Raw genomic sequence first — 144,179 nt, 5'->3', positions numbered from 1 at the left:
ATAAAATATTCTCATGAAGTATATTAGAAAGGTTCATGTTTTGCCAAGATGTAAAACATAAAAGGCTTTTGAATCTGACAGTACCCATTTAAAACAGTTTTTCTTAACTATGGAGGACATACAAGCATGGTAGGAAACATTATTGTATAATGTAGAATGTGTTGCAGACAGTTATTTAGGGTGATATCTGATCACAGGTTCCCATTTAAACATAACAAAAAGTTTTTCTGATTTTCTACAGTGACATGTTTTAGATCAATTACGTAAGAAACTTCTGAAAGATTCACAGCTTTTTCAAATTTTTTTACTTGCCAATTTTTAGTAATAGTATTTTTTATGTATATCCATAACCTTTAAAATTACTTTGAAACTGATTTTAGACTGATATTTTTAAGCTGTTTCACTTATTACTTTTATGACAGACAGAATTACATTTTCCAAGATTTAATCTCTGTCCTTATTAAAGGACATCTGCAGCGGCATCACACTTAGGGGATAAGTGTTTGATCGCGGGGGGTCCGACCGCTGGGACCCCCCCCCCCAATCTCCCTAACAGGGCGCCGCCATAAGCGCTCATGGTGAGCACTGAGGCATGTAGCGTCAACCTAGAGGTCGACGGTGATGCCCCGTCTCCTCCCCTTCCCCATACAGTTCTATGGGGGATGCGGGGAGGCACGAATGCCCCGCCTCTCCCATAGAGATGTATGGAGGAGGTGTGCCAGCTGCAACGTCATGCTGCGGCTGGCACGCCCCCTGCACAGGAGAGCTGCGGCCCCGTACAGGAGATCGCCGGGGGCCCCAGCGTTTCTCACCCCCCGCGATCAAACACTTATCCCCTATCTTGAGGATAGGGGATAAGTGTTTGTAACGCTGCAGATGTCCTTTAAAAATAATCAAAATGTTCAACAATGGTTGCACAATATAATTTTGCTTTAGTAATGAAGTCGCTGAAAATGTTCACTTACGTTAACAAATACTAGACACAGCACAGTGCAAATCTGCCAAAATGAGTAAAACTTGGCCTTTAATGGCATCATCATCCCATGATCGATTTTTACCCAGGACTATATATTTAACAAGGGGGAATCCTCTACTGTATGTCTGGAGTAAAGAAGGTTTCTACACGAGCACTATGGAGCTCTCTGCCAGTGGATGTTATCATGGTGAATGGTACAGGTTTCTGGAGAGTGATACCATTACAGGTTATTTACAGGTTAGATTTATAGGGACAGAACGTAGATCCAGTGATTTATTCTTATATATTTTCAGTCAGGAAGGATTTTTGTTCCCCTGATATGGGGCAATTGACATCAGCCTCATAGATGTTTTTGCCTTCTTCTGGAACTACACATTAGGGAGAAAATAAGCTTATAGGTTTTTTCAACCATAACATAGTAACATAGTAACCTAGTTCATAAGATTGAAAAATGACCAGAGTCCATCAAGTTCAACCTATAACCCTAATAAGTCCCTACTGAGTTGAGTTGATCCGGAGGAAGGCAAAAAACCCTCATACTAGAGGTAAAATTCCTTCCTGACTCCAAATATGGCAATCAGAATAAATCCCTGGATCAACGTTCTGTCCCTAAAATCTAGAATCCATAACCAGCGATGTTATCATTCTCCAAAAATGCATCCAGACCCCTTTTATATTATTTTACAGAGTTCACCATGACCACCTCCTCCGGGAGAGAATTCCACAGTCTCACTGCTGTTACAGTAAAGAACCCCCATCTGTGCTGGTGTAGAAACCTTCTTTCCTATAAACGTAGAGGATGCCCCCTTGTAATAGATACAGTCCTGGGTATAAATAGATCATGGGAAAGATCTCTGTACTGTCCCCTGATATATTTATACATAGTTATTAGTTCTCCCCTAAGCCTTCTTTTTGCTAAACTAAATACCCCTAATTCTGACAGTCTTTCTGGGTACTGTAGTCCTTCCATTCCCCGTATTACCCTGGTTTCCCGTCTTTGAACGCTCTCCAGCTCCACTATATCTTTCTTGTACACTGGTGCCCAGTACTGTACACAGTATTCCATGTGTGGTCTGACTAGTGATTTGTACAGTGGTAGAATTATTTCCTTGCCGTGGGCATCTATGCCCCTATTGATGCGCCCCAGGATTTTATTTGCCTTGGCAGCAGCTGCCCGACACTGGTCACTACAGCTAAATTTACTGTTAACTAAGACTCCTAAGTCCTTTTCCACGTCAGTCGTCCCAAGTGTGCTCCCATTTAATACATAATCCCAGCCTGGATTTTTATTTCCCATGTGCAAACCTCCAACATATCCAGATCCATTTGTAACAGTGCACTGTCCTCTATTGTGTTTACCCCTTTACAGAGTTTAGTATCATCTGCAAAGATTACTACTTTACTATTCAACCCCTCTACAAGGTCATTAATAAACATATTAAATAGAACAGGCCCCAAGATGGACCTCTGTGGTACCCCACTAGTAACAGTCACCCAACCAGAATAAGTACCATTAATAACCACCCTCTGTTTCCTATCACTGAGCCAGTTACTTACCCACTTACACACATTCTCCCCCAGCCCAATCCCTCTCATTTTATGCGCCAACCTTTTATGTGGAACCGTATCAAATGCTTTGGAAAAATCCAGATATATGACATCCAGCGATTGCCCCTGGTCCAGTCTGGAGCTCACCTCCTCATAAAAGCTGATCAGGTTAGTTTGACACGACCGATCCCTCATAAATCCATACTGATACGGAGTCATACATTTATTTTCATCAAGATATTCCAAAATAGCATCTCTTAGAAAACCCTCAAACAATTTACATACAACCGAGGTTAAACTAACAGGTCTATAATTCCCGGGGTCACCTTTTGACCCCTTTTTAAATATTGGCACCACATTTGCCATGCACCAGTCCTGGGGAACAGTCCCTGTCACTATAGAGTCCCTGAATATTAAAAATAGGGGTCTGTCTATTACATTACTTAATTCCTTTAGAACACGAGGGTGAATGACGTCTGGACCTGGTGATTTGTCTGTTTTGATTTTTTGTAGGCGTCACTGTACTTCTTCCTGTGTTAGACAGGTGAGCTGAACTGCAGAGTTTACCTTATCACACTGTATTTCACCTGGCATTTCATTTTCCTCGGTGAATGCAGTGGAGAAGAATTTGTTCAATATATTTACTTTTTCCTGATCCCCGTTTATAATTTCTTCCTCATCATTTTTTAAAGGGCCTACACTTTCATGTTTGACCTTTTTGCTACTTATATAGTTAAAGAACATTTTGGGGTTAGTTTTACTTTCTTTTGCAATGGGTCTTTCTGTCTCTATTTTTTGGACTTTTATCAGTTTTTTACATATTTTACATTTTTCTCTATAGATTTTTAATGCTTCTTCACTGCCATCCTGTTTTAGTAGTTTAAATGCTTTATTTTTGTCATTTATTGCCCCCTTAAAATTTGTATTCATCCATATTGGTTTTCTTTTATTTCTGACCCTTTTATTCCCATAAGGTATATACATCTTAGAGCGAGAATTTAAGATATTTTTTAAGGTCTACCATTTAGTGTCAGTATTGTTCTTTTTGAGGACATTATCCAATTTATATTGTTAAGGGCTTCTCTGAGTTGATCAAACTTTGCCTTCCTAAAGTTCATTGTTTTTGTGGCCCCTTTACTCTTTCAGGTTTGTTGGTTAATATTAAGTCTAGTAGGGCGCCCCCTCAGGTCGGGCCCTGCACCATTTGGGACAGACAATTGTCTATGATATGATGCCTATCCCTATTAACTATTCTAATCCCACCCTCCGCTCCACCCCCAGGTACATTATTAAGTCCCCCCCTCTATCTACACTATCTTCCCCCTCTATGTTGTAGGTTCCCTCCCCCCAGTCCCTCGTTTAAACACTCCTCCACCCTTCTAGCCATCTTCTCCCCGAGCACAGCTGCACCCTCCCCATTGAGGTGCAGCCCGTCCCAACGGTAGAGCCTGTATCCGACAGCAAAGTCGGCCCAGTTCTCCATGAACCCAAACCCCTTCTTCCTACACCAGCTTCTGAGCCACTTGTTTATCTCCCTAATCTCCCGCTGCCTCTCTGGTGTGGCTTGTGGTACAGGTAATATTTCAGAAAATACTACCTTGGAGGTCCTTGCCTTAAGCTTGCGGCCTAAGTCCCTGAAATCATTTTTAAGGACACTCCACCTACCTCTTACTTTGTCATTGGTGCCAATATGTTCCATGACTGCTGGGTCCTCTCCAGCCCCACCCAGCAACCTGTCAACCTGATCCGCGATGTGCCTAACTCAAGCGCCAGGAAGACAACACACTGTTCGGAGATCCCGGTAGTACATAAGATCTATGTAACACTGTAACCATAGTAACAAAGTTCATAAGGTTGAAAAAAGGTAACTTTCCAACAAGTTCTAAGTATATCTGTGCTGTTTCCCTACTGTGATGATCCAGAGGGGAAATAAAACACATATGGTTGATGCAAGTTGGCCCATAATGGGGAAGTAATTCCTTCCTTACGCCAATATGACAATCAGAATAAATCCCTGGATCAATGGTCTTTCCCTATAAATTTAGTATCCATAACCTGTAATCTTATGGCTCTCCATAAATGTATCCAGTCACCTTTTGAACTGGTGGTGGTTCACCATGACCACCACCAAAACCAACACTGGATCTCTTTTCTTGCACTCCAAATATCTTGCAGGTACATTTACACACCTAAGCTCTGGAAGGTGTAATGTCTATCATATTGTATACCTATTTTCCATTTTCCAATTGGAATATGGAAAATATGTTTTCTTTTAAGTTGACTTACACCTTCTATTTGGAAACAAATAAGGAAACATTTAGTTGTCAAAAGTTTAAAATTCCGGATTTCTACTTTTTCTAATTTCTTTTTGATCCAAATTAAATTGCACAGCACAAGAGCTGTAATGTTGCCAAATGCAAGCTACTTTTTCTTATAGCTCAGTGGTGTAGATGACATTTAAAATACAAGTTCTATCAGTGAGACCAATGTTGTTGCCATAGAGACTCTAGTGGGGAGTTTTCTGTTGTATCAGATGCTCCCCTGGAGAGCTAGACTCTCATTGCTGCTCTGACTTATGTCTTTCTGTGTCATCACACCACTCTGAACACCAAAAATGGCTGTGAGGGACTGCAAAGCTCATCATTATCAAAGAAATATCCATGAAAGAGGAAAAAGATACTCATACTGTAAGAGCAATATACCATAGAAAGCACAGAACTTTTCGGTTTAAAGTAGAGTCTGAACAGAGATTTGCCTAAAGTTTGATAAATGTGTCAGTTTTTTTAAGGCGTGTTATAAAAAGGGAACAGAAGTCATATGCAATGTTTTCATTATTTATATGAAGTTAAAAGAACATACATAAACAAGCAAAATATATGAAATGATAAAATGAAGTGAGGTGGCCCAGTACAGGAGTTGCAGCTAATCACTACTATCTGCAGGTAATATAAATAATGGGTATATATACGGAAGTGCAGGGGACAAGAGAAGACCAGCCGTGCCCCGCTTCAATACATTATACAGAACGATCGCAGCAGGTGTCAGGAGTGACACCCGCTGTGATCTTTCCTTAACTGCAGGTACTACCGCTCCCAACATGGAGCACACTCTGCTCAATGCTGGGAGCTGTAGTACCTACATAAATAGACAGATCGCAACAGGTGTTACTTCCTACACCTGTTCTGATCTGTCTATTGATGCAGGTACAACAGGGACTAATTATACAGCAATACTTTACAGTATATATTTTCACTTTACTTTTTAACCCCATTTCTTTTATTTTATTTTTTGGGGCATTTAGATGTGCTGCCATGAATAATTGCAGGGGGGGGGGTCAGAGACGAGCCGAGGACAGGGACATCAGTAATATGTATAATACTGTAGTCAAAAAAGGCTCAAAATTTCCTTAACCCCTTAAGGACAGCGGGTTTTTCAGTTTTTGCGCTTTCGTTTTTTCCTCCTCACCTTTTAAAAATCATAACCCTTTCAATTTTGCACCCAAAAATCCATATGATGGCTTATTTTTTGCACCACCAATTCTACTTTGCAGTGACATCAGTTATTTTACCCAAAATCTACGGCGAAATGGAAAAAAAAAAAAAAAGAAATAACGCCACTGATCTTTATTCTGTAGGTCCATACGATTAAAATGATACCCTACTTATATAGGTTTGATTTTGTCGTACTTCTATACTTTGATTTATACGTTTAAAATTGTCATTTAGTGACCTCTATAACTTTTTTTTATTTTTATGCGTATGGGGCGGTATGAGGGCTAATTTTTTGCACCGTGATCTGAAGTTTTTATCGGTACCATTTTTGTATTGATCGGACTTTTTGATCGCTTTTTATTCATTTTTTCACGATATAAAAAGTGACCAAAAATACACTATTTTGGGATTTTGAATTTTTTTGCATGTATGCCATTGACCCTGCGGTTTAATTAATTATATTTTTTATAGTTCGGACATTTACGCACCTGTCGATACCACATATCGAGGGGTCCCCTGAGGAAGTCACAGTGTGACGAAACGCGTGGGACTCTGGCATCCCGTCTGGTATCAACATAGTGATTGTCTGTCTGTAGCTTGTTGTGGCTTATATCTGTCATTTCCTATGCATATTGTGTACATTGTTTCCACAGTCAGAATTGTTTATGTATTATTTGCACATTGCAGACGGGATAGTGTGGAGGGGGAGTTCATGGTCCCTCTCCCATGTTGTGTGCTCTAGTTTATAGAGTTTTTTAACTGATTTTAGCCTTTGCTCTTTTCTATTTGTTAAGACATAATCAATAAAGTATAATATTTTTCATATTGGTGTGCGCTTCTTGCAGTAATTACTGCTGTTGGTTTAGATCAATCACCGATTGGACGTGCCGGAGGAAGGTGAGTGACCCTCTGCTCATGTCCTAGCTGATCGGGACACTGCATTTTCACTGCAGTGGTCCCGATCAGCCCCACTGAGCAGCTGGGAAGGTTTTACTTTCGTTTTAGATGTGGTGTTCAACTTTGAATGCCACGTCTAAAGGGTTAATAGTGTGCGGCACCGCGATCGCTGCCAAATGTTATTAGCCCTGGGTCCCGGCTTCAGTTACATCCCGGGACTGACCTGATATGACATGAGGTCACCGAGTTACCGTGCGTTATATATCGCGGTAACCAGCCACGGACGTAAATATACGTGGTCGTTAAAGGTCAATTTACCAAAATTCTGTAAATTTACAGAGGTCTTCTATCAAAAATGTAAGATACTTCAAATTGTAATTTGCAAAGGCAGATGGCCTGGACAATAATGTATGTATTTAATATAATCGGGAAAGACAATGTCATTATAGATATACAGTATGAGTTGGTTTTAATTGACAAATTACTGAAAAACTCTTGCAATTCCAGTGTCTCTGCTCTTAAATTTTTTATGTAGGGGATGATGGGAGTTGTAATTCTTGAATTCCAGTACAGTGGTTGCAGTTGACTGACAGGGAGTCTACGGCGTGCTGGGGCCGTATGAATGGGAGAAATAAAGTTTTGAAAAATACAGTAGCTGCTCTAATTAGAGCAAATTAATGTTAATTGAATAATGAGACCACATCCAATTATATTAAAATAGGTAATAAAACATCAAAGGAATGTAGGTCAAGTGGTTTAACCTTAATCGGCTATGGTTTTATTATTCAATTAAGGTCTTTTCCTCCTTTTCCTCCTAAACTTTCACATTAGATCTTATATATATATATGTATATATATATATATATATATATATATATATATATATATATATACTAGCTGAGTACCCGGCGTTGCCCTGTTTTTCCTTTCTAATACTTGTTGGGGAGGAAAATAAACAAAGGAGGAAGCTTTTGACTTCATGTCCCGTCCTCATATATTGTTGTCATATCCCAACCCCATATCTTGTTCTCATATCCCGACCTCATATCCTGACCTCCTATCCCGCCTTCATATCTCGACCTCATACCCCGTCCTCATATTCTGACCTCCTATCCCGACCTCCTATCCCAACCTCCTATGCCGACCTCCTATCCCGTCCTCCTATCTCGACCTCCTATCCCGCCTCCTATCCCGACCTCCTATCCCATCTTCCTATCTCGTCCTCCTATCTCGTCCTCCTATCCCGTCCTCCTATCTCGTCCTCCTATCCTGTCCTCCTATCTCGTCCTCCTATCCCGTCTTCTTATCTCGACCTCCTATCCCGACCTGCTATCCCGACCTTCTTTTCCCGACCTCCTATCCCAACCTCCTATCCCGTCCTCCTATCCCATCCTCCTATCCCAGTCCTCCTATCTCGACCTCCAATCCCATCCTCCTATTCAGTCCATCTATCCCTACCTACTATCCCGTGCTCCTATCCCGACCTCCTATCCCCTCCTCCTATCCCGACCTCCTATCCTGACCTCCTATCCCCTCCTCCTATCCCGGTCCTCCTGTCCCATCCTCCTATCCCGACCTCCTATCCCAACTTCCTATCCCGTCCACCTATCCCGGTCCCCCTATCCTGTCCTCCTATCCTGACCTCCTATCCTGTCCTGTCCTCCTATCCCGGTCCTCCTATCCCGTCCTCCTATTCTGACCTCCTATCCCGACCTATTATCCCGATCTCCTATCCCGACCTCCTATCCCGACCTCCTATCTCGTCCTCCTATCCCATCCCCCTATCCTGAACTCCTATCCCGACCTCCTATCCCGACCCGTAATATGTGTACCAGGTATTGAAATATCTCCAGCCGTACAGAAGTTATGTGGGAACATACATTTCCCATTGATTTGCATGGGACTTTAAACAAAAACCCAGACACTCACAAATGTGGGTATTGAAGGGTTAAATTAACTATCCTATATTTTAAGTGGACATATAAGTAACATGTGACCAAGTATTATCGAAATATCTCCAGCCGTTTGGAAGTTATGCAGTAACATATATTTCCCATAGAGTTGTATGGGACTTTAAACATAAACCCCGCCGCTGGAAAATGGGGGTGAGTAAGGGTTAAATCACCTATCCTATGTTTGTTGCTGACATATAAGTAACACGTGTGCCAAGTTTCATGTTAATATCTTTAGCCGTTTGGAAGTTTTTGTGGAACATACATACACCCACACACACACACACACACACACACGTTGAGTTTTATATAAATAAATATATATATATGCAGTGGGGATCAAAAGTTTGGGAACCCCAGGTAAAAATTTGTATTAATGTGCATAAAGAAGCCAGGGAAAGATGGAAAAATCTCCAAAAGGCATCAAATTACAGCTTAGACATTCGTATAATATGTCAACCAAAGTTGGATTTTATTTCCATCATTTACACTTTACACTTACATTTACACTAAATGACAGAAAACAAAAAATGGTGTCTGCAAAAGTTTAATATCTTGTACTGTGCAAGAGTTAATATCTTGTACTGCCCCTTTGGCAAGTATCACAGCTTGTAAACACTTTTTGTAGCCAGCCAAGAGTCTTTCAATTCTTGTTTGAGGTATCTTTGCCCATTCTACCTTACAAAAGTCTTCCAGTTCTTTGAGATTTCTGGGCTGTCTGTCACGCACTGCTCTTTTAAGGTCTATCCATAGATTTTCAATTATGTTGGGGTCAGGAGATTGTGAAGGCCATGGCAAAACTTTCAGTTTACGCCTCTTGATGTAATCCCCTGTGGATTTTGAGGTGTGTTTAGGTTTAGAGAAGAGCGAATTGAGGCTGACGAACCCCAATTTGTTACGAATTTCCTGAAATATTCGAGTCGCAATGAATTTGAATATCGACGCAATTGTATAGCGCGAATCGCTTCATTAAACTGCATTTTACAGCGTTCCAGGCTAAAGGAGACCTAAAATGGCGGATCCACATGTCACTACATGGGGCAGGGGATTATGGGAGGGTGGGAAAGTATGGCGGGAAGGGAGGTAGGCAGGATGACCCAGAATCACATGCGAGCTGCAGCCTATCAGCATTCATTGACCCCTGTGATGTCACAGCCCTATATAATCAGCAGCCATCTTGTGGATCCTCATTTCATGCCATATACACTGCAGAGATAGGACGGACTGCATGTCTGTGTGTGTTACATAGACACGCTGAAGTGCTTATACCACAGCGTTCCACTGCCAACTGCTAGTCACATCAGCATTGTGGACAGAGATAAGTGCAGTGCTTTGCTTGTTCTGACTGACAAGGATTTTACGCCATAAACCTCCTATTCACTTTATTGAGCATTTCATCAGAGAGGGGCAGATAGCTTTTCGTTGCCTCATACATATCAACAAGCTGCCTGAACTTTATGAACCACCTTATCACAGGAGGCAAGAAAGATTTTTCAGCGCAATTCTGTGCATTTTTTCCACAAGAAATCATCTGCTGCTTATAATTGTGTGTAGACGGTATAAAAACCAGTTCACACCATTCTTAACACTGTGTGGCAGAGTGCAATTTAGGGTTTAATCACAGTTTTTTTTTTGTGGTGCTGCACTGTTGTGTCCTGCTGCTGTGCAAAAATATGTTTTTCCAGTGGACTGTAGTGCATCCTCATACGTGCATACCACATTCCTACATGAAAGCAGTCTTGTATCTGTAAAAAGTCTAGATACAGGGAAAGTCCCTGCAAAAGTAATCACCGGCTGGTGTTTTACAAAAATACAGAGTTTTTTGGCGTATAGTTGCGCATTTGTTTTCCCTCATATGTGTATACCACATAGGTACATCTAATAAGTGAACCATTTTGTACCTGTTAATCTGTCAAGGGCCTACAGACTGTGAAAGTCCAAGCAACAGTACTCAGCAGCTGGTGCTTTACAAGAATAGAGTTTTTTGCCGTATTGTTGCGTATTTTTCTGCCCTCATCAGTGCATACCGCATACGTACATCTAATCAGTGTAATATTTTGTACCTGTTAATCTGTGAAAGGCCTACATACTGTGAAAGTCCAAGCAACAGTACTCAGCAGCGGGTGTTTTACAAAAATAGAGTTTTTTGGCATATTGTTGCACATATTTCTGCCCTCATCTGTGCATACTGCATACATACATCTAATTAATGTATCATTTTGTACCTGTTAATCTGTGAAAGGCCTACATACTGTGAAAGTCCAAGCAACAGTACACACAGGCTGTTTTACAAAAATACAGAGTTTTTTTGCGCATTGTTGCAAATTTTTTTGCCCTCATACGTGCATACCTCATACGTACATCTAATAAGTGTACCATTTTGTACCTGTTAATCTGTCAAGGGCCTACATACTGTGAAAGTTCAAGCAACAGTACTCACCGGCTGTTGTTTTACAAAAATAGAGAGTTTTTTGCGCATTGTTGCGCATCTTTTTGCCCTCATACGTGCATACCTCATACATACATCTAATAAGTGTACCATTTTGTACCTTTTAATCTTTCAAGGGCCTACATACTGTGAAAGTACAAACAATAGTACTCACCGGCTGGTGTTTTACAAAACTTGCAGAGATTTTAGGCTCATTGTAGCGCATTCTTCTACCGGCAGCTGGTGTTTTACAAAAAAATAGTTTTTTGGCATATTGTTGCGCATTTTTCTGCCCTCATCAGTGCATACCGCATACGTACATCGAATTAGAGTACCATTTTGTACCTGTTAATCTGGGAAAGGCCTACATACTGTGAAACTCCAAGCAACAGTACTCGCCGGCTGTTGCTTTACAAAAATACAGAGGTTTTTTTGCGTATTGTTGCACATTTTTTGCCCTCATACGTGCATACCACATAAGTACATCTAATAAGTGTACCATTTTGTACCTTTTAATCTTTCAAGGGCCTACATACTGTGAAAGTACAAACAATAGTACTCACCGGCTGGTGTTTTACAAAACTTGCAGAGATTTTAGGCTCATTGTAGCGCATTCTTCTGCCCTCATAAGTGCATACAACATACCTACATCCAAGCAGTCTACTATTTTGTATCTGTAAATCTGTAACAAGTCTAGATACTAGGAAAGTCCAGGCAAAGTAATCACTGGTTGGTGTTTTACAAAAATACTTTTTCCAAGTAATTTTTTCCCTCATACGTGCATACCACATACATACATCTAAGAATGTACCATTTTGTACCTATTAATCTGTGAAGGGCCTACTTACTGTGAAAGGACAGCCAAAAGTAATCACTTGCTGCTGTTCTAGACAAATACTGTTTAAAGAGTAGTGAAGCGTATTGTAATACCCTCATATATGCACTAAGTATGTCAGGCAGAGAAGTGCCAGGACGTGTCAGGCAGAGGTCGCAGCAGACTAGGGGCGAGTGGCAGCAGGAGTCGCAGCGAGAGGCCTGAGCTCCCGTTATGAGCTAGCGGTCGTGTCTCAACCAGCAAACCATCTGCCGTCGTCGATTGCTTAACACAGTCATCCACTTCATCACAAGTCACATCTGGACAAGAGAGTTGGAGGTTGCCCGTGAGGAAGCAGCTAAGCCAGCAAGGCGGTAGCATGGTTGGCAGTCAGCGAGGTGGCAGAAGTGGAAATTCTGGAGCCAAACTTGCCCAGGGGAGACAACCTGATTCGCAGCAGCCTACCTTCCTGGGAGGTAGTGGAACAGGAGTTCCAAGGTACGGCGGCAGTAGCAGTTAATTAGTGTGGACTGTTGGTGGGAAAATCAGCTTCTCAGCGGTGTGGCAGTATTTCATCAAGCATCTGGAGGAGGTTCACATAGCCACATGCAAGATGTGTCGGCAGAAGGTGAAGCGTGGCCAGGGTTTCAATGTCGGCACCACGGCCCTGCGTTAACACATGCTTCGCCACCATAAAGTGGCCTGGGAGAAATGTGGCTCCAATGTAGTGGTCCAGCCTGCTGCATCACCCAGTGGCCATCCGCTCCCTCCTTCATCCAGCCAAGGCTCCACCACCTCAGGCGAAGGGAGCTGTAAGTCAAACCCTCCTTCTGTCGCTCCAGATGCTCCTGCTTCTCCCACTTTTAGTCAGCCATTCCACCAACAATCCATCGGCGAAGCCATGTCCAAGAGACAACAGTATGCGCTCACTCATCCAACGGCGCAGAAGTTGAATGTGCTCCGGTCTAAGTTGCTGGTGCTGAAGTCCCTACCTTTTCAAATGGTGGACTCTGCACCTTTCAGAGAATTGATGGCTTGTGCCGAGCCTAGGTGGGGAGTCCCAAGCCGTCATTTCTTTGCGAAGAAGGCAGTACCAGCCCAGCATAATTCCTTTAGCCTGTTGATATGTTCAAAAGTGCACGGCAGCGCCGACCTGTGGAGCTGTAACTACGTGTAGGGACAATACATGTCTTTTACAGCCCACTGGGTAAATGTGGTTCCTGCACAGCCACAACAGCAACTTGGACAGGTCACACCGCTTCCTCCTCCACGCTTTTGCTCTCAGGCAGTTGGTCCTGTGACAGTGTGCAACTCCGCCTCCTCATCCTCCACCGTGTCCTCGGCCTCCACTGCACGTACAAATCTCAGTGGCCCTTCATCATACCATGTGTGTAGGGCACGGCGGTGTCACGCTGTACTTCACATGGTTTGCCTTGGCGGACGGAGTCACACAGGGGAGGAACTGCTAAAATTCATTCGACAAGAAATCGGAGTATGGCTTACTCCACGAAATCTGGAAATGGGAAGCATGATGACCGACAATGGGAAGAACATCGTGTCCGCGCTGCGAAAAGGAAGTGTGAAACATGCGCCCTGCATGACACACGTGTTCAATCTGTTTGTCAAGCACTTCCTCAAGTCTTCACCCCATTTGCAAGACATCCTAACAATGGGAAAGAAACTGTGCATGCACTTCAGCCACTCGTACACCGCAAAGCACACCCTCATTGAGCTGCAGTGTCAGAACAGTATCCCAAAACATAGTCTTATTTGTGACATTGCCACATGTTGCAATTCCACCCTCCACATGTTGGACAGACTATACGAACAAAGAAAAGCCATCACCGATTTCTTAATGATCCAAGCAGATAGGGGTACTCCCCTGTGTAACTTCAATGGTCACAGCAGGAACAATTAACAGCTTTAAAACAGGATTAGATACATTCCTGGAACAAAATAAGATTAATGCTTATGAAGAAATATAAAATCTCATCCCTTCCCCAATATCGCGCCACACCCCTACCCCTTAATTCCCTGGTTGAACTTGATGGACATATGTCTTTTTTCGACCGTACTAACTATGTAACTATGTAACTATGTAACTATGTAATGTGAACCAGTGGCAGCTCATACGTGACACCTGCCATTTGCTGAGGCCCTTTGAGGAAGCCACATTATTTGTAAATTGCCAGGATTACGGGATGAACTACGTAATTCCACTCCTGCATTGCCTACAACAAATGATTGAAACGATGGCTGGTCACAGCAATGCAGACGTTGTGCCTACATCTCACGGCTACATGAGCCCTGTGGGAGCTGAAATGGAGGAGGAGGAGGATGATGGGCAAAGTGGAGCACAGTTTAGGTTGGATGAGATGGGCGGTGTTTCTAGTCATCGGACAGGAGAGGAGGAGCATGATCAGCTAGAGGAGCTAAATGGTTATTATGAGGAAGGTGAGACAGAGGACCCAGACACACCATGGCAGTATGCAGTGGAGATGGAGGCAAGGAGTCCCTCCGAGTCACTGGCGCAAATGGCACGATGCATGTTCAGTTGCTTGCATAGTGACCCCTGAATTGTCAAAATTCGTCAGGGAGGACTTCTGGCTCCCCACCTTATTGGACCCTCGCTACCGTCACAGAATGGGGGCCTTTTTTACACCCACTGGGAGGGAGGACAAACTGAACTACTACGTAGTCAGTTGGCTGATGCCTATCGGCGACATGGTCCATCCACTCGCAAGTCTGACTCGGGGGGCCCTCTGCGTTCACCTTCCACTGCCATGGCTGCTGGGGAGTGGAGGGGTGGCAGGAGCAGTAGCAGCTCCATTATCAAAAGCCTAAGTCTACAGTCGGTGATGAGTACCTTTCTTCCCCCGCATAGTGAAGCAACTCATCAGCAGCAGGTAGACATGGAGCAAGACCTAAACCAGCAGGTGGTGGCATACCTTGACATGGCCATGCCAACAAACCTTGAAGATTCGCTTGACTTCTGGGCAGCCAAACTTGATTTATGGCCACAACTAGCAGAGTTTGCCCTGGAAAAGCTGTCCTGCCCGGCAGGTATTGTGCCATCAGAGCGGGTGTTTAGTGCGGCCGGGGCCATAGTCACCCCCAGGCGAATGCGACTGTCCACAAAAAATGTGGAGAGACTGACCTTTGTGAAGATGAATCAGGCATGGATCAGCCAGGATTTCAGATGCCTCAGAGTAAATTGACCATGCTGCTACACCAACACTTCACAATTAGGGTTATGAAACCCTCTTGGGTTATCAATTAGGGTTATGAAACCCTCTTGGGTACTGCAAATGCCTGCTCCTGACTGATCCTGTGTCTTTCAGGAAAAGCTTGCCTCACTGATGCTTCTTGCCTTCGACCTTTAATATTTGGATGTTTAGCAGTAGCTAAATACATGCTTAATGCAAATTTCAACATTGATCTTTAAATTTAAGAGGTTATGAAACCCTCTTGGGCACTGCGAATGCCTGCTCCTGACTGATCCTGTTTCTTTCAGGAACTACTTGCCTCACTGATGCTTCTTGCCTTGGGCCTTTAATTTTTTGATGTTTGCACTAGCTACATACATGCTTAATTGAAATTTCAAAATTGATCCTGCAATGTAAGGGGTTATGAAAGCCTCTTGGGTACTGCTGATGCCTGCTCCTGACTGTGTGTTTAAGGAATTACTTGGCTTATTGATGCTTCTGGGCTTGGGCCTTAAATTTTTGGATGTTTAGGACGAGCTAAATACATGCTTGATAGAAATTTCTAATTCTTAAATTTAAACAAAAAAATCCTACATTTCAATGGTCTCCTCATGCTTCAGCCAACTCCAGGCTGTGTCATTCGGGCAATATATGGTTTACTGATACTGCTGCTGGGCCTGAGTCTGGGAATCAAAATTGTGTTATGGTAGGTAGCACTAGCTATCCAAATTTTTCATTTTACATTTCAAAAATTATTGTGTTTTTTGGGGAGGATTGTGAAGCCCTGGGGTCTCCTCATGCTTCAGTCAACTCCAGGCTGTGTCATTCAGGCAATATATGGTTTACTGATACCACTGCTGGGCCTGGGTCTGGGAATAAAAATGTTGTTGTGGTAGGTAGCACTAGCTATCCAAGATCTTAGCTTAAAATTTCTGAATTCAACTTTTAATCTTAGGGATTGTGAAGGCCTAGTGTCTACTCATGCTGGTGCCAACTCCTGCCTGTGCCATTCAGCCACTGTATGGTCTCCTCATGCTGCCAACACCTCCACGATGTGTGATTCAGCCACTATTTGGTCTCCTCATGCTGCCAACACCTCCACACTGTGTGATTCAGCCACTATATGGTCTCCTCATGGTGCCAACACCTCCACGCTGTGTCATTCAGCCACTATATGGTCTCCTCATGGTTCTGCCTCATCCAAGCTGTGTCATTAAGCCACTATATGGTCTCCTCATGCTTCTGCCTCATCAAAGCTGTGTCATTCAGCCACTATATGGTCTCCTCATGCTGCCAACACCTCACACTATGTCATTTAGCCACTGTATGGTCTCCCCATGCTGCCAACACCTCCACGCTATGTCATTCAGCCACTACATGGTCTTCTCATGCTTCAGCTTAATCCAAGCTGTGTCATTCAGCCACTATATGGTCTCCTCATGCTTCCACCACCTCCACGTTGTGTCATTCAGCCACTATATGGTCTCTCCATGCTGCCAACACCTCCACGCTGTGTCATTCAGCCACTATATGGTCTCCTCATGCTGCCAACACCTCCACGCTGTGTCATTCAGCCACTACATGGTCTCCCAATGCTTGAGCCTCATCCAAGCTGTGTCATTCAGCCACTGTCTGGTCTCCTCATGCTGCCAACACCTCCACGCTGTGTCTTTCAGCCACTATATGGTCTCCTCATGCTGCCAACACCTCCACGCTGTGTCATTCAGCCACTATATGGTCTCCTCATGCTGCCAAAACCTCCACGCTGTGTCATTCAGCCACTATATGGTCTCCTCATACTGATGCCACCTCCAGCCTCTGTCATTGTGCCCCTCTGCGGCAATGATTCTAAAAACGCTGCCGGTAATCTGCATGTTATTCTGAATAACAGTATTATTTCACTACCCTAGCACACTCCATATGCGTGTTAGAACACAGCAAAGTGTTCTATTCCCCTATTGAGGCTCTCTGTAGGCTAGAAATAGCCTTTTTAAATATAGATTCGCCACAAATAAATTTGTTTCGAAACAAACTTTTTTGGAAAATGTATCGAATCGGCCGAATCTAATTTTTGAAAAGTTCGCTCATCTCTAATGATGATGATCATTGGTAGGAGAAGGAAACCGTGCATTGGGTTCATCTTGGGCTGGAGGATTGTCTTCACTAGACAGAGAGGTATCACTTCTTGGTGAGGCCCAGCAATTATTAGCAGAATGAAATACAGAGCTTTCTGGTGGGGGCTGGGCTGGGAGTGTTTGGGTTTTATTTGGTATAGGCCAGTAATCTGGTCATAGGGTACAAAGTAACCCCCATCCTGAGTCATAACCAGAAAGAGATCAAGTGCTTGGACATCCTGTTTGGGTGTACAGGATGAGAACCCATTACATGGAGTAGGTAGATTGGGTGAGCCAAGATGGCTGACAGCAGAGGAAGTGGGTGTAGTAGTACTTCCTAGTGGACCAAGATGGCTACCAGCAGAGGAAGTGGGTGTAGCAGTACTTCCGGGTAGACCAAGATGGCTGACAGCAGAGGAAATGGGTGGTGCAGTACTTCCGGGTAGACCAAGATGGTTGTCAGTAGAGGAAGTGGGTGGAGCAGTACTTCCGGGTAGAACAAGATGGCTGCCAGCTGAGGAAGTGGTGTCTTAATATGGCCACCACCGAAGGAGGTAGAATGGGATATAGTGGGGCGGGTGCATTTGGGGGGGATCCATTTTTGCAGTATCGGGAGGGGCTGTGGCATTACAAGGTTGAGCATTTAAAGGCTGGGCTTGGCCACAGGAAACACAGGTTTTTGCTTAGGGCAGGTTTTGCTGACCACAATGGGGACATATCCAACAGTTAGGATCACCATCATTATAGGGCAGTGATAGCTCTTTATCTTTGTAATACAAATACTTAGTCACTTTGCCCTTTTTATCTCTGCATTCCTCCTCCACATATCTTTCTTTAGCAATAGCGCATGAAGAACGGTGCCATGCTTGGGCAGATGCCAGCAAATCTTTATCTTCTAAAATCCCTTTATGTTGTTTAAGAGCCTCAGACCATAAGTCTGGGTGTAATATGCCCTTTTCATGGAAATTGCATATGGACATTAGTTTTTTAAATCAAGATATTTTTTTCCCTCCTGATGCATCACTATGTCACGTGCCTCTTCACACACAGGGAGTGAGGAAATTGAATCTTTAAAGGCAGAGTGCAAATGGCTAATTTTTATCTTTAAAAAGACAACCAGTGCAGGAGTTGAACAATTTTAAAGCTTTTGAAGCCTCAGGAAGAATGAGGGTTGCAAGTTACCCTATTAGCAAGATCTCTCAGTGGATTGGCTGTACACAAATTGGTGTTCAGCACCAAAACAAAAAAACAAAAAAGGGTGCGTATAGTTGCAACCAAAGTTTGTCTCCTGATACTAATCTTCTGGTAAAAAAGGATACTGAACTGATACACAAAAAAAAATAAAAATAAAATAAAACTATATGTATCAGCAGTATGCTAAAAATTTACCAAGGATACACTATAAATATACTGGACTGGATCTACCAGCAATACCATACACAAAATTTACTGGACTGGATCTGCCAGCAGTACCATACACAAAATTTACTGGACTGGATCTACCAGCAGTACCCTACACAAAATTTATCACTTGGTACATTTACTGAACTGGGATATCACCTCAGCAGTACAAAAGTTGCTCTCTGGTACATATACTGAAACTGGTACAAATCTACCAGCCAGTACAAAATACTGTACAGTAACTATGGTAAAAACTTTCTTTAGCGTAAAATCCAGTTTTTATAATGGAGCATGTTGCATCCATAGGGAAATACAGCAGTGTGCATGACCACATACAGTAGACTAACACTAACTCTGCATTTAGGACTGCATTTTTTGTAAAACTTGTAAAAATCTCCAATACTCTTGTGTGTATGAGGATTTATTTAGAATATGTCAATATTCAAGCTTGCAAATGTTGTTCAACAATTTTAACTGGCTCATCATATCTAAAGTGATCATGTCAAATAACTCAAGGCTTTTCCAACTAGTTGTCATCCTATTTAGCTATAATATGTTCGAGGTTCAAGTATCAGGATTTACGTATAAACAGTAACATGATCTTCATAGACAGGGTGTTCTATCCTGGTGGTCTGTAACTGCATATCAAGAGGCCATTCATTAGCTTTCCTTTAATCAAATAAAGTCCTGCTAACCCTTCTCCTTCTTGTCTTATTGGAGCCATAGCTGTTTTATCTTTCTTTTCACAGAGCCATGAGAAAAAAAATCAAGAAAATTGACTTCATTATGGGATCAAAATGGCATATAAAAGGGAACCAGTTATCACCTTTACCCCAAGTAATCTGAATGGTTCCAGGTGGCTTCTGACTGCCCTGCTGGCCTTGAATGATAGATCTCTCTTTTTTTTTTTTTTTTTTTGTCTGGTCAGTCCCTGCAAAATAAACAGAAACTGCAATGAAGTTCCCCAAATGAATCTCAAACCATAAGGGAACCCAGCCTTAGCAGCTTGTATTCTGTGTGGTGAACTGTAATTTTCATTGCCATCATTTTTGGGTATATGCGACTGGTCACTTTTTTTTTTTTTTAAATATAATTTTTATTCACAGGAAATAGAAAAAACAATATCACTGATAAAGATATAAAGTATGTAAAACACATAGTATAAAATGCAATCAGAACAGTGACATATGAGCATTTAGCATATTAAAGGGGAAAAGAGGTGAAAGAGGAGAAAACCTGTGATCTTTTCCAATTTTTATGCCATGTTATAGCAGTCAAGTATAAAGAACAGAGAACAATTCAAATAATAGAACACAAAACGTGTGTGGAGTTTCTATAGAAGCAAAAATAGTAGTAAATACATTCCACAGGAAAAATATTACATACCAGCAAGGGATTCCAGACAGTACCAGGTTGAGTAACAAAAATGCTTCATAATGGGCTTTCTCTCATTCATGTCTGGGAGGTATTGTATATAGTCTCCATTTTTGAAAAAAATAAATAAAAACTTTTGTATTTAGGTCAGTATTTGACTGGTCACTTGCAGGATAAATAACATTATATTTTATAATTTCTGACATTTGCACATGGGAAGGACATGACTATGAGATTATACAATACACTGAAATAATAATGTATTACAGTGTACAGTCATTTGCCAATCCCTACTATCCCTGTTTCTGGAAAGATGTAATAGGAGTACATTACACATACAAACTATGCAATGTAATTATTGGCAGAGTGGCTGCATCTAATCCCACTGTTACCATGGACTGATGCATCTAGGTGGTTTATTGGCTAGTGTCAGCTGCAGTAAGCAGCCAAGAGCCACTTCCTACAGAGCTGGTTTTTCACTCCTGAGTCTGCTCCAGACTTCCTGATCCAACTTTTCACGTAAATATGCATGCAATGTCCAGAAGGGGTTCATTTTACATATGTGAGACAGTGACATGTGGTGGTTGGGAATCACTATATTTCTCTAAGGCACTGTCATTTTTGGACACCTGAAGAAGCTGACTGAGATAGTGGAAGAGAGTTAGATCACTGGCAAGATTTAGCTTGCCAGAGACTTTTGTAAGTCCTGTTATCGTGCCTGGATTTAAGGGTAACCCATTTAAAGTTTGTTTGTTTTTTGGCCACTTGTATAATGAGGGCAATCTAAAGTTTTTCGTTAGTACTGGAAAAACAGATTTTGTTTTGTACGTGAACATGGCTGTGTGTGTATGTGTATATATATATAAAGAACAGAAAAAGCCCTGTATTTGAACTGTGTGGCTTTCTCAGACTACTGTTTTCTGCCGTTTGCCCATCTTTACTGAGCTAAACTCCTGCACCAGATACATAATTTCAACATTTTCCCATAAACGTTCACACAGTGTCTGACTTGGTGCATACATAATCATTGTAAGGATCACGTCTGAAGAAAACTACGTGGATACGTGAATACGTGGAAGTAGATATAAGCAGTAACACTGGTGGCAGGTAAGGTCCCTAAGATCAGCCTTAGAGAAATAAACTATTTTGTTTTGTATTGATAAACTAATGAATCACAAAGCCCAGAAAGTATAAACTGAGCGGTTTCTCCTTGAATGGCATTTTCACTAGTCCTTTTAACAAAGAATAATAAGTCTAATTGATTGAGTACCTGTTACATGATCTCTTGTACCTGTTTTTTTTTAACATCCTTGTTGTTTCCAGTTTAGTTCAACTTTATGTGACTCTTTTTGTTATATTAAAAACTTCAAAACTTGAGGTAACTTGTGTGTTGCATATATATTTTTACATTGTCCTTGAATGATTGTGTGTATGGCCTTGACTACAGTGAGCCTGCTATTCTGCTGAGACTTCCTTTCAGTAGGAGGCTTTCAAACATAAATGCAGATAAGTAAATGTGTTGACTTAATTTGATATGACTCATATAAATAAAATAGCAGATTTGACTTTTTCAAAAATGCCTTAAGCTAAAAATCAAGGGGTGAGGAATATCAATTGTTGAGAACTCAGCCAAAGTGCAACACGTGGCAGTACAGTTCCTAGCTAATGTGTTGTGTTTATTAAGAAATATTTCTGTGAAGCTGTTCCGCTAACAAGAACATTGTAGATTGGTTTATATCCTATATTATGTTTCCTCTTTTTTTCTAGGACCTCTCTGGCCACTGAAGTGTTAAAGATGCAATCCATACTACCTTATTTTAAAGCACTGAAGCGAAGTGTCAGGTTTTATCTGCTCTCTACAGCCGCTCTGCCTTGGAACGGCGTTGTGCAAGCTGTCAATAAGGTTTCCCATTAAATTAAATGGCTTATTGACTGAATGGAGCGGGTGCACGCAGAATGATAGTGAGGGAGTTGTAAGGCATACTTTCCCAGATGCAAACATTTTCCTGGTCACTGCTCACTAAATCAGTCTATAATGGAGTTTGAAATCCCACTACCAAGCTTGTGTTCTTTTTTTATTTGTTTTTAATTTGTATCAATGGTAATTCTGTCTCCTTCAATTTATGTCATGGCTGGACATGTGCGGGCCCTGCTCTCTTTTCTCTTAAGCGATGCCTTTGAGGACTGCAAATTAGTCTTACACTATTAACTGTGCTGGACGTGAGGTGCTTTGGGGCATGTGTAATTAAACAGCTGCTAGAATAGGTAAAGAAATAAATAAATGATTACACATAAAACCCCAGCCATGGAAATGATGTGCGGCTCAACACAGGATTACAGTACTGAAGACTAAACAAATAGGGTATGATTTACAATCCCCTTAGTAATTATGCATCTACAAACATGGCATTATGGCTATCAAGTACTCTAATAACGACAAGTCACGCCAAGTCATTAAACTGACGGGACATTTCTTATGGCATGTCAAATATTTGATAAACAGCATTTTTTTTTTATAGATGTGCACACGCGAGGTTTGTGTGTGCGTCTTCAATTTGATAGCAGTTATTACCTATTGATTATTAGAACATGTTCACACAAATGGGGAAATAAGTGACAGCTCTACTTCTGTATATGAATTCTTGAATGAGATGCTCTTATTATGAATTCTAAATTGTTCATTGTATCGGTAAAATCCTTTTTTTTTTCTTGTAAACATCATGGTCCGCTAAGGGGCTCTGGTTGGGAGACATGGGAAAAAAGCTGAATAGGAAACATGGTTTACTTTTGGGGGTCCTTTATCAAAGTCCAAATTGGCTTATATATTTGCAAAGTTGTGTGACAGAGAGTGTGCCACATTTATGATGCAACTTTTTACTGGCTTATATAAATGCACCAGAGAACCCAGTGGGCGTTTTTTGGACAAGGTTTGGATGTGGTTTCCTAGGCGCATAGTTTATGCACTAATTTACAACATTCAACTTTTGCAAAGTCACACAGTTTTTAACAATGGTCACTCCAGCTGTGAGCAGACACCAGCATCCGTAGCCAGATGCTGACCAGAAAAAAGAACCCAAAAGTCACTCATGGTAAAAAATGACCCCATAATGTGTTTACAATTATTTCTATAGAACCACACTATGGTTGGTGTGTCCTAGCAGACATCTACAGTATCTAATCGCAGGGGACCTCAGTGCTTGGATCACCTACCATTGAGAACGGGATCTGAGTCTCCCATTAGGATGTAGAGCCAGGTTGCATATGTGCACGATTGCTTCTTTCAGTCATGGGAGCTCCTGGTACAGCATTCAGTTGTCTCTGCACCATTCATAAAGGATGAAGTAGCAATGTGCATGGGTGACATTTTGCTCCATTTTTTTAGATGTCTTTCAAACAACATAATTTGCAAGCATGTTAGAAATCGTAGCTATCATTGACTGGAACAGTGCATGTACTTATTGAATGTGTGTGCACATGTTTAAATAGTGTGGCAATAATTGACATATATTACTAACCTATTGGTAGATACTTGGGGATGGGGCATTATTCTTAGAAAATATTTACTTAAAGGGGTTCTCCGGTGCTTAGACATCATATCCCCTATCCAAAGGATAGGGGATAAGATGCCTGATCGCGAGAGTCCCGCCGCTGGGGACCCCCGTGACCTTGCACGTGGCACCCCGTTTGCAATCAGTCCCCAGAGCGTGTTCGCTCCGGGTCTGATTACTGGCGACCACAGGGCCGGCGGCGTGTAACGTCACGCCTCCGCCCCCGTGTGACGTCACGCTCCGCCCCCTCAATGCAAGCCTACGGGAGGGGGCATGATAGCTGTCACGCCCCCTCCCATAGGCTTGCATTGAGGGGAGACTGGATGCGTGACATCACACAGGGGCGGAGGCGTGACGTCACGCGCCGCCGGCCATGTGGACACCGGTAATCAGACCCGGAGCGAACAAGCTCCGGGGACTGATTACAAACAGGGTGCCGTGTGCAAGATCACAGGGGTCCCCAGCGGCAGGACTCCCGCGATCAAGCATCTTATCCCCTATCCTTTGGAGAACCCCTTTAAGCCACTAGCACCAGGCAATTGCTGCCAAGGCAAATAAGATCATAGCAGGAATAACAAAGTGCCTAAAATGAATGCACCTCATAATAAAGGCATCCAGTCTCCCAGTGAGCCTACAGAATTCATAGATGAGTTGGTTTGTTAGTTTGCCCAGTACCTGGTATATTGCTTATACAGGACACTTAATGGGGCATTCTCTTCCAATAGGGTAATAACTTACATGCCATGCCACTTCATGATCCTGTGAATCACGGTGACATGGCTCTTTCTTTGAACAGTCTTTCTTTGCTTGGGTTTCCTTTCTTACTGTGATGGTAGGTGAGCATTAACAACCTTTTTTGGTTATAGTATCTCAGATTAGGTTTGTGGGCTTCCTCTTCATATTTATATGTTACTTGGTCATGCAGATGCTTTACCTGTCTTTTTTATGTGTCTGGTTTCTGTATTTGGCTTAAAAATCCCTCTGTTCTGGTGCTCACTCATTCTGACATCCACTGCTTAGAAAGGGGTGTGTCCAAGGTAAGCACCGAGCTTGCCCTCAGTCACCATACATTCAGTCCCTTCTTGAATCTCCACTACTCTGCTGGGTCTCTTTATCTAATCATTGCATTGCATTAGACAGGAGTCGGTTGGATAGGACAGTAGGGAGCACAGAGAAATGCTTTCCTCACTCTCACTTCCAGGACTTTGTCCAAGCTTGTGCTTTAGCTAGGACAAAGATGATTCTGCAGCTGGACAGGTGGCTGGGGTGCTGCTGTGAAAGGAAAAACAGTGAAGGAGCTCCAACACTGAATGAATTCTGCAGCCACATTCATAATCAAGGTTATGTGGGTTCAAGAAGTTGTAAACCCAATATTGGGGGAGATTTATCAAAACATGTCCAGAGGAAAAGTTGCTGAGTTGCACATAGTAACCAATCAGATTGCTTCTTTCATTTTTCAGAGGCCTTTTTTTTTTTTTTTAAATGAAAGAAGCAATGTGATTGGTTACTATGTGCAACTCAGCAACTTTTCCCCTGTACAGGTTTTGATGAATCTCCCCCAATGATTATAAATGAATGCATATCTAGTTATGTGCGCTCACTTTGCAAAATGGGATTACTCCTTAGAGTCTATTCACACATGCAGTATCCTGCACATACTTGCCAAGGATTTGAAGCTGCAGATTTGAAGCTGTGTTCAGCCATTTAGTTTACATTTTGATATAATACAAAGTGCATTCCCATCAATCCCATCATGCATTCAGTCTACCATTAGCCACCAGATTGCTTAGAGAATTGTTTTTCCTGCACAATCCTTTTCCAATGAAATCAGCATAAATCTTGCATAAGCGAAATCCTGCACATAACAAGTTTACTACCTTCTCTTTTTTTTTTTAAACTAGAGTTACAATAAGGAACATATACCGGATGCTATCACTAAAGCAGAGTGGAAAATATAGCTTTTTTTGTCATGTGCACATTTTAAAAATCAGGAAAAGAGCAAGCAGCAATCACGACTAGGACAGAAATAAGTGATTTATTGCTATGGAAAATTTATTATATAGAATAACTAGCAAAAACGCATGAAAAGTCAAAATAACATTGGAGGAGATTTATCAAAACCTGTGCAGAGGAAAACTTGCCCAGTTGCCCATAGCAACCAATCAGATCGCTTCTTTCATTTTTCACAGGCCTTCATAAAAATGAAAGAAGCAAGCTGATTGGTTGCTATGGGCAACTGGGCAAGTTTTCCTCTGCACAGGTTTTGATAAATCTCCCTCATTGTGTCTATCCTGCGCTAGCAAAATGTATAATTTACTGTAACTATCTGGAATGGTAAAAATTATGGGTTTGAAAATGGTTAATTTATCTTACTGTACAAGATATATCAGCTATAGGCATTAGCTCAGTTGAAATGTATGTGTATGTATATGTTGAACTATGAAGAATCCACACAAAACTAGTACAAATTTTGTCCAGGGTTAAAATAAGTGTGTGATTTTTTCCAAACACTGTGCCACTCTTCTCCATAATAACATAGTAACATTTGGGAAAATAAATAAAAGCTTGTCAGAGTCTGTTTGTAAATACACTTTCCAAAATAAATGTGTTTTCTATTTTTCTTTCATGTTCCAAAATAGTGGCACATTTTGTGCACCAAAAATAAAAATAAAAACATTGTTGGGTGAATTACCACATGCCACAGCTTCAGCAGAAGTCAGATGTTCAGTGTTAAGAGATCCAAGCAGGGTTTCCTTAGTTGTCCATTTCTGTGAAAATGAAAATATCAACTGAGCTTCCAAATATAAATGTGTCAGTCTCAGGTCACATGGCTGCTTTGATATAAACATTGCAACAAAGACCTACTACAGGTGTAGACAAAATGCCCTTACTCAAGGCTACAAAGATAAACACCATCTATCAACAATCCAGCGACGGGCTTTAAGACATAGAAAAACCTGTAAATCACCATTATGGAATACAGTGGAACACTTTTACCGCAGAAAATTATACGTGTCAACTAGAGATGAGCGAATCGAAGCTGAGGAACCCGAATTCATTACCAATTTGATGAAAAATTTGATTTGCAACGAATGCGAATATTGCCACTGTTACGCCGAGCGCTCCGGGTCCCCGCTCCTCCCCGGAGCGCTCGCTACACTCTCGCTGCTGCAGCGCCCCGGTCGGATCCACTGACCGGGTGCGCTGCGATACCGCCTCCAGCCGGGATGCGATTCGCGATGCGGCTGGCGCCCGCTCGCGATGCGCACCCCGGCTCCCGTACCTGACTCGCTCTCCGTCGGTCCTGTCCCGGCGCGCGCGGCCCCGCTCCCTAGGGCGCGCGCGCGCCGGGTCTCTGCGATTTAAAGGGCCACTGCGCCGCTGATTGGCGCAGTGGTTCTAATTAGTGTGTTCACCTGTGCACTCCATATATATACCTCACTTCCCCTGCACTCCCTCGCCGGATCTTGTTGCCATTGTGCCAGTGAAAGCGTTCCCTTGTGTGTTCCTAGCCTGTGTTCCAGACCTCCTGCCGTTGCCCCTGACTACGATCCTTGCTGCCTGCCCCGACCTTCTGCTACGTCCGACCTTGCTTTTGTCTACTCCCTTGTACCGCGCCTATCTTCAGCAGTCAGAGAGGTTGAGCCGTTGCTAGTGGTTACGACCTGGTTACTACCGCCGCAGCAAGACCATCCCGCTTTGCGGCGGGCTCTGGTGAACACCAGTAGTGACTTAGAACCGGTCCACTAGCACGGTCCACGCCAATCCCTCTCTGGCACAGAGGATCCACCTCCTGCCAGCCGGCATCGTGACAGTAGATCCGGCCATGGATCCCGCTGAAGTTCCTCTGCCAGTTGTCTCCGACCTCACCACGGTGGTCGCCCAGCAGTCACAACAGATAGCGCAACAAGGCCACCAGCTGTCTCAACTGACCGTGATGCTACAGCAGCTACTACCACAGCTTCAGCAATCATCTCCTCCGCCAGCTCCTGCACCTCCTCCGCAGCGAGTGGCCGCTTCAGGCCTACAACTATCCTTGCTGGATAAATTTGATGGGGACTCTAAATTTTGCCGTGGCTTTCTTTCACAATGTTCCCTGCACTTGGAGATGATGTCGGACCAGTTTCCTACTGAAAGGTCTAAGGTGGCTTTCGTAGTCAGCCTTCTGTCTGGAAAAGCCCTGTCATGGGCCACACCGCTCTGGGACCGCAATGACCCCGTCACTGCCTCTGTACACTCCTTCTTCTCGGAAATTCGAAGTGTCTTTGAGGAACCTGCCCGAGCCTCTTCTGCTGAGACTGCCCTGCTGAACCTGGTCCAGGGTAATTCTTCCGTTGGCGAGTACGCCGTACAATTCCGTACTCTTGCTTCAGAACTATCCTGGAATAATGAGGCCCTCTGCGCGACCTTTAAAAAAGGCCTATCCAGCAACATTAAAGATGTTCTGGCCGCACGAGAAATCCCTGCTAACCTACATGAACTCATTCATCTAGCCACTCGCATTGACATGCGTTTTTCCGAAAGGCGTCAGGAGCTCCGTCAGGATATGGACTTTGTTCGCACGAGGCGTTTTTTCTCCCCGGCTCCTCTCTCCTCTGGTCCCCTGCAATCCGTTCCTGTGCCTCCCGCCGTGGAGGCTATGCAGGTTGACCGGTCTCGCCTGACACCTCAAGAGAGGACACGACGCCGCATGGAGAATCTCTGCCTGTACTGTGCCGGTACCGAACACTTCCTGAAGGATTGTCCTATCCATCCTCCCCGCCTGGAAAGACGTACGCTGACTCCGCACAAAGGTGAGACAGTCCTTGATGTCAACTCTGCTTCTCCACGTCTTACTGTGCCTGTGCGGATATCTGCCTCCACCTTTTCCTTCTCTACCATGGCCTTCTTGGATTCCGGATCTGCAGGAAATTTTATTTTGGCCTCTCTCATCAACAGGTTCAACATCCCGGTGACCAGTCTCGCCAGACCCCTCTACATCAATTGTGTTAACAATGAAAGATTGGACTGTACCATACGTTTCCGCACGGAGCCCCTCCTAATGTGCATCGGACCTCATCACGAAAAAATTGAGTTTTTGGTCCTCCCCAATTGCACTTCCGAAATTCTCCTTGGACTACCCTGGCTTCAACACCATTCCCCAACCCTGGATTGGTCCACAGGGGAGATCAAGAGCTGGGGTACCTCTTGTTTCAAGGACTGCCTTAAATCGGTTCCCAGTACTCCCTGCCGTGACCCTGTGGTTCCCCCTGTAACCGGTCTTCCTAAGGCCTATATGGACTTTGCTGATGTGTTTTGCAAAAAACAAGCTGAGACTCTACCTCCTCACAGGCCTTATGACTGTCCTATTGACCTCCTCCCTGGCACTACTCCACCCCGGGGCAGAATTTATCCTCTGTCCGCCCCAGAGACTCTTGCTATGTCTGAGTACATCCAGGAAAATTTAAAAAAGGGCTTTATCCGCAAATCCTCCTCTCCTGCCGGAGCTGGATTTTTCTTTGTGTCCAAAAAAGATGGCTCCCTACGTCCTTGCATTGACTACCGCGGTCTTAATAAAATCACGGTAAAGAACCGCTACCCTCTACCTCTTATCTCTGAACTCTTTGATCGCCTCCAAGGTGCCCACATCTTTACCAAACTGGACTTAAGAGGTGCTTATAATCTCATCCGCATCAGGGAGGGGGATGAATGGAAAACGGCATTTAACACTAGAGATGGACACTTTCAGTATTTGGTCATGCCCTTTGGCCTGTGCAACGCCCCTGCCGTCTTCCAAGACTTTGTTAATGAAATTTTTCGTGATCTCTTATATTCCTGTGTTGTTGTGTATCTGGACGATATTCTGATTTTTTCTGCCAACCTAGAAGAACACCGCCAGCATGTCCGCATGGTTCTTCAGAGACTTCGTGACAACCAACTTTATGCCAAAATGGAGAAATGTCTGTTTGAATGTCAATCTCTTCCTTTCCTAGGATACTTGGTCTCTGGCCAGGGACTACAAATGGATCCAGACAAACTCTCTGCCGTCTTAGATTGGCCACGCCCCTCCGGACTCCGTGCTATCCAACGTTTTTTGGGGTTCGCCAATTATTACAGACAATTTATTCCACATTTTTCCACCATTGTGGCTCCTATCGTGGCTTTAACCAAAAAGAATGCCAATCCTAAGTCATGGCCTCCTCAAGCGGAAGACGCCTTTAAACGGCTTAAGTCTGCCTTTTCTTCTGCTCCCGTGCTCTCCAGACCTGACCCATCTAAACCCTTCCTATTGGAGGTTGATGCCTCCTCAGTAGGAGCTGGAGCGGTTCTTCTACAAAAAAATTCTTCCGGGCATGCTGTTACCTGTGGTTTTTTTTCTAGGACCTTCTCTCCGGCGGAGAGGAACTACTCCATCGGGGATCGAGAGCTACTGGCCATTAAATTAGCACTTGAGGAATGGAGGCATCTGCTGGAGGGATCAAAATTTCCAGTTATTATTTACACCGATCACAAGAATCTCTCCTATCTCCAGTCTGCCCAACGGCTGAATCCTCGCCAGGCCAGGTGGTCTCTGTTCTTTGCCCGGTTTAATTTTGAAATTCACTTTCGCCCTGCCGATAAGAACATCAGGGCCGATGCTCTCTCTCGTTCCTCGGATGCCTCGGAAGTAGAGCTCTCTCCGCAACACATCATTCCTCCTGACTGCCTGATCTCCACTTCTCCAGCCTCCATCAGGCAAACTCCTCCAGGGAAGACCTTCGTCTCTCCACGCCAACGCCTCGGAATCCTCAAATGGGGTCACTCCTCCCATCTCGCAGGCCATGCGGGCATCAAGAAATCCGTGCAACTCATCTCTCGTTTCTATTGGTGGCCGACTCTGGAGACGGATGTTGTTGATTTTGTGCGGGCCTGCACTGTCTGTGCCCGGGACAAGACTCCTCGCCAGAAGCCTGCTGGTCTCCTTCACCCTCTGCCTGTCCCCGAACAGCCTTGGTCTCTGATTGGTATGGACTTTATTACAGACTTACCCCCATCCCGTGGCAACACTGTTGTTTGGGTGGTCGTTGATCGATTTTCCAAGATGGCACATTTTATTCCTCTTCCTGGTCTTCCTTCAGCGCCTCAGTTGGCAAAACAATTTTTTGTACACATTTTTCGTCTTCACGGGTTGCCCACGCAGATCGTCTCGGATAGAGGCGTCCAATTCGTGTCAAAATTCTGGAGGGCTCTCTGTAAACAACTCAAGATTAAATTAAACTTTTCTTCTGCTTATCATCCTCAATCCAATGGGCAAGTAGAAAGAATTAACCAGGTCCTGGGTGATTATTTACGGCATTTTGTTTCCTCCCGCCAGGATGACTGGGCAGATCTTCTACCATGGGCCGAATTCTCGTATAACTTCAGAGTCTCTGAATCTTCTTCCAAATCCCCATTTTTCGTGGTGTACGGCCGTCACCCTCTTCCCCCCCTCCCTACTCCCTTGCCCTCTGGTTTGCCCGCTGTGGATGAAATAACTCGTGATCTTTCCACCATATGGAAAGAGACCCAAAATTCTCTCTTACAGGCTTTATCACGCATGAAGAAGTTTGCTGATAAGAAAAGAAGAGCTCCCCCCATTTTTTCTCCCGGAGACAAGGTATGGCTCTCCGCTAAATATGTCCGCTTCCGTGTTCCCAGCTACAAATTGGGACCACGCTATCTTGGTCCTTTCAAAGTTTTGTGCCAGATTAATCCTGTCTCTTACAAACTTCTTCTTCCTCCTTCTCTTCGTATTCCTAATGCCTTTCATGTCTCTCTTCTTAAACCACTCATCCTCAACCGTTTCTCTCCTAAACTTATTTCTCCCACCCCTGTCTCCGGTTCTTCGGACATCTTTCCTGTAAAGGAGATACTGGCCTCCAAAAAGGTCAGAGGGAAAACCTTTTTTCTGGTTGACTGGGAGGGCTGTGGTCCTGAAGAGAGATCCTGGGAACCTGAGGACAATATCCTGGATAAAAGTCTGGTCCTCAGGTTCTCAGGCTCAAAGAAGAGGGGGAGACCCAAGGGGGGGGGTACTGTTACGCCGAGCGCTCCGGGTCCCCGCTCCTCCCCGGAGCGCTCGCTACACTCTCGCTGCTGCAGCGCCCCGGTCGGATCCACTGACCAGGTGCGCTGCGATACCGCCTCCAGCCGGGATGCGATTCGCGATGCGGCTGGCGCCCGCTCGCGATGCGCACCCCGGCTCCCGTACCTGACTCGCTCTCCGTCGGTCCTGTCCCGGCGCGCGTGGCCCCGCTCCCTAGGGCGCGCGCGCGTCGGGTCTCTGCGATTTAAAGGGCCACTGCGCCGCTGATTGGCGCAGTGGTTCTAATTAGTGTGTTCACCTGTGCACTCCATATATATACCTCACTTCCCCTGCACTCCCTCGCCGGATCTTGTTGCCATTGTGCCAGTGAAAGCGTTCCCTTGTGTGTTCCTAGCCTGTGTTCCAGACCTCCTGCCGTTGCCCCTGACTACGATCCTTGCTGCCTGCCCCGACCTTCTGCTACGTCCGACCTTGCTTTTGTCTACTCCCTTGTACCGCGCCTATCTTCAGCAGTCAGAGAGGTTGAGCCGTTGCTAGTGGATACGACCTGGTTACTACCGCGGCAGCAAGACCATCCCGCTTTGCGGCGGGCTCTGGTGAACACCAGTAGTGACTTAGAACCGGTCCACTAGCACGGTCCACGCCAATCCCTCTCTGGCACAGAGGATCCACCTCCTGCCAGCCGGCATCGTGACAGCCGCAAGTCTATGGCCCGAATCGCTTCATTAAACTCTATTTACTGCGGTCCAGGCTCCAGGGCATCTAAAATGGTGGATCCAAATGTCAGTACATGGGGCAAGGAACGCTGGGAAGGCAAGGTGGGAAGGGAAGTAGGCGATATGACCCTGAATCACATGCAGGATGAAGCCTATCAGCAGCCAGTCACCCCTGTGATGTCACAGCCCTATATAATCTGCAGCCATTTTCCAGCTCGTCATTTCATTCATTACACTGCAGAGAGATAGTACAGACATCGCAGTGTGTGTGTTACACAGAAAAGCTTTTTGCAGAAGCGTTTCACCTCTTAGTCACCTCAGCCTTCTGTAAGACACAGAGCACAAAGTTTTTGCACAGAAATTTATTCTTACTGCAGCGATTAACCCCTTAGTCACTGTGAACAGCATTGTATTACAGAGAAGGGCAGAGAGCTTTGTGTTGCCTCAGCTGCAGAAACATTTTCAGAGGAGGGAGAAATTATTTTTTAGGGCAAATCTGTGTCTTTGTTCCACAACAACTGGTCTGCTGGTTATACTAGTCTGTAGACGGTATAATCCATAACCAGCAGTCCATTCCTAATAGTATTTGAGAGAGTGTCTTTTGCAATTTTGGGTTTAGTACACAGTAACTGTGTGCTGCAGCATTGTTGTGTACTGCTGGTGTTGTGGGCAAATTTTTCTTTCTTGCGTACTGTAGCGCATTTTTCTGCCCTCATAAGTGCATACCACATACCTACATCTAAGTGGTGTACTGTTTTGTACCTGTTAATCTGTCAATGGCCAAGATACTGTGAAAGTCTAGGCAAAAGTACTCACCGGCTAGTGTTGTACTCAAATACTTTTTTAAGTTTACTGTAGCGCATTTTCTGCCCTCATAAGTGCATACCACATACATACATCTAAGTAGTGTACGATTTTGTACCTGTTAATCTGTCAAGGGTCTAGATACTGTGATAGTCCAGGCAAAAGTTCTCACCGGCTGGTGTTTTACTAAAATATGTTTTTTAAGCGTACTGTAGCGCATTTTTCTGCCCTCATAAGTGCATACCACATCCCTACATCTAAGTAGTGTACTATTTTGTACCTGTTAATCTGTCAAGGGCCTGTATACTGTGAAAGGACAGCCAAAAGTAATCACCTACTGGTGTTTTACTCAAATCATTTTTTTAAGTGTACTGTAGCGCATTTTTCTGCCCTCATAAGTACATACCACATACCTACATCTAAGTAGTGTACTATTTTGTACCTGTTAATCTGTCAAGGGCCTAGATACTGTGAAAGTCCAGGCAAAAGTACTCACCGACTGCTGTTGTACTCAGATACTTTTTTAAGTGTACTGCAGCACATTTTTCTGCCCTCATAAGTATATACCCCATACCTACATCTAAGTAGTGTACTATTTTATACCTGTTAATCTGTCAAGGGCCTAAATACTGTGAAAGTCCAGGCAAAAGTACTCACCGGCTAGTGTTGTACTAAAATACTTTTTTAAAGTGTACTGTAGCGCATTTTTCTGCCCTTATAAGTGCGTACCACATGCATACATCTGAGTAGTGTTCTATTTTGTACCTGTTAATCTGTCAATGGCCTAGATACTGTCAAGGGACAGCCAATAGTACACACCTGATGCTGTTCTAGACAAATACTGTTTTAAGCGTAGTGAAGCGTATTGTACTCTCCTCATATACGCAATACGTATGTCAGGCAGAGTAGTGCCAGGATGTGCACAGAGGAGTGGCAGAGGCCTAAATTCATGAGGCGCAGGCAGAGGTCGCAGCAGAGTAGGGGTGCGTGCCAGCCAGAGCCACAGTGTGAGGTCTGAGCTTCCGGTGTCAGCTAGCAGTCGTTTCATGACCAGCAACCCAGCAGCCGTGATTGATCGGTTGACTTGGTCATCCACTTCATCCCAAGTGACATCCAACACCCCCAGTCAACAGTCGGTGGATTCCTCAGACTCAACTCAACCCTCAGTTGGCATGGGCCTCATGCTGCTGCTGCTGCCCCCTCCTGGCTTTCTCATTCTGCTGCTCGATGGTCTCCTCATGCTAATGCTACCACCTCATAGCTCTGTCATTGTGCCGCCATATGGTCTCCTCATGCTGATGCTGCCACCTCCAGGCTCTCTAATTATGCTGCTCTTTGGTCGCCTCATGCTGATGCTGCCCCCTCCAGGCTTTCTAAATGTGCTGCTCTATGGTCTCCTCATGCTGATGCTACCACCTCCAGGCTCTCTCATTGTACTGCCATGGATACTGCAAAACATAATTAAGGCGCTGGTCCCTAGTTTCAGAAATTCCTCTGTATTAGGGTCACTTTCAGGACTCCTGATGCTGATGCTGCCACCTCCAGACTGTCTCATTCAGCCACTATATGGTCTCCTCATGCCTCAGCCACCTCCAGGCTGTGCCATTCAAACACTATATAGTCTCCTCATGCTTCAGCCAACTCCAGGCTGTGCCATTCAGCCACTATATGGTCTCCTCATGCCTTAGCCAGCTCCAGGCTATGCCATTCGACACTCTATGGTCTCCTCATGCTTCAGCCAACTCCAGGCTGTGCCATTCAGCCACTATATGGTATCCTCATGCTTCAGCCAACTCCAGGCTGTGCCATTCAGACACTATATGGTATCCTCATGCTTCAGCCAACTCCAGGCTGTGCCATTCAGACACTATATGGTATCCTCATGCTTCAGCCAACTCCAGGCTGTGCCATTCAAACACTATATGGTCTCTTCTCATACTTCAGCCAACTCCAGGCTGTGCCATTAAGCCACTATATGATCTCCTCATGCCTCAGCCAACTCAAGGCTATGCCATTCGACACTCTATGGTCTCCTCATGCTTCAGCCAACTCCAGGTTGTGCCATTCAGACACTATATGGTCTCCTCATGCTGCCACAAACTCCAGGCATTCATTCAGCCACTATATGGTCTCCTCATACTGATGCCACCTTTACGTTCTGTCATTGAGCTGCCATGTGACTCCTGGGACCCGGGACACTAAATACTGAGGCCACCTCCAATGGTCTCCTCATTTTTCAGCCAACTCCAGGCTGGGCCATTCATATGGTCTCTTCATTCTTCAGCTACTTTCAGGCTGTGCCATTTAGCCACTATATGGTCCCCTCATGATTCAGCCACCTCCAGGCTGTGTCATTCAGCCAATACATGGTTTACTGATGCTGCTGGGCCTGGGCCAACATTTTTTGGTCTCCTCATGCTTCAGCCAACTCCAGGTTGTGACATTTAGACACTATATGGTCTCCTCATAATTCAGCCACCTCCAGGCTGTGTCATTCAGCCAATACATGGTTTACTGATGCTGCTGGGCCTGGGCCTAAATTTTATGGTAGCCCTAGCTACCATAAATCATCAATTTAAATTTCAAAATTTATTTTTAAATCTTAGGGATTGTGAAGCCCTAGTGTCTACTCATGCTGCTGCCAGCTCCAGGCTGTGTCATTCAGCCACTAAAAGGTCTCCTCATGCTGCCAACACCTCCACGTGGTGTCATTTAGCCACTATATGGTCTTCACATGCTGCCAACACCTCCACGCTGTGTCATTCAGCCACTATATGGTCTCCTCATGTTTCAGCCACATCTAAGCTGTGTCATTCAGTCACTATATGGTCTCCTCATGCTACCAACACTTCCACGCTGTGTCATTCAGCCACTATATGGTCTCCTCATGCTGCCAACACCTCCACGCTGTGTCATTCAGCCACTATATGGTCTCCTCATGCTGCCAACACCACCACACTGTGTCAGTCAGCCACTATATGGTCTCCTAATGCTTCAGCCACATCCAAGCTGTGTCATTCAGCCACTATATGGTCTCCTCATGCTTCAGCCACATCCAAGCTGTGTCATTCAGCCACTATATGGTCTCCTCATGCTGCCAACACCTCCATGCTGTGTCATTCAGCCACTATATGGTCTCCTCATGCTTCAGCCACATCTAAGCTTTGTCATTCAGCCACTACTATATGGTCTCCACATGCTGCCAACACCTCCACGCGGTTTCATTTAGCCACTATATATGGTCTTCACATACTGGCAACACCTCCACACTGTGTCATTTAGCCACTATATGGTCTCCTCATGCTGCCAACACCTCCACGCTGTGTCATTCAGCCACTATATGGTCTCCTCATGCTGTCAACACCTCCACGCTGTGTCATTTAGCCCCTATATTTGTCTCCTCATGTTGCTAACACCTCCACGCTGTGCCATTCAGTCACTATATGGTCTCCTCATACTGATAGCACCTCCAGGCTCTGTCATTGTGCCACTCTGCGGCAGTGATTCTAACAGTGATGCCTGTAATCTGCATGTCATTCTGAATAACAGTATTATTTCACTACCCTAGCAAACTCCCTCTGTGTTAGAAGAAAGTATTCTACACCCCTATTGAGGCTCTCTGTAGGCCAGAAATAGCCATGTTAAATATAGATTTGCCGCAAATAAATTTGACCCGAAATTTTTTTTGGGGGAAAGTTTTCAGAATCGGCCAAATCAAATTTTTCAAAAGTTCACTCATCTCTAGTGTCACCAAAATATATATGTGAAATATGTACTATTGTAATGAATTAAATAAATATAATCATATATATATATATATATATATATATATATTTTTTTTTTATTGGTATAAAATGTCATATTTTACATCTGCTTAGTTCTTTTGCTCAATACTAGCTGACCTGACAGAAATCATAAGCCTTTCCCGCAGTGTAGCCTGACAATCAAGATTGAACTGTTTGCAGAGAGATGAAGTAATGTCAAAATGACATTTGAATATTCGGGGAGAATAACAAGGTTAATAATTTCTTAGTGCTTAGAAGCAAAACAAGTCAAACTTGTGCATGATAGAAAAACTATGTACACGTACCTTAAACACACAATTCACTAATAATTAATCAATAATATGGGTGGTAATTTATGTTAATTCTGAAGTCTATATAAACCACTGTGAAATGCTGCAATAAAGAAAAAAAGAAGGAAGAATTTCTGTACTGAATCACATGTCAGTTTGTTATTAACTTACTTTGATGCATACATCAAATAATAATTGATTTGGATGAGACAGATATCCACTAGGTCCTGAAGGAGAGTTCCACTTCAGTTGACACCCAAAGAGGCACTCCGAGTATTGGTACCGTAAAGTAGTGGCGAGAGACAAGGCATCAAGCCCGACAAACTGGATACAGACGGGACACAGATGAGCCTGATGAACTCTAAAAGTACTGTAGGACACATTTCTTGTTGTAACCTAGCCAGTACTCGGTCTCCCTTGCTTGGTCTGCATTATGACTTAGCTGACTGGCTTGCGGCCAACATATAAGACAGGTAAAAGTTCTTGCCGGAGTATGTTTGCTGAACCTGTCATAAAGTGGTAAATCTGTTGCCCGGGTATATCTTGAGTGTGTGTGTTCTCAAGAAGAGGGCTGGGTCTCAGGGTGATTGAATAGGAAAGGGCACTAATAACTGCTGCTACAGATATTTCTGTTAGTTAGATTATTAGTGGGTGTGCGTACGCCATTGCCGTGCGGTTTAATTAACAATACATTTTTATAGTTTGGAAATTTCCGCACGTGGCAATACCACATATGTTTATTTTTATTTACACAGTTCTTTTTTTAAATAGGAAAAGCTAGGTGATTCTTACTTTTATTAGGGAAGGGGTTAAATGATCTTTATTAACTTTTTGTTCACACTATTTTTGCAGTGTAATAGCCCCGCCTAGTGGCTATTACACTGAACATACGGATTTCATACACAGATCATTGCCGTGCATTGACACGGCAAAGATCAGTGTTATCGGCGGTCGATTGCTCAAGCCTCTATTTCAGGCTTGGAGCAATCAACCCCTGATCGGAAGTGACAGAGGCAGTTAAGGGGACCTCCGCCCTCTGCTCTTTTTCTAGCTGATCGGGACATCGCATTTTCACCGCGATGGTCCCGATCAGCCCAACTGAGCTGCCGGGAAGCTTTTACTTTCATTTTAGACTTGGCGATCAACTTTGAACACTGCGTCTAAAAGGTTAATAGCGTGCAGCACAATGATCAGTGCCACACTCTATTAGCCCGGTATGACGTGGGGTCACGTCCTGCGTCCTTAAGAGGTTAATAGAGACACAGGCCCACATTTATCATTGTCTTTAGACAGTTTTTTGTGTCTAAAAAAGGGGCAAAAAAAGGCGCAAGCAGGGTTTTTTGCGCCTTTTTATGCCCCTTTTTGTTTACACATTTCTGCTGATTTTGAGTTGCAATCCACTGATTTTGAGTTGCAATCCACTGATTTTGGCAATAGACATGATATGGAAGGGATTTATCATTGCCCCTTTTTGTAAAAAGGAGCAAAAAAAGGCGCAAAGCCACTGAAAAGTCTCTAAAACTACACCAGCTCAGACATGGTGTAGCTTTTTGGTGTATGTGTAGACAGAAATTTCAGAAAATGTGGACCTGCACAAAATTTATCAAAGCTTTTTTACCTTTTAATAAATGTGGTGCTCCTACACATTATCAGCACACAAAAAAAAGGTGTAAAAAAATGCTTCACTTGCACTGCAATGATAAATGTGGGCCACAGTGTATAGTTAGTGTCTGTGGTACATGCATGCACACTGGATTTTTCTGATAATGAGACATCTCTGTGACTTGTCCTAGTGTGTATATTGTATGTTATCTGTATATGTGTTATGTCATGTCATGTCCAAATTGTGTCTGTGGATTAATGTTAGCAGTTTTAGATAGGGGGTTAGAGATTGCTTAAAGTGATTAGCCCAGGTTATCCGAGTGAACTCTTGGGACGTCACCCAATTATACCAGAGTTTGAAGAGTTAGTGGTTTTTAGACTGAATGTGCACTTTCCAATAGAGGATTGGAAGTAGGGACTATCTTTGGAAGAAATAGAAGGTAAAGCAAGAGAGAAGGGCAGTGAGCAAGTTAGGTGCCCCCGCCACCAAGAACAGCCAGAGGACTGTGAGACGGAAGAGCAGAATTGAGCAGCAGATCTGTTTGGGCTCCCACTGGGAGGTCCAAAGAAGTAAGGATGGGACAGAAACAGGTGAAGCCAGGGAGAGGAATATTAGCATGTGATCTGGTGGCAGAAAGAGAGGGTGAAGAAAATGTGAAAAAGTTGGGTAAACTAATGAAAATATGTAATATGCAACCATTAATGGGAGGAAGCTAGAAATGTGGCGGAAAAAATTCTCAGAGAGAAGAAAGGATTACTAGTTGATCTGCTGAAGAAGGCAGAAGCATGGTTTAATACTGCTACATTTGTGCACAAGGAAAATTGGTTAGAACAAGAAATGGAACATGCGCATAAGAAGATACATGTTTACCATAAATGTCTTAATGCTGATGAAATGCTCCTGACCCCCATCAATGTTTTAAGTCAGCCACCACCCTATAATGGCAAATCAGGGTGGATATGTTTTAATTGAGGTGCCCAGAACGGCCCCTGGCGAGATACATGTTATAGTTGTGGTGCTCAGAGGCCAAACCCAGTTTCCGCCCCCAGTAATGACCTAAAAACACCTGCCCCTTCCATATTAGGAACTGGTGGCATTCTTGGTATACCTGGAAGTATGGGTACTCCCACTTCTGCCCCTGGCAGCCATCTTGGTTCACCCAATACTCCTACTTCCCCTACTTCTGGCCCCACCCCTGGCAGCCATCTTGCTATACCTGGAAGGCCTACTCCCATGTATCCTGTGCTTAATTCTGATGGCTCCTACCATGTTCATCCTACACCCATCCTCCCTCACTCTGTTAATGGAGGGGAGGAGAAGCAATTCTCAGAGGACAACAAGACCAATGTAGCTACTGGGGGGATAGAACCAGCCCTAATGCAGCCACCCCTAGTGGGCGGCTACGCTTCCACTCCATGGATTGCCCTAATAGCAGGTGCTCAAGCAGCAGGTAGACATAATTACACCCAGTCGCTTCTGCATGTCACCCTTTAATCCAGCCAGCCTTTCCGAGACCCCTGTCAGAAATTATTTTTCTACCCCGAGGCGGCTTGATGAACATGCACGGCGCAATGCCCCTCCTGATGCCTCTACTATATATGTTACTTTTAACCCATCCAAAGCAACTACCCTTGTATCTCAACTCCCTGACCCAGAGAAACAACCAATACCTTTTTACTGAAGGATAAGGGAAATTCAACAATCTTACTTTGCTTCATTTAAAGGGGTATTCCAGGCAAAAACTTTTTTTATATATCAACTGGCTCCGGAAAGTTAAACAGATTTGTAAATTACTTCTATTAAAAAGTCTTAATCCTTCCAATAGTTATTAGCTTCTGAAGTGTTCTGTCTAACTGCTCAATGATGATGTCACATCACGGGAGTTGTGCATGATGGGAGAATATCCCTTGCATGATGGGAGAATATCACCATAGGAGCTGGACAGCTGCCGGGACGTGAGTCATCAGAAAGCAGTTAGACAGAAAACAGCAACTCAACTTCAGAAGCTAATAACTATTGGAAGGATTAAGATTTTTTTATAGAAGTAATTTACAAATCTAATGAAAACCTATAGCTTATGCCTCTAGGACCTCACCGATGGTGCATAATGGTGTGGGCAAAGATAGATATAACAGCGTTTACTCAAAAATTATTTTTAATTCAGATTATAAAATATAATATATAAATAAGTAAAACAGTTACAAAATATCACATTACACTGGCACTTATCTAGTGAAAATCTCACTGGGCCCTAGTGAGATAACCAAAATGTAAAAAAGATATATGAATAAATTGATATTCAAATGAGTCCATAAATCTGCAGATAAAAAATACAATAAAAATAAAATAATTCTGCAAAAGGTGTTTGGATTTGTGGCAAAATGATTGTAACATAAAGTCAATAAAAAAGTTGATGAATGGATGATACAGAGTATCTCTCACCACTGCTTCTGGCTTAATAGGTTGTGATAGATGAGTCGCAGCCTTGTGTTCCTCGTGTGCCCCAATGAGTAGAGGGGGGCATAGGTTGATATGTCTCCCTTAGCAGCCCCGTTGGCAGGGGGCGCAAATAGATGTTGCATACCGTGAGCTTCGATAGCGGGGGAGCATGCAGCAGTTTCAGCGCTGGGGACCTCGTTCGCTGACCGGCTTAACACAGATGGCACTAGTCTGGCACTCCGGCAGGAGTGTCAGTCGGCTCGGGTGTGACAACGGGTCTGATGATGGTGGTGGTACGCCGGGAGCGATGGAAGGTCCGGGATTGGCGTCCCACGTGGAAGCAGGAGATGAGGCTATGCGATGCAGTAGATGGTAAGGTTACAGCCAGGCAGGGCGGAGTAGGACAGATTTAACTCCTCTGTTGCCAAGATGTTTGCAGATGGACACTGATAGTAACTGTGTGAATAGTGCCAGATTTCTAAACGCGTTTCGGGGTACTGGGAAACAAAGACCTCCGACCCCTTCCTCAGTAGAAATGTGTAAATGCTACATATTTCTACTGAGGAAGGGGTCGGAGGTCTTTGTTTCCCAGTACCCCGAAACGCGTTTAGAAATCTGGCACTATTCACACAGTTACTATCAGTGGCCATCTGCATACATCTTGGCAACAGAGGAGTTAAATCTGTCCTACTCCTCCCTGCCTGGCTGTAACCTTACCATCTACTGCATCGCATAGCCTCATCTCCTGCATCCACGTGGGACGCCAATCCCGGACCTTCCATTGCTCCCGGCGTACCACCATCATCAGACCCGTTGTCACACCCGAGCCGACTGACACTCCTGCCGGAGTGCCAGACTAGTGCCATCTGTGCTAAGCCGGTCAGCGAACGAGGTCCCCAGCGCTGAAACTGCTGCATGCTCCCCCGCTATTGGAGCTCACGGTACGCAACATCTATTTGCGCTCGCCTGCCAACGGGGCTGCTAAGGGAGACATATCAACCTGTGCCCCCCTCTACTCATTGGGGCACATGAGGAACACAAGGCTGTGACTCATCTATCACAACCTATCAAGCCAGAAGCAGTGGTGAGAGATACTCTGTATCATCCATTCATCAACTTGTTTATTACATTTTTTATTGACTTTATGTTACAATCATTTTGCCACAAATCCAAACACCTTTTGCCAATTTTATTTTATTTTTATTTTTATTGTATTTTTTATCTGCAGATTTATGGACTCATTTGAATATCAATTTATTCATATACCATATTTATCGGGGTATACCACGCACCGGCCTATAACACGCACCCTCATTTTACCAAGGATATTTGGGTAAAAAAAGTTTTTTACCCAAATATCCATGATAAAATGAGGGTGCGTGTGTGCGCGTGTATACCCCGATATACCCCCAGGAAAGGCAGGGGGAGAGAGGCCGTCGCTGCCCGCTTCTCTCCCCCTGCCTTTCCTGGGGTCTAGAGCGCTGCTGTCGGCCCTTTTCACCCCCTGGTTATCGGCGCCGCTGCCCGTTCTGTCTCCGTGACTATTGGTGCCGGCGCCGATAGCCAGGGGGAGAGAAGCGGCGCCGACAGCCAGGGGGAGAGAAGGGGCAGCGGCACCCATTGCTGGCGCCGCTGCCCCGTTGCCTCCCCCCATCCCCGGTGGCATAATTACCTGAGTCGGGTCCGCGCTGCTCCAGGTCTCCGTCGTGCGTCCCCAGCGTCGTTGCTATGCATGATGCGGCGCTCTGACATCATGCGCCGCGCCGTTCAGCACATAGCAATGACGCCGGGGACGCACGACGGAGGCCTGGAGCAGCGCGGACCTGACTCAGGTAATTATGCCACCGGGGATGGGGGGAGGCAACGGGGCAGCGGCGCCGGCAATGGGTGCCGCTGCCCCTTCTCTCCCCCTGGCTGTCGGCGCCGCTTCTCTCCCCCTGGCTATCGGCGCCGGCACCGATAGTCAGGGGGACAGAACGGGCAGCGGCGCCGATAACCAGGGGGTGAAAAGGGCCGACAGCAGCGCTCTAGACCCCAGGAAAGGCAGGGGGAGAGAAGCGGGCAGCGACGGCCTCTCTCCCCCTGCCTTTCCTGGGGGTGTATCGGCGTATAACACGCACACAGACTTTAGGCTAAAAATTTTAGCCTAAAAAGTGCGTGTTATACGCCGATAAATACGGTATCTTTTTAACATTTTGGTTATCTCACTAGGGCCCAGTGAGATTTTCACTAGATAAGTGCCAGTGTAATGTGATATTTTGTTACTGTTTTACTTATTTATATTTTATATTTTATAATCTGAATTAAAAACAATTTTTGAGTAAACGCTGTTATATCTATCTTTGCCCACACCATTATGCACCATTGTGAGGTCCTAGAGGCATAAGCTGTAGGTTTTCATTATTTTACATTATTGTTGGCGGTGGGGTCCGGCTTTAGCTTTAACTGCCTTGGTCCTTCTGTTGTGAGCTGCACCTTATTTTTAAGTTTTTAATTTACAAATCTGTTTAACTTTGCCTGGAATACCCCTTTAAGGCTCTACAGAGCCTATGTCAGATTAAGACTGCTGATGCTTAATGGCCAATTAGGGAACCGCATCTCCAGAAAGGAATTTACCCTGAGGAAACTACCTACCAGTCAGGAACCTACTTCTGCGAGTGCCTATTAAAATGGGCCCAAGACAGATTAGCAGATCAAGCAACTAGTGTGCATGATATTAGCCAAGGCAAAGGTGAATCTGTTGAAAAATACTATGACCGGCTCAAGCAACTCTTTCATGATCTTGGATTTGACTTATCCAACAAATCACATTTACAAATGTTATCCTCTGCTTATGTCATTGGCCTAAAAGACCCGGTAAAGGAGGGCCTTGTTCTATCATGCTCAGATTACAGAGTGCTGACACTTGATACCCTACTCTTAGTGGCAAATGGCTTAGAATCTAGCCAAGCTCTCACCAAGAAACCTGCACCTCTTATGATGACTGGGCCCCCCCAACAGCCCGCCACCAGGACGGCGCCAACCTGTAGTCTGCTACAACTGCCACAAGCCTGGCCACTATAAACGTGACTGCAGAACCCCAAGAAGATCTGGACACCCACAAGGTCAATAACAAAACACCCCAGAAAAACTTGGCCAGACCACAGTATCGGTTTCAAAGGATACAGATTGACCACATATAAATGCCAAAGAGTGGAAGATTTGAATACACCCTTGTGGCTGGGGACATGTTCTTAGGGTGGCCAGAAGCCTACCCAACAACTACCAAGATGCCAGCCAAGACCACGGCCAAGAAACTCCTCAATTAAATAGTATGCCAATATGGAGTACCTGAAGTCATAGAAAGTGACCAAGGACCTGCTTTCACAGCTATGGTGACAAAATAAATCTGGTCTGCTCTAGGAGTCACTATATCCTTTCCTATCCCCTATCACCACCAGAGCAGTGGAAAGGTTGAAAATATGAATGGCCCCCCTAAAACCCCAATGTTGAAAATGTCCCAAGAAACTGGTCTACCTTGGCCCGATAGTCTACCCATTGCCCTCTATAGCGTCAGATACACCCCTAGAGGAGTGCATTCCCTATCCCCCTATGAGCTTTTGTTTGGTACCACACCAAGATTAGGGTGTTACTATCCACAGTAGTTACAAGTACAGTCTGATGCACTAGCTAATTATGTGGTTGCATTATCAAGGGAGTTGACTAAAATACATGCCTGGGTGTTTTCTTCTATTCCAGATCCTGAAGCAGTTGTTGGGACTCACAAGCTATTGCCTGGTAATTGGGTACTAGTGAAAAAGTTTGTGAGAAAGAATCCTCTTGTGCCCAAAATTTTTGGTCCATTCCAAGTTCTGCTGACCACGTCCACTTCGGTCAAGGTGAAAGGAAAGAATAACTGGATCCACCTTCCCACTGCAAGAAGGTGCCAATGACAGAAGAAGAAGAAAATAATCCAATCCAATCATGAAGAATACCATGATGGACCATATACCCCAATACAGAAATTCCCAAATACAGAAGGGACAGCATCTGAAAATCTATGTACTAAGTCTGTGGCAAGGGGAGTCATGGAATAGCCATGACTCATCTAACGTACAGCAAGAAGAAAAAGAGTTGGAATAGTACATCGGATAGATGAGATAGGACTACATGTTAGGGAAAGAATGTAAAAATGGTCATTTTAATGGTGGAATTGCAAGGGATTTAATAAATATAATCATTTACAGTATATATTTTAATTGGTATAAAATGTCATATTTTACATCTGCTTAGTTCTTTTGCTCAATACTAGCTGACCTGACAGAAATCATAAGCCTTTCCCCCAGTTTAGTCTGACAAGATTGAACTGTTTGCAGAAATATAAAGTATAGTCAAAATGACATTTGGATATTTGGGATAAAGAACAAGGTTAATAATTGCTTAGCGCTTAGAAGAAAGACAAGTCAAACTTGCGCATGACAAAAAAAATATGTACACATATCTTAAACACACACATGTCACTAATAATTAATCAACAATGTGGGTGGTAATTTATGTTAATTCTGAAGTCTAAACCACTGTGAAATGCTGTAATAAAGAAAAAAAGAAGGAAGAATTTCTGTACTGAATCACGTGTCAGTGTGTTTTTCACTTACTTTGATGCATGCATCAAATAACAATTGGTTTGGACGGGAACAGATATCCACTAGGTCCTGAAGGAGAGTTGCACCTCACTATACCATGTAAAAAAAGAAACATCCAAAAAGTATGTGGGGACTGTATTTATGCTTAGAAATTCTGCGGCACTAATCTAGCATTAGTGTGAATGGATTCATTAACTCTGCGGAATTTCAGCTGCAGAAAATTTTGCCCTAGAAATTAACATGCCAAAAGAATGAACATGGTAAAATTCCATTGCCATTAATGATGAGGGAGTAGGTCGGCACAGTCCTAGCACAGGGGGATTCCAGTGGCGGACGCTCAGACAGAATATCCATCCCGGAATAGCTTCGGGTGGAGATTAAGCAGTGTGAACATACCCTTAATAAATTGTGAGGCTGGGCCCTAGGAACGATTGATTTTTTTTTTTCAAAGTAAAGTTTTAATAAGGTTTTTCAATATACAAATGGAGCAACAGAGCTGATCAAACAAGCCAGTCGACAGTATGGTAATGCAATATGTGGTAGACAGGGTAGACTGAGTCAGTAACTCATTCTCTCAGGCATTTCTCCACACAGGGTGTAAGGAGGGTCGACTCCTATATTAGCTAACAGTAATAAACTGAAAATCAAAGAAAATAGGTGAGGAAAGTAGCAAGTGGGTGTCAACTAATGAAGGCTGCCTAGGGTATTTAGAAAGTAGTGCGAAAAGAAAAGAGAGAGACCCCCTTGGGGGTGAGGGGGGGGGGAGGGGTCGGGGCAAAAGAGGAGGAAGGGGGAGGGGGGGGGGGTCAGCGAGGAAGGAGAGGAAGAGAGGTGTCAATCTCAGGTGGGTCTGAGTTTTACCTTGCCAGATGGGATCATCCCGCCCGTTCGTGTCGAGCTATTAGTCTGGTTGTCGTTGGTGAGTATTACTGTCTGGGGTCATGGAGGCAACTGCCTGCATGTCTAGGTTGTCAGTGGAGAATGCCTGTGATGAGATGTAAGACGTCCAAGGAATTTGGTAGATTGGCGGGTTGATTCAGCAAGCAGTTCCTCTATCCTATGGATGTGAGAAACCTCGCTCAGCCAGGAAGAGAAAGAAGGGGGCAGCGGAGACCTCCAGAGGCGAGGAATCACAGTCCTGGCCGCTATGAGGAGATGGTGTGCCAATGCAGTGGACATATGAGGATAAAAACTGGGGAATATGGAGAGCAGAATGGGCTTGGGGTCTTTTGATAAGGGGAGCGAGGTCAGTCTACAAATGGTAGCCACCACCCGCGTCCAAAAGGAGTCCAGGGACGGGCATGTCAGGCACGTGTGTGTCATTGTACCATTCGGGCTTCCGCATCTCCAGCATGCATCAGAGACCGTTGGGTAAATTCGTGCCAAGAAGGCTGGAACTCTATACCATCTCGTGAGAATTTTAAAGTTAGTCTCTTGAGCCCTGCAAGAGATACTGGACTTGTGGCAAAAGAGTAGAGCACGGCTCCAGTCTTCGTCTGCTATATCGCATTTCAGTACTTTTTCCCAGGACATGCGGTATGGCAAAGGATTCGTGGAAGATTCATCGAGGAGGAGAGCGTAGAGGACTCCGATCGCATGCGGGACAGCGGAAGTCGCCGAACAGAGAGTCTCAAATGAGGTGGGGGGGGGGGCGATGGAGGCGAAGGGAGGTTTTGGTGGTTGTGTAAAAATGGAGCAACTGGTTATATTGGAATCTATGTTGGATGGAGGGGAATGAGTGTCCCAGGATGTCAGTCAGTGGCCTCAAACCCGAGGGCTGTAGTAGAGATGCCAAGGATACATAATCCGAGCGCTTGAAGGAGAGGAATGTGTTTGCAGTAAGGGACGGCGGGAAGGAAATGTTGCCGAACAATGGGGTGAGGGGACCGTCGGGGGAGAAGAGGGACGTATGTTCGAGATACGTCTGGTGTGCTTTCAGTACGGAAAACGTGATGGGTGGGCATTTGTCAGTCAGATGTGTAGTGGAGGGGAAGTGTCGGGTCCAGAGCGCATTTCTAATATCAATACCACTAGATAGGCTTTCAAGGGGTATCCATTGCTTGTCGAATCTCCCGTGAAAGCAGTCCAGAATTCGAGCTAGGACAACTGCTAGGTAATAGGAGAGGCAGTCTGGCAAGGCCAAGCCCCCCTCCCTCTTTCTCCTGTACATAATACATCTGGCCAAGCGCGGGCGTTTTTGATTACAGACAAACCTAGATTGCAAAGCTGCGACCTCCCTAAAAAACGTGCGAGGGATGTGACAAGGGACACAAGCGAACTGGTAAAGTAGGCGGGGCAGGATATTCATCTTGAATATGGAATGATTGATTTATCATTCTTGTGGCAATTTAAATACATAATTTGGGTCGCACATCCCCTGTGTAAAAATTATTTTATTGGCCGAACAAAAGATGCGATCAGTTGAGGAACTAGCATTTCTCATTTGCTGGCTCTTTTAAATAGGCTGTTTTCAGGTAGGAGTGTTTCTACAAACTACCGTTCGTATGTGTAAGGCTGGGTTTACATATATCAGGCATCCAGCATAGTTTCCCTCTGATGCTAGAACTGATGCTAGAACTGGTCCCATTCATTTGAATGGGACAGTTCACAATAATCCAGTGTCTCAATTTTGACGCTGGACGATTGGACACCCCGGAGAGCACCACACAGGAGAACGCAGCTTGCTGTGTTCCCCTGTCTGCAGTCCAGAAACAATGGATGCCGGATGACATACAACTGATGACAACTTGTCATCAGTAGTGATGAGCGGCATTGCCCATATTTGAATTAGCGATATTTTGCGAATATATAGACAAATATTCGTCCTATATTCGTGAATTTTGCGTATTCGTTATATTCGCATATTCGCGTATTCGAGGAAGAAAACAGTGAGGGGGTGGGCAACTTTTCTATTGGTTGCTAGGAATGTTGTTGATAACCTCTGACAAGTGTATTTGCATTATTCTAATTGGCCCACAAGTGAAAAGAAGGAGTATGCGAATATTCACATATGCGAATATGCGCACATGTGAATATTCACATATGTGAATATGCGCATATGCGGAAAAAAGTGAATATTCATAATTTCGAATATATAGCAAATATATTCGCAATATTCGCGAATTTGCGATATTCGCAATAAAAAATCGAAATGCGAATATTCGCGCCCAACACTAGTCATCAGTTGTGGCATCAGTTGCATCGAGATCTAGCCTGAGTTCACCTGTGCCATACATATGTGAACCCAGCCTTAAAAGGCCATAAGGTTGGGATCACACTATATTCTTGCCATTTGTAGCCAAAAAGTATGGGGGAATGTATCAAGATTTCAGTGTCAGGTTTCCGAAATAAAAAAGTTGTAGATTAGAAAACCAGCATGGAAGCCATGATAAATTAAAAGAGAAGAAACTTTGCAAACAGTCTTTATTCCAAATGTTCTACCCTGTTGTGTCTACAAGTGCTCTACAGACTTGTTATTCATCAGTCATACTCTCTTCCATTAGCTCTCTATTTCTTCCTTTCATACTTTGGTATTAGCAGAAGTTAAGGGATGAATGGAAGGAAGTACTGCAATATCAGACTCTCCAGGTTTATGTTTATTACTATGTGGATTAGGTCACCATAATTTCTGTAGACACAAAACTTTTATGTAGACTATTTGAAAAGTTGCTTCTTTTTTATTTTTATTTTAGATACAAAAATTTATAAACAATTGACAGTGTATATTCCATATTTATACAGTCAGGTAATTGTTTGCATATCACAGAGTTGGACACAATGCATTCAGTTATTACATATCTAATAACATGTGTAGTAATACTATACCAACTTACCCACACCCAAATGTACTATTTACATTTATTTATACATTGAAACTGCTCATGGTTTAAGACATACAGTATAGAGCATGCAATAAAACCAAGCAATATTTTAGGAAAAACATGTGAAGCTTTATTTTCTTTGAAATAATTTGATTTATGGCTTTGTGAGTAGATTTAGTACTTTTGGACATAAACATTCACTTTATGCTGTGAACAAGTCTATTTATCTAAATATCATTCTTCTATTACAATGTGCAATTGTACAAGAAAAACTCAATATCCCACAGCAGATACCATGTGATATAAAATAAAGAGCTTTTTCTCTTCTTTCAACAAATGTTGTGTCTCATGGGACCACAGGTCACCATGCTGTAAATCAGTGGTTAATGGATTCTGAACTCCCTTCTCAAACCTTCTGTACATTTTTTATTTGTTTTTAATTTGTATTGATTTTCCTTCTTTGCTGTCAATCTCCCAAGTGTCAGCAAGGTTAGAGGGAGCTCTGTACTCCTGCCGGAAAAGTGGAGAACAGAATTTATATACACTGTTCAAAAAAATTAATGGAACACGAAGATAACACATCCTAGATCTGAATGAATGAACTAGTTGTATGAAATACTTTCGTCTTTACATAGTTGAATGTGCTGACAACAAAATCATGCAAAAATTATCAATGGAAATCAAATTTATCAACCCATGGCGGTCTACATATGGAGTCACACTCAAAATCAAAGTGGAAAACCACACTACAGGCTGATCCAACTTTGATGTAATGTCTTTAAAACACTGACACATTCCAGCCACATGAGGACTAGCATTGTCTTGCATTAGGAGGAACCCAGGGCCAACCTCACCAGCATATGGTCTCACAAGAGGTCTGAGGATCTCATCTCAGTACCTAATGGCAGTCAGGCTACCTCTGGCAAGCACATGAAGGGCTGTGCGGCCCCCCAAAGAAATGTCACCCCACACCATTACTGACCCACTGCAATACCGGTCATGCTGGAAGATGTTGCAGGCAGCATAACGTTCTCCACAGTGTCTCCACTCTCTGTCACGTCTGTCACGTGCTCAGTGTGAACCTGCTTTTATCTGTGAAGAGCATAAGGCATCAGTGGTGAATTTGCCAATCTTAGGGTTCTCTGGGAAATGCCAAAAATCCTGCATGGTGTTGGGCTGTAAGCACAACCCCCACCTATGGATGTCGGGACCTCATACCACCCTCATGAAGTCTGTTTCTGACCGTTTGAGTGGACACATGCATATTTGTGGCCAGCTGGAGGTCATTTTGCAGGGCTCTGGCAGTGTTCCTTCTGCTCCTCCTTGCACAAATGCAGAGGTAGCGGTCCTGCTGCTGGGTTGTTGCCCTCCTACGGCCTCCTCCACCTCTCCTGATGTACTGACCTGTCTCTGGGTAGCGCATCCATGCTCTGGACACTACACTGACAGAAACAGTAAACCTTCTTGCCACAGCTCGCATTGATGTGCCATCATGGATGAGCTGCACTACCTAAGCCACTTGCGTGGGTTGTAGACTCTGTCTCATGCTACCACTAGAGTGAAAGCACCGCCAGCATTCAAAAGTGACCAAAACATCAGCCAGGAAGCATAGGAACTGAGAAGTGGAGTGAGGTCACCACCTACAGAACCACTCCTTTATTGGGGTTGTCTTGCTAATTGCCTATAATTTCCACCTGTTGTCTGTTCCTACAGTATGTGGAATTGATTGTCAATTAGTGTTGCTTCCTGAGTGGACAGTGTGATTTCACAGAAGTGTGATTGACTTGGAGTTACATTGTGTTGTTTAAGAGTTCCCTTTAACACAGAAAACAGTGATGTATAGACATTGCTGGTTACTGTATGTTACCCGAAAAGGTAATAAGTGATGCACTGCATCGATACTTAACTCTTTGTTAGTTGACCAGGATGTATACTTCTTGTCAAGCTCAAGCTGTATCCATGGACGTATAGCCCCTGGCACAGCTCAGCCCCACTAGGAGCAGGTACTCCCATGAGCAAAGTGACGGGAGTCTGGGCTCCGATCAGTATACACAATATGACTAGCTGAGATAAGTAATGATGCTAGGAATCACTATGCCGGAGATGTCCTGCATTAGCCATGCTAATAGCAGCCAGGACCAACTAGGTATGAAGGCCATCTCATAGACCTAAATGAGTTAAGATTGGCATTTAGGTAAAAGTATCTGTTTATTGACAAAACAGAGTATCTGACTACATCAGCCAATCCCTGTTCAGTATGAGAGATTTAAAACTCTGCCCGAGTTAAAAATGGTAGACTGATTTTATTTGAAACAGGGATGCTACTGGCCTCTCTGTGCCCCTGCATGACTCCACTCAACTGGGAGCCCCCTTTTCACAGCACCTCTGTTAACCACCGTTATATGCTGCTCTATTAACCAATGTCATTCCTGCATCTGCTGCTAGTGAATAGAAATTCAGATGATCATGGCTTATAGAACAGAACCCCTTTACAACCAGCAATTAAAAGGTTACCCTCATTTAAATAAACTTTAGACATGTTGCCCAAAAAGTCTGATCAATACCACAATGGTACCAATAAAAACAACAGATCATGGTGCAAAAATTAGCCTTTATATAGCCATTAAATTTTTTTTTTTTTTTAAAGGTATCAGGGACATAATACATGTTAGTTTGACCACGTATGCAATGGCGTAAAAAACAAACCACCCCAAATTAGCAAAATAGATTATTTTTTTTCAATTTCACCTCACAAATATTTTTTTCCTGTTTTGGAGCATATGTTATGGAAAAAATGAATAAAGGCATTACAAAATACAAATGGTCCCGAAAAAACAAGCCCTTATATAGGTGTAAAGATAAAAAAAAATAAAGAGTTAGGGCATGGGCAACAACGAAAATTGGCCTGGACAGGCATCACACATTAAATTGACTTTCTTAATGAATCAACTTATTTTTTTAACCCTTAAATGCACATTCAAAGAAAAGCACTCTAAGGCTAGGTTTTCACTTTTTTTCAGAAATGTTTTCTTCACCTGAATTATCCCGGTAGCCACAACTACAGGGGTACTGGGAGCAGCCGGTTCCAGCAAGCCCAGAGCATTAAAAATAGCAATCCTGGCCTAGGCGGTATGAAGCTGATGTTATTTAGGCTGACAAGGGCCAATAACACTGGTCCAATGCGCTGTGTGGGGATAATACTTGAAATAGTGATGCTAAACGTGCAGTGAATTTCCCACAGCGGATGTGAATGTAATCTAAGGGAAGAAACATGAAATAGCTGAAAAATAGGCAAACAAAAGACAAATAAAATTGCTACTAAATTATGAAAAAATCTTCCTTTTGAAGATCTTCCTTTAATATTAGATCATTGTGTTTCTGCCAAATAAAAAGCCATTCAACAAATATAGCATTTTCTGGCATTTTAACTAAAAACCACCATGTCTGATTCTACCCTTATGATTAAAGAATAATGCCCCAAAAAATTTGCTTTTTTTCCAGAAAATACTATGTGTGACACCAGCCTTGAAAAAATTAAGTTACCAAGAAAATGCAAAACAATCTGCTTGCACTATGTTATAGCGCAGGAGGAGCTGAATAGATTTCTCCAGTGGCATTACTAAGGCTGGGTTCACATCAGCTTTTTGGCAATAAGGGATCCCTGCCTGTATCCCTGCCAAATGCGGCCCATATGTAATGTATTTCAATGAGCCGACCGGAGTGAAACACTGACTCTGGTTGGCTCATTTATGCCCCATATGTGATTTTGCCACCAGACCTAAAACCATGGTAGACTCTGGTCGGCTCATTGAAATACATTACATATGGGCTGCATATGGCAGGGATACAGAAGCGCCCGGTTTTAGCTCCCCCCAACCATGTGCGGTCCAGTATTGCCTAAAATGTGGTGTGAACCCAGCCTTTGAGAGTGCAGGGGGTGGGGACCACACCGGGGGACACCCCCTGGTCGGGTAACACCCTGACTGACCCAGGTACTATTCATACCTACAGAAATGAATGACCATACTTACACTCCCAAAGTAGACACTGTCGGCCCCCCAGCACATCTCGGAACCCTCCCTCTAACAGCCTTGTATCACTTACATACAGAGGAGCAGGATAACAGCTTCACAGAGGCTGCTAGGCTAAAGGACCTTCCATAACATTGCTACCCTGAGATCAGTCACATGGGGGAGTCCGGTTGAGTATCCGGTAGTACTGTATGAGGAGAGTGGGCCGCTCCTAGGAAAAGTGCAGTATACGAGTATTGACTACTTTGGATAGAGTGCATGTAACAGAGTTGTGTGTGTGCAGTGAATGTGGCAGAGTTGTGTGTATAGCGCATGTGGAGAGCTGTGTATGTGTTGTGCATGTAGAAAGCTGTGTGTGTGCAGAGCATGTAGAAAGCTGTATGTGTGCAGTGCATGTAGAAAGCTGTACAGTATGTGTGCAGTGCATGTAGAGAGCTGTTTGTGTTCAGTAAATGTAGAGAACTGTGTGTGTAGTGAATGTAGAGAACTGTGTATGTGCAATAATGTAGAGAGCTTTGTGTGTGTATGTGTGTGTGTGTAGTGCATATAGAGAGAGGGAAAGGAAGATGTACAAATGTACACAGCTCAGCTCAGCCTCCTTCCTCACAGTAATCTTTGCACAACTCATCGAGCATGCCTAGAAAACTCTCCCATATTGGCGTATAAATCGGCTCCAGAATACAGTTTACTTGGGTCCACAAGGCAGCTGTAAAGCATATCTATAACACTGTTAAAAGTTGCTAAGATAAGGTGGCTGCACCAATAAGCATATTTAGTAAATTATATAAAAAGGAGATTGGGGGGCTCCCACTTATAGATGTGAAAAAATATATGCCAAGATTTCTGCGTTACACGTAACCCACGTGTAAAATAGTGGAAACAATAGAGGAAAATAAATGCAGACCTCAAGGTATATATTTGTATGGGGAATGTAGTGTATAATCATGAAAGACTAGTAATATGAATATAGGAAATAGTTAGAATAGGACCGGTTGTACAGCATATATAAGAGTATTTTATTAAATTGCACAGAATAGTCCAAGCAGGGCCCTTGCTAGGAACTAGACGACAAACAGGTTAATGCAATGATAATAGATCACAATGATAGCATTAAAAATAGATAAAAATAAATTCAAAAAAAGTTAAAATAATTAGTCCATATAGCAGCCACCTATTGGATTAGATAGGAGTTATTAGTCTGTTGCAGGCTTTATCTCAGTAGACTTTGGCCATAGCTTTGTATAGCAAGTGTTCTGATAGCAATAATTCAAACACATAGTATCAAAGTTTTTATCATAAGTTGCAACAATAGTTAATAGTTGTAGGTAGATAGTTGTTGGTGCTTCTGCACCACTCACCGCTCCGTATTCCTGAGATGGTAGCCCCTGATGTGCTGGGCTCCATGGCACAGACTGGCTCTGCTCGGCGGCTGGCCCGGTGCATCTGTGCGGTAAAACCTCAGGGTTCCTCCGATGGTGTGGAGAATATTGCGGTAAGCAGCTGTGGTGAGTGGACGCAGGCAATGATAGTCCAAGTGACGTGTGTTTACGGCGTTCTCGTGGTGGAGTAAGAACATCCCAGTTGGTCTCAAACAGTGGTCCCTAATGCAGGGGGTTCTAGCTGTTGCAATTCTGGATAACTTGAATTGGATCCTATAGTCAACAGACTAATAACTCCTATCTAATCCAATAGGTGGCTGCTATATGGACTAATTATTTTAACTATTTTTGAATTTATTTTTGAATTTATTTTTATCTATTTTTAATACTATCATTGTGATCTATTATCATAGCATTAACCTGTTTGTCGTCTAGTCCACAGCAAGGGGCCTGCTTGGACTATTTTGTGCAATTTAATAAAATACTCTTATATATATAACCAGTCCTATTCTAACTATTTCCTATATTCACATTACTAGTCTTTCAGAATTATTCCCTACATTCCATATACAAATATATACCTTGAGGTCTATATTTAGTAAATAAACTAAAAAATGATAATAAAAAAGATAAAAAGAATATGTATCAGTGTCTGGTTTTTAAAGTAAGAAATATTACATTAGCTTTGGAGGATTAGCAGTTGACATCTTGGTTCCAAATACAACAGCAGTAGGACACCTACAGAGATATTTTGGAGTCCATGTTTTGGTAGGTCACAGCTTGTTTGTGGGTTTTAATGTTAATGGCTGATCACTGTATGCTCCTTTAGTGCAAAAACTCTAAATAAAAAAGACAAGGCAAAGTTTGATAGGTAAAGTGGATTGTATACAGACATATTTGACACCACAGTGGAAATAGTTTGACATAGATATCACATTACTGCCCAGTAATTAAGAGAAAAACGGTTCACTGCACCATCAATATGATTATGTAGCTTATCATCAGCCTTGGTTCCGCTACCTGTCACATTCAGCCCTGTCTTCACTAACACTCGGAAATAGTCATTCAACCTAGCTAAATAGGATTTATGTTGGAAATGTTATTTCATTAAATTGTGTAATTTGATATATTCCCATTAAAAGAAATGTTTTCTATTCCATAGTTAGATTAGACAAAATCAGCCTGTCAAACGCAGGTTTGCAAAGAGAATATATTTTCACTGGCTGTCAGAAGAAAATGATGTCACGCAGTGACATCATGGTGAACTGTGCAATCAATGAACATCTAAATTGTAAATCTAAAAGGCACGGGGACACAAATCACGTGGCCTAAATGGCTAGGTTAAATTACAATACTTGTATATGCTTGAAGAGTGACTAAGGAAACAGCTCTCCTAAGTCATCAGTGGTGAGTAATGTTGTTTTTCATGGATTGCAAGTAAACCTTTTGATTTTGAAATCTGTATTTTCTTTCTGAAAATACAGTGCTGACAGTAATGAAGCAGACATACATTTCAGACAGGCGGCTCTTTCTCTCAAGTGTGTGCATTCGTTCTGAATGGGAAGGATTGCAAGATGGCAGCTAATGTCCTCTGATAAAAAAGCCAATGGGGAGGGCTGGAATGTCCTCATACACATTAGATGGTTGGCTACTTTAGCCATTTTTTTTTTTTTTTTTGTATAACTGTTTATATGTAAGTTTTTAAAACAATTTTCCAGAGAGGAAAAACAACATACTTATAAGTATATAGAGTAAGAGAAAAGTGTAGTAAATCATCTTTGGTTATTAGTTGGTATTTCAGACATGCTCTGACAGATAGATCCGGGTTACTGGGTGATTTCTGCTAGGTATGATGGCCTTGAATAGTATAAGGGTGCCACAAAGTATAATTGGAAGCGAAGACTTTACGGTTAGAGAGGTAACAAAGCTGTTGCCTCCCAGAATGCTCTAATTAAAAGAAGTAAAAAGTAGATGGTTCACCACAAGGGTAGGATCCAAAAAAAAGGGGGGAAATAACCATATTTATCGGCATATAACACACACTTTTAAAACTAAAATTTATGGCAAAATCCCTACGCGTGTTATGTGCCGATAAATGTTCTGGTTACTCATTCAAAGCATCCGCAGTGCTGGCTGCTTGTTAAAGATCAGCAGCCCGGCCACGGCCACTTTATAACACATGTAGCAAAGTCTGCCTGAATTCACACAGTATTGTGCAGTATCCCACAAGGGAGCTCCACTCCTCCCTTGGATAACACACAGTGGGCTGAGACAATATATTAAGCAGTGTCCACGATTTTAAAAGACCCAACAGGGTAGTAACTCATGGTTAGAAGCTCGTTTCAGGGGCGTACCCCCTTAGTCACACATGACTAAGGGGGCATGCCCCCGGAATGCCGTCGCGGCCAAGGTGCCGAACAAATGGAAGATCATAGCTCTTATTTGTCCGTTATCAGCTTTGCTCCACTTTGTAAGAAGATTTAAATGACGTTATGAAATAAAGGTCCTGCAGGCAAACACTTCTCAACTGCTCTGCATTTTTTATATATATTTTTTTCAATTACCTGATCGCGCTCTGGCAGGCTCAGGTCAGGCAGTGGGTAGTAAAGTATGACGAGTGACGTCTCCTACCGGCTCCACTGCACGGCGTCAGGGACGTCACTCCTCATTGCCTGCAGCCGCAGCCACTTTAGAACAGCAGGTAACAGCAGGGAACGAGGAGTGACGTCCCTGACACCGTGCAGAGGAGCCAGCAGGAGACGTCACTCGTCCTCGACATACCTGCTGTCTGACCTGAGCCTGCCGGAGCGTGGCCAGGTGATGGAGTATAAAAAACATAAAAAGCAGAGGGAGATAATGAGCAAGGGGGGGGGTAATGATGAGCAGGGGGAATGATGAGCAGGGGTAATGATGAGGCAGAGGGAATCACAGGGGATTATTATTTTTTCTGAAATTTCCCTGTGCAAATGAAGGTGTGTGCTACAGTGGGGATCACAAATTTGGGCACCCCAGGTAAAAAATTTTTATTGAGGTGCATAAAGAAGCCAAGGAAAGATGAAAAAATCTCCAAAAGGCATCAAATTACAGATTAGACATTCTTATAATATGTGAACAAAAGTTAGATTTTATTTCCATCATTTACACTTTCAAAATAACAGAAAACAAAAAAATGGTGTCTGCAAAAGTTTGGGCACCCTGCAGAGTTAATATCTTGTACTGCCCCCTTTGGCAAGTATCACAGCTTGTAAACGCTTTTTGTAGCTAGCCAAGAGTCTTTCAATTCTTGTTTGAGGTATCTTTGCCCATTCCTCCTTACAAAAGTCTTCCAGTTCTTTGAGATTGTTAGGCTGTCTGTCACGCACTGCTCTTTTAAGGTCTATTCATAGATTTTCAATTATATTGAGGTCAGGAGATTGGGAAGGCCATGGCAAAACCTTAAGTTAACTCCTCTTGATGTAATCCCCCTTGGATTTCGAGGTGTGTTTATGATCATTATCCATTTGTAGAAGCCATCCCCTCTTTAACTTCAGCTTTTTCACAGATGGCATCAAGTTAGCATCCAAAATTTGCTGAAATTTTATTGAATCCATTTTTCCTTCTACTTGTGAGATGTTCCCTGTGCCGCTGGCTGCAATACAACCCCAAAGCATGATTGATCCATCCCATGCTTAACAGTTGGTCAGAGGTTCTTTTCATTAAATTCTGTTCCCCTTCTTCTCCAAACGTACCTTTGCTCACTCCAGCCAAAAAGTTCAATTTTAACCTCATCGGTCCATAGAACTTGTTTCCAAAATGCATCAGGCTTGTCTATATGTTCATTTGCAAAGTTCAAACGCTGATTTTTGTGGTGAGGACGTAGAAGAGGTTTTCTTCTGATGACTCTTCCATGAAGACCATATTTGTACAAGTATCTCTTTATAGTGGAATAGTGTCTGCCAGATCTTTCTGGAGGGATTGTGCAGTCAAACGTGGGGTTTGAATTGTTTTTCTCACAATCCTGCGAGGTGTTCTGTCTGATATTTTTATTGGCCTTCCAGATCTTGCTTTAACTTCCACTGTTCCTGATGACTGCCATTTCTTAATTACATTCCGAACAGAGGATAGTGACATCTGGAAACGTTTTCCTATCTTCTTATAGCCTTCTCCAGCTTTGTGAGCGTCAACTATTTTCAGTTTCACATTTCTAGACAACTGCTTAGTAGAACCCATGGTGCTGATTGTTGGGGCAAGGTCAGATGAGTCTGGGCATTTAAAACCTTTGAGATTGACATCACCTGGTCTTCCCAGATGATGATTGAGAACAATCCATGACACTGGCAGGTCTCGCGCTACAAATTCTGCAGGGTGCCCAAACTGTTATTTTGAAAGTGTAAATGAAATGGAAATAAAATCTAACTTTTGTTGACATATTATAAGAATGTCTAATCTGTAATTTGATGCCATTTGGAGATATTTCCATCTTTCCTTGGCTTCTTTGTGCACATTAATAACATTTTTTACTGGGGTGCCCAAACTTTTGATCCCCACTGTATACGCCAGTGCATGTTATATGCCAATAAATACCGTAGATGGTAGAAAAGGAAGAGGAAGACCCTCGCATGGCCAGGGGCATCACGTTGTTCCACTACAGGAACTATGCAATCCCTAAGGTTTCATCATTTTCCTCTCATGACTTCCAAATCTTCTGGAAGCTCGATTGCTGAGAGACGTTCCATCCTTCTCAATTCCCTAATTCTATCGAATAACGCCTGTATAGGTGGGATCTTCGTATGCTTTCACCAGTGAGCTATGAGGCATTTAGAAGCTGTTAAGATGTAGAGAAACAATCTGGCTGAGCTGCTGGGGAGGCCGGAGGGTGGGAGATTTAGGAGATATGTAACCGGGTGGAGAGGAATATGGACTCCTATGACTTTCCTCACGAAGGATTGTACTTCAAACCAAAAATGTTGCAATTGGTGGCATTCCCAGAAGATCTGCGGGAGGGTACCTATATCTTTACTACATGTCCAACAGTGGGGAGACAAGTGACGGAAGAGGCGATGTGGTACCATACATGAGAATTTTATATTGGTTTTCCCTGTGGGATATGCAGGAAGAGGACTTGGACATTTTACTTTAGCCAAGTAAACACGTGTTTCTTTATCTCTAATTGTTAGCCTAAAAACAAAGTTTCATGCTTCGAGCTTGAAGGGTTGAATTTCGAAAAATCCTTTCTTATTCCTCGTCTACGTTTTAAAAACAACACCTGTGAAAAAAATTCAGCTTTCTAGGTCCAAGGGTTTAGGCTGGGCGTTGATGAGTCAGTGAGTCAGGCCTCCGTCAGGGTGGTCCGGTCAGTACTCCAGGGGCCCAGGGACTACTAACCTCAGGCTGCTCCAGTAGTCAGCTGGTGGCCAATGTCATTTTAAGAGGGCAGTGGCTGCCAGGAGGTAGCATAGGGGATGTATGTGCTCTGCCCAGGCACATTCGGAACATTATCACACCCAGAGGCTCTTACGTCACCTCAGTGCGAGACAGGAGAGTGGAAAAAGAAGTGCTGTCTGGACCCAGTCGAGACCAGGGACAATAACTATTACATTGCTCAGCTTCTGTTTTACAGCTGCTGCAGTCAGGGGATCTACTGCTATGGCCTATTGCAGTATGCCCCCCAGACCATAGGAAAAGTTGAGCAGTGGAGTGTATATGGAAGCTGTGAGCAGTATGGGGGAGATTTATCAAAACCTGTCCAGAGGAAAAGTTGCTCAGTTGCCCAAAGCAACCAATCAGATTGTTTCTTTCATTTTTAACAAGACATCTGTAAAATGAAAGAAGCAATCTGATTGGTTGCTATGGGCAACTGGGCAACTTTTCCTTTGCACAGCTTTTGATAACCCCCCCCCCCCCCCCATGTCTGTAGACTGCAGCCTAAAACTAAATTGGGGGGGGATCTAGCACAAAGGGGTTCTACAACTATATATGGGCACACAGTTGGGGATAGGACTGTGTAAGAGGTAAGGCTGGACATATGTCTAGTGTCCGGCTCAGCAGAAAATCACCACAACTGATGCTACAACTAATGACAGAAGTGTATCAGTTGGCATCAGCTGTTTACGATCCAGCATTTATTATTGTGTATGCCAGACAGGGGAGCGCAGCAAGATGCGTACCCTGTCCAGCACCCATGCAGTGTGCTTCACCATCCAGCGTCCAACTTAAGACGCTGTATGAATGTGAACTGTCCCATTCAAATGAATGGGATCAGTTCTGCAATCAGGTTTCCTAAGGTGCGCACCTGGGGAAACACCTCTGGAAGACTGATATACGTATTTTTGTGTAAAGTTTAAACTATGGAAAGTGAATGGCATAGTGAAATGAATCCAAAGTGAAATTCCATGAAATATGTACCTGAGCAAAATTTATCAAATGCCTGTGACCATTTTATAAGTTTGGCGCACCTCCACATTAGCTGCACACAAAATAAAGGTATACAAAAATAGTGCAACTACACCAACAATGATAAATTCCCCCATCTATTTATTATCTACAAAATTGGGTGTGTCTATAATGGAGAAGGATTTTGTTTTAGTTGTCCATACTTTGAAGAGTACCTTGCACCAAATGAAACTTTTAATATATTGTTCCTTGTGTAATTGTAAGGCTCCTTTTACACTATAAAAATTAATCCGTAATGAAGGCCCGTCATAAAATTCTTGAAAATCGGCCGTTAAACGTCCGTTAGAAAATCTCTTACGGTCGTTAGAGAATCCGATTATAGTCTATGGGATTTTTCTAATAGCTGTTTTAACCCGTTATCGTCCTTTATTAATATCGGCCGTTATCTTGTGATGGGCGATAGTAACAGGAGAAATAGTACATGCACTAATTCTTCCGTTCATTCGTCCGTCACAAAATAACGAATAACGGTCGTTATTAATAACGGGTTAAAATGGCTATTAGAAAAATGTAACGCCCAATTTTCAACATTTTTATGACGGACGTTCATTACAGATGAATTTTTATAGTGTGAAAGGGGCCTAAGACACTTTGCTATTTACTTTCTTTAAAAATTCTTAACCTTTATGTTTTTAATTTGATTAAAAAAAAAACGACCACTAGGTGGCTCTGTTCTTTTCCCTACCGCAAGTCAAACAGTTAATCTGACCTTCTCCCGGGCCTGGCAGGAGACCAGGAAGTGCATGCGGGGCATGGTGAGGCACGTCTCTTGCAGGCTTCAGTGATGTCATGCCTGCTGGGGAACGCCCACTTTCTCCTGCCGGGAGCTCACGCAATGTGAGCAAGGGGAAAGGTATGATAAACAGCTTTTTAAAGCTCAGACATTTTTTTTAACGGCAGGTAGGGTGTTAGGAGTATGGGGAGTTAGGGAATATAATCTGAGTTTGTTTAGAAAATATGGTTTGATGACAGGTAATCTTAAAAGGGGTTATCCACCATAAGTTTATTTTAGTACTTACCTGCCAGACAGTAATGCACATACTTAGGAAGGATCTGTGCTCAGTCAACCATAACGCTATGGATATCTTTTTGTGAACTGGCTATTACCTGTTGGAGTTTCTTTGCACCATCTACAGGTCCCATGATTCCTTATTTGTAAGTGTGAGGTCACTTTTCTCCCTCCCTCACATCCATCCCACCCATTAAAACATACATGTGCTCACTTCAATGCAATTGACCAGTGTTTTCCAACCAGGGTACCTCCAGCTGTTGCAAAACTACAACCCTTGCAGAATGATCTACCTCCCACCCAGCCGTCACTTTACCCATTAAAGCAAAGATAGGTTCCCTCTGAACACCTGATTAGAGATATAATGTATTGGGTCGCACTGCAACCTGGGAAAACCTGAGAAGACAGTCATTTTGTATGCAGTTAAAAATAAACATTGAGGGCAAAGATCAGAGAAGAATTGCAAGACCATAGTCAAACACAGGTACAGACACTATATTATAAACTACACTAACTTTACAGCCCATGGAACATAGTCAAATAAAAAAAAATCCTGGAATACCATTTTCATTTCATGCTAGCCAATGCCAGTTTGCTACATTAAAAGCCATCAATATATTGGGGCAGATATACTAAGCAAAATGCACCAGAATGCACACTGTACAAAGATGCTAGTTTACATTTCATGTGTTATTATATTGTGGTAGCTTGGGGGGTGCAGGGTGAATAGGGTGTAGCTGTGCAGTGATGAAAGGGTGTAGCATTAACCCTTAACTGTCATGACGCCAGGGTGCAGGCTCCTCTTCATATATATATCCTACCGCCATTCGTCCCAGGAACAATATGGAGAAATAAAGGATTGTCTACAACCAGAATTGTAGTAAACTGGAAATAATTTTACTGCAGATTTTACGCAGGATGCAATCAGCAAACAGTCTATACAGAGGGCCGGTATTTAGGCTCCTCACAGGTTGGATGGGACTTTGTAGGGAATAAACTTTGAGACTTGCTTTAAGCTGTTCCACTGAATTTAGGGGTTTGATTTAGATTCAGTAGTCATGTAGAATTAGCTGAATTGGAGTTAAGTAGACTCACGGCTATCAAGAAGTTGAAAAGATAGGCTTCAGGCCTAATTAGTCTTGTAGATTTGCACAGAGCTCCGCTCGATGTCACATCCCGGGGGAAAGAGAGCGATGATTGGACACAGCTCAAAGCTTATTGGTTCCCCAAACCTGTCAGTCCTATCACAAAGGATTGTGGTACATCACATTACTAAATCACATGACCCAAATGATCCTTAATTTTAGCATTACACATTTACTATAGATCACATGACCTAAGGTCCTGCAAGTAACCGTTATATTATTAAACATATTAAATATATACAATAAATTACATTTTGATGAGGTGACTAAGGGTTATCTTATTGAGAGAATCCTAACAGCATGAAGGAACTCTGACTATGGGGACTTACTGGGACACCACAATATTAAATCCAGTGGTCCCTCAAGTTGCAATATAAATTGATTCCAAGATGATCATTGTATGTTAAAACCATTGTATGTTGAGACCATACAAACCTGATAATTGATTTTGAAAATGTAATCCAACATTAGGAAAAAGTGAAGATTCATGAAAAATAAGTAGATAACTAATACAGATAAAAACAAGTCCTTACACATAAGTAAGAAAGAGCTGCTGAGAGCTGTAAATTACTGTCTATGTAGCGGACAGAAGCTTCTTCTGGATCCTGTACAGTACACACAGTGTCCCAAAAGAGTAAAATGGAGCCGTCCTCACCTTGTGTTCAAAGGAGCAGCTAACCCTGGCACAGCTAAAGAACAGTAGTACAGAATATGTAGTACCTCCCTGTACTGTAAAGAGGTGCTACCAGAAAGCCATTCAGTGCATGAACTTCAGTAATACAGGTGTTTTACCAGTGAAATGCCCATTTTGACTAGTCAGTTCTTCCAGCAATTGACATGTTTAGGGTTTAAACTTATAATAGTCCAGCAAAGAAATATTGTAACCGAAAGCCATTGTTAGTTGAGGGACCATGGTATCACGATTGTACACCCTAGCATTGTTTGTGCCTTACAAGTGCCTTACTGTACCTTTTTTTTTTTTTATGGGAAAAGGTGTGTGAACTTTTAGAATGGAAGGGGTTAAATTATATGTCCTGGGGCATTAAGGTGTTAAGTACTTAGGTCCTTAGTATTTACGTAACTATTTTTACGACTAATGTTCAAAACTAAGGACTGTACTGAAGATTATCAGTAGAGTATTATAACATATATATTTTGTTGACTGGAATAAGATACACGCACTCCACCCAGTGACTGAAGTATGGCAGCCAGTCACCATGATGAACTTGAGCTCAGATATTTTAATAATAATGTGGATAAGTAATTTCTGTCATTTTGTTATTGCGTTATTTTATTAGTTTTACTGTTATGAAATACATATTCCACATTAGTTGAAGCTCCTTTGACACTCACATAATTCATTTAGGATTTAAAATGATTTTAGGAGATATCAGATCAAAAAATTATTGAAATGTCATCTTAACTGCACAAGTACAGTGGTAAAGGACGCAAATATAGAAGAAAATAATGTATTTGTTTTAAGTTTTAATATCTAGTGATAAGATGTCACATAAAACCAACAAATTTTATAAAAATGAATGAAGTAAAAATGATGTATGATACCCTCACTGTTGTTTACTCATTTATTTATTTATTTATTCATTTTATAATTTGAAAAGCTTCAATAGGCATCCAACTTATCATTTAACTAGGTGCAAATGGGCCGTACCAAGTCAGAAGTTGAATTTTTTGGAGGCCATTTTTTTAAATAGATTATTTGCACAAAGTTGATCAATCATCATGATGACTACCTGTTTAGTATAACAATGAATGCGGTAACATTTACAGATGTATTGTGTTACCTTTCCTTTAGTTTAGTTTACCCCTTATACACCAAGCCAATTGTAACACTCACGTTTCTGAAGACAGGAACTCTGGTGGATGTGGATCCGCTGGAGCAGTGTGGCAGATGACTCGGACTGTACCAAGGAGTGGAGGCTAAGGTGCCGCTGTTTTTCACCAGAGTCTGCCGCAAAGCGGGATGGACTTGCTGCGGCAGGCGGCACCCAGGTCGCTACTGCTGGCACAGCTCGACTACACAGGTGGCGGAGGAGATGCGAGGCACAGGAGGGATGAGGCAGCTCATAGTCTGGATAGCAGAAGGTCAGGGCAGATGGACGAGTAGCGCAGTCAAGTCGTAGCAGGAGTTCAGTAGGCAGGGGGCAGAGGAGCCATGTCAAAGTCACAAAGAAAGGGATCAGATACACAGCAAGGCAATATTAAGGAACGCTTTCTCTAAGGCACAAGGCAACAAACATCCAGCAGGGGAGTGAGGAGGGTGGAGTAATTAACAAACGAGTCACAGGTGAATTACACTAATGAGCGTACTGGCCCTTAAAATCTTAGGGGATGGGGACCTGCGCACCGGAGCAGAGAGGCAAAGGCGGAGGCAGGAGAAACACCCGGAGAGTGATGGACTGGGGCTCGCATGCGGGCGCCTCCCGCGATGCGAGTCCCATCGGCAGCAGCAGGTAAAGGGACCATGCGCTCATGGCAAGCGTGTGTGGCCGGAGTGCATAAAGTAACACCAATTTTGGCCATAAAGATGGAAAACAATTTTTTTTTTAAATCAACTAGTGCCAGAAAGTTAAACAGATTTTTTACTTACTTCTATATAAAAATCTTAATCCTTCCAGTACTTATCAGCTGCTGTATGCCACAGAGGAAGTTCTTTTCTTTTTTAATTTCTTTTTTTGTCTGACCATAGTGCTCTCTGCCGAAACCTCTGTCCATGTTAGGAACTGTCCAGAGCAGGACAGGTTTGCTATGGGGATTTGCTTCTGCTCTGGACAGTTCCTGATGTGGACAGAGGTGTCAGCAGAGAGCACTGTGGTCAGACAGAAAGAAAAAAAAAGGAACTTCCTCTGTAGTATACAGCAGCTAATAAGTACTGGAAGGATTAAGATTTAATTTAATGGAAGAAATTAAAAAATCTGTTTAACTTTCTGGCACCATTGATTTAAAAAAAATTGTTTTCCATCGGAGTACCCTTTTAACCCCTTAACCCCTTCTCAGTACCCGACACGTTCGCGCGATGGGACACATGCATGCGTCATAGTGATCTACGGCACTGCCGCCACAACTGCCGGAGCCGCGATCGTGCCGGTCCCGGCAGCATTAACCCCGTAGATGCCGTGATCAATCCTGATCACGGCATCTATGGTGTTGACAGGGGGACCACTCTACACCAGTTCACCAACGGCAGCGCCGCGATACGATCGCGGGTCACCGTTGGTTGCTTTGGAAGCAGGAGGTCAGATCATGACCTCCTGTCTGCCTGCTACAGAAGCCTGTGGGATTCAGCCACAGGCTGTACTGTGTGCAGCTGATTGGGTCATACTGTGCTGCAGTACAAATGTACTGCAGCATAATATAACCTGTAAAAAGTGTAAAAAATTAAATAAAAAGTTCTTCAATAAATGTTTTTAAAAAATTCCCATTTCCCAATAAAAGCACTGTATTATCACCAAAAAAGATCAAAAACACAAATCACATAAACAATTGGTATTACCACGTCCGTAATGACGTGTACTATAAAACTATACTATAAATTATTCCGCATGGTGAACGCCGTAAAAAAAAAAAGCATTAAAAAAAATCTCAAAATTTGCCAATTTTGGTGCAAATAGCGGAATAAAAAAGATCAAAAGGTAGCATGTGTCGAAAAATGATACCAATAAAAATTACAGCTCATCCCGCAAAAAATAAGCCCTTACTCAATGGCATAGGATGAAAAATAAAAATGTTGCGGCTGTTGGAAAATGAATGTAAGAAAAAGAATTTTGCTCAGAAGAGGAAAAAGAACAAAGAAAGCTATATAAAATGGGTATTGCCATAATCGTACCGACCCACAGTATAAATATAACATCACTTTTACCGCACAGTGTACACCATAAAAATTTTAATAAAATAAAAATGCTACAAAGTTTTTCACAATATTTTTGAGTTTTTCACAAAAAATGCTTCATGTGTCAACAAAATTTCAGAACTTATATAAAGTACAATATGTCACGAAAAAACAATCTCAGAATCGCTCCACTCAGAAAAAGTGTTCTAAAGTTATTACCATTTAAAGAGAGACATGTCAAATAAAAAAAAACAGCCTGGTCATAGAGGTAAAAAATTGGTTCATCCTTAAGGGGTTAACCCCTTCAGGACCAAGCCCATTTTGACCTTAAGGACCGGAGCGTTTTTTGCACATCTGACCACTGTCACTTTAAACATTAATAACTCTGGGATGCTTTTAGTTATCATTCTGATTCTGAGATTGTTTTTTCGTGACATATTCTGCTTTAACATAGTGGTACATTTTTGTCGATACTTGCATCCTTTCTTGGTGAAAAATCCGTAAATTTGATGAAAAATTAGAAAGTTTTGCATTTTTCTAACTTTGAAGCTTTCTGCTTGTAAGGAAAATGGATATTACGAATAAATTTTTTTTGGTTCACATATACAATATGTCTACTTTATGTTTGCATCATAAAATTGATGAGTTTTTACTTTTGGAGGGCTTCAAAGTTCAACAGCAATTTTCCGATTTTTCACAAAATTTTCAAACTCGATATTTTTCAGGGACCAGTTCAGGTTTGAAGTGGATTTGAAGGGTCTTCATTTTAAAAATACCCCATAAATGACCCCATTATAAAAACTGCACCCCCCAAAGTATTCAAAATGACATTCAGTCAGCGTTTTAACCCCTTAGGTGTTTCACACAAATAGCAGCAAAGTGAAGGAGAAAATTCACAATCTTCATTATTTACACTCGCGTGTTCTTGTAGACCCAACTTTTGAATTTTTACAAGGGGTAAAAGGAGAAAATTTTTACTTGTATTTGTTGCCCAATTTCTCTCGAGTAAGCACATACCTCATATGTCTATGTAAAGTGTTCGGCGGGCGCAGTAGAGGGCTCAGAATGGAAGGAGCGACAAGGGGATTTTGGAGAGTACGTTTTTCTGAAATGGTTTTTGGGGGGCATGTTGCATTTAGGAAGCCCTTATGGTGCCAGAACAGCAAAAAAAAAAAAAACCCACATGGCATACCATTTTGGAAACTAGACCCCTCGGGGAACGTAACAAGGGATAAAGTGAGCCTTTATACCCCACAGGTGTTTCACGACTTTTGCAAATGTAAAAAAATATTAATAATTTTTACCTAAAATGCTTGTTTTCCCAAAAATTTTACATTGTTATAAAGGGTAATAGCAGAAAATACTCCTAAAAATTTGAAGCCCAATTTCTCCCGATTCAGAAAACATGCCATATGGGGCTGAAAAGTGCTCTGCTGGCGCACTACAGGTCTCGGAAGAGAAGGAGTCACATTTGGCTTTTTGAAAGCAAATTTTGCTCTGGGGGCATGCCGCATTTAGGAAGCCCCTATGGTGCCAGGACAGCAAAAAAAAAAAAAAAACACATGGCATACCATTTTGGAAAATAGACCCCTCGGGGAACGTAACAAGGGGTTAAATGAATCTTTATACCCCACAGGTGTTTCACGACTTTTGCATATGTAAAAAAAAAAATTTTTTTTACCTAAAATGCTTGTTTTCCCAAAAATTTTACATTTTTAAAAAGGGTAAAAGCAGAAAATACCCCCCAAAATTTGTAACACAATTTCTCCCGAGTACGGCGATACCCCATATGTGACCCTTAACTGTTGCCTTGAAATACGACAGGGCTCCAAAGTGAGAGCGCCATGCGCATTTGAGGCCTAAGTTAGGGACTTGCATAGGGGTGGACATAGGCGAATTGTACGCCAGTGATTCCCAAACAGGGTGCCTCCAGCTGTTGCAAAACTCCCAGCATGCCTGGACAGTCAACGGCTGTCCGACAATACTGGGAGTTGTTGTTTTGCAACAGCTGGAGGCTCCGTTTTGGAAACAGTGGCGTACCAGACGCTTTCATTTTTATTGGGGAAAGGAGGGGGGCTGTGTAGGGGTATGTGTATATGTAGTGTTTTTTACTTTTTATTTTATTTTTTGTTAATGTAGTGTAGTGTTTTTAGGGTACAGTCGCACGGGCGGGGGGTTCACAGTAGTTTCTCGCTGGCAGTTTGAGCTGCTGCAGAAAATTTGCCGCAGCTCAAACTTGCAGCCAGATATTTGCTGTAAACCTCCGCCCATGTGAGTGTACCCTGTATGTTCACATTGGGGGGGAAGAAACATCCAGCTGTTGCAAAACTACAACTCCCAGCATGCGCTGACAGACTGTACATGCTGAGAGTTTTAGTTTTGCAACAGCTGTAGGCACACTGGTTATGTATCACTGAGTTTGTGACCTAACTCAGTGTTTCACAACCAGTGTGCCTCCAGCTGTTGCAAAACTACAACTCCCAGCATGTACGGTGCATGGTGTACATTGACTGCTGAGAGTTGGAGTTGCAACAGCTGGAGGCACACCGGTCGTGAAACACTGAGTTAGGTAAAAAAAAAACTCTAAGTTTCACAACCAGTGTGCCTTCAGCTGTTGCAAAACTACAACTCTCAGCAGTCACCGACAGCCAACGGGCATGCTGGGAGTTGTAGTTATGCAACCAGCAGATGCTCCACTACAACTCCCAGCATGCACTTTAGCTGTTTGTGCAAGCTGGGAGTTGTAGTTATACAACAGCTGAAGGTACACTTTTCCATAGAAAAAATGTGCCTCCAGCTGTTGCAAAACCATAAGTCCCAGCATGCCCATAAGGGAATGCTGGGAGTTGTGGTGGTCTGCCTCCTGCTGTTGCATAACTACAGCTCCCAGCATGCCCTTTTTGCATGCTGGGAGCTGTTGCTAAGCAACAGCAGGAGGCTGTCACTCACCTCCAACGATCCATGCCGCACAGGTCAGTCCCTCGCCGCCGCCGCTGCTCCTGGGACCCCGATCCCAACATTGACGCCGGGGATCGGGGTCCCCAGCACCCGGGGTGCACGTCCCGCACCCGCTCACGTCCTCCGGAAGAGTGACACCCACAGCAGGCGCCCTGATTGGTCAGCCGGTAATCCGGTCGACAAATCAGGGCGATCATGAGGTAGCCAGTAATTCCGGGTCACCGGGTCACTGGAGACCTGATTGACCCGGAATCGCCGCAGAATGCTGGACTGAATTGTCCAGCAATCTGCGGCCATCGCCAACATGGGGGGCATAATGACCCCCCTGGGCGATATGCGGGGATGCCTGCTGAACGATTTCAGCAGGCATCCGGCTCCGGTCCCCAACCGGCTAGCGGTGGGGACCGGAATCCCCACGGGCGTATGGATATGCCCTCGGTCCTTAAGGACTCGGAATGCAGGGCGTATCCATACGCCCTATGTCCTGAAGAGGTTAAGGACCAAGCCCATTTTACACTTAAGGACCAGGCCAATTTTATTTTTGCGTTTTAGTTTTTTCCTCCTCACCTTCTAAAATCCATAACTCTTTTATATTTCCACCCCTGACCCATATGAGGCTTGATTTTTGCGTGACCAATTGTACTATGTAATGACACCTTTTACCATAAAATGTATGGCGAACCCAAAAAACTTATTTTTTAGGGAGGAAATTTAAATGACAACCCAAATTTTGCATATTTTGGAGGGTTTTGTTTTCACACTGTACATGTTATGGTAAAAATTTCATGTTTGCATTATTCTGTAGGTCAATACGATTAAAATTATACCATCATTACATACTTTTCTATTATTGTACTGCTTTTAAAAAATATTAAACTTTTTGTACAAAATCAGTATGTTTAAAATCGCCCTATTTTGACCACCTATAACTTTTACATTTTTCCATATATGGGGCAGTATGAAGGCTCATTTTTTAAGCTGTGATCTGTATTTTTTAGTTATACCACATTTGCATATATGAAACTTTTAAATCAATTTTTTTATATAACTGTTTTATTTATTGTTTTCATCAGTTTTTTGTAAGTTACAAAACAACAATAAAAATAGAAAAGACATTAACAAGTCAAGAGCAGTCTCATTAGCAAACCATCGAGACCAGGCATATAAGATTGTGTAGTCAACATCTTAGGACAGGACTTTATGTCTATCAGAGGAATTATAATGTAGATAAAATGTGGCCGTCACTACATACGAAATCCCAACTAGGTTCCCAAGAGACATAGGAAATTCCTAAAAGTAAACGTCAAAAACATAAAGAAGAAATAAGTGAGACATAGAAGAGTAAGATATGAAAGATTGAAAAAGACTAGGTAGAGTGAAATAAACAAAAGAAAGGAAAGGAAGGAAAAGGAAAGTCGGTGGGGAAACAGAGAAGGAGAGGTCAGGCTCCGGGAGCGGAGTTCAGGGAGTCTTCATAATCCTCCCAGCACTGCCATACCTTCGTAAAGGCCTCCACTTTATTATCAGAAAGAGCTGATATATGCTCCATTCTTTTTATGTGCCTAATCTTTTCCAAAAGGGCTTGGTAAGATGGTGCGTTAGTTTGTCTCCAGTTTACTCGTCTGACTCATGAGACTTTGAGTACTTTCATGGCAGAAGTTATGGCCATCATTAACTCAAGATCTTTGGTACCAATATCTACAGATCAAGACAACCCAACAGTTCTTACCCCTGCTATGCTCTTGACCCAAAAGGTAGACTCTTTATCAGCCCCCTGTGGAGACTTTAGTACAACAGAACTTCATGCAAAGCAATGGAAACAAGTCCAATGTCTGGCTGATTTTTGGGGAATAAAATGTGACAAAATGTGCATTTTTGGACTTATCTTTTATTTTTTACGTTTACGCCGTTCACTGTATGGGATCATCAACATTATATTTTGATAGGAACTTTTTATGTCCTCATAGGGGACTATTTATAGCAATCATTTGATTGCTAATACTGTTCAGTGCTATGCATACCAGACCAGACCAGAAGACCCCTGGAGACGGCCAGAGGTAGGTGAGGGGACCTTTGGCCACCTTTTTTGATGATCGGATCCCAGCGGCAGCGCCACAAGCGATCCGATCATCCATTTAAACATGCCCATTGCCGCAGATGCCATGATCTATATTGATCGCAGCATCTGAGGGGTTAATGGCGGACATCAGCGCAATCTCTGATGTCCACCATAACCAGTGGGTGCATGCAGTGCATGACACCAGCACTGCTCCGATGCTCTCGGTCATGTACAGGACGTAAATGTACGTCCTGGTGGGCGAATTACCTCCGCACCAGGACGTACATTTACGTCTGTGGTCGTTAAGGTAATGGCGGTGTTCCAGCTCCTCATTTGCCTTTTTCTTGCCACCTTCGGCATGTTTGCTGTGGGTGAAGGTGGTCAGGAAAGCCAAAAAACTGCCGGAGAGGAAGCAGTGAGGTTACACAAAATGGGCATTGCCCAAACAGTTTAGCTCCAGGGTCTATTCTATATATAAATTAAATCTCTATGCTTGCGAGCAAGAGTCTTGATGTAGAGTGGAGTACCATTCTTCAGCAGAGCAGGATCAGCACAGGTAAGAAAATAGAAAAAGAAGCATAGATCAACTTACCGAGTCTTCATGTAACATCAGGCCAAACCATGTAGTCCGGAAGCACGGATGCAGGGAATCACTATGCCACGATCTATGCAGACATGTAGAAGAGGGAAAAAATACAGCTTCCAGAAAAATCTAAAATATTAAAACTTAACGTTTACTCAGTGCATATTAAAATGGCATTCTGACAACAGAAAGTGACATGTCACTCAATAAAAAACAGGAGCTTGGTCACTTCATACACTATAAAAAAAATTATTAAAAGCGATCAAAATGTCCCATTAAAACAAAACTGGTACCGATAAAAACTACCGACCACAGCACAAAATATAAGTCACGTATGCTGAAAAATAAAAAAGTTATTTTAAACATACAAATTTTTGTGAAGGTAGTTATAAGTAGTAAAATAAAATAAAACCTACACAAACTGGGTATCTTTGTAATGGGATGAACCTACAGAATAAATATAAGGTGTCATTTTTTACCGAAAAGTACACTGTGTAGAAACTGAAGCCCGCAAAATGATGTTTTTTTTATTTTTATTTTACCCCACAAATGTTTTTTTTGTTTCGCCGCAGATTATGTTATAAAATATGTGATGTCATTACAAAGCAAAATTGGTGATGCAAAAACAAGCCCTCATATGGGTCTATAGGTGCACAAATTGAAAGCTAGACACACACATACCTAATACCCCTGCTGCTGAAGAAAGTTCCTAAGGTGGACCTGAAACATGTCCAGCATATACATTGTGTTTTAAAGCTTATTTTCCACATCGTTACTGTCTGTATCAGTGAAAGAACTGAACCATTAAAGGGGTATTCCAGGAATTTTTTTTATTTGACTATGCTACAGGGGCTGTAAAGTTAGTGTAGTTCCTAATATAGTGTCTGTACCTGTGTGTGTCGGTTTTCTCACGATTCTTCTGTGATTTTCACCCCACTATTTATTTTTAACAGCATACAAAATGACTGTTGTCTCAGATTTTTCCCAGCTTGCAATGCGGCCGAGACCTGACTCACTAGTCAGCTGATGACAGGGAGCCTGTCTGCTTCAATGGTTGGAGTGATCTCTTGGTGGGAGAGAGATCAACTTCAGCTAATGCAACCCTGATTGAAAACCACTGGTTTTTTGTTTCAATGGGTGGGGTGGCTGATGTGTGGGAGGAAGGAAAATGGAATTGTGGGATTTGTAGTAAAAAAAAAAAAGAAAACTCAAACAGGAAATACAAGTTCACAAAAAGCTAGCCACAGTGTTATGGTAATCTCATGACATAGCCATTTAGCCCCAAGACAAGCGCAGATCCTTCCTAAGCATGTCCATTACTGTTTGCCAGGTACGTACTAAAATCACCTTATGATGGATAACCCCTTTAACTGCCTGCTGTTAAACACTTGCCTCACTGCCAAGAGAACACAGTTACAATTCTATTGCACTGTGGACTGAGCACACCACGATTTTATCACAGCACGGACTGAGCACACCACTCATTGAACAATATGGGGGAGATTTATCAAAACCTGTTGAGAGGAAAAGTTGCTGAGTTGCCCATAGCAACCAATCAGATCGCTTCTTTCATTTTGCAGAGGCATTTTCAAAAATTAAAGAAGCAATCTGATTGGTTGCTATGGGCAACTCAGCAACTTTTCCTCTGGACAGGTTTTGATAAATCTCCCTCTATGAGTGGAAAAATTCGATTCGGACGATTCAACGAATTTTCTGAAAAAATTTGGTTCAGTACGAATTTATTTGCGCTAAATCTGTATTTAAAACGGCTATTTCTGGCCTACAGAGAGCCTCAATAGGGGTGTAGAACAGTTTGCTTTGTTCTAACACGCATATGGAGTATGTTGTGTTAGTGAAATAATACTGTTATTCAGTATGACATGCAGATTACAGGCATCGCCATTAGAATCACTGCGGCAGAGCGTCTGAATGTGGTGGCAAGGAGAACACATGCCGTCAAAATTGAAGAGAGTAAATAGATTTTTTTTATGTCATTTTTATTTGATTTAATTTGAATTTATTTACATTTTTTGAGTTCCTATTCTGGTGAGCATCGAGATGGCGGTTCACCGTAAGGTGAGCTACCATCTGTTCCAGCCCATGCCTCTCATCATCCCCCCCACTCCCACTGTCTTACTCTTTTGTGAAACTGCAAAATTAAATATTTTGAAATTTAAAATTTCACTCCCAAGTTTTAATGTCCCAGGCCCCGGAGTGTAGTTACAAAGGAGTAAATTTAACAAGGAGTCACATGTCACATGGCGGCAAAATAACAGAGCCTGGAGGTGGCATCAGTATGAGGAGACCATATAGTGACTGAATGACCGCCTGGAGTTTGTGGCAGCATGAGGAGACCATATAGTGTCTGAATGGCACAGCCTGGAGTTGGCTGAAGAATGAGGAGAACATATAGTGGCTGAATGGCACAGTCTGGAGTTGGCTGAAGCATGAGGAGACCATATAGTTGCTGAATGGCACAGCATGGAGTAGGCGGCAGCATTAGTAGAACATATAGTGGCTTAATGGCACAGCCTGGAATTTGTGGCAGCATAAGGAGACCATATAGTGTCTGAATGGCACAGCCTTGAGGTGGCTGAAGCATAAGAAGACCATATATTGACTGAATGGCATAGCCTGGAGGTGGCTGAATCATAAGGAGACCATATAGTGGCTGAATGGCACAGCCTGGAGTTGGCTGAAGCATGATGAGACCACATAGTGGCTGAATGGCACAGCCTGGAGGTGGCTGAAGCAGGAGGAGGCCCTATATTGGCTGATTGGCACAGCCTGGAGTTGGCTGAAGCATAAGGAGACCATATAGTGGCTGAATGGCACAGCCTGGAAGTGGTGAAACATGAGGAGACCATGCAGTGGCTGCAAGGCACAGCCTGAAGTTGGCAGAAGCATGAGGAGATGATATAGTGAATGAGACAGCCTAGAGGTGGCAGCAGCATCAGGAGTCCTGAGAGTGACCCGGTGATAGAGTGGTGTGGTGGGTGGCAATACCAGTACCCGGTGGTGAAGGTGGGTGAAAAAAGGTCTAATCCACTATCCATATTTGTGAGGTGTTGGTGTGGCACCATGGTCAATCTAATCTGATGCATCTGGCTTTGGTGGGTGGAAATCCTGGCTGATCCATGCCTGATTCATCTTCACAAAGGTCAGTCTCTCCACATTATTCGTAGACAGACGAGTTCACCTTGGGTTGACTATGGCCCCCTCTGCACTAAACACCCGCTCTGATTGCATACTATAGGACGGGCAGGACAGCTTTTCCAGGGCAAACGCTACTAGTTGCAGCCATAAATCAAGTTTGGCTGCCCAGAAGTCCAGCGGATCTTCAAGGTGTATTGGCATGGGCATGTCAAGGTATGCCACCACCTGCTGGTTCAGGTCCTGCTCCAGGTCTACCTGCTGCTGATGAGTTGCTTCACTATGCGTGCGAAGAAAGGTACTCATGAGCGACTGTAGACTCAGGCTGCTGCTGATGGAGCTTGTACTGCTCCTGCCACCCCACCTCTCCCCAGCAGCCATGGCAGTGGAAGGTGAGCGCAGAGGGCCTCCCGAGTAAGACCTGCGAGTGGATGGACGATGGCGCCGATAGGCATCGGCCAACTGACCACGTAGGATCTCTCTGTAGTAGGTCAGTTTGTGCTCCCTCTCAGTGGGTGTAAGAAAGGCCCCCATTTTGTGTCGGTAGCAAGGGTCCAAAAAGGTGGAGAGACAGAAGTCATCCTGCTGCCGAATGTTGACAATTCAGTGGTCACTACGCAAGCAACTGAGCATGCTTCGTGCCATTTGTGCAAGTGACTCGGAGGGACTTCCTGCTTCCATCTCCACTGCATACTGCCACGGTGTGTCTGGGTCCTCTGTCTCGCCTTCCTCATAACCCTCTAGCTCCTCTAGTTGATCATGCTCCTACTCTCCTGTCAGATGATTTGAAGCACCGCCCATTTTGTGAAACGTAAACTGTGCTCCACTGTGCCCCTCATCCTCCTCCTACAGTTCAGCCCAAACAGAGATCATGTGGCCGTGAGATGTAGGCTCAAAGTCTCCATTGCCCTGACCAGCCATCGTTTCCAACACTTGTAGGAAATAATGCTGTGAAATGGCGTCGTTCATCCCGTTATCCTGACGACTTACTAATAATGTGGCTTCCTCAAAGGGCCTGAGCAAACGGCAGGTGTCACGTTTGAGCTGCCACCGGTTCACATTGAAGTTACAGAAGGGAGTTCCCCTATCCGCTTGGATCAACAAGATATCGGTGATGGCTTTTCTTTGTTGGTACAGTCGGTCCAACATATGGAGGGTGCAATTCCAACAAGTGGCAACATCACAAATCAGACTATGTTGGGGGATACCGTTCTGATGCTGCAGCTCAAGGAGGGTGTGCTTTGCGGTGTACGAGTGGCTGAAGTGCATGCAAAGTTTCCTTCGCATTGTCAGGATGTTTTGCAAATGGGGGAACACTTCAGGAACTGCTTCACAACCAGATTGAACACGTGTGCCACGCAGGGTGCATGGCTCAGCCTTCCCAGTCGCAACACATGCAAGATGTTCTTCCCGTTGTCAGTCACCATGGTTCCCATTTCCAGTTTTCGTGGAGTAAGCCATGCTCCGATTTCTTTACTAATGACTTTTGAGCAGTTCCTCCCCTGTGTGAATCTTTTCTCCAAGGCAAACCATGTGAAGAACAGCTTGACACCGCTTTGCCCTGCACACGTGGTATGCTGAAGGGCCACTGAGACTTGTCTGGGCAGTGAAGGCTAAGGACACGGTAGAGGATGAGGAGGTGCAGTTGCGCACCATCACAGGACCAACGGGCTGAGAGCGTGGAGGAGGAAGCGTTGTGACCTGTCCATGTTAGGGTTGTGGCTGTTTAGGAACCACATTCACCCAGTGCGCTATAAAGGAAATGTATTGTTCCTGACCGAAGTTACAGCTCCAGACGTTGGCACTGCCTTGCACTTTGATACACACCGACAAACTGGACTGGACCACCTTCCCTTCCGCAAAATTGTGCAGGGCTGCTACTGCCTTCTTTGCAAAGAAATGATGGCCTTTCACTCTACACCTTGGCTGGGCACAAGCTATCAGCTCTCTGAAAGGTGTAGAGTCCACCACTTGAAAAGGGAGGGATTGTTGGCGGAATGACTGACTAAAAGTAGGAGGAGCAGGAGCATCTGGAGTGATAGAAGGAGTGTATGATACACAGCTCCCTTCGGCTGAGGTGGTGGAGCCTTGGCTGGCTGAAAGAGGTGTGCCACTGGGTGATGCAGCAGGCTGGACCACTACATCAGAGCCACGGTTCTCCCAGGCTGGTTTATGGTGGCGCAGCATATGTTGATGCAGGGCAATGGTGCCAACATTGGGACCCTGGCTAGGCTTCACCTTCTACTGACATGTCTTGCATGTGGCTATGTTAACCTTCTCCGGAAGCTGATTTTCCCACCAACAGTCCCACTAATTGACTGCTACTGCAGTCGTCTCCAGGAACTCCTGTTCCACTACTTCCCGGGAAGGTAGGCTGCTGCGAAGCAGGTGGGCTCCCCTGGGCACATTTAGCTCCAGAATTTCCACCTCTGCCACCATGCTGACTGTCAAGTATGCTACCACCTTGCTGGCTCATCTGCTGCTTCACGGGCAACCTGCAACCCTCTTCTCCTGATGATGATGAAGCCCCTTCTGCACTCGGCTCCCAATTGCGATTGGCTTCATTATCATCAACAAGTGTCTGCATATCACTCATGTCCTCCTCAGGTTCCTCAACAGTGTATGCTTTAGGAGCGCTGACAACATCACCTCCCACGTCACTCTCCTTATCACTACTTTCCCGCCTAGCGGAGGAAGCGGCGGATGTCTCCTCCACTTCTCGGCTGGGCAGTAGCTGCTGACTGTTCTCTATTAGATCGTCCTCAGTGAATAGTGGAGCATAGGATGTTTCTTTAGGGGAGGGAACAGCATAGGACAGAGGCAATGGGAGGACAGGGACTGCTCCGGGGCCATGCCAACTGAGGGTTGTGTCTGAGGAACCCACCGACTGTTGACTGGGGGTATCAGATGTCACTTGTGATGGAGTGAATGACCGTGTTAACCAATCAATGACAGCAGGTGAGTTGCTGGTCGAGACACGACCACTAGCCGATACTGGGAGCACAGGCCTTCTGACTTCTGCTGCCACTCACCCCTAGTCTTCTGCCACCTCTGCCTGCACCTGATTAATTTAGGCCTCTGCCACTCCTCTGTGCACATCCTGGCACTTCTCTGCCTGACATACATAGTGTATATATGAGGGGAGTACAATACGCTTCACTATGCTTAAAACGTATTTGTCTAGAACAGCAGCAGGTGTGTATCTTTGGCTGTCCTTTCACAGTATCTAGGCCCTTGACAGATTGCAGGTACAAAATAGTACACTACTTAGATGTATATATATATGGTATGCACTTATGAGGGCAGAAAAATGTGCTACAGTATGCTTTAAAAGATATTAGAGTAAAAACACCAGCCGAAGATTACTTTTCTCTAACCTTTCACGGTATCTAGGCCCTTGAGAGTTTTACCGGTGCAAAATAGTACACTACTTAGATGCCGGAATGTGGTATGCACTTATGAGGGCAAAAAAATTTGCTACAGTACACTTAAAAAAAACTTATTTAGGGGGGCGTGGCTTGGCCGCAGAAAGAAATGGCCGCATAGCTGTACAGCTCTGTAGCAGGCACTCAGGAAAAGGCAAATTTTACCTGCCAGCGACGAGACCGGTGTGTCTAGCAGACCAATGGGACATTATGTCAACTTCAGGCAGGAGGAGATTTAACAAGCCAAGTGATAGGAGGTCCCTAAAGCAGTTTTTTGCTGCGGACAAGCAAGGCCAGCGGGAGACTAAAGATGGCGCGCGTCTCTCTGCACCGCCACATAAACCTCCTCACCATCTGCCGTCTCAACTACCACTACCACAGAGGAAAGCCGGAACTCCGTCTCCTAAGGTAGGAGCTCAGCCCTCGACCTCTAAGGCTTTGAAAACCTGTTTATTACCTGAGTATTGATTTTCTGTATCCCCGCGGGTTTGTGCTACAGCTCTCGGAAGTGAAGAAGCGTCTCCCTGCCTCCAGGCTTCCTCTCCGCAGATCTGCCCTATTAAACAAAAGCCAAGACAGTCACCAGATGTGTCTACTGACTGGGCTACAGATTCTAATGGAGGTGCTCGTGCACAGGGGGAAGTAGGTGATATGTTCGCCTCCTACCAAGTCTGCGATAAGACTGTTTCACAGCTGGCTCTTAAAGAGATGCTACAGCTCCTTCAGTCCTCTTTGCACAGGGACTTCTCCTCTCTGCTAACCCCTGTTACAGCCTCAGTAAAGGTCCTTCAACACAAGGTGAAGCACATTGAGACCAAAATGGCATCCTATGCCACAGCGCACAATGAGTTAGTGGATGCACATAATGCATTAATTGATAAAGTTGCTGCGGTCCAAGAGAAGTTAACTGATGTGGAAGATCATAATCGCCACAATAATATTAAGTTCTGCGGTATCCCTGAAACAGTGCCTAACTCCCAACTTATTAAGTATGTACAAGAATTGACGCGCCACTTTCTTCCTGACCTTGCTGTCTTTGAATATAGTATTGACAGGGCACACAGGGTAGCGAAACCTAAATCACTGCCTGAGGAGCTTCCAAGGGATGTACTGGCTCGGTACACGTTTTACAAGACCAAAGATCTGTTGTTACAATATTCCAGGAGACAAAAGTCTTTACCAGTGCCTTATGAGGATGTACACTCTTCATTGACTTGTCTGCCGCAACATTGCAAGCAAGATGCCTCCTGCTTCCTCTCACACACGAGATTCGCCGCCTGGAGATCTCTTACAGATGGGGTTTTCCATCCAAGATTTTTGTTCTGCACCAAAACAAGATTCATGCCTTTACCTCAGTAGAAGCCAGTTTCGATACTCTTCTCCAATGGGTTTTCAGCACCTCTGACCACCGCAAATCCCCATGCCGCTCGAATGCAGGTTTTCTGGCTAACACCTGACATCTGCAAATGTGCAAGTCTACATAGAGACTGACGTGAAACTGCTGAGTATCTGGTTTGTTACCTGTAATAGCTTTTAAGTGTCATGCTCAATGCTCTATTACTGTTACACTTCCCATGTACCTGTGATAGGTGTTATCTGTTATACCTACAGTACTCATTTTTTGTTCTCTTTTCACATTGAATTAGGTCAGGACAGTTTCTGTCTAGTTGTGAGTTAGTACTGTCATTACAACACTGAGTCTTCACATTGCACAGTAGGCCTTACCTTCCCACTTGCTACTGCCCCTTTCATCTCTTTTCCTCATATCTTTTCCTGACCTCTTTCTTCTTTTTGGCTAGGCTACTAGTACATTTTGGGAGTAGATGTATTTTTTTTAAATTTAAATTGACCTAAAAGTCCGCACAAAAGGAGTTTCCTGTGGCTAGAGGCATTGCACAAACATGCAGACTTTGTCTGCGTACAAGAAACGCACTTATCCTCCCAGAATCCTCCTACCTTGCGACACAGGAAATTTCCGGTCATCATAACCTCCTCCTTTTTAAGGAGTGGCAGAATTGCTCTTAACATTTCCTCTAAGATTATAGACCCGCAAAGCAGGTATATCATAGTAGTGGGAACTATTGACAATATTGATTACACTATTGTAAATGTCTATGCCCCCAATGCACGCCAAGGTCGTTTCTTGAGAAGAGTTATGCGCAAAGTCATTGAGGTCCGTAGAGGCAACTTGATTATTTGCGGTGATTTCAATACAGTAGTGTCACCATCCCCGGACCACTCACCCCCTACTGCTAGGCGTACTTACTATTTAGACACCATTTTGTCTGAGTTTGATCTTTTTGATATATGGCGCTTACAGCACGCTTCAGAACGCGACTATACGCATTGTTAAGCGAGATATAACACTTACTCAAGGATAGGCGTTATTTTAGTGGACAGACATCTTATTGAGAGGGTTGATAACTCTGACATAGGACAATTGACGTGGTCAGATCACGCCCCTGCCCGTATCAGTCTACGAGACACGGTTACAAAACACAATGACTTTGTCTGGAGGGCTAACACGCACTTGATAGCTCACTCTACATACGCTGAGTTTTTAGAAGGTGTGTTGTCAGAATATTTTTCCCTCAATGTGGCTCCTGATGTTAGTCCAACAACTGTTTGGATGGCACACAAGGCAGTGATACGAGGGTCATTCATTCAGCTCGGAGCCACGCTGAAAAAAATGAAGGGCTTTGGATTTTTCTGAATCTCTCGGCAAAATCGCTGCTTTGGAGATCATCCAGGAAGTTACCTACTCTGATGAGACAGAGAATCGTTTGTGTTCTGAACACTTGCACATGAGGAGATTATTGCTACATGATCATGAGAAATCTATTAGGAAATCTAACCTATCCTTCTAACCTACATGACAAGAAATCAAGCTCTCTTTTAGCCAGGAAGCTGAAACCTGCTTTTTATAAGCAGCGTATAGCGACTGTTAAACATCCAAAGACTAGTGATGTCGCGAACATAAAATTTTTGGTTCGCAAACGGCAAACGCTAACTTCCGCAAATGTTCGCAAACCGGCAAACTGGGCGAACCACCATTGACTTCAATGGGCAGGCGAATTTTAAAGCCCACAGGGACTCTTTCTGGCCACAATAGTGATTTAAAAGTTGTTTCAAGGGGACTAATACCTGGACTGTGGCGTGCTGGAGGGGGCTCAATGGCAAAACTCCATGGAAAATTACATCGTTGATGCAGAGTCTGGTTTTCATCCATAAAGGGCATAAATCACCTATTATTCCTAAATTCTTTGGAATAACGTGCTTTAGCCCCCTTTAGGCCGCACATAGAGTCCCCCTTTAGGCATCACATAGTTAGATCCCCCCTTTAGGCAGCACATAGATTCCCCCATATTAGGCAGCACATAGTTAGGACCCCCTTTAGGCAGCACATAGGTAGAGCCTCCCTTTAGGCAGCACATAGAGCCCCCTTTAGGCATCACATAGTTAGATCCCTCCTTTAGGCATCACATAGTTAGATCCCCCCTTTAGGCAGCACATAGATTCCCCCATGTTAGGCAGCACATAGTTAGAGCCCCCTTTAGGCAGCAAATAGAGCCCCACTTTAGGCAGCACATAGATTCCCCCATATTAGGCAGCACATAGTTAGAGCCTCCCTTTAGGCAGCACATAGAGCCCCCTTTAGGCAGCACATATTTAGACCCCCACTTTAGGCAGCACATAGATTCCCCCATATTAGGCAGCAAATAGTTAGAGCCCCCCTTTAGGCAGCACTGGTTTTATTTCACAGCCAAAAAAGGTATTTATTTATTTATTTGAACAACTGTAACTCCAAATGTGATTTGCACTAGTGTGACAATGAGCAAAAAAGGTTGCCAGCGGAGTTCCCCTTTTAACCCCTTAAGGACACATGACGTACTGGAACGTCATGTGTCCACTCCCGATCTATAACGCGGGGCCACGGCGTGGCCCCGCGTCATAGCGGTTCGGGCCCGGCCTCTAACAACGGCCGGGACCCGTGGCTAATAGCGCGCGGCATTGATCGCTGTGCCGCGCGCTATTAACCCTTTAGACGCGGCGTTCAAAGTTGAACGCCGCGTCTAAAGTGAAACCGAAAGCATGCCGGCTAGCTCAGTGGGCTGTTCGGGATAGCCGCGGTGAAATCGCGGCATCCCGAACAGCTGACAGGACAGCGGGAGGGCCCCTACCTGCCTCCTCGCTGTCCGATCGCCGAATGACAGCTCAGTGCCTGAGATCCAGGCATGAGCAGTCATGCGGCAGAATCATCGATCACTGGTTTCTTATGAGAAACCAGTGATCAATGTAAAAGATCAGTGTGTGCAGTGTTATAGGTCCCTATGGGACCTATAACACTGCAAAAAAAAAGTGCAAAAAAAAAGTGAATAAACATCATTTAACCCCTTCCCTATTAAAAGTTTGAATCACCCCCCTTTTCCCATAAAAGAAAAAACACAGTGTAAATAAAAATAAAAATAAACATAAATGGTATCGCCGCGTGCGGAAATGTCCGAATTATAAAAATATATCGTTAATTAAACCGCACGGTCAATGGCGTGCGCGCAAAAAAATTCCAAAGTCCAAAATAGTGCATTTTTGGTCACTTTTTATATCATGAAAAAATGAATAAAAAGCGATCAATAAGTCCTATCAATGCAAAAATGGTACCGTTAAAAACTTCAGATCACGGCGCAAAAAATGAGCCCTCATACCGCCCCATACACGGAAAAATAAAAAAGTTATAGGGGTCAGAAGATGACAATTTTAAACGTATTAATTTTCCTGCATGTAGTTATGATTTTTTCCAGAAGTCCGACAAAATCAAACCTATATAAGTAGGGTATCATTTTAATTGTATGGACCTACAGAATACATATCAGGTGTCATTTTTACCGAAAAATGTACTACGTAGAAACGGAAGCCCCCAAAAGTTACAAAACAGCGTTTTTTTTTTAAATTTTGTCGCACAATGATTTTTTTTCCCGCTTCACCATAGATTTTTGGGCAAAATGACTGATGTCATTACAAAGTAGAATTGGTGGCGCAAAAAATAAGCCATCATATGGATTTTTAGGTGTAAATTTGAAAGAGTTATGATTTTTTAAAGGCAAGGAGCAAAAAACGAAAATGCAAAAACGGAAAAACCTCCGGTCCTTAAGGGGTTAAGCAGAGGTCCCCAACCAGGGTGCCTCCAGCAGTTGCAAGACACACGGACTGAACTTATAGCCCTTTTAATACTGTAGTTAGTTGCTTGAAGGAACTTAAGTTTTACACTGGCGTAGCCCTTATAACCAGCGGTCCCCTCCCAACCAGGGTGCCTCCAGCTGTTGCAAGACACACGGACTGAACTTATAGCCCTTTGGATACTGTAGTTAGCTCTTGAAGGAACTTAAGTTTTACACTGGAGTACCCCTTTTAACCAGCGGTTCCCTCCCAACCAGGGTGCCTCCAGCTGTTGCAAGACACACAGACTGATATTTGAGCCCTAAAAGGGCTTTTTTGGGTGCTGTCCTTAAAGCAGATGTTAGACTAGTGCTTTAGGAGTAAAGTGGACCCTGAATACACCACCTAGCAGCAACCTAGCTATCACTTTCCCTATTACAGCAGGAGCAGCTTCTCTGTCTCTCCACTTTCTAAGCCTGCAGCATGCCTAATGAAGGTAAAATGGTGTCTGGGCAGGAGGTAGGAGGGTCAGGAAGGGAGGGACTGCTGCTGATTGGCTGTAATGTTTCTGCTGACTCTGACTCACAGGGCCAAAGTTTACCGCAATGTTAAGGTATAGGGGGCGAATCGAACTTCACATATGTTCGCCCAGCGATGCGAACGTGAACATGCTAAGTTCGCCGGCGAACAATTCGCGATATCTCTACCAAAGACCCATCAAGCCCAAATGTCACCCCGACAGATTGCCAATGCATTCAGAGATTATTATGAATCTTTATATAACTTGCATTTGGATCCTCAGTGCCCAGCGCCAACCCAGGGATAGATGGATTCCTTTCTTTCACCTTTAAACCTCCCTAAACTTCCTCTCTCTACTCTAGACTCCATGAACTCTCCTACAACAGCCCGGGAGATCACTGATGCTGTCAAATCCTTGCTCTCCTATAAAGCACCCAGACCTGATGGTCTCCCTAACGAATACTATAAACATTTTCTCCCTACTCTATTACCGCATCTATTGCCGGTGCTCAACATCGCTGCAGAATCTGTCTCTCTGCCTTCCGACATGTTGGATGCCCTTATAACAACCATTCCGAAACCCGGTAAGCCAATGGATCAGGTATCCAATTATCGCCCGATATCCCTCCTTAATGGAGACGTTAAGATATATGCAAAGATCATAGCATTACACGTACGCCCACACTTAACTGCTTTGTTGGGACGGGAGCAAGTCGGGTTCACATTGAGTAGAAAGGCGCCAGACAATACTAGACGGGTTCTTTCTCTATTACAACACTGTGAGAAAAACAAGATACCTGCAATTTTTTTGACGTTGGATGCTGAAAAAGCCTTTGACAGGGTGCACTGGCCATTTGCTTTCTCTGCCTTACAAGCCTTTGGATTTGAGGGTCCCATCCTTACAGCTATACAGGCATTATATTCCAATCCTGTGGCAAGTGTATTCACAAATGGTGCACTGTCCAGCCGGTTCACCCAGTCGAACGGCACGCGGCAAGGATGCCCCTTGTCACTGTAAATTTTTCTTATCGCTATTGAGACTATGGCACAAGCGATCTGATTACAGACTGATATTACGGTAGGTGGGGTGGAACACAATTTGGCACTCTTTGCAGATGACATATTACTTACCCTAACAAATCCCCGCCCTTCCCTGCATTCTCTTTTTAGACTATTGGACTCTTTTGGCCGCTTAGCCTATTATAAATTGAACGTTACTAAGTCGCAAGCACTTTTGTTACATAAACCTACTCCTTAAAACCTCAGTTCCCACTAGATTGGCAGCGTCGGTCAGTCTCTTATTTGGGCATTCAGCTGATGACTCCTTCTTCTCTCCACTTCCAGACAAATTTCCTACCTCTTCTATCTACCCTTTCTTCTTCCTTTGCTATGTATGAGAAACAGATTCTCTCATGGTTTGGACGCCTTGCAGCATTTAAAATGTTGTTGCTGCCTAAGCTGCTGTATTTGTTCCGTACCCTCCCGATAGACATGCCCAAATCCTTTTTCACATCGGTAGATAGGTTACTTGACAAATTCATCTGGGCATAGAAACGTCCCAGAGTTCCCAGGAAAGCTATGACACATCATAGGTTGTCCGGAGGCTTGGGAAGACCTGACATTGAGGGTTACTATGAAGCTTGTATCGAAGACCAAATGAAATAATGGTGGATTGGAGACAAGAACAAGTTATGGGTGTCGCAAGAATAGTCATATAGCTCTGAGTATTCACTGCAGTCTAGAATGTTGGCTACTTTGTCTGGAACGCAGATATCCAAATCTAATCTTTCGGCTGTTGATGTTTCAGACAAGGTGTGGAAGTCTAGTATCAAAGAGTTTTCCAACCTTATCAAATGCCCCCCCCCCCCTCCCCCAGGAACATACCTATTGAACTTCTCTCTGTCCACATCCCAGGCTTAGATTTGTCCCTATGGAAAGCTGCTGGGGTATTTACTGTTAATCATATTTTAGATGAATCCAGGTCAGTAGACTTCCCATATATTAGGGAACATTATCACATCCCACATAAAGAATTCTATAAGAGTCTACAAATTAGGAGCCTACTTAGCACAGAATGGCTTGATACCATCCGAATCCCGGCACGACTATTAGGGACCCTGAATGCATCTAGCCTCACAAAGCGTGGTATCTCTTTCTTCTATGATCTACTGGGAGAAAAGTCCAAGGCTGATACCTTACCTTATATGGAAAGATGGGAAAGGGACTCATCAGAACAATGGCAGTTAGCTCTGCGCTACATTTGTAGTATCTCAACATCAGGAAGTCATATTCAAAAGCCTTCATAGCTGGTATTATACTCCCTACAGGTTACACAAGATAGAACCCACTTGCTCTGCTGACTGGTGGAGGGGGTGCGGAGCCATAGGCACATTACTACATATATTATGGGAATGCCCCTTGCTGAAACCAACCTGGGCAGGAATTGGGTTAGTGATTTCCAGAAGGCTTGGATTTCATCTACAGGTGCAGCCTGCTACAGCCTTGTTTATGCTAGATCTTGATATGTTTCCTTCCAATGCTAGAACGATTGTAGCCCATCTTTTTATGACTACTAAACTGTTCATCACTAGGAATTGGAAATCTCCTAGGGCACCTACACTGTCGGAAATTCTTGCATATGTGAACATTACTTGTGAATATGAACGTGCCTATGCCTTGGCAAACCACCGAGATTCTTATTTCTTAACACAATGAGATTACATAGCCCACATTATGTTTTTACAACGGAGCACGCTAATACCCTTGCTATTCTACATTCTGTTTTTCTTTTTTCCCTCCCATCACTAATTCCTTCCCTCTCTCCCTTTCTTCCTCCTTATCTTTTCTTGATATGTTTGTGTTTTCTCTCCACACTCTCTAGTCGGGATTGTTGGACCTATGCTTTATCTGCATGAATATTGTATGTACACTGTTTCACTTTTTATTTGAAAATAATAAAATGTTTAAAAAAAAACCAAAAAAACTAATTTTTGTAAAACACCAGCCGGTCACAGTTTCTAGGCCCTTGAGTTTAACAGGTACAACAGAGTACACTACTTAGATGTAGGTATGTGGTATGCACTTATAAGGGCAGCAAAATGCGCTACAGTATGCTGCAGCACACAAAAGCTGTGTACTAAGCCCAAAATTGCACTCTGTCAAAGACTATCAGGAATGGACTGCTGGGTATTATACCGTCTACAGACTAGAATAACCAGCAGATGATTTGTTGTGAAACAAAGACACAGAATTGTGCTGAAAAATTATCCCTGCCTCCTTTGCTAAGGTTTATGAAGTTGAGGCAGATTGTTGACATGTATGAGGCAACACACAGCTCTCTGCCCCTCTCTGTAATACAATGCTGCAGAAAGTGACTGGGAGGTTAATGGCTGCAGTAAAAATCCTTTTCAGTAAAAAAAAAAAAAAAAAAAAAAAAAAGCAATGTCCACCAGAACACTGATGTGACTAGGATGTGAAACACTACTGGAAAAAGCTTTTCTATGTAACACACACACACACACACACAGGCTGTCCGTCCTATCTCTCTGCAATGTAATGAATGAAGTGATTACATGGAATATGGCTGCTTATTATATAGGGCTGTGACATCACAGGGGTAATGGCTGCTGATAGGCTGCATCCTGCATGTGATTCAGGGTCATCCCACCTACCCACCTTCCCACCTTGCCTTCCCGCCTACCCAGAATTGCTTGCCCCATGTCCTCACATGTGGATCTGCCATTTAGATGCCCTGGAGCCTTGACCCGCACTAAATGGAGTTTAATGAAGCGATTTGCGCAATAGAATCATGGCGATATTCGTATATGTTGCAAATTGAATTTTTCATGAAATTCGTAACAAATTTGGAACTCTAACTCTGCCTTTGAATTCGGTTCTCACTAAGCGCATCTGTATGCTCGTCTGCCAGGAGCAGGGCATCACTAACCTGTTCGCTCACCTGCCTAGAGCTCATGGTTACAAGTGGAGATTCGACCATCTCACGATTCCAGGAGAAGTCTTCCACACTGCACCAAGTTTAGTCAGTCTACTGCTGCTATAACAGGGATGGATCAGTCATACTATATCGGTGTCAACATCGCGGGTGAGCGGTGTATTAAATCTATGGCTACATCAATTTAATGCCTACTGCAAACTACTATGAGTGTGCCAGTTAATTAGAATTAGTGGTGACACAGCGGAATACCGGACATAATATGTCTCTCTCAGAGTGGATCTATACTTTCATTTTAAGAACTTTTAATTCTAAGAACTGCAAATTTGAAGAACTTAACCTGGTGATTCCATCAGAACTGTGTATTGACTGCTTGAGAGGCCATCAGCCATATTGTCTATTGATCTTATTTAGCTTTTTGTTCCCAAGCACCACAGTTTTGTTTTGTTTTTTAAACAAGTGGACACATATTACTATATTTTTATTTTATCCTGTTGATTGTTTTATTGTGTATATATTCCTGTGATAGTGTGAGTCACAAGACCCTTTATCTCGCCTACTACCCCTTGTTTACAACTACAGTACTGAGTTTATATTGAATAATTTTAAATTAATTTATACACCTTTATCCTTTATTTGTCTTGAGCACCAACTAATCCATGTAGTCTGTGTAGTTTTTCAAGACACCTTTTGGTTATAGGAGTCATTGTTGGTTTGCTCGGTATATAGCACTCTGGTGTTGAGCCTCGCCATACTAGCCCTCAAAAGTTGAAAGTGTTATGATTTTAAGAGGTGGTGGAGTAGAAAATAAAGTGCAAAAATGAAAATTGGCCAGCTCAGGGTTTAAAGTGATAAATTCATAGTTACAGTATGTTAAACCAAGGTAGAAATGCTATATGTTCAATTAAACCCAAAAAATACACATAATTTGTACTTAGATAGCTATTCTATGCTCACTCTCATCACTTTTAAATGCATAGTTATGTTAAATCCAAGTAGAAATGCTATATGTTTGATCAAACCAAGAAAATACACATAACTTGTTTTTAAATAGCTATGGTGTGTTCAAGTTCAGTGCTTTTAAATGCGTAGTCATGTTAAACCTAGGTAGAAAGGCTGTATGTTTGATTGAACCCAGATAATACACGTAACTTTTAAAAATGCACATTCCACATTTACAACACTTTTGATTTGTATGTATGTCAACATACAGGTCAGCCCAAATGCTTTGCTCAACTTCCTAGGTATTGTAATGTGATGGGCTTATTCACTGCTGGCTAGGATTTGTAGTGACCAACTGGACACAGTACCGCAGGTGACAGGAGGTCACTATCTGAGTTCAGCCTACTGATCAATGCTTTGCTCTACTTGCTCTGAAATTGTATTGGATTTTTAAAGGCTTTCTGGGTTCAGTAGTTTTTGCTCTCGCTCAGCTTTTTCCCACCTCTTAACTGTGTTCTAATTGACCTGGAAGCTGTATGGCACATAATGCAAAGCAATGATTGTATAAGCTGGGGTAATGTGGATGTCGGGAGCATGGAGGCAGCGGGCCGTATTCCGTATGTGCACTTAGAAGCGAAGAGAGGAAGGATCCAGCTCACCGATGGGATGTAATTAAAACATAACTTTTACTGTTCCGGACTAAAACATGTAAACCAAAAAGTGAAAAGGGGGTGACGGTGCGTTAAAAGCAACTCGCCGACGCATTTCAGTCTCTACATGAGTCCTTAGTCATGGCATAAGGAAAACTTAAAATAAGAAATATATATATACACACATACCTCTTAGACTGTGTTTGATCATTAGTGCCGACATGTGTGAAACGGCATGTGACGCTGTTTCCGGGATCATCACATGCTCAATGGAATATCCGGATTTGACTAATTGCCGGTCAGGTGCCCGAAAGCGTACTCTGCCGTATCTCATAGCAACATGACGTGTGAATGGGGTTGTTATATGAACGAGGGTGCATGGAGAAACAACTTCTGAATATACATAGTTTGTGGTGCATACATCACCTAATATAACACATTATTGCTCCACCACCACTCGTTCAACCCAGTTCACAAGTTTTGAACGGTATTAACATACTAGAGGAGATTAATATTTATCATCATTGTACCATTGAATAGGCTCAAATAATGCAACATATACCTAGAACTTCCAAAAAACCTGCATTACGTTATACAGATTAATATATATATACATTAAATCGTTACGATGGTTAAGACCTCTAGGTATACGAGAGTCCAATTGCATAATCCAATAGGCTTCACTTGAGAAGACCAATTTGGACCAATCTCCCCCACGTCGGGGTCTCTTCACTTTTTCTATCCCTACAATAGAGATACATGATGCATCTCCACTGTGTTTGTCCCGTATATGCTTGGACAAACCCGACGTGGATCTACCTCCAACATCTACTGCTGGATATTGTGAGCATCGCATGTGTTCCGCAACTCTCAGTTTGAGCTTGGGTGTTGTACAACCCACGTATTGTACCTGGCACACATTACAAGTGGCCAGGTAAATTACGTGGTCGGTATTACAATTAATGAGAGATTTGATGGTAAAAGATCTCCTAGTAGTGCATGAGGAAAACTGTCTGGCGCAGTTTACATATTTGCAACAAGTGCATCTAGTCCCATTGCATTTAAAAACCCCGTTGTGGTCAACCAGTTACTGTTCACACTGCTGATGGTCGGAGAGTGATCCTATCTCTCAGCGTTTGTGCTCTTCTTGCAACTACTCTTACACCTGTACTCGAGATGTCGGACACTTGTGTATCTTGATGAAGTACTGGTTTGTAAATAATTTGTTTTATTTCATCAAAGTCCATCGAAAAATGGGGTAGAGAAGGTAAGTGTGGCCTCTTATAGTTTTTCTTGACTATCTTTAATTGTATTTAAGTTCTTATTATTTGTTTCTTTTGACTATATTTAGTGTTGTTCAAGTATTCTTCTATCTTCTTGCCTTCTGCTATCTTTTTAGAACAGTTCAATACATTCGGACTGTATCCCCTCTTCTTTTTGAGACGTAGATTGATATCTACTACAGAGTTATTGTATAGTTCTTCAAATGAGGATGCTCTCCTAGCCCTTATGTATTCACCAATAGGCAAATTGATAATAATATGCTTGGGATGATAGCTGGCTACATGCAACACTGTGTTGCCTGATGTCGGCTTCCTATATAGGGATGAAATAACAGTGTTGGTGTTGGAATTCCCCACAAGTGTTACATCTAGGAAGTTTACTGTATCCTTCTCTATATTGCAGGTACATTTCAGGTTGAAATCATTATGGTTAAGATATTGAAAAAACTCGCTTGCCTGTTCTGGTGTCCCCCTCCATACTAGTAGGAGGTCGTCTATATATCGGCCGAATACAGACAGGCCTCCTCCCAATAGGACATATACAAGTTTGCAAATGACGGGGAGAATTTAGCTCCCATCGGGCATCCTTCCAACTGTAAAAAATATTAAGTGGAGATGCATTATGTATCTCTATTGTAGGGATAGAAAAAGTGAAGAGACCCCGACGTGGGGGAGATTGGTCCAAATTGGTCTTCTCAAGAGAAGCCTACTGGATTCTGCAATTGGACTCTCGTATACCTAGAGGTCTTAACCACCGTAATGATTTAATGTATATTAATTAATCTGTATAGCGTAATGCAGATTTTTTGGAAGTTCTAGGTATATGTTGCATTATTTGAGCATATTCAATAGTACAATGATGATAAATATTAATCTCCTCTAGTATGTTAATACTGTTCAAAACTTGTGAACTGGGTTGAACGAGTGGTGGTGGAGCAATAATGTGTTATATTAGGTGATGTATGCACCACAAACTATGTATATTCATAAGTTGTTTCTCCATGCACCCTTGTTCATATAACAACCCCATTCACACATCATGTTGCTATGAGATACGGCAGAGTACGCTTTCGGGCACCTGACCGGCAATTAGTCCAATCCGGATATTCCATTGAGCCCGGTCATGTGATGATCCCGGAAACAGCGTCACACGCATTTTCACACATGTCGGCACTAATGATCAAACACAGTCTAAGAGGTATGTGTATATATATATATATATATTTCTTATTTTAAGTTTTCCTTATGCCATGACTAAGGACTCATGTAGAGTCCGAAACGCGTTGGCGAGTTGCTTTTAATGCACTGTCACCCCCTTTTCACTTTTTGGTTTACATGTTTTAGTCCAGAAAAGTAAAAGTTATGTTTTAATTACATCCCATCGGTGATCTGGATCCTTCCTCTCTTCTAATTGCAGTGTTTAATGCCTTAACGTAAATGTACGTCCTGGTTTGGCGGTACTTCGCGCACCAGGACGTACATTTACGTCCTGTGTATGACCGCGAGCATTGGAGTGGTGCTCGCGTCATACACAGCAGGTTCTGGCTGCTATCAGCAGCCGGGGACCCACCGGTAATGGGCGACATCCACGATCGCGCGGATGTCCGCCATTAACCCCTCAGATGCCGTGATCATTACAGATCACAGTATCTGTGGCAGGGCGCAAGTTAAAATAGAACATCTGTAATGGCGGACGGAAGTCCCCTCACCTGGCTCCGTCTGTCTCCTGGCGTCTTCTGCTCTGGTCTGAGATCTAGCAGACCAGAGCAGAAGATGACCGATAATACTGACTAGTTCTAAGCTCTATGCATAGCACTGAACAGTATTAGCAAATGATTGCTGTAGATAGTTCCCTATGGGGACATAAAAAGTGTAAAAAAAAAAAGTAGAAAAATGGAGAAAAAAAAGTTTAAAAAAAAAGTAAAAAATCCATTCTCCAATAAAAATCTAAATTGTCAGTTTTTCCCATTTTACCCCCAAAAAGCGTAAAACATTTTTTTTAATAAACATATTTGGTATCCCCACATGCGTAAATGTCTGAAATATCAAAATATAATGTTAATGATCCCGTACGGTGAACGGCGTAAACGTAAAAAAATATTTTAAAAAGTCAAAAAATGCTGCTTTTTTGTCACATTTTATTCCCAAAAAAATGTATAAAAGATGATCTAAAAGTTTTATGTATGGGGTATTGCTAAAAAGTATAGATGATGGCGCAAAAAATAGGCCCTCATACCGCCCTATATACGGAAAAAAGCTATAGATGGTCAAAATAGAGCAATTTCAGATTACTGATTTTGTACAAAAAGTTTTAGATTTTTTTTTAAGCGGTACAAAAATATAAAAGTATCTAGCCATGGGTATCATTTTAATCGTATTGACCCACAGAATAAAGAACACATGTCATTTTTGCTGTAAAGTGTACAGCGTGAAAACGAAACCCTCCAAAATGTATAAAATTGTGGGTTTCATTTAAATTTCCTCCCTAAAAAAATTTTTTTTGTGTCCGCTGTACATTTTATGGTAAAATGAGAGATTTCATTACAAAGTTCAATTGGTCATGCAAAAAACAAGCCCTTATGGAGTTATGGATTTTAGAAGGAGAGGAGGAAAAAACGAAAACGCAAAAATAAAATTGGCCTGGTTAAGGTTAAACTGGGCTTGGTCCTTGGTTAAAAGTTCAATAAGCCCCTGTCACACCAACGTTCTGAGCGAGATCAGATTTGCTGGGCTCGGCTCGCTCATCTCTAGTCGTGGGCAAAGTGGGAAATGTATTTCTTGCCTCTATGCCCTTCTGGTAAGAAATGTAGGAATATAAGGTGGCTATGTCAAGTGTTACCCATCTGTAGGAATCCTTACATTCAACGTATCATAACAGTGAAATGAGAGTTGCTGATTTATCATGTTTTTGTAGAAGTAAAGGTTGTATGATAAGATACCTGATATGATTAATCATCCATATGGCTTGAAATGTGATCTTTATGTACTTTAGGTAGGTGCTAGAAGATCAAAGTCACTGGGTTAGGTATAAGGAGGATAAATTCAGCTTTCCCAAGAATATTTCACAGTTTTCTAATATGTTGTTTTATGGGGTAGAAGAGTCTAAGTGCATCTCATATATAATCTTTCTTGTTTCTCATTTTTGATGAGGTCACGTGATACTTTTTGTTTCCTTTGGAGAGATTACTGGAAACTGTGATATCCTGGTTGACGATCTTAAAGGGGCACTCCAGTGGAGAAACATTTTTTTCGAATCAACTGATGCTAGAAAGTTAAACAGATTAATAAATATTTTTTTTTTTTGCAGCACATAAGATAAGAGAAAAAAGGAACAAAGCACTCACTGTTTGATGTCCTCATCCAAGTCCTTTATTATAAGAACATCAAGCTGTGCGGGATGTGGGATCAGTGTTAGGGGTATTCACAGCAGCGGGTGACATGATATGCACTTCGTCAGGTTCCTGAATGCTGCCATGTCAGACCGGACACAATATAAAGCCCAACCTTTGTTGCCATAGTGAACTCAAAAACAACAAAACCAAATTAACACCTCATGTGCCAAAATCAAGTGGGTGAGTAAAAAATTCAGGGGCCTGACGAAGCGCATACCGCGTGATATGAAACGTCGCCCGCTGCTGTGATTACCCCCGCACTGATCCCACATCCCACACAGCTTGTTGTTCTTATAATAAAGGACTCGGATAAGGATATCTAACAGTGAGTGTTTTGTTCCTTTTTTTTTCTTGTCTTATGTGCTGCTATATGATTTCTAATGGGGGAAAAGCACCTTGTTTTATCTTATACACCTGAAGTAAGCTCGCCTGGATGTTGCTTGATTCGGAGAGTGTATGGAGTTGAGCCAAGTGCATGAATTTACTTTTTTTTTTAAATGGTAATCCTTCCACTACTTATCAGCTGTTGTATACTACAGAGAAAGTTGTATCGTTCTTTTTTGTCTGACCACAGTGCTCTCTGCTGACACCTCTGTCTCTGCCAGGAACTGTCCAAAGCAGGAGAGGTTTGCTCCTACTCTGGACAGTTCCTGACATGGACAGAGGTGTCAGCAGAGAGCACTGTTGGCAGAAAGAAAAAAACTACACAACTTGTTCTGGAGCATACAGCAGCTGATAAGTACTGGAAGGATTAATGTTTAAATAGAAGTAATTTACAAATCTGTTTAACTTTCTAGCACCAGTTCATAAAAAAAAAAATGTTTTCTACCGGAGTACCCCCTTAAAACCATTAGCCACTAATGATAAAAAAGTTTCAACATGACTCCCCCTATGGTGGGTGGAATTGAATTTGGATTTGGGTTTGAGGTCAATATTAATAACTGGAGATGGGGATTCATTTCCACTTTCATAGACTTGGATTGTTAGCTGTGACTGCAAAGTGACCTGTATCATGTCAGAAGTTGTCATTTTTATGGTCAATTGCATAGGTAAAAAGTGTGGGATTATAAACCGATACCTATTTGCTTTTCATGAACCAGGAACAATGTACAAGAACAATGATTCAGTGTGAATGCTATACATTTAAAAAGCTTTTTCTTTTGTAAAATGCATGTATTTTTCTGAGAAGGCAAAATGATGGCAGCATCTCTGTATATTAAAACATACCCATCTTTTCATGAGAGGAAGTAACTTTATACTTAGTAATTGTGCTTAGGTTTGCACTTTAACTGAGAACCAACAGATTTAATTTAGAAAGATATGATTACTTCTCGAAACTGGTGCAGTGTAGGAAAGACATATTTTGTCGATTTTTTTCCCATTTTAATATACAGGTGCACAGCCCTTTCTTTGCCCATGTAGAGATCTTGGAATTACAGCATCAGCATTTTGCACACTATAGACACACTATGCGATTTTCTACCGTACACAGTACAATAGTTCTCAGATTTACTAGAAAAATTAAGTAGAAAACCGTATGTGAGTAAGTTCATTATATCCTTTTGGTTAATGAAAAGGAAATGTTACATTATTTCATTTCTCACCTTTTTTGCCGATGTTGTAGGATCTGCACGTATTAAAAAGGCAATTTATGAAATGTTTGAGTGACTCATTCACCTGCAATTAAATTGCAATCAGCATCTGTCTACAGTGTGACTGTACAGTGCACAACCTGGCGGCCTGTGAAGTCATTTACAAGAAACAAGATGGATAAAAAATACTTAAAAATACTTGGATATGTTATTGCCTATGCATAGGGCAAAGAAATGTTCGGGGACCTTACATGACATCCCTGTAATTCTGCATTACAAAGCCATAGAGGTTCAATATTTTGCATAAGATGTTACCATGAGACATCATATTTTCCCCAAAAAGTAGAGAGGCAAAATATGTCTGTAGTAGAGCTTGCAGTTTTTTTTCATAGATTCTGCATAAGAAATGATTCTATACAGCTAGGGTGCTTACGTTGTAGAATATTTGTATAGTAGATAGGAATGGCAGCTACCATAACACAATTTAATTAATATTACTAGATCCTTTTTGAATTCTAATTGTATTGAGGCTTTGATTCATTTAACAATGAATGATGTATAATTAATTTCAGAATAGTTGCACCGGATAGACACGTGCATGACTGGCATTAGCTATGTGCAACCAAAGGGTGCCAGCTGCCAGACTTCTACAGGGGCAATTTTGGGATAGGGGCATGCAACTTAATGGAGTATTCCAGAGGGGAGAGAAGTTTTTTTTCAGTCTCACTACAGTGCTCTCTGCTGACACCTCTGTCTATGTCAGGAACTGTCCAGAGCAGTAGCAAATGCCCACAGCTGATCTGCTCCAGACAGTTCCTGACAGGAGGTGGCAGCAGAGAGCATTGAGATCAGACTGGAAAAAACTACACAACTTCCTCTGTAGTATAGAGAAGCTGATAAGTACTGGAAGGATTACGATTTTTATATAGAAGTAATTTACAAATCTAAAGTAAAGAAGTGATATTCGGCACTGCTATTTATAGGCTCTAGCGGGGAGTCGTGTATGACGCTTGTACGGAGAAATATGATTAGAGATGTGGTGGTGCTCTGATACTTGGCAAAAAGTTCATATCTTCAAAAGGCAATGAAGGAATGGAATGAATCGGCAACTCACCAGTCTTCTCTTCTGAAAAAGTTCCTTTATTCAAAACATACTCACAGCATGAAATGCAAATAGGGAGAGGGATCGGTGCAGGGGGGGTAAAAAGTAGTAGGCGATAGATTCTGTTTCACTCGTTATACGAGCTTCATCCGGCCATGTCTACCTGGAACACTGTGCTGCTTCTTATACAGGTGAGTGGCCAATCAGAAAAATCATTCTGGACCGCCCACCTGGTCTGACGTACCTGGTGATGCTACTTATAGCCGATGGTGATGCCCTATGTAGCATCACCAGGTACGTCAGACCAGGTGGGCGGTCCAGAATGATTTTCTGATTGGCCACTCACCTGTATAAGAAGCAGCACAGTGTTCCAGGTAGACATGGCCGGATGAAGCTCGTATAACGAGTGAAACAGAATCTGTCGCCTACTACTTTTTACCCCCCCTGCACCGATCCCTCTCCCTATTTGCATTTCATGCTGTGAGTATGTTTTGAATAAAGGAACTTTTTCAGAAGAGAAGACTGGTGAGTTGCCGATTCATTCCATTCCTTCATTGCCTTTTAATTTACAAATCTGTATAATATTCTGGAACCAGTTTACTTAAAAAAACAATTTTATTCCTCCGGAGTACCCTTTTAAGTACTGCAACTTACTCGTTTGCACTATGCATCCCCTGCTGCTCCACAGTCAGCCATCTTGACCTCAGACAACCCAGAAGATGGATATCATCCTGCTGGGCTACATGAACCATCAGCTCTTTACCAGCAGCAAATCAGGCTACATTGGTTAGATGATACAGAGGTTTAACAACACTGGGGGGGGGGGGGGCAAAGAGCAGGTCCTATTTAGTGTTGAACGAACTAAACCAGTAATACCCCTTTTCTGTCAGAAGTTTGGGAAATGTATGCTTTTCTTTGAAGACAAATATTGACTGCTTTGCTTCTGCTGAAGCTGGTAACTTGTGCCTACTCTATTTGAGAATAGGAGAAGGGTGATGGAACACATGGCCTTGGCACCATTTAAGCACAGCAGCAATAAGTAAGGACATATATATGATGTTAGGGTAGCAAAGGATACTTTACAAATAGCAAGATCATCTGACCTCAAGTAAATCAATGGTAACACCCCACGGTGTGGACTCACGGTGCCATAAGTGGCAGCCAGCCAGGCAGGCAGAATGGGGCAACCTGACACTAAAGATAGCTCCAGAAGCTGATTAAGGTGTTTATTATCAGAGCAGGTTCTGTGACAACAGCTAGTCAAGATGGCTACATGTGCAGGCTGCCTAGAATATGCTGCACACAGACAGGAATTGTGAAGACAGTTCAAGTTCATAAATGAGATGCAAGTCGGGGTCCAAGGGATGAGGCAGAGGTAAAGGCAAAGTACAGAATACAGGCATAATCAAAAACACAGGATAAGCAGCCAGACAGAGACCTTAGCAGTTCAGGATACACAACCCCGCTTCAGGGATGGATCCAGAGTCTAGTCTCGAGAGGGGCACTATCAGAGTATTGTGCGGTGGTCAATACGCCCCCTCCCATAAAATTGCATTGAGAGGGCGTGGTGTGACTCCTGCAGCGTGCACTTAGAGTCCGTAACAAAATATTCCTAACGCTGGGGTAGTGGATTACCCCTTTAAGTACGCAGCATAGTTCCCCCACACTAGGTAGGCAGCATAGTTTCCAACATTAAGTAAGCAGCATAGTTCTCCCACACTAGGTAGGCAGCATAGTTTCCCCACACTAGGTTGTCAGCATAGATCAATCCAAAAAGAAAAAACCTTCTGCACGCACCGCAAGGTTATGGGCTGTCTGCTCCTAGTTGGACAAGCTCCTGAACATCCGTGGGCGCTCAGGAGCTGGTCCACCAGAACCACCAGAACCTTACTAGGAGCAGACAGCCCATAACCTTGTTGTAACATGTCAGCATAGTTCCCACACATTAGGTTGTCAGCATAGTTTCCCCCACATTAGGTTGTCAGCATAGTTCCCCCCACATTAGGTTGTCAGCATAGTTCCCCCCCATATTAGGTTGTCAGAATAGTTCCAGTTTCCCCCACATTAGGTTGTCAGCATAGTCCCCCCCCCCCCCCACATTAGGCTGGCAGTATAGTTCCCCCACATTAGGGTGTCAGTATAGTTCCCCCCACATTAGGTTTTCAGCATAGTTCCCCCCACATTAGGTTGTCAACATAGTTCCCCCCATATTAGGTTGTCAGCATAGTTCCAGTTTCATAGTTTCCCTAACATCAGGTTGTCAGCATAATTCCCCCATATTAGGTTGTTAGCATAGTTCCCCCCACATTAGATTGTCAGCATAGTTCCCCTAACATTAGGTTGTCAGCATAGTTCCCCCATATTAGGCTGTCAGCATAGTTCCCCCTCATTAGGTTGGCAGTATAGTTACATAGTTACATAGTTAGTAAGGTCGAAAAAAGACATATGTCCATCAAGTTCAACCAGGGAATTAAGGGGTAGGGGTGTGGGGAAGGGATGAGATTTTATATTTCTTCATAAGCATTAATCTTATTTTGTTCCAGGAATGTATCTAATCCTGTTTTAAAGCTGTTAATTGTTCCTGCTGTGACCAGTTCCTGAGATAGACCGTTCCATAAATTCACAGTCCTCACGGTAAAGAAGGCGTGTCGCCCCTTGAGACTAAACTTTTTCTTCTCCAGACGGAGGGAGTGCCCCCTCGTCCTTTGGGGGGGGGGGTTTAACCTGGAACAGTTTTTCCTCCATATTTTTTGTATGGGCCATTAATATACTTATATACGTTTATCATATCCCCCTTAAACGTCTCTTCTCAAGACTAAACAATTGTAACTCCTTTAATCGCTCCTCATAGCTAAGATGTTCCATGCCCCATATTAGTTTAGTCGCGTGTCTCTGCACCCTTTCCAACTCCGCAGTGTCCCTTTTATGGACAGGTGCCCAAAACTGAACAGCATATTCCAGGTAAGGCCGTACCAATGATTTATAAAGGGGGAGTATTATGTCCCTGTCCCTTGAATCCATGCCTCTTTTGATACATGACAATACCCTGCCGGCTTTGGAAGCAGCAGCCTGACATTGCATGCTATTCTGTAGTCTGTGATCTACAAGTACACCCAGATCCTTCTCTACCAGTGACTCTGCCAGTTTAATCCCCCCTAAGACATACGATGCATGCAGGTTATTAGTACCCAGATGCATTACTTTACATTTATCCACATTGAACCTCATTTGCCAAGTGGATGCCCAGACACTTAGTCTATCCAAGTCATCTTGTAACTTATGCACATCCTCTATAGACTGTACTGTGCTACAAAGCTTGGTGTCATCTGCAAAGATAGAAACAGAGCTGTTAATACCATCCTCTATATCATTGATAAATAAATTAAACAACAGCGGTCCCAGTACTGAACCTTGGGGTACACCACTAATAACCGGGGACCAATCAGAGTACGAATCATTGACCACCACTCTCTGGGTACGATCCATGAGCCAGTGTTCAATCCAGTTACAAACTAAAATTTCCAAACCCAAAGACCTTAACTTACCTGTCAGACGTCTATGAGGGACCGTATCAAATGCTTTAGCAAAATCCAGAAACACTATATCCACAGCCATTCCTCTGTCAAGGCTTCTACTCACCTCTTCATAAAAGCAAATTAGATTGGTTTGACAACTTCTATCCTTAGTAAACCCATGCTGGCTATCACTTATAATACAATTATCCCCTATGTATTCCTGTATGTAATCCCTTATAAGTCCTTCAAACAATTTACCCACAATGCACGTTAAACTTACCGGTCTATAGTTTCCTGGGGAAGACCTAGAGCCCTTTTTGAAGATTGGCACCACATTTGCCTTGCGCCAGTCCCTTGGCACAATACCAGACACCAGAGAATCTCTAAATATCATGAACAGGGGTACAGATATTACTGAACTTACCTCTCTAAGAACTCTTGGGTGTAGTCCATCCGGTCCTGGGGATTTGCTTACATTTATATCACTTAACTTACCTTGTACCATCTCTACATTAAGCCAGTTCAGTACATTACATGATGTGTTACCAGTACTGACCTGGCCAATGTCAGCTCCTTCTTCCATAGTGTATACAGAACTAAAGAACCCATTCAGTAGCTCCGCCTTCTCTTGATCGCCTGTGACAACCTCCCCATTATCATTATTAAGGGGTCCTACATGCTCTGCCTTGGTTTTTTTGCATTTATATATCTAAAAAAATATTTAGGATTAGTTTTGCTTTCTTTGGCCACCTGTCTCTCATTTTGAATTTTTGCTGTTTTTATTACATTTTTACAGATTTTATTAAGCTCCTTGTACTGTTTAAATGTTATAGCTGACCCATCAGATTTGTATTTTTTGAAGGCAATTTTTTTGTTGTTTATTGCTCTTTTAACATCATGTGTCAGCCATGTAGGATTTAGTTTTAATCGTTTATATTTGTTCCCCTTTGGTATATATTTAGCTGTATAGTTATTTAGAGTTGATTTAAAGATGTCCCATTTACCTTCTGTATCAGTATTTGACAACACCTCCCCCCAGTCTATGTCCTGTAGTGCAGCCCTCAGCCCAGGGAAATTTGCCTTTTTAAAGTTATATGTTTTTGCCTTCCCCGCCTGTCTTTGTTTTCTACATTTTAAGTCAAAAGTAACTATATTGTGGTCGCTATTACCAAGGTTTTCCCGCACAGTTACATTCCCAACCAGCTCTGCGTTGTTGGAAATGATCAGATCCAACAAGGCATCACTTCTTGTTGGGTCCTCCACAAACTGGCCCATAAAATTATCCTGCAATAAATTTAGGAATTGTCGCCCCTTTGTAGTTTTAGCCAACCCCGGACCCCAATCTATATCTGGATAGTTAAAATCTCCCATTATTACCACTGTACCTGCCCGGGCGGCCCTCTCTATTTGTTTATGAAGCCAAACTTCTATCTCTTCAGTGATATTAGGGGGTCTGTAGATTACACCAAATACTATTTTTTCAGTATTTCCCTCCTTTTGTAATTCTACCCACAATGATTCCACATCCTCCGAATCATCACACACTATGGCATCGTTCACACTGACTTTCATACCACTTCTTACATACAGACAGACTCCACCACCTTTTCTGTTCATTCTATCCTTGCGAAACAATGTAAACCCCTGCAGATTGACAGCCCAGTCATGCGAGGAGTCCAGCCATGTCTCAGTGACCCTAACTATATCAATATGTTCCTCCAGTATCAAGGCCTCAAGCTCCCCCATTTTATTTGCTAGGCTTCTGGCATTTGTGAACATACACTTTACATTTCCATCCTTTATGTTATTGGGGTTAATGGGATTCAAGGGTGTAAGTTTTATTTTCCTATGAAGCTTATTCCTATTAACTATTCTAACCCCTCCCTCCGCTCCACCCCCAGGTACATTTATAATTCCCACCTCTCTACATCATCTTCCCCCTCTTTGCTGTAGGTTCCCTCCCCCCAAGTCCCTAGTTTAAACACTCCTCCACCCTTCTAGCCATCTTCTCCCCAAGCAAAGCTGCACCCTCCCCATTGAGGTGCAGCCCGTCCCTACGGTAGAGCCGGTAACCGACAAGCGAAGTCAGCCCAGTTCTCCATGAACCCAAACCCTTCCTTCCTACACCAGCTTCTGAGCCACTTGTTTACCTCCCTGATCTCCCGCTGCCTCTCTGGTGCGGCTCGTGGTACTGGTAGTATTTCAGAAAAGACTACCTTGGAGGTCCTTGCCTTAAGCTTGCGGCCTAAGTCCCTGAAATCATTTTTAAGGACACTCCACCTACCTCTTACTTTGTCATTGGTGCCAATATGTACCATGACTGCTGGGTCCTCTCCAGCCCCGCCCAACAACCTGTCAACCCGATACGAGATGTGCCGAACTCGTGCGCCAGGCAGACAACACACTGTTCGGCGATCCCGGTCTTTGTGACAGATTGCCCTGTCTGTCCCCCTAATAATTGAGTCCCCCACGACTAGTACCTGTCTGGCCTGCCCTGTACTCCTCCCTCCCTCCTTACTGGAGCAGACACCCCCCTGGCGGTCAGAGGCGGTATCCTGCTGCAGTTCTGCTAGCTCTGTAATGGCATCCCCCTCATCTGCCAAGCGGGCAAACTTGTTGGGGTGTGCCAGTTCAGGACTAGCCTCCCTGACACTTTTTCCCCTACCCCTCTTTCTAACTGTAACCCAGCTAACTGCCTGACTGTCCTGCAACTCCGTCCCACTGTCCTCCCCCACCTCTATTCCCGAGAGTGCCTGCTCAGTGAGCAGGAGACTCCTCTCCATGTTGTTAATGCTTCTCATTGTTGCCAGTCGCCCCTCTAGATGCAGGATCTGGGCTTCCAAACGGACAACTAGCACACATCTCGCACAACAATATGCACCCTCAAACTGTTGTTCAAGGATTGCATACATTGAACAGGATGTACATTGGACTGCATTTTCCAACATGGAGGCCATCTAGTTATGGGGATTTCACAAATGTATAGGAAAAAACAGACAGTCAAAATTACACTTAAAATTATTTGTAGACTTTGTGGGTTCAAAAATTAAAACTCACAGCGATCTCAACCTCCTGCTTTCAAACTCCAGTTTTTGAAACTCCTCTTTCACGCCCCCTCTTACACAGCAACACTCAGAAAGAGCAAGCTCTCAATAAGAGTCCCAAGCTAAGATTTATACACCTGTGCCCAATCTACTCCTCCTCCCCCTAGAGGTGGAACAGAGAAAAAAAAAAATGAAAAAGGGTGTTTAAACTCTAACAGTTAACCCACTATGTGCAAAAGAGAAAAACTTACCCAAAATATGAATGTGGGCTATAGGCAGTCGCACCCACTCCACAGAATCACTCCGCACAACAGATAATCACAGTTTTTGAAACTCCTCTTTCACGCCCCCTCTTACACAGCAACACTCACAAAGAGCAAGCTCTCAATAAGAGTCCCAAGCTAAGATTTATACACCTGTGCCCAATCTACTCCTCCTCCCCCTAGAGGTGGAACAGAGAAAAAAAAAATGAAAAAGGGTGTTTAAACTCTAACAGTTAACCCACTATGTGCAAAAGAGAAAAACTTACCCAAAATATGAATGTGGGCTATAGGCAGTCGCACCCACTCCACAGATTAACTCCGCACAATAGATAATCACAGTTTTTGAAACTCCTCTTTCACGCCCCCTCTTACACAGCAACACTCAGAAAGAGCAAGCTCTCAATAAGAGTCCCAAGCTAAGATTTATACACCTGTGCCCAATCTACTCCTCCTCCCCCTAGAGGTGGAACAGAGAAAAAAAAAATGAAAAAGGGTGTTTAAACTCTAACAGTTAACCCACTATGTGCAAAAGAGAAAAACTTACCCAAAATATGAATGTGGGCTATAGGCAGTCGCACCCACTCCACAGAATCACTCCGCACAACAGATAATCACAGTTTTTGAAACTCCTCTTTCACGCCCCCTCTTACACAGCAACACTCACAAAGAGCAAGCTCTCAATAAGAGTCCCAAGCTAAGATTTATACACCTGTGCCCAATCTACTCCTCCTCCCCCTAGAGGTGGAACAGAGAAAAAAAACTTAGTGCACTTTCCCTTTAAATCTTAGAGAGCTGGCGCGCTGGCGCCCTAAGGAGCGGAGCCACGCGCGCCAGGACGTGACAGCCGGGACAGGTGAGTGACTTGGGATGCGATTCGCGAGCGGGCGCGTCCCGCTATGCGAATCGCATCCCCACCGGCAAGGTCATTGCAGCGCTCCCGGTCAGCGGGTCTGACCGGGGCGCTGCAGAGAGAGGAACGCCGTGAGCGCTCCGGGGAGGAGCAGGGACCCGGAGCGCTCGGCGTAACAGTGAAGATAACAAAGAGGATAAATGGAGAACCACAGGACCAGGTAGGTATCATTGTCATCAGTATCAACTGCACTTTACCAACAGGTTAGTGCAGGTTACACTGATGACAGATTTCCTTTAAAGCACACCTTTCTAGGCTTACAGCATGAAAATGGTTTTCCTCAACACTGTCTAATATGCAACATTTTAACATGGAGGAACTTAATCTTACAAAGTAATTTTTTATATTTCTTCTTCATTTTCCTATTTGCCTATTCTGCAGGATATCCCCAAAATAGGAGAATTTTTGAATGGTTTTCATGGAAGTCATTACTTCTGTTACTTGTCAGGCCCCAAACCTATTGCTACTCCTATAAAAGGGATCATTTTGGACCGCTTGTAAAAGCCATTGCTTCTTCACTTGCTAGGCTCTAAACCCGTTGCTACTCCCAAAAAAGGATAATTTTTGGGCCGCTTAGAAACAGCTGTGTGTGTGTGTGTCATCATGCTGTATGTTTTATGTTACTTGAATAAAGTTGTAGCTCTAGTACAGAAGCTGGATTAACTGTTTGGATTGCTGTATACTCGGACAGAGTGAGGATATGTGCGGTCATGGTGGAGACAGTACCAGTAAGCTCCCTTTTACTTTTCTATTGTTAAATTGAATAGGTCTCCCTCAGGTAAAATAATGGTCACTGACCTAATCTGTGGCACCATTTTTGGACGTTGTGGAATTTGGAAATAACATTTATAATGTTAATTTGTTTAGGTCTAGAGATCTACAAGCAATAGACAATCTTCTTAATTTTTTCTAGCTATGGTATGACAGAGATATGAGTAATATGAAATTTGGTTTTGACACCCACCTCATGAAAAGGTTTTAACTTGTTGGGGTCCAAGGGCAGACAGGTACGCTCTTGCTCCCTGGTACTTAAGGACCAAGGGCGTACCTGTATGCCCTTGGCGTCTCCATTCACCGTTGCGCACGGGGCGGTGATTGGACCGGATGGCTGCTAATATCTATCAGACATCGTCTAGGGGGCATCCCCTCCCCCCTTGTCGGTGATCACCGTGATTTGCCGGTCAATTTGGACTTGCGAATCACAGCTTTTCTGGACTGCTTTGCTGGTCCATTCTGACTGGCGAATCATGGCTTTTCTGGGCTGATTGGGTCTCTGGTGACCCGATCGGCCGGAGAATAGGGGTGATAAGGGCTGTTAGAGACAGCAGTGACCATCCTGAAGGATAGGAGTAAGGTGGCAGAGCAGGGGTGAGGGGTTAAAGTTGAGATCCCCTGCTCTGCCTGCCACTGGAAGTCCAGAGTGGGGGGGAAGATGGCCCTGACAGCTGCTGGGGCCAGTATGGCGGGGGGACTGGTGGCGGGCACCTACGGGGGAATGGTGGCAGGCAGTGGTGTAAGGCAAGTGGAGGCAGCAGTTAGGAGGCAGCGGCAGCAGAGTCAGAGGCAGCAGCAGCACTGCTGCCTTCTAGGAGTTTCAAAACTACAACTCCCAGCATTCACAGACAGCCTTTGGCTGTCTGGACATGCTGGGAGTTGTAGTTTTGAAACATCTGAAGGGCCACAGTTTGGAGACCACTGTGCAATGGTCTCCAAACTGTGCCCTTCCAGATGTTGCAAAACTACAACTCTCAGCATGCCCAGACAGTCCAGGCATGCTGGGAGTTGTAGCTCTGAAACTTCTGGCCTTTCAGATGTTGAAGAACTACAACTTCCAGCATGCCTGGACAGTCTCGGCATGCTGGGAGTTGTAGCTTTGCAACATCTGGAAGAGCAAAGTTTGGAGACCACTATACAGTGGTGTCCAAACTGTAGACCTCCAGATGTTGCAAAACTACAATTCAAAGCATGTCTAGACAGTCAGGCATGCTGAGCATTGTAGTTCTGCAACATCTGGCCCTCCAGATGTTGCCGAACTACAACTTGCAGAATGCCTTGACAGTCTGGGCATTCTTGGAGTTGAAGTTTCGCAACATCTGGAGGGCCACAGTTTGGAGACCACTACACTGTGTTCTCCAAACTGTTCTCCTCCAGTTTTTGCACAACTACAACTCCCAGCATGCCCTTCGGCTGTCTGGGCATGCTGGGAGTTGTAGTTTTTCAACAACTGGAGGCACACTGGTTGAGAAACACTGTCTGTTTCCTAACTCAGTGTTTCCCAACCCGTGTGCCTCCAGCTGTTGCAAAACTACAACTCCCAGCATGCACTGACAGACCATGCATGCTGGGAGTTGTAGTTTTGCAACAGCTGGAGGTTTACAAGAGTTTACAGCGAGTTTTCCGCTTTAAGTTTGAGCTGCGGCAAATTTTCCGCTGCAGCTCAAACTCCCAGCAGGATACTCGCTGTGAACCCCCTCCCATTTGAATGTACCCTAAACACACCACACTACACTACACAAAATAAAGAGTAAAACACTACACATCAATGCACCCTTACACTGCCCCCCCCCCCTCAATAAAAATTAAAAACATCTCGCACGGCACTGTTTCCAAAACAGAGCCTCCAGCTGTTGCAAAATAGCAACTCCCAGTATTGCTAGACAGCCACTGACTGTCCAGGCATGCTGGAAGTTTTGCAACAGCTGGATCCGGGTCCACCCCTATGAAAATCCCTAATTTAGGCCTCAAATGCGCATGGCGCCCTCTCACTCCAGAGCACTGTTGTATTTCAAGGCAACCGTTTGGGGCCACATATGGGGTATTTCCGCACTTGGGAGAAATTCTTCCGAGTGCAGAAATTTCCCATATGTGGACGTAAAGTGTTCTGCGGGCGCACAACAGAACTCAGGAATGAGAGAGCACCATGGTACATTTGAGGCCTAAACTGTTGATTTGCACAGGGGTGACTGATAGTTGCAGTGGTCCTGACATAAAGGCCAAAAAACAAATAAAAAAACAAACATATGTGACCCCATTTGAAAAACGACACCCCTTACGGAACGTAACAAGGGATATAGTGAGCCTGAACACCCCACATGTGTTTTAACCAATTTTTTTTTAAGTTGGATGTGAAAATGAAAAATTAGATTTTTTCACTAAAATGCTGTTACCCCAAAGTTTTCAATTTCACAAGGGGTAATAGGGAAAAAGCAATAAGGAAATACCCCATATGTGAATGTAAAGTGCTCTGCGGGTGCACTACAGGGCTCAGAAGAGAACGAGCACCATTGAGCTTTTGAAGAGAAAATTTTTCCATAATTGAAGGTCACGTGTTTTTACAAAGCCCCCATAGTGCCAGAACAATGGAACCCCCCCCCCCCCCCCCCCACACGTGACCCCATTTTGGAAACTACACCTCTCACAAAATGTAATAAGGGGTGCAGCGAGCAATTACACCCCACAGGTGTGTGGCAGATTTTTGGAATAATTTTTTATTTGCACAGCCCACTGTTCCAAAGATCTGTCAAATGCCAGTGGGGTCTAAATGTTCACTGCACCCCTTGTTACATTCTGTGAGGGTTGTAGTTTCTAAAATGTAGTCACATGTGGGGGGGGGGGGTTCCACTGTTCGGGCAGTATGGGGACTTTGTAAACATTGGACTTCCATCCCAACTAAATTCTCTCTCCAAAAGCCCAATGGCACTTCTTCTCTTCTGAGCATTGTAGTGAGCCCGTATAGCACTTTACATCTACCTATGGGGTATTTCCATACTCAGAAGAAATGGTGTTACACATTTTCGGAAGCCTCTTCTCCTTTTACCCCTAGTGAAAATGAAAAATTTTGGGTAACACAATCATTTTAGTGAAAAAAAATCAAATATTTCATTTTTACATTTACATTCAACATTTACGAAAGTATGTCAATCACCTGTAGGGTCTTAAGGCTCACTATACCCATTGTTACGTTCATTGATTGGTGTTGTTTCCCAAATAGCATGCCATGTGTTTTCTTTTATTTGTTTTTTTTTTTGTGTTCTGGCACCACAGGGGCTTCCTAAATGCAACATGTCTCCCAAAAACCATTTCAGCTAAATTTGATCTCCAAATTCCCATTGCCTCTCCTTCCCTTCTGAGCTCTATAGTGCGCTTGCAAAGCACTTTATATTAACATATGAGGGATTTCCTTACTCAAGAGAAATTAGGTTAAACATTTTGGTGGGCTTTTCTCATTTTACCCCTTGTAAAAATGAAAAAATAAATTGGTCTACAAGAACATGTTAGTGTAAAAAATTAAGCTTTTGAATTTTCTCCTCTACTTTTCTGCTATTCCTGTGAAAAACCTAAAGGGTTAACAAACTTTCTGAATGTCATTTTGATTACTTCTAGGGGTGCAGTTTTCATAATGGGGTCTATTATGCGGTGTTTCTAACATAAGGACCCTCAAATTCACTTCAAATTCAATTGGTCCCTGAAAAATTTAGATTCTGAAATTTTCGTGAAAACTTGGAAAATTGCTGCTATACTTTGAAGCCCTCTAATTTATGATGGTAACATAAAGTAGACATTGTATATGTGAATCAATATATAATTTATTTGGCATGTTCATTTTACTTACAAGCAGAGTGCTTCCAAGTTTGAAAAATGCTAAATTTTCTAATGTTTCATGAAATTTTGGAATTTTTCACCAAGAAAAGATGCAAGTATCGACAAAAATTTACCATTTATATAAACTAGACTATGTCACGAAAAAACGATATCGGGATCAAATTCATAAGTTAAAGCATCCCAGCGTTATTTCTTATTAGTAATTAAAGAGGTTATATTTGCAACAAATGGCCTGGTCCTTAACCCCTTAACAATGTCGGACGTAAATGTACGTCCTTGTGAGCTGGTACTTAACGCACATTTACGTCGCATACATAACCGTGAGCATCAAAGCGATGCTCGGGTCATGCGTGGCAGGTCCCGGTTGCTGATAGCAGCCAGGGACCCGCCGGTAATGGCGGACATCCGCGATCTCGTGGATGTCCACCATTAACCCCTCAGATGCCGTGATCAATACAGATCACGGCATATGCAGCATTGCGATCACAAAAATGGAGGATTGGATCGCCCACAGCGCTGCCCTGGCGATCCGATCATCCAGAACAGCAAACGGAGGTCCCCTCACCTGCCTCCGCTGCCTTTCCTCGGGTCTTCTGCTCTGGTCAGCGATCAAGCAGACCCGAGCAGAAGATGCCCGATAATACTGATCAGTGCTATGTCCTATGCATAGCACTGAACCGTATTAGCAATCAAATGATGGTTATTAATAGTCCCCTATGAGGACTATTAAAGTGTAAAAATAAAAGTTAAAAAAAAGTTACAAAAAAATAAAAAAAACTCCCCCAATAAAAACATAAATTGTCCCATTTTCCCTATTTCACCTCCAAAAAGTGTAAAAACAATATTTTATATACATATTTGGTATCGCCGCGTGCGTAAATATCCGAACTATTAAAATAAAATGTTAATGATACCGTAAGGTGAACGGCATTTTATTCCCCAAAAAATTTATAAAAAATGTATTAAAAGTTTTATATACCGTATTTATTAGGGTATACCACGCACCGGCCTATGACACGCACCCTCATTTTACCATGGAATATCCTTGGTAAAATGAGGGTGCGTGTGTGTGCATGCGTATACCCCGATACACTGTTTCTGACCCCGCAGAAGCCCGCTTCTCTCCCCCTGCCTTTTTTGGGGTCTAGAGCCCTGCTGCCTCCACTTCTCTCCCACTGGCTATCTGAGCTGCTGCCCGTTTTCTCCCCCTGACTATCGGTGCCGGCGCCGATAGCCAGGGGGAGAGAAGCGGCGCCAGCATTGGGGCAGCGGCGCCGATAACCAGGGGGAGAGAAGGGGCAGCGGCACCCATTGCTGGCGCCGCTGCCCCGTTGCCACCCCCATTCCCGGTTGTATAATTACCTGTTGCCGGGGTCAGGTCCGCGCTGCTTCAGGCCTCCGGTGTGCGTCCCCTGCGTCGTTGCTAAGCACTGCACGGCGTGGCAAAATGACGAGTAACATCATTGCGTCTCGCAGCGCATAGCAACGACGCAGTGGACGCACACCGGAGGCCTGAAGCAGCGCGGACCCGACCCCGGCAACAGGTAATTATACAACCGGGGATGGGGGAGGCAACGGGGCAGCAGCGCCGGAAATGGGTGCCGCTGCCCCTTCTCTCCCCCTGTCTGTCGGCGCCGCTGCCCCATTGCCGGCGCCGCTTCTCTCCCCCTGGCTATCGGCACCGGCAATGGGGCAGCGGCACCGATAGCCAGGGGAGAGAAGGGCCAGCAGCAGGGCTCTAGACCCCAGGACAGGCAGGGGAAGAGAAGCTGGCAGCGATGGCAGGTCTCTGCACCTGCAAAGCTGCTGCAGTTCATTGATTTAAAGCGCCTGCTTTAAATGATTGAACTGCAGCGGCTTATTGGCGTAGAACACGCAGGTAGACTTTAGGCTAAAAATTTTAGCCTAAAAAGTGCGTGTTATACGCCGATAAATACGGTAAACAAATGTGGTATCAATAAAAAGTACAGATCACGGCGCAAAAAATTAGCCCTCATACCGCCGCTTATACGGAAAAATGAAAAAATAATAGGTCTTCAAAATAGGGGGATTTAAAACGTACTAATTTGGTTAAAAATGTTGTGATTCTTTTAAGCGCAAAGGTAATAGAAAAGTATATTATCATGTTATCATCATGTTATCATCATTTTAATCATATTGAATCAAAGAATAAAGATATGTCATTTTTAGGCTAAATTGTACGGCGTGAAAACGAAACCTTCCAAAATTTGCAAAATTTTGGTTTTCTTTTTAATTTTCCCATACAAATAGTATTTTTTTGGGTTGCGCCATATATTTTATGGTAAATTGAGTAAGGGCATTAACGGACAACTGGTCACGCAAAAAATAAGCCCTCATACTAGTCTGTGGATGAAAATAGAAAAGAGTTATGATTTTTTGAAGGTGAGGAGAAAAAAACGAAAACGTAAAAATGTAATTGTCTGAGACCTTAAGGCCCAAATGTGCTGAGTCCTTAAGGGGTTAAGGTCAAAATGGGCTTGGTCCCCGGAAGTAGTAATTTTTTTCTGTATAATAAGTTTTACTGTCACCCAAATTTGTTCAAACGTGCGCTATAGGCACCATAATAAAAATAAACATCCCTTGATATGTAATGCATCACATAAAATTTTATTAGGATAACTTTGACAAATTCACCAGTTTTCCTGATGATCCACAATGATTCTCTAAAAAATATAAAGTAGTTACTATGTGGCAGAAAGACTATAGGCCTCAAAGCTGATGTGCATGCAGCTTTATGGACTGTCAAGACAAGATGAAAATGTGTCCCATCCAGATAACTCTTGTGAAATGGCTTTATTGGCTGGCATGATTCCAGCAGACAGTTTATTAACCAGATACAAGCGTAGAGAGAAATTATCTGCTTATCGCAATCACAATTCCTTATCAGACCTGGAACCTCCATCCTGGAGATTGCAGAAATTAATTATCAGCTTTAATCTACAATTTCCAGGAAACGATTGTAGGAAATGCTGCTATCTTTCAGGAAAAAATAATAATAATAACTTTTAATAGGGGTCAGGAAAGAAAGTAGTATTCTGAATGCCAAATATTGCCTGTAAATGACATTAAAAAAAGTACTAAAAGCATATATATATATATATATATATATATATATATATATATATAATGCCAGGTTCTTGTGAAGTTAAAGAAGAAGACAAAGAGAAACAAACAACAGAAAACGTGGTCCCCAGCATAAAAATGTATACAATGGATGATGCCTGCAGCAGACTACAAGTGCCACAATAGAATCCTACACCAGATAAACGGTGTGGATGTGTAATAATTAGAATACAATACAGAAATATGGGTGCACTACTTATATGAAGGACACACCAGAGCCCGCACACCAACGCCAAGGTTTCTCAAGATGGTGCGGGACCTACGCTAATCCTACCTGTGCTTGATAAGCAAAACAGGGGCCAGTGGGCAATTACGGCAGCATTCGGTCGACTCACAACTTCCTCCCAGATACCCTCCAGCGTGACTTGGCAAACACATGCAATGGGAGTAGGGAGGCAAGCAGCAAGCCCCATCTGAGTTGGCTCATATGGGTGCCTGGCCTCACAGGTGCTACCTTAATGCTGCCTTGAAGATATTCAAGGTGTATTTATTTTGGAGTTTATACACCTCCAAGTATAAAATTTAAACAAACAACAGAAAACGTGGTCTCAAATGGCTGGAGGTGCTCAAACTCAGATGCGGTTGTGCATTTATACTGGGGGAGCAGATCCTGCCCTTGTAATCCGTTGCTAAGGGCGATCCCCAGCATAAAAATGTATACAATGGAGGATGCCTGCAGCGGACTACAAGTGCCACAATAGAATCCTACACCAGATAAACGGTGTGGATGTGTAACAATTAGAATACAATACAGAAATATGGGTGCACTACTGTGGTAGATGTAAAAAATGACATTGGCTATCCCTCAACACTGATGTTAAAATTGAGACATTCGCCAGTGTATCCTTATATGAAGGACACACCAGAGCCCGCACACCAACGCCAAGGTTTCTCAAGATGGTGCGGGACCTACGCTAATCCTACCTGTGCTTGATAAGGTGTATAAACTCCAAAATAAATGCGCCTTGAATATCTTCAAGGCAGCATTAAGGTAGCACCTGTGAGGCCAGGCACCCATATGAGCCAACTCAGGTGGGGCTTGCAGCTTGCCTCCCTCCTCCCATTGCATGTGTGCTCAGTCACACTGGAGGGTATCTGGGAGGAAGTTGTGAGTCGACCGAATGCTGCCATAATTGCCCACTGGCCCCTGTTTTGCTTATCAAGCACAGGTAGGATTAGCGTAGGTCCCGCACCATCTTGAGAAACCTTGGCGTTGGTGTGCGGGCTCTGGTATGTCCTTCATATAAGGATACACTGGCGAATGTCTCAATTTTAACATCAGTGTTGAGGGATAGCCAATGTCATTGTTTACATCTACCACAGTAGTGCACCCATATTTCTGTATTGTAAGAAGACAAAGAGAAATCATGTCAGAGCTTTTTCTACCTTTAATGTGACTTTTAATGTGAACAATTCAATTGCAAAACAAATTGAAATCTTTGGGGAAGAAAGGAAAAGAAAACACACTATAACTTGGCTGCATAAGTGTGCACACCCTCTTATAACTAGTGATGTGGCTGAGTTCATTCAGATTAAACCAATCCCATTTAAACTTATGTTAAACCTGCAACAGGGCCCCATGTGGCAATGACAATACTGGTATCTTATGGGTCAGATACACATTGGGGCCCCCTTAGGCACCAGGGCCCTGGTGCTACTGCTATTTCTGCACCCCCTATAGCTACACCCCTGAATAGAAGTCATAACACACCTGTCATTATTTAAAGTGACTAAATAATCACAAATAAAGTTCAACAGTTCTAGATTTTTTTATATCTTCTGTAGCCATATATATATGCCCAGCAGAGGTGAGTGGATAGTTGAGCGTTAGGCTCAGAATTTGTGCTAGGGTCCCATCCTAAATGAGGCCACCTCCCCGTGGTGGATGGGGGACACGTTTTGATCAAAAGTGCACTAAGAGCCTAAATTTTTTGACCAATGTGTGCTGCTGCAATCCTCCTTTTTTGTATACTCTGTATCTGCCATGGCAGTGTGCACCCATGTATTAGGCTGTTGTGCTGGCTATCTTGCTTTTTTCTTGTATGTACAATTCAGGGGGAAATGGCACCCTCTTTATCTGTGCACCCCTCCCCCTTTTCACAGGTGGAGTTTTAAATGGATCCAGCATGTCACCCAGTCAGAGGCTATATGCCCAGCAGAGGTGAGTGGATAGTTGAGCGTTAGGCTCAGAATTTGTGCTAGTGTCCCATTCTAAATGAGGCCACCTCCCCGTGGTGGATGGGGGACACGTTTTGATCAAAAAGTGTGCTAAGAGCCTAAATTTTTTGACCAATGTGTGCTGCTGCAATCCTCTTTTTTTTGTATAATATATATATATATATATATATATATATATATATATATATATATATATATATGTGTGTTGGAGGGTTCATATGTTAATCAGAACAATGTATTAGCTTAAAGCTATTTCAGTAAGTTTACTATACTAATATTAATATATAGTGGTTAAAAGATTTTACAGTTCTGGCATCTGTAGACATACCGCTTTATCTTAAATTAATTGAATCCTTTTTTTTTCAAATCCTCCCTAGAATTGTCTGAACCATTAAAAGATGTATGATCCTGCGCGGTGAACAGTGTAAACATAAAAAAATTGTTAATAAAAATTGTTAATAAAAAAATGCAGATTTTTTGGTCAAATCATATACACTAGCAGAAAAAAATGAATACAAAGTGATCAAAAAATCTTATTAAAACAAAAATGGAACCAATAAAAGCTATGTATCACAGCACAAAAAAAGCCATCTACAGCCCCATATATAAAAAAATTAAATGTTATAGGCAATTTTAAAAAGTTGCATAATTGTTTTCTTTTCAATGTTCCCCCCTATGAAAAATATTTTATTGCTTTGCTATACATTAGATGATAAAATGAAAGGTGACATTACAGAGTACAATTGGTCACTCAAAACAAATATCATCACAAACAAAAGTTATAGGTTCCTTAGTACCTAATAATCATCATATACATATATGGGGAGATTTATCAAAACCTGTGCAGAGGAAAAGTTGACTAGTTGCCCATAGTAACCAATCAGATTGCTTCTTTTATTTTTCAGAAAAATATTTTTTGAAAAATTAAAGAAGCATTTCTCTGCACAAGTTTTGATAAATCTCACCCATAATGTCTACCAGCAATATTTCTCTAACCAATACCTTGTTTATATCTGTTGCTCACTAAAATGCCTAATATAGTCTGCAAACATGCATAGCACAAATAATGATGATACTAGAAATGTATTTTTATCACATGTTACATCATACAGTAAACAGGACTGTATTACACACTCTTCCCTTCCCTAAGTGATAAGTGTCTAAATGCTGCCCCTCATTTGAATGGAGCAGTAGTAGTTGAGCATCCACTTCTGATCCATTCAACTCTACAGGACTTTTATTGAAAGTGAGGATACAAGATCCAAATGCAGGAATTGTGGGGTTCCTAGCAGTGTGTTTCCCCAGCGATTAGACACTTATTACCTATATGGTGGATAGGTGATACGTTTTGTTCAGGGGTAAACTGCTTTACATTTATTACTGTGCTTTATTTCACTGTGCACAGTATGTGGCAGTGGTTGTCTACCTTGAGCTTTCCAATATACACTAACTGTCAGCTTTTAGGTCATGATGGGAGTTTTACTTGTATTGAACACACATTAGCATTACTGTATAAAATTGGTTCTTGAGATTGAGGAGTTAACTAGTGATGGTAAGTATCGCTGGTTAACTCCTATGGGGCTATACAGTAAGTTTAGTGTGTGGAGATGTCTTTTTACCCATCTTCATTCCTGAGGAAAAGGAAGCTGAAATGAAAGGAGGACAGGTGACATAGGCTGTGTTCACATCTAAATAAAATAAAAATAAATATATATTTAAATTAAACAATGGCGCAGCACTCCAAAATTGCAAAAAAAAAGTGTAAAAATGTATTCCTTCATGTCAAAATTTAAAGCGACGTTTCAGCTCCCCAATGGAGCTTTTTTTCAAGCCTGAGACTTGAAAAAAGCTCCATTGGGGAGCTGAAACGTTGCTTTAAATTTTGACATGAAGGAATACAATTTTACACTTTTTTTTGCAATTTTGGAGTGATGAGCCATTGTTTTATATTACATGGACTTTGATCGAGTCGGGGCGCTGGCACCGGGCATCTAATGGTGAAGTAGTGCTGCATTGTTTTTGAATATATGATGGATAGATGATGGCATGCACCATTTAACTTTTATCTTCATTTGTATGTGCTGTTCTTGGTAAAGTAAGAGCTGGTATTTATTCGGTGTCTGTGCTGCGATGCAGACTGACACCATGGCCATAGTATGGCTGGAAGGCCAATCCAGGATGGCTCTTACTGGGAATGGTCAAGTGCTGGGTGGGGGCCATTCCCCACAATCCAGGCCGCTTTTTGTTGGCCTTAAAGGCAGCCTGTTTCACCAGCTGAGGCAGATTTTGCTAGTTGCAGCTCACACTGCCAGAGAGAGCTGAAAGTGGATTTCTTCCCTGCATTTGTGCTAAGGTTGGAAACTGGTGAACTGGAGGCCTGGAAAAGACTTGATTGGTGCCGCACAGCACAAACTCAGGTGTGAACAAACACCTAAGGAATACAGGTGGACTTTTGTTACATTTTCCTTTGTTCTGCATTTAAAGACTGTTTGCTGTGTGCCAAGTGTGAATAAAACACTGAACTTTGATTTGAAAAGTACTGTTTCCTTGCCTCTATACTGCAACCGCACATATCTGCAAGAGCGAGTCATCACAATATATATATATATATATATATATATATGTCAAAAATGGAATGTGTAAACATAGCCTTTTGCACTTTATGGGCCTTATCCATAGGGGAGAACACCCAAAATGTACTTATCCTTTTTCTGTGATTTATTTATTTATTTTTTGCTCTTTATTTGATGCTCTGGGGTTGACTGTATCCAGCCTCCAGCCCTTGTGATGGTAGATACCATGGAAATAAGTGCAGGGGGGGGGGGGTTTAAACAATAGCTGTTTTGTTGGCTAACAATAAGCCCCAGCTTAGTAATGGACTCTGAGGAAAGGGTCACATGTAATGGCTCTGCCGATGATCGGCCCTAGAGTGTGCGCCTTGTCTTCTGCCCGTGTGTCTGCTTGTAGCAGCAATACAATTCTATAATCAGGATCTGCACAATTGCATGTGCAGTTGACTCGCAGACATCGTGCTCACTCCCCATGCTCCCTAAGCTAGGCAGAGAGCGGCCTTGATGCCTGAGAGTAACTGCACATCCGATCTCCTTATATTCTTTTCTATTCCCCCTATCTCCACTGGTGACGTCACCACTTCTGGTGGCAGAAGCACGTAGAGAGCTTTTTTTTTTTTTTTCAGGATAGGGGCTTGCACCTTTGGAGCATGCTAGACCATATGAGCATGCTCAGGGACATGATCTGAGTTTATTACACTTGACATATGTTAATAATATATGTATTCTAACCACATAATTGTGGGTGAGACTTTGTTTATGTAGGCCCAGGTGACACATTATTGTAGATCACTGCTTTTGGCTGTATTTTGGACATCTAACCAATAAAAGGTATGCTTTAATTAAGCCTGTTTTCCTGACACAAATACTTGTTTACATATTTTGTTGACACAATACTTTGCCATGCTATACCCCTAGCCACCATACTCCAACTGAAAAATTTAAGTCTGTGAAGACCTGTTCTAGATAAATGGTGCATTTGTATATACTGTACTAAGGAGGAGTGAATAGGAAGAGAGGAAACTCACACAATGTGAGTCGGAGATTCAATAATGTGTAAAATATTACATTAAACAAAACAACAATATAAACAAATAAGCATGTTTGTGAATTTAAAATTAAGTGTAAAAATCCACAGGACTGACACATGCCCAAGTTTAAGCCATTATAGTTTTTTATTTTTCATAAAACTGCAGCTTTCAAGTGCACTCGCAAACATTGCTGTTTTAACACAGCTTCTGCTGTCAGACAATCCCAAAGCACATTATTTGACACGGATTTTGCTCAGTCCTGTGATTTCTTTGCAGGCTGTTAGGTCATTTTGCTGGCTTTGCTTGTAATCCCCTCAGGATCTCTAACTGATCTCCCTTCTAGCTGAAGTTGTGACTCTGAGCTTCTTACGTAGCTGGCACCAAGGGGAAAAGCAAGGTGTAACCTTGTCAAAGCCCAGTATGCCTCATTTCAGTCACTCTGGGGCGATATTAAATTAATCTCCATGGTTACCAGAGAACAAGGCCTTATCATTTCCAACTATTTTCATTGAGTGATCTAATGATGGGAAAATGTACCCAGGCTATATTAGAACACAAGTTTAAGGGGCCCGGTAATCGAAATGTATAAAGATCTCTATACGAATTAAATGAACACGCAACAAAAGTCAACAATAATTTACTTGTATGCATTTTTCTGGTTTCCGTGTATAATAAAAATATATAAATTAAAATAACAAATGAAAATAGGTCTGCATATATAACAATGTCTCAAAGATTGTGATATTGATGACATATGTACAGGATAGGTAATCAATATAAGATTGGTGGGGTCTGACCTGCACCAACCAGCTAAGTGAAGAAGTTGTGGTGCTCTATTTTTTATTCTTTTATTTTTAAATTTGTTATTCATACAATAATAAATATTACACATATTACACTTTCCAGAAACCACACTCCCTCCCTCCTCCTTGTGTGGAAAAAAAAATACTCCCACCGCAATGTCTATTTATACTTGTGAAATTATGAGGAGCCAAACTACCATTTACCCCATACCCTCTCAAATTCTCCTTGTTTCTTCTTTGACTTACCTATTCTAAACCTTTCATAACTTTTAATCCTCTCCACCAAACATAGCCACTGTTTGATATATGGGGGATTAGGATCAAACCATTTCTGTTCTATCAAATATTTAGCAAGCATTACTACTTTAAACAAAAGATCCTTCAAACTCCCAAAGTCATTCATATCTCCTAATATAGCTGACCTAATATCCAAGCTTATTGTCTTCTTAAAAAATGTTCCCCAGACAATCCTCTATATAATAATATATAATATATAATCTATAAACAATCCTTAACTGTAAATACTGGAATTTTTTAATGGAGGATCCCAGCATGACATTATTCAAGATGTTTTCCCATGTAGAACCCACCAGGGAGCCTATATCTCCCTCCCATCTATTTTTTATCTGATCTTGAAATCTGGATGATGTTTCATGAATTAAACCTTTGTAATATATTTAAAATATTGAGTAAAATTTAGTTAAGTGCTCCCTTGGTTGTGACTCTAGTATTTCAAAAATATTTCTATAGTCCCTTGAGTAAAAATTTATCATAGGTTCCAAGATACTGTTCCTAGTACCTTGCTTTATTTCCTGTACTTTTGCCGTCATGAGATAGAATTTAAAGGACATCTGCAGCGCTGGTTTACCTCATCTGATAGCTCATTAAAAGACCTTTCCAAAGATACCTCATTTGTCCAAAACAGTCCAGCCGTTCTCTGGTAATTGCCACCCAAACAGTAAGTAGCCATGTCATAAAGACTACATTTCCCATGACCCCCTGCACTTGCTTCCTGTGAGCTTCTGCTCTCCCCCCCTCCTCTCCCCCCAAGGAAATTATAATAAATTATAATAAAGTGACGCCCACAGCTCCTTCCCTTGTGGTTATCCCCTCCCATCCTCACCACATGTTCTCCCCTGTCCAATAGGAGAGCCGGCTGCGGCTGCCTGGAAAACAGCTTACATAGCTATAATGTACAGTGTGGAGTTGCAGGGGTGCCTCCAGCTGTTGCAAAACTACAATTTCCAGCATGTCTGGACAGCCAACGGCTGTCAGGGCATGCTGGGAGTTGTAGTTTTGCAGCAGCTGGAAGTGCTCTGGTTAGGAAACACTGGTATAGATTGTGATGCAACATTTAGGGACTGAGGACAGGGGGACAATGTGGACTTATGGACCTCTCAGCAGCAGTGACCCACAGGAATGCTATGCTTTCTCACAGCAGCACACTGCTGTAAACTTTATTCCAAGAGGCCAGTGAGAAAGGGGACTATCACGATTCGGCTTACGGGTTGTGGATCCGCTGTGTCAGCGAGGGATTGGCGTGGACCGTGCTAGTGGACCGGTTCTAAGAGGCTACTGGTTTTCACCAGAGCCCGCCGCAAAGCGGGATGGTCTTGCTGCGGCAGTAGCAACCAGGTCGTATCCACTAGCAACGGCTCAACCTCACTGACTGCTGAGAAGGCGTGGGACAGAAGGACAAGGCAGAGGCAAGGTCAGACGTAGCAGAAGGTCGGGGGCAGGCGGCAAGGTTTTTTAGTCAGGATGGATAGCAGAAGTTCAGGTACACAGGCTTTGGACACACTAAACGCTTTCACTGGCACAAGGCAACAAGATCCGGCAAGGGAGTGCATGGGAGGAGATCAGATATAGCCAGGGAGCAGGTGGAAGCCAATTAAGCTAATTGGGCCAGGCACCAATCATTGGTGCACTGGCCCTTTAAGTCTCAGAGAGCTGGCGCGCGCGCGCCCTAGAGAGCGGAGCCGCGCGCGCCAGCACATGACAGCAGGGGACCGGGACGGGTAAGTGACCTGGGATGCGATTCGCGAGCGGGAGCGTCCCGCTGTGCGAATCGCATCCCCGACGGCCATGACAGTGCAGCGCTCCCGGTCAGCGGGACTGACCGGGGAGCTGCAGGGAGAAAGACGCCGTGAGCGCTCCGGGGAGGAGCGGGGACCCGGAGCGCTAGGCGTAACAGTACCCCCCCCCTTAGGTCTCCCCTTTTTTTTGTCCGGTGACTGCCTCCCCTGGGATGAGGACACCGGGAAAGAATGGATGGTTTCCTCAATGGCAGGCAGTACAGCAGGAGTAGAAATGGGGAGGGAGGGCAGAGGGTGAAGCTTGGCACGGGGCAGGGAGACACAAGGACGGGAGCCATGAGGAGGCACAGAGGCTTGCCTGACGGGACTGGGAGGGAGGGAGGGAGAGGCACTTCCTGTGGCAGGCAGAGTCCCAGTACTTGATCTCCCCGGTGGTCCAATCAAGGGTGGGCGAATGAAGCCGGAGCCATGGCAGACCGAGGAGGACCTCAGAGGTACAGCCGGGGAGAACGAAGAGCTCAATCCTCTCGAGGTGGGGTCCAATAGACATGAGGAGGGGTTCTGTGCGGTAACGCACGGTGCAGTCCAATCTGGCTCCGTTGACCGCGGAAATGTAGAGCGGCTTGACGAGACGGGTCACCGGGATGCTGAATTTATTCACAAAGGACTCCAATATAAAATTTCCAGAGGCACCAGAGTCCAAGCAGGCCACAGCTGAGAGGGAGGAGTTGGCTGAAGAAGAGATCCGCACGGGCACCGTGAGACGTGGAGAAGCAGACTTAGAGCCAAGAGACGCCACACCCACGTGAGCTGGGTGCGTGCGTGCGTTTCCCAGGCGTGGAGGACGGATAGGGCAATCCACCAAGAAATGCTCTGTACTGGCACAGTACAGACAGAGATTTTCTTCTCTACGGCGATTCCTTTCTTCCTGGGTCAGGCGAGACCGATCCACTTGCATGGCCTCCTCGGCGGGAGGCCCAGGCGTAGACTGCAAAGGATGCTGTGGGAGAGGTGCCCAGAGATCTAAGTCTTTTTCCTGGCGGAGCTCTTGGTGTCGCTCAGAAAAACGCATGTCAATGCGGGTAGCCAAATGGATGAGTTCTTGGAGGTTGGCAGGAATCTCTCGTGCGGCCAGCACATCCTTGATGCGACTGGATAGGCCTTTTTTAAAGGTCGCGCAGAGAGCCTCGTTATTCCATGCTAACTCGGAAGCAAGAGTACGAAATTGGATGGCGTACTCGCCCACTGAAGAATTACCCTGGACCAGGTTCAACAGGGCAGTCTCGGCAGAAGAAGCTCGGGCTGGCTCCTCGAAGACACTCCGGAGTTCAGCGAAGAAGGCCTGGACTGTGGCTGTGGCAGGATCATTGCGGTCCCAGAGCGGTGTGGCCCAAGACAAGGCCTTTCCTGAAAGAAGGCTTACTACGAACGCCACCTTAGACCGTTCTGAAGGAAACAAGTCCGACAACATCTCCATATGCAGGGAACACTGAGACAAAAATCCACGGCAGAGTTTAGAGTCCCCATCAAATTTGTCCGGCAGGGACAAGCGGAGGTTAGGAGCGGCCACTCGCTGCGGAGGAGGTGCAGGAGCTGGCGGAGGAGATGGTTGCTGCTGTAGCAGAGGCAGAAGTTGCTGTAACATGGCGGTCAACTGCGACAGCTGCTGTCCTTGTTGGGCAATCTGCTGCGATTGCTGAGCGACCACCGTGGGAAGATCAGCGAGACTTGGCAGCGGCACCTCAGCGGGATCCATGGCCGGATCTACTGTCACGATTCGGCTTACGGGTTGTGGATCCGCTGTGTCAGCGAGGGATTGGCGTGGACCGTGCTAGTGGACCGGTTCTAAGAGGCTACTGGTTTTCACCAGAGCCCGCCGCAAAGCGGGATGGTCTTGCTGCGGCAGTAGCAACCAGGTCGTATCCACTAGCAACGGCTCAACCTCACTGACTGCTGAGAAGGCGTGGGACAGAAGGACAAGGCAGAGGCAAGGTCAGTAGTCAGGATGGATAGCAGAAGTTCAGGTACACAGGCTTTGGACACACTAAACGCTTTCACTGGCACAAGGCAACAAGATCCGGCAAGGGAGTGCATGGGAGGAGATCAGATATAGCCAGGGAGCAGGTGGAAGCCAATTAAGCTAATTGGGCCAGGCACCAATCATTGGTGCACTGGCCCTTTAAGTCTCAGAGAGCTGGCGCGCGCGCGCGCCCTAGAGAGCGGAGCCGCGCGCCAGCACATGACAGCAGGGGACCGGGACGGGTAAGTGACCTGGGATGCGATTCGCGAGCGGGCGCGTCCCGCTGTGCGAATCGCATCCCCGACGGCCATGACAGTGCAGCGCTCCCGGTCAGCGGGACTGACCGGGGAGCTGCAGGGAGAAAGACGCCGTGAGCGCTCCGGGGAGGAGCGGGGACCCGGAGCGCTAGGCGTAACAGGGACACACAGTACAATAGCTAGCATGGTTGTGAGAGGCAGGCATATAAAGGGTTACTGCCTTCACTGACAGCAGCACACTTTAGCAACCGGGCAGATGTCACCACAGAGACCGAGGGGGGAAGAGGGGGGAGCCGGCCATGCTGAAGCTGATTGCAGACACAGGCTCTGTTTCTGCTCACATCCAAACGGCACAGCTCACAGCACTGAAACTCCCCTACTGTGCGCTCAGCCAATTAGAGCAGAGCACATAACAGCCTAATGAATATGTATGAGGTTGGAGGAGCTGCAGGGGGAGTGAAGGATCCTGGGAGTTTTTGACGTAGCGTCGACCTAGCTGACAGCCCCATAGGGAATAACAGGTAGACGCTACTCACATTAGAGCCCCAGGCAGCAACTTCCTGTGACAGCAAAGCAGCTAAACTGTGCAGAAAAGGTAATGGAGCACAATTAGTAAGTTGCATTACTTCTTATTTAATGACATTAGAGCACTACTTCCTTAGCACTGCAGTTGTCCTTTAAAATTCAGTAGAGCCCATCCTCCTTTCCCTTCTGGGAGTGTAAGAGACGTGTATTTTATTCTTACTCGACCCCGTTCCCAGTTGTGATGCTCCAGTTAGTACTGAAGCCAATCAGTAATGACTGTGTGTTTTTCAGCCTAGTCTCATTTACTTGAATAGGACTGAGCTAAACAGAGCTCAATACCAAACATAGTTGCTACCAAATATTTGTAAACAATAAAGAGAACAAAATGCTCGCTGGAGCGCTGCTTTTCTTTCATTTTGTGGATTGGTGGACCCCGAAATCTAATATTGATGGCCTTTCTTTAATATGGGCCAATAATATCAAAATCTCGTTTTATAAGAGACGGATAACAATATACATTCTTCTTTGATTATCTGTCTGCTTTTTTTTTACACATTATTTTGTGTGCAGCCAATTGCTTGGGCTTCTGCCCTGCTGTGTTAAGAGCATTAAGAGATATGCATTTTAGCAGCAGCATGGACCATAGAATAGAACGGGAGAGGAGTACAAACATTCAAATTACAACAGCACACTTCAAGAACTAAAACATATTTAAAATTACAATATTGCTATAGAACAATGAAGGCTCTTAGTCTACCATCTGATCCAATACTGTGCACCATCCTACCACAGTAAGGTAAAATAGATGAAACATATAAATAATAAAATAGGAACTTAAAAAAATTAATCTGTTTAACTTGATTCCAACAATAGTTTTTTTTTCCTGATGAAACATTCCCTTTAAGCCAGCCTTCAGTTTCTAACAGATGCCAGATTACCTCTGTAAGAACAAAAATAGGATTGCCATTATCAGTACAAGGTGGATAATCGTTCTGCAAATATTATTCCATCAATGTAACATTTTTATGGCTGTCACCTTACATCACAGGGATACTGAGGTATATTAGGGTTTGATTTCATGCAACAGATTAATTACATAAATTACGGTAACTGAAAAATCCATAGCATAAATGTAAATGGTGTTGTTACTGCAAGGTGTGTATTGATAACTGCAAGCCCCATTAAAATCTGTTCCGTGTGAGTAACCGTGATAACTACAGTATGTTTTCAGACTTTATACTGTACAGGCCAATTCATCTTTTTAGTTCAAAAGCAGAATTACTGTAAGGGAAAAGTTTCTTTTAAATGTTTGTAGTAGTAATAAGAGTAATTGAATCTGGATTTGGTAACTATGCTAAAAGATCAGTTCTGAACAAACTTGATCCTTGGCAGTTCATGTGTTGGCAGGAAGGAGAAGGCAAAAAGATCACGGGACCTCAGTGTAACCCATAATGCCTATCAAACAGGTCTACCAGCCATGGGGAAAATATAGGGGTAATGTCAGAGCCAATGTTAAAGCCAATGCACATAACTTTAGCAGCCAGGTGTTAGGAGAAGATCTCTGTGAGAGATAGTGAGCAGTGAACACAACAGATAGAACACAAAATACAAGAATTGTAGTTAAAGTAGCACTGCAGAGAGTGTTCAGCATGTGCTCTTTCACTACATGCCTGGAGCTGCAGGAGATAAGTCTGGCATATTCATTGGGTGCAGTTTCCTCTTTCAACCCATGAATAATTGACTGACCTCTCCCTATCAATGGATAGGGAGTGGCTGTCAATCATTTACTGGTGGGCAGGGAAAATGGCACATAATCAATAGGATAGACTGATTTCTGGTAGTGCCAGGCCCATGATACAGGTCTCAAATTGTAAATTCTTGTAAACTACTTGTAACAAGTCACGGCAGGTGGTGGATCCTCTGGGCCTGTGTGGATGATTACATGAGCCATGCCAGGGAGTGGAGTCTTAGGTGCCGCTGGTTTTCACCAGAGCCCACTGCAAAGCGGGATGATCTTGCTGCGGCAGGGGGCACCCAGGTCGCTACCCCTGGCACAACTCATCCACACAGGTTTCTGGGATGTGGCGTGGCACAAAAGGAAACCGGCAAGACAAGGTCAAGGTAGCAGTAGGTCAGAACAGGAGGCACTGGTGCAGGGTCAGGGAACAGAACAAGGATCAGGAACACGGATATCAGGAACACAGTATGCTTACACTAGGTCACAAGGCAACAAAGATCCAGGGAGCAAAGGGAGGAGCTGATACTTAAAGACAGAGTGCAGGTGTAGACACTTAAATGAGTACTAGTCCTTTAAATGTAAGATATCTGGCGTGCGCGCGGCCTAGGAGGCGGGGGCATGCGTGCCCTTTGAGGTGGGGGCGCCCTTGGAGGCTGCGAGGACAGGAAGACCAGGGAGGTAAGTGACAGGCTGGGATTCACATGTGGGTGCATCCCACGATGCGAAACCCAGCCCCGCCGGCAGCGGGGACATGACAAGAGAATGCTTACGGCCAGCGTGTCTTGCCAGAGCGCAGATGTTACAGTACCCCCCCCCCTCTGGTCTCCCCCTCTTCTTTGGAACTCAGAAAGTTCCCCACTACATGAGTTAAGCGAAAATGGTCCACTTCCATAGCCTCTTCGGCAGGAGGCAAAGTAGACAGTAGAGGTAGATGTTGGAACACGGGTGCCAAACGAGGTAATCGTCAGGTTCGTGCAGGTTATTTTTCCAAAGGAAGTTCTTCCTGCCTCTTGGCAAAATGCACATCAATTCGACTGGCTAAATGGTAAAGTTCGCTCAGGTCAGTCGGAGAATCGTGAGCAGCGAGAGCATCCTTGATTCTAGAGGAAAGCCCTTTACTAAAGGTAGTGCACAAGGCCTCATCGTACCAAGCAATTTCAGAGGCAAGAGTGTGGAGGTGAAGCGTGTGGTCTCCAATGGAGGAGTTCCCTTGGCAAAGGTTCAGAAGCGCAGTCTCGGCAGAGGAGGCTTGCACTGGTTCTTCAAATGCATTGCGGAATTCTGCAAGGAAGGCTGACAGGTTCAAGGAGACCGGATCTCTACGATCCGAGAGAGGAGAAGCCCAGGCTAAAGCTTTTCCAGACAGTAAACTGACCACAAACTGCACTTTAGCATGCTCTGTCGGGAACCGCCATGAGTTCTAGATGGATAGAACACTGTGTCACAAAGCCTCCACACAGCTTGGGATCTCCGTCATACTTTGAAGGCAAGGATAAACAAAGTTTGGTCCCGGGAGAAGCTGCACACACAGGAGAAGCTGTTGCACCATGGCTGAGAGTTGATTCAGTTGTTGCGCCTGACGGGCTAACTGCTGCTACTGCTGAACCATGACGGTGGAAAGATCCGAGACCTCTGGCAAAGGCACCCCAGCGGGATCCATGGCCGGATCTTACTGTAACGATTCATGGCAGGATGGTGTAGTATCCGCTGAGATCCTGGCCCCTGGCTCCCGTGCTTGGACTGGAGGGTGGCATGCCCTTCCGAACGAACAGCAATATAGAAAAGTATCCAGCACCAGAAAGGCAGGTAAAATTCCTCTTTTATTGTAGCATCAATAAAAATAGGATACACAGGAACGTAGTAGCCTACGCGTTTCGGGCTGTGGCGCCTTTAGTGATGTCATTTTTATTGATGCCACAATAAAAGAGGAATTTTACCTGCCTTCCTGACGCTGGATACTTTTCTATATTGCGATTCATGGCAGGTGGTGGATTCTCTGGGTCTGTGTGGATGATGACGTGAGCCGTGCCAGGGAGCGGAGTCTAAGGTGCTGCTGATTTTCACCACAGCCCGCCGCAAAGCGGGATGGTCTTGCTGCAGCAGGCAGGTCCCAGGTTGCTACCCCTGGCAGGACTTGTCCACACAGGTTGCTGGGATGTGGCATGGCACAAAAGGAAACTGGCAAGACGAGGTCAAGGTAGCAGTAGGTCAGGACAGACGGCACTGGTGCAGGGTCAGGTAACGGAACAAGGATCAGGAACACGGATATCAGGAACACAGGAACACAGTATGCTTACACAAGGCAACAAAGATCCGTCAGAGAGCAAAGGGAGGAGCTGATACTTAAAGACAGGGTGCAGGTGTAGACACTTAATTAAATGAGTACTGGCCCTTTAAATGTAAGAGCTCCGGCGTGGGTGCGCCCTAGGATCAGGGCCGTGCACGCTGGGGCTGCGAGAACAGGAAGACCAGGGAGGTGATTGATGGGCTGGGATTCGCATGCGGGAGCGTCCCGCGATGCAAATCCCAGTCCTGCCGGCAGCGGGGACTTGACAAGAGAGCGTGTCTGGCTGGAGCGCAGATGTTACATTACTTCACATATCACACCACTCCGCTTGAATGAATAAAAATATATACTTTATTAACAAATATAATAAAAACAGCTCTCAAAGTCTGGATGAATGAGGACCCCAAATAGAGGCCGAGCAGAAACAGAGGAGGATGTACATATACATTAGTAATATCCTGGGAGCATCTTCATGCTGTATTGCAACCCCTTGAGAAAGTGATAATGAAATGGCGTAGGGTACGGAGGAGTGATTCTTGATGGATAAGCACATTGGCACCTTAGGACTTCTGTATGCACTTTATATTTATTAGTAGCTTTGGCATTTTATGAGACATAGAGTTTAGGATAGGTTTGTGTTGATTAGTGTGCCAGTTGAGCTATTAGTTATAGCTCAGGAACATGGTATCTCTTACTATCCTTGGTGGTGCAATACAGCATAAAGTGGCTACCGGGATATTACTAATGTATATGTACGTGCTCCTCTGTTTCTGTCGGGCCTATAATTGGGGCCGTTATTCATGCAGACTTTGAGAACTGTTTTTATTACATTTGTTAACAAAGTATATATTTTTATTCATTCAAGCGGAGTGGTGTGAACTCATTTTTTTGTTGTGTACTATTTCATTGGCTGAGTTTCAGCTTTAGACCCATGATGGCAATAGAAAGTAAAAGGTGTCTTTCGGGATTCCTTGTTCTTGTGTTACTTACATATTAGCATGACTGAAAAAGCCCTGGAAACAGCAGTATAATATAGTAAATTGTCTTTTGCTATATTATAATGCACTCAGAGAGGGCAGCATAACTAACCTAATATGTTCTCTTTATGTCTTTGAATGTGACCTGGACCTAGCAGATTTTGCTTTAGAAATTACTTTAAAGGAGTACTCCATTGGAAATATCTCTATCCAAAGGATAGAGGATAAGATGAAAGATCGTAGGGGTCCTGCTACTGGGGACCCCTGTGATTTTCGGGCCGGCAGTGGCAGCATCCCGGAACATGGAAGCTTGCAGCTTCCACGTTCATGACGTCACGCCATGCCCCCTCCATTCATGTCTGTGGGAGGGGGCATGATGGCTAGTAGATAGCCGTGACACCTTCTCCGATAGACGTGAATGGAGGGGGTGTGTGGCTGGTATTGTTAGTGATCGGGCATGGAGTGGAGTTTGCTCTGTGCACCAAATGACAGGAGTGCCGCAGCGGAGATACCCCAGCGGCGGGACCCCGGCAATATTACATCTTATCCCCTATCCTTTCTAGCAGAGTACCCCTTTAACTGAAATTAGTTTTGCTCATCTAAGTGGATTTATTTTAGCGGCAAACACATATATTTCTGCAAATTCTATTGATTTGAATGGGACAGTAACCTCAGAGATCTCATGTGATTCCACCCTTATAGGGTCGTTACAGCCCAAGAAAGAATGTAAAAAGTAAGTTAGGGTGCTATAAAGGTAAAAAGCATAATCATCTGTCCGATCATCTGCTACTGCCATTCCATTAGCTCCATGTCCCTGCCACGCACTGTAGCTTCCTTGTTCTTGTGACATGTTGTTCCCAGAGGAACACTCCACTAAGCCTGACCACACTGACCACAGAAGCAACCGGCCAGTTTCTCAATATAGGTGAAGCACAGGGAAAAGAGTTATACCATGCCTTTGTCACGATGCCGGCTGGCAGGTAGTGGATCCTCTGTGCCAGAGAGGGATTGGCGTGGACCGTGCTAGTGGACCGGTTCTAAGCCACTACTGGTTTTCACCAGAGCCCGCCGCAATGCGGGATGGTCTTGCTGCGGCGGTAGTGACCAGGTCGTATCCACTAGCAACGGCTCACCTCTCTGGCTGCTGAAGATAGGCGCGGTACAAGGGAGTAGGCAAAAGCAAGGTCGGACGTAGCAGAAGGTCGGGGCAGGCAGCAAGGATCGTAGTCAGGGGCAACGGCAGAAGGTCTGGAAACACAGGCAAGGAACACACAAGGAACGCTTTCACTGGCACTAAGGCAACAAGATCCGGCGAGGGAGTGAAGGGGAAGTGAGGTGATATAGGGAAGTGCACAGGTGTAAACACTAATTGGAACCACTGCGCCAATCAGCGGCGCAGTGGCCCTTTAAATCGCAGAGACCCGGCGCGCGCGCGCCCTAGGGAGCGGGGCCGCGCGCGCCGGGACAGAACAGACGGAGAGCGAGTCAGGTAGGGGAGCCGGGGTGCGCATCGCGAGCGGGCGCTACCCGCATCGCGAATCGCATCCCGGCTGGCAGCGGAATCGCAGCGCCCCGGGTCAGAGGACGTGACCGGAGCGCTGCCGCGGGGAGAGTGAAGCGAGCGCTCCGGGGAGGAGCGGGGACCCGGAGCGCTCGGCGTAACAGTACCCCCCCCCTTGGGTCTCCCCCTCTTCTTAGAGCCTGAGAACCTGAGGAGCAGACTTTTGTCTAGGATGTTGTCCTCAGGTTCCCAGGATCTCTCTTCAGGACCACAACCCTCCCAGTCCACTAAAAAAAAATTTCTCCCTCTGACCTTTTTGGCAGCTAAAATTTCTTTGACCGAGAAGATGTCCGAGGAGCCGGAAACAGGAGTGGGAGGAAAAGACTTGGGAGAAAAACGGTTGAGGATGAGTGGTTTGAGAAGAGAGACGTGAAAGGCATTAGGGATACGAAGAGAGGGAGGAAGAAGAAGTTTATAAGAGACAGGATTAATTTGACACAAAATTTTGAAAGGACCAAGATAGCGTGGTCCCAACTTGTAGCTAGGGACACGGAAGCGGACATATTTAGCGGAGAGCCATACCTTGTCTCCAGGGGAAAAAACGGGGGGAGCTCTTCTTTTCTTATCCGCGAACTTCTTCATGCGTGATGAAGCCTGTAAGAGAGAATTTTGGGTCTCTCTCCATATGATGGAAAGGTCACGAGAAATTTCATCCACAGCGGGCAGACCAGAGGGCAAGGGAGTAGGGAGGGGGGGAAGAGGGTGACGGCCGTACACCACGAAAAATGGGGATTTGGAGGAAGACTCAGAGACCCTGAAGTTATACGAGAATTCGGCCCATGGGAGGAGATCTGCCCAGTCATCCTGGCGGGAGGAAACAAAATGTCGCAAATAATCACCCAAGATCTGGTTAATCCTTTCTACTTGTCCATTGGACTGGGGATGATATGCAGAAGAAAAATTTAATTTAATCTTGAGTTGTTTACAGAGAGCCCTCCAGAATTTAGACACGAATTGGACGCCTCTATCCGAGACAATCTGCGTAGGCAATCCGTGAAGACGAAAAATGTGTACAAAAAATTGTTTAGCCAACTGAGGCGCAGAAGGAAGACCAGGAAGAGGGATGAAATGTGCCATTTTGGAGAATCGATCAACGACCACCCAAATAACAGTGTTGCCACGGGAAGGGGGTAGAGTCTCAGCTTGTTTTTTGCAGAAAACATCCGCGAAGTCCATATAGGCCTTAGGGAGACCGGTTACTGGAGGAACCACAGAGTTACGGCAAGGGTTACTGGGAACCGGTTTTAGACAGTTCTTGGAACAAGAGGACCCCCAACTCTTGATCTCCCCAGTGGACCAATCCAGGGTAGGGGAATGAAGTTGAAGCCAGGGAAGTCCAAGGAGAATTTCCGAGGTGCAATTGGGGAGGACCAAAAGTTCAATCCTCTCATGATGAGATCCGATGCTCATAAGAAGGGGCTCCGTGCGGAAACGTATGGTACAGTCCAATCTTTCATTATTTACACAATTGATGTAGAGGGGTCTGGCGAGACTGGTCACCGGGATGTTGAACCTGTTGACGAGAGAGGCCAAAATAAAATTTCCTGCAGATCCAGAGTCCAAGAAGGCCACTGTAGAGAAGGAGAAGGCAGAGGCAGACATCCGCACAGGCACAGTAAGACGTGGAGAAGCTGAGTAGACATCAAGGACTGTCTCACCTTTGTGCGGAGTCAGCGTACGTCTTTCCAGGCGGGGAGGACGGATAGGACAATCTCTCAGGAAGTGTTCGGTACTAGCACAGTACAGGCAGAGGTTCTCCATACGGCGTTGTGTCCTCTCTTGAGGTGTCAGGCGAGAACAGTCGACCTGCATAGCCTCCACGGCGGGAGGCACAGGAACAGATTGCAGGGGACCAGAGGAGAGAGGAGCCGAGGAGAAGAAACGCCTCGTGCGAACAGAGTCCATATCTTGGCGGAGTTCCTGACGCCTTTCGGAAAAACGCATGTCAATGCGAGTGGCAAGGTGAATAAGTTCATGTAGATTAGCAGGAATTTCTCGTGCGGCCAGAACATCTTTAATGTTGCTGGATAGGCCTTTTTTGAAGGTCGCGCAGAGGGCCTCATTATTCCAGGACAATTCTGAAGCAAGAGTACGGAATTGTACGGCATACTCGCCAACGGAAGAATTACCCTGGACCAGGTTCAACAGGGCAGTCTCAGCAGAAGAGGCTCGGGCAGGTTCCTCAAAGACACTTCGGATTTCCGAGAAGAAGGAGTGTACAGAGGCAGTGACGGGGTCATTGCGGTCCCAGAGCGGTGTGGCCCATGACAGGGCTTTTCCGGACAGAAGGCTGACTACGAAAGCCACCTTAGACCTTTCAGTGGGAAACAGGTCCGACATCATCTCCAGATGCAGGGAACATTGGGAAAGAAAGCCACGGCAAAACTTAGAGTCCCCATCAAATTTATCCGGCAAGGATAAGCGTATCCCAGGAGCGGCCACTCGCTGCGGAGGAGGTGCAGGAGCTGGCGGAGGAGATGACTGCTGAAGCTGTGGTAGTAACTGTTGTAGCATAACGGTCAGTTGAGACAGCTGTTGGCCTTGTTGCGCTATCTGTTGTGACTGCTGGGCGACCACCGTGGTGAGGTCAGCGACAACTGGCAGAGGAACTTCAGCGGGATCCAGGGCCGGATCTACTGTCACGATGCCGGCTGGCAGGTAGTGGATCCTCTGTGCCAGAGAGGGATTGGCGTGGACCGTGCTAGTGGACCGGTTCTAAGCCACTACTGGTTTTCACCAGAGCCCGCCGCAAAGCGGGATGGTCTTGCTGCGGCGGTAGTGACCAGGTCGTATCCACTAGCAACGGCTCACCTCTCTGGCTGCTGAAGATAGGCGCGGTACAAGGGAGTAGGCAAAAGCAAGGTCGGACGTAGCAGAAGGTCGGGGCAGGCAGCAAGGATCGTAGTCAGGGGCAACGGCAGAAGGTCTGGAAACACAGGCAAGGAACACACAAGGAACGCTTTCACTGGCACTAAGGCAACAAGATCCGGCGAGGGAGTGAAGGGGAAGTGAGGTGATATAGGGAAGTGCACAGGTGTAAACACTAATTGGAACCACTGCGCCAATCAGCGGCGCAGTGGCCCTTTAAATCGCAGAGACCCGGCGCGCGCGCGCCCTAGGGAGCGGGGCCGCGCGCGCCGGGACAGAACAGACGGAGAGCGAGTCAGGTAGGGGAGCCGGGGTGCGCATCGCGAGCGGGCGCTACCCGCATCGCGAATCGCATCCCGGCTGGCAGCGGAATCGCAGCGCCCCGGGTCAGAGGACGTGACCGGAGCGCTGCCGCGGGGAGAGTGAAGCGAGCGCTCCGGGGAGGAGCGGGGACCCGGAGCGCTCGGCGTAACAGCCTTATTACAGTGGCTAGGCTGCACCATGTAAAGGCAGCCTAAAATAGCAGACAGCTAAATTAAAGATGAAAGAAACCTATACCCAGACAGACAAATAAACTGTTATCAGTTAAAAACCAGAGCTGTCAGGCAGAACTTGCAACACATCTTTCTCATGATGCATTCTGTGTTATAGATATGGCACATTTTGATACTTTCACCACCCCATTTCTTGGCTAAGTTTAGACCAATACTTAAATTTAGGTACACTATAGTGATGAGCAGCATTGCCCATATTCGAATTTGCGATATTTCGCAAATATATAGACGAATATTCGTCCTTTTTATTTTGCGTATTTGTTATATTCGCATATTCGAGGAAGAAAACAGTGAGGTGGGCAACTTTGCTTTTGGTTGCTAGGGATGTTGTTGATAACCTCTGACAAGTGTATTTGCATCATTCTAATTCGCCCACAAGTGAAATGAAGGAATATGCAAATATTCACATATGCGGAAAAAAAACGAATATTCACAATTTCAAATATATATAGCGAATATAGTCGCAATATTCGCAAATTCGCTAATTTGTGATATTCGCGATAAAAATTCAAAATGCAAATATTCGCACCCAACACTAGTGCACTACTGTGGTAGATGTAAACAGTACCATATGACTAACCCTCAAAATTATGTTAAAATTTTGACATTAGCCAGTATATCCTTATATGAAGAACGCCTAGGTTTCTCAAGTGGCACAGGACCTAACACTAAACCTACCTTTGCCATATTGGCAATACCAGGGGCCGGTGGGCAATTACAGCAGCAATAGGTCTGACTCACAGCCTACTGTATTCCCAGTTCACTCCAGAGTGACTAAGCACAAATACAGTGGGAGGAGGGAGGAAGGATATGAGCCCAACCCAAGTAGGCTGATATGTTGCCGGCCTCACAGTTGCACCAAAATGCTGCCCATAATAGGGATTAAGGGGCTTTAGATTTGGAGTTTATACACCTCCGAGTATAAGATTTGAACAATCTTTGTTTAGACCAGTATTTCTCACCACTATGTTGTTGTCTTTAATTATTTTCTGATGTATTTTGGAATTCTTTGTAGCCACACCCTATTACATTTTTCCTACATTAGATATTAGGTCCATGCAATAACTGAGAGTATCCTTTTGTGCATGGGTAAGATGCAATTTTTCTTTATATCAAGTTATAATTAAAAAAGTTGCATAACTTTTTTTATAACTATAGTCTAGACTGTATATTTAAACTCCAATTTCACATTGTCTAATATAAGCAACTGTCTCATCAAAAACATAAAATACAATACAGCCCTCTCTTGAGTCTTCCTCTGGTATTGCCTGCAATAAAAGAACAATAGATGCTTACTTGTGTATTTCCTTCAAGCAACTTTGTTACAATGACCAGTGAGCAAAGAACCGACTCAACTGGAGTGGTTGTGCTAAGTCTGGCACAACACGTACAGAGGCATGAATAGAAGGCTGCAGCTACCTCCTCCAACATGCTACAAGGCGTGATAAATGTGATTCCAAACTCCACACTTCACCACCACTGAGGACAAAGGAGCACTGCCACCAACTTCATAGAATGGAATTTATTATATAAAAATGTACAACACGTTTCGAAGCCGAGTTGGCTTCTTTCTCAAGTATGGATTCTATGATTTATAGTTGTATCTTACTTTAGAAAGAAGCTGGTTCGGCTTTCAAACGTATTGTACGTTTTTATACAGTATAATAAATTCCATTCTATGAAGTTGTGGACAGTGCTCCTTTATCCTTCATGGTGGAGAAGTATGGAGTTTGGAATCTGGTATTACCTGAGAATGGTCCCAGAGAGGGCTGAAACATGTTTTTTTTTTTGTTTTTTTTTGGCTACTAAAATACAGTTCTGTCACTGGTTATAATTGACGATTTTTTGATCCGTGAGGTAACAGTTTGTCTAAAGCCTTCTACAGAGGGACAGTTTTGATGTCCATTAAACCCCCTGTCCACCGTGAGGAGGACTACAGAGTAACCCAGGAGGAGTGAAGGTTGAAGTGATTGATATACAACCCTAAAAGGATAGGGCCCACATACGGTGGGGCAAAAAAGTATTTCATCAGCCACCAATAAGTTCTCCCACTTAAAAAGATGAGAGAGGCCTGTAATTTCCATCATAGGTATAACTCAGCTATGAGAGACATAATGAGAAAAAAAAATCCATAAAATCACATTGTCTGATTTTTAAAGAATTTATTTGCAAATTATGGTGGAAAATAAGTATTTAATCAATAAAAAAAAGTTAATCACAATACTTTGTTCTATACCCTTTGAGGTCAAACGTTTTCTAAAAGTCTTCACAAGGTTTTCACACACTGTTACTGGTATTTTAGCCCATTCCTCCATGCAGATCTCCTCTAGAGCAGTGATGTTTTGTGACTGTCGCTGAGCACAATGGACTTTCAAGTCCCTCCAAAGGTATAACACTTAATTTAGCACATAGACAGAAAAAAAGGTAGTATATGGTACGCTATTGTCACGATGCCGGCTGGCAGGTGGTGAATCCTCTGTGCCAGAGAGGGATTGGCGTGGACCGTGCTAGTGGACCGGTTCTAAGCCACTACTGGTTTTCACCAGAGCCCGCCGCAAAGCGGGATGGTCTTGCTGCGGCGGTAGTGACCAGGTCGTATCCACTAGCAACGGCTCACCTCTCTGGCTGCTGAAGATAGGCGCGGTACAAGGGAGTAGGCAAAAGCAAGGTCGGACGTAGCAGAAGGTCGGGGCAGGCAGCAAGGATCGTAGTCAGGGGCAACGGCAGAAGGTCTGGAATCACAGGCAAGGAACACACAAGGAACGCTTTCACTGGCACTAAGGCAACAAGATCCGGCGAGGGAGTGAAGGGGAAGTGAGGAGATATAGGGAAGTGCACAGGTGTAACCACTAATTGGAACCACTGCGCCAATCAGCGGCGCAGTGGCCCTTTAAATCGCAGAGACCCGGCGCGCGCGCGCCCTAGGGAGCGGGGCCGCGCGCGCCGGGACAGAACAGACGGAGAGCGAGTCAGGTAGGGGAGCCGGGGTGCGCATCGCGAGCGGGCGCTACCCGCAACGCGAATCGCACCCCGGCCGGAGGCAGTATCGCAGCGCCCCGGGTCCGTGGAACCGACCGGGGCGCTGCGGTGAGGAGAGTGTAGCGAGCGCTCCGGGGAGGAGCGGGGACCCGGAGCGCTCGGCGTAACAGTACCCCCCCCCTTGGGTCTCCCCCTCTTCTTGGGGCCTGAGAACCTGAGGATCAGACTTTTGTCCAGGATATTGTCCTCAGGTTCCCAGGACCTCTCTTCTGGACCACAACCCTCCCAGTCCACTAAAAAAAAATTTTTTCCTCTGACCTTTTTGGCAGCTAAAATTTCTTTGACCGAGAAGATGTCCGAGGAGCCGGAAACAGGAGTGGGAGGAACAGATTTGGGAGAAAAACGGTTGAGGATGAGTGGTTTGAGAAGAGAGACGTGAAAGGCATTAGGGATACGAAGAGAGGGAGGAAGAAGAAGTTTATAAGAGACAGGATTAATTTGACACAAAATTTTGAAAGGACCAAGATAGCGTGGTCCCAACTTGTAGCTAGGGACACGGAAGCGGACATATTTAGCGGAGAGCCATACCTTGTCTCCAGGGGAAAAAACGGGGGGAGCTCTTCTTTTCTTATCCGTGAACCTCTTCATGCGTGATGAAGCCTGTAAGAGAGAATTTTGGGTCTCTCTCCATATGATGGAAAGGTCACGAGAAATTTCATCCACAGCGGGCAGACCAGAGGGCAAGGGAGTAGGGAGGGGGGGAAGAGGGTGACGGCCGTACACCACGAAAAATGGGGATTTGGAGGAAGACTCAGAGACCCTGAAGTTATACGAGAATTCGGCCCATGGGAGGAGATCTGCCCAGTCATCCTGGCGGGAGGAAACAAAATGTCGCAAATAATCACCCAAGATCTGGTTAATCCTTTCTACTTGTCCATTGGACTGGGGATGATATGCGGAAGAAAAATTTAATTTAATCTTGAGTTGTTTACAGAGAGCCCTCCAGAATTTAGACACGAATTGGACGCCTCTATCCGAGACAATCTGCGTAGGCAACCCGTGAAGACGAAAAATGTGTACAAAAAATTGTTTAGCCAACTGAGGCGCAGAAGGAAGACCAGGAAGAGGGATGAAATGTGCCATTTTGGAGAATCGATCAACGACCACCCAAATAACAGTGTTGCCACGGGAAGGGGGTAAATCAGTAATAAAATCCATACCAATCAGAGACCAAGGCTGTTCGGGGACAGGCAGAGGATGAAGAAAACCAGCAGGCTTCTGGCGAGGAGTCTTATCCCGGGCACAGATAGTGCAGGCTCGCACAAAGTCCACAACATCCGTCTCCAGAGTCGGCCACCAATAGAAGCGGGAGATGAGTTGCACAGATTTCTTGATACCCGCATGACCTGCGAGAAGGGAGGAGTGACCCCATTTGAGGATTCCGAGGCGTTGGCGAGGAGAAACAAAGGTCTTTCCTGGAGGAGTCTGCCTGATGGAGGCAGGAGAAGTGGAGATCAGGCAGTCAGGTGGAATGATGTGTTGCGGAGAGAGTTCAACTTCTGAGGCATCCGAGGAACGAGAGAGAGCATCGGCCCTAATGTTCTTATCGGCAGGACGAAAGTGAATCTCAAAATTAAATCGGGCAAAGAACAGAGACCACCGGGCCTGGCGAGGATTCAGCCGTTGGGCAGACTGGAGGTAGGAGAGGTTCTTGTGGTCGGTGTAGATAATAACAGGAGAACTTGATCCCTCCAGCAGATGCCTCCATTCCTCAAGTGCTAATTTAATGGCTAGAAGCTCTCGATCCCCGATGGAGTAGTTCCTCTCCGCTGGAGAGAAGGTCCTAGAGAAAAAACCACAAGTGACAGCATGCCCGGAAGAATTTTTTTGTAGAAGAACAGCTCCAGCTCCCACTGAGGAGGCATCAACCTCCAATAGGAAGGGTTTGGAAGGGTCAGGTCTGGAGAGGACGGGAGCCACAATGGTAGAAAAATGTGGAATAAATTGCCTGTAATAATTGGCGAACCCCAAAAAGCGTTGGATAGCACGGAGTCCGGAGGGGCGTGGCCAATCTAAGACGGCAGAGAGTTTGTCTGGATCCATCTGTAGTCCCTGGCCAGAGACCAAATATCCTAGAAAAGGAAGAGATTGGCATTCAAACAGACATTTCTCAATTTTGGCATAGAGTTGGTTGTCACGAAGTCTCTGAAGAACCACACGGACATGCTGGCGGTGTTCTTCTAGATTGGCAGAAAAAATTAGGATATCGTCCAGATATACAACAACACAGGAGTATAACAGATCACGAAAAATTTCATTGACAAAGTCTTGGAAGACGGCAGGGGCGTTGCACAGTCCAAAGGGCATGACCAGATACTCAAAGTGTCCATCTCTGGTGTTAAATGCCGTTTTCCACTCGTCCCCCTCTCTGATGCGGATGAGGTTATAGGCGCCTCTTAAGTCCAATTTAGTGAAGATGTGGGCACCTTGGAGGCGATCAAAGAGTTCAGAGATGAGGGGTAAGGGGTAGCGGTTCTTAACCGTGATTTTATTAAGACCGCGGTAGTCAATGCAAGGACGTAGGGAGCCATCTTTTTTGGACACAAAGAAAAATCCGGCTCCGGCAGGAGAGGAGGATTTACGGATAAAGCCCTTTTTTAGATTCTCCTGGACGTATTCGGACATGGCAAGAGTCTCTGGGGCAGAGAGAGGATAAATTCTGCCCCGACTGTCACGATGCCGGCTGGCAGGTGGTGAATCCTCTGTGCCAGAGAGGGATTGGCGTGGACCGTGCTAGTGGACCGGTTCTAAGCCACTACTGGTTTTCACCAGAGCCCGCCGCAAAGCGGGATGGTCTTGCTGCGGCGGTAGTGACCAGGTCGTATCCACTAGCAACGGCTCACCTCTCTGGCTGCTGAAGATAGGCGCGGTACAAGGGAGTAGGCAAAAGCAAGGTCGGACGTAGCAGAAGGTCGGCGCAGTGGCCCTTTAAATCGCAGAGACCCGGCGCGCGCGCGCCCTAGGGAGCGGGGCCGCGCGCGCCGGGACAGAACAGACGGAGAGCGAGTCAGGTAGGGGAGCCGGGGTGCGCATCGCGAGCGGGCGCTACCCGCAACGCGAATCGCACCCCGGCCGGAGGCAGTATCGCAGCGCCCCGGGTCCGTGGAACCGACCGGGGCGCTGCGGTGAGGAGAGTGTAGCGAGCGCTCCGGGGAGGAGCGGGGACCCGGAGCGCTCGGCGTAACAGCTATTTGCTTGTATTTAGGCCCTTTGCAATGATAAGGCCACTGTTAAGCGTATTTGTACTCAGGAAAAAAAGATGTTTCTTTAATACACCGGCAGGTGTATAACGTGTGGTATAACACTGAATTTAGCACAGAGACAGAAAAAAAGGTGGTATATGGTACTCTATTTGTTTGTATGTAGGCCCTGAAGGCCACTGAAAAAGCGTATTTGTACTCAGGAAAAAAAAAATGTCTTTAATACACCGACAGGTGTATAACGTGTGGTATAACACTGAATTTAGCACAGAGTAACAGGTGAAAAATGGTAAAAAGGCACTAAAGTCCACACTAATATGACTTATTTCTGAACAGCAGCAGGACCCAACAGTGCAGCACAACCCAAAAAAAATAATCCAGGGATTAAACCGTAAATTGCACTCTGTCACACAATTCTGAGCAGCAGAAGATTTGTGGAGAAAAAAAACTCAATAGAGCTGAAAAATGAGGAGATAAGATGCTTCAGAAAGTTCAGGCAGCTTGGAGATCTGTATGAGGCAGCTGACAGGTATCTGCCCCTCTCTGCTGCAATGCTCAATAACGTGAATAGGAGGTTTAGCTATCAATGATCCTTCTCAGTGTAACAGCACAGCACTCTGCACTCCTGTCTTTCCCTAATGCTGATGTGACTAGCAGTTGCAGTGTAACGCTGTGGTATGAGCTATTCACACACACACAGTCCCGTCCTCTCCATCTGAGTGCATAGATGAAATGAAGAGAGGCAAGATGGCCGCCGATTATATAGGGGCTGTGACATCACAGGGGTCAGTGAACACTGATAGGCTGCATCTCACATGTGGTTCAGGGTCAGCCCGCCTACCTTCATTCCCACCGCTGTTTCCCGCCCTCCCATAATCCCCGGCCCCATGAACTCACATGTGGATCCGCCATCTTAGCTCTACAATAGCCTGGAACGCTGTAAAAGGGAGTTTAATGAAGCGATTCGTGCGATAGAATCGCGGCGATATTCGTATTTGTTACGAATCGAATTTTTCCTGAAATTTGTAACGAATTCAGGCTCGTCAAGTTCGATTCGCTCATCTCAATTGAGCGGCATAGGAGATATTCAAATTTGCAATATTTCGCTACTATATGTACGAATATTCATCATATATTCGCAAAATTCGCATATTTGCAATATTCGTGGCCTTTTTCAGTATGCGCCATAAAATTTGCATGCACATTTGCCATAAAATTTGCATGCGCATGTGTAATATCACATAATAAAAGAGCTAAAAGAAAGCAGGGATCAATATGCGCGAAAATTCACATATACGAATGTTCGCATATGCAAATTTTCGGGCGCCCGCCAGTCTGACACAGTAACTAGTATTGGAGCCTTGTTTACACCGCAAGCTGGAAGCAGGGAGTAATGATCACTGTGATGTGTACTGTAAAAAAAAAAAGTGAATATTCGTAATTGCGAATATATAGCGCTGTATTCGCAATATTCGCGATATATATTTGCATTGCAAATATTCGCGCCCAACACTAAAATAACTAAAATAACTAAATCTAGTTACTAAACAGTGACATTATTACAGCAAATAGGAGGCCAACTGACTGTTCAATAACTGGCTACAGTTTAAGCATTACCCTGCAATAGGTGGCTGTTTTCTAATATTATTATTATTATTACTATTATATATTTATTTTATGGTAATATTTACTCATAGTCCATAGCAAGGGCCCTGCTTGAACAATCTATATTATTTTCAACTACAATAAATATCTTTTTAACCTTACACAACTAGTCAGTATATACTCTTTTATATATATCTAGAGTCTGTACACTATTTTGTCCTTTATTTATAATTTTTTGGAACGAAGGGTTGCGTGCAACACAAGTATCTCAATATATATATCTATTTTTTCATATAGTGTGAACCCCCCGACTTCCAGTTGTTCTATACATCATTCCAGTCCAGCTCGGAAGCAAGAGTACTGCATAATTGCTTACAGAGGAATCTGCTTAGCGGAGGTTAAGCAGCGCTGTTCCGGCCGAGGGAGCCAGTGCTGGCTCCTCGAAGACACTGCGGAACTCCAAAAGGAAGGCTTGTAGGTTGGATGTCACAGGATCTCCTTTATCCCACAGGATGGAGGTTCAGTCTTTTAAGTATAAAATTTCATTTATTGTTACATAAATCGAGATACAGACATGCAAAACACGTTTGGGGGTTAGTTCCCCCTTTTTCAATTGCAAAATGTACAGTGTAAGGTGCAGACAGTGAGGCGCCATTCATAAATGGAAAAAAGGCGCTAAGGTCAATCCAGGTTAAGCCTCCAAGGGGGCGTAACAGGTAAAATTACGTAACGTGTTAAAATTGCATATCAAAATCTCGTAAAAACATTTCCAAAAACATACAGTACAATTATGGACATTTATCAACGGGTTTAGTCAGGTTTTCTTTACTATAATTGTCGCAAAATTGTCGCAACTGCGACTACGCGATTTTTCGTGCGACATTTTGACTGGAAAGCGAGAAAAGCAAGTTTTCCAAAAATTAACTACGTAGTAATAATTTTAAAATGGACTATGGGTAGTCAGGTATTTAT

The sequence above is a fragment of the Hyla sarda genome, chromosome 2 (assembly GCF_029499605.1).
Source record: "Hyla sarda isolate aHylSar1 chromosome 2, aHylSar1.hap1, whole genome shotgun sequence".
NCBI classification, from domain to species: domain Eukaryota; kingdom Metazoa; phylum Chordata; class Amphibia; order Anura; family Hylidae; genus Hyla; species Hyla sarda.
The sequence above is the reverse complement of the archived record's forward strand: the minus strand, read 5'-3'. Positions refer to the sequence as shown.